The 144179-nt window shown below is 39.8% G+C and overlaps 3 protein-coding genes and 2 pseudogenes across 8 annotated transcripts; 3 read left to right on the top strand and 2 right to left on the bottom strand.

Annotated features, from left to right (window-relative positions):
- Positions 1-8357: 8357 nt before the first annotated feature.
- On the top strand, positions 8358-9315 carry LOC104609877 (putative invertase inhibitor pseudogene; annotated as a pseudogene).
- A 6833-nt stretch (positions 9316-16148) lies between these two features.
- Positions 16149-38988, bottom strand: LOC104609878 (vesicle transport protein GOT1-like). Of its 3 annotated transcripts, XM_088895922.1 has the most exons (9): positions 38619-38988; positions 38295-38357; positions 22059-22154; positions 21762-21832; positions 18146-18237; positions 17952-18032; positions 17738-17835; positions 17577-17658; positions 16149-16449 (listed from the first exon to the last, which is right to left on the bottom strand). In XM_088895922.1, exons 4-9 carry the CDS (start codon positions 21790-21792, stop codon positions 16411-16413), a joined length of 423 nt encoding a protein of 140 aa, XP_088752048.1. In that variant the 5' UTR covers positions 21793-21832; positions 22059-22154; positions 38295-38357; positions 38619-38988; the 3' UTR covers positions 16149-16410. The 3 variants fall into 3 exon arrangements, with proteins under 3 accessions (XP_088752048.1, XP_010274601.1, XP_010274600.1); XM_010276299.3 differs by lacking the exons at positions 38295-38357; positions 38619-38988 and adding an exon at positions 22340-22534 and having other exon boundaries at positions 22059-22115; XM_010276298.3 differs by lacking the exons at positions 38295-38357; positions 38619-38988 and adding an exon at positions 22340-22534.
- Positions 38989-46745: 7757 nt separating this feature from the next.
- On the top strand, positions 46746-110654 carry LOC104609879 (SH2 domain-containing protein A-like). 4 transcript variants are annotated; one of them, XR_016080975.1, is made up of 14 exons: positions 46746-47199; positions 47976-48161; positions 49392-49601; positions 49703-49792; positions 51896-51973; positions 52102-52266; positions 98154-98549; positions 101324-101607; positions 102172-102334; positions 103195-103535; positions 104574-104639; positions 104865-104943; positions 105090-105211; positions 110329-110654. XR_016080975.1 is itself a non-coding variant. In XM_010276301.3 (13 exons), exons 1-12 carry the CDS (start codon positions 47047-47049, stop codon positions 104893-104895), a joined length of 2163 nt encoding a protein of 720 aa, XP_010274603.1. In that variant the 5' UTR covers positions 46746-47046; the 3' UTR covers positions 104896-104943; positions 110329-110654. The 4 variants fall into 4 exon arrangements, 3 of the variants coding, with proteins under 3 accessions (XP_010274603.1, XP_010274604.1, XP_010274602.1); XM_010276301.3 differs by lacking the exon at positions 105090-105211; XM_010276302.3 differs by lacking the exon at positions 105090-105211 and having other exon boundaries at positions 110372-110654.
- Positions 110655-124298: 13644 nt separating this feature from the next.
- Positions 124299-124841, bottom strand: LOC104609906 (egg cell-secreted protein 1.4 pseudogene; annotated as a pseudogene).
- A 7043-nt stretch (positions 124842-131884) lies between these two features.
- Positions 131885-133308, top strand: LOC104609907 (putative purine permease 11). The gene has a single exon (XM_010276331.3). It carries the CDS (start codon positions 132070-132072, stop codon positions 132988-132990), a length of 921 nt encoding a protein of 306 aa, XP_010274633.1. The 5' UTR covers positions 131885-132069; the 3' UTR covers positions 132991-133308.
- Positions 133309-144179: the final 10871 nt, after the last annotated feature.

Consider the following 144179-nt stretch of genomic DNA (forward strand, 5'->3'; position numbering starts at 1 on the left):
TGGGATCCTGGGCTTGGAAGGCCTCTCCCCAGCGAGGTCGTTCGCTCTGGCGAGAGGATTTGGTCTGCTTCGTGGCCGGGTGCCGAGGGGGAAGCGGCGGCAGAGCCTGAGGCAAAGAGGGAAACTACTAATGGTACTGGTACTGGGAAACCTAGTGCAGCACTTGTTGTTGGTAGAGCTGGAACTGCTGGAACTATTGCATTTGAGCTTGCATGGCTCGCATGCATTGCATTAAGTCTTCCAACTGGTTTGGGTTGGCCACTGGGGGCACAACCGAAGGTTCAGCAAAAGTTGCTCCCACCGTGGAAGGGAGTGGAGCGACCGCGGGTGCCACCACGAGAGGCACGTTCAGGCTGGGAATCCCATCCACAGAGAGGGGAATGATGAACTGTCCAATACAGACAGTAGGAAGTTGGGGTTGCTCCCCATAAGCATTTTGGCTGGCACCACGTCCGGCATTGCTGGAGGAAGCCATGAATGCTGAGTTTTCAAAAAGGAAACTGTAGAAGCTGCTTACTGGCTCCTAGCTAGCAACGGACGACACCTGAGAAGAAGACGGTGAAGAATTCTCGGGGGATTGCCCGGTGGGAATACTCCGATACTTAAGTTAGAACGCTGGGGAAAATAGTAAAGAGTGTAAAGAGGCTAAGAGTGTAGGTCGCGCTAGATCACTGAGTGTTCAAGATTAGCTCGAGACATTCTTGTCAAATTGGGTGTAACCGCCACTGGGCTTCTGTCGCAGCCGTTATCTGCCAGGGCTGCACAGGTAACCGTTGCAGGGTACTACCCAATCGGGTGAGTGACACATCCCGGGAAGACAGGCACACCACCATCTGTCAAGAGACGTGGGTGCAATCTGTTGAATGGGGCAGGAACTGCACCGTCAGTCTGGAGACGTGGCGTAGTCTGACGAGTATGGTCTTGTCAGATAGAAGCTTCCTAAGAGCGTCGTGTTGCTTAGCCGCGAGCTACCCTGTCGCGTAGCGAGCTATCTTGTCGCGTAGTGAACTATCCTGTCGCGAGCTACTTTGTAGCAAGCTCCTAGGGGTACTTCGAGGTGACCCTTCTCAAGATTGTCTTCGGGGCAGTCTTTTTGCCTAAGTCTTGGAGCGAGCTGGGATAGTCTTGGAGTATTCCCTTTCAATAGCTTGGGGAACCTTGAGCTCACGTTGTAGCGAGCTATCCTGTGGGCTCGTTACTTAGCCGCGGTCAGGCTGTGGTGCTGAGTTGTTGTTCGTGTTGAGTCATGTCCACGTGTTATCATCTCAAGGGGTTGGGTCAAATCACCCTCCATCATTAGGGATGCAAACGGATTGAATCGGATTCAAATCAGGATATATTCGAATCAGATCTAATCCAAAAAAATCCGATCGAATTTGATAGGCCTTGATCTGAATTCAAATCCTATTGGTAAGTGAGATCTTTGAATATGATCTAAAGATCTTATAGGCCTTGATCTAAATTTGAATACTGTTGATAAGTCAGATCTTTGGATCCGATACGATCCAACTTGTTTTCTTTCAAAATTAATAAATTATTAAAAGAAATTAAAATAAAGAAAAAATACAAGTATCTATATATATTAAAACTGGTCCTACATATCAGTATAGTCTCCTTGGAGAAACCCCCTTCCTAATTTTGTGTTTTTTGAATTTTCTACTTTTTTATTCCACGTAATTATAATTAAACCCAATAAAAGGCGAGAGACATTTGAATTTCCAAGACGTATTCCACCCTCCTTATTAATTCGTTTAACAAGTTGGAATGCCAGACGTTTGGACATGCCAATCTTCTTCCAATTTCAATTCTTTATTTTGATTTTTTTTATTATTTTCACGATGGATGAATAGATCGTAATGAGGACCCCGAGGATAGCCTACTGCCTACCCAATTGGAGATGAATAGATTGTTGTCGGTGTTGGTAGTTCCATTAGAACCATAGAGATGAGTTTCTAGATATATATATATATATATATATATATATATATATATATATGCACCTGTTACTGCTAGGATTTTGCTTAGACAAAGTAGGAGACTAGGAGTTTCTACTTTTACTTTCCTTTTTAACGTCCCTTTTCTCACTTCTCAATTTTCTACCGTCCTTTACAAGCCAAAACTTGCCTAGATTTCCGATTAATTGGGCTTGGGCAATTGGAAGTAATTGATTGCGCGTATAGACCGTTTATACATTCGGGTAAGGACGACAAAGTAAACATGTATTCTTCATCCGTTGTCAATCCATGTAAATGGGTTTCCAACTTTCTATTGGATATTGGATAGACCGGTCCGTACTTCGATCCAAACCCTTTTTCAAATCCATGCTCCTTGTTTGAGTCAATTAAACAAAATTTTAAGGTTCTTAGATAAAAAAAATATTATGGTTTTAAAATTCATTATTATATACAAAATTAATTTCCATTAGAATCAATGCAATTTATTTAATAAAAATTAGTACATCAAAAAATCTAACTTCATAATTAATATACTTACAAGAACTAATAAAATTAATAACATTTAATAAAAATTAATCAAGCAATAATTAATAAAAACAAATATTAATATATTATTAAATAAAGTTCAATAACATTTATTAAACAAAATTAGTATTTAATAGAAAATAATAAAATGTCAATTTATTATTATTCCAAAATAACGTTAATATAAAATTAAAATTATGTCTCTCCTTTGAAAGAAGCTATTTATCTATTTTCTCCATTTTTTTGTATTTTTTTCTTAATTTCTTTTGTTTTAAAAATATAAAACAGTAATATAGATTAATAAAGCTATACACTATTAGAGAGAGACCTTTGGGTTTTCCAAGGCCTCTTATTTTAATACATGTTAGAGAGAGAGAGAGAGAGTAGTAATAATAATAATAATATAAATCAAGGTTTTTAAAACCGAATTAGACAACAAACCGGTTAGAGGTCCGGTTCCCGAGTTGAAAGGTCCGATCGTTCAAACTGAGCGAATGGCCCATTCTGACAAAAAAATAAAAAACAAACAAAATCGTTGGACGGTTCAAATGGTTTGACTGCATGGGTCAGTAATTTACTACCAAATCAACGGTTTTTGGTGAAATAACAGTTCTGGGGTAAAATGGAACCGATCACCTAACCGGTTCCCAATTTTTCCGATCCAGTCCGGTTTTGAAAACCATGATATAAGTCAAATCATATAAATAGGTTGTGGTTAAAAATGTTAACAAAACTTAGTAAATATTAAAAATGTGTTTCAATTCCACTAAAAAATCCAACTTAATAAACGCTAATAAAAATAAGAAATTTAAATATAAAAATATTAATTGATAGTTATAATAATATTATTAGATAACTTATGAGTTGAGACCTTAATAAACACTAATAAAAAAATATTAATTGATAGTTTTAAAATACCAACAATTAATTAAAAATCAGAAAATTTCTAAAAAACCAAAACATAATTAAAATACTAAAAATAATTAAAAAAATATTGAAAATTAACATTATTTTACATTAATAAGGGTATTTACTTAAAATAATAAAAATACTAAAATACAATTAATAGTATTTTATTATAAAAAATACCAAAAATTATTAAAAAAATACTCAAGCCAAAAATTATTGAAAAATATTGAAAAGTAGTTGTATTTTGTAATAACTATGGTATTTATTTAGTTATTTAATTATTTTTACTGAAAGCAAATGCAAATTAATTTTGTAGTGAATAATATGCAAAAATAAATGATGAAAATATTGGAAATTATTGAAAAATACTCATATGCAAAAAATACTAAATAATAATGAAAAACCACCAAAATTTAATTAAAAATCCAAAAAATTCTGAAAAACCTAAAACTTAATTAAAATACTAAAAATAATTAAAAAATAAATTATTGTATTTTATTGCAAAAAATACTGAACAATAATTAAAAATAATGTATTTTCATTCTTAATGGTAATATAATTAACAACAATTATTTTTAAATTGTAATTAACAGTAATTATAATTTAAGCTATAAATAGTAGAAAATTACATTTAATTAGTTTTAGCCAATAAATTAGCAATATTTCTGAAAATATGATAATTTTCAAAAATTATTGTATTTTAAATAGATACAGTAATTTAATAATTATAAAATTTTAACAGCTAACAATATTTTAATAATTAATAATAATAAGTAACAAATCATTTATAACTTAACCTAACTCGATTAGGGCTATAAATTTGTAGGCTCAAGCAACTATTTTCTTTTGAGTTAGGTTTAACTGAGATATGCACCATGCCCACACATTATCAGGGATAATTAGATCCAAAGTCTAATTGGGTATCAAACTTTTGGAGTCCAATGATAGCTTTAGCAGATAGGGCCCAAGCAAAATAACCCTTAATAATCTCAACTTGGAAGTTATATGCATATATGGTTTATATTAACATATATAGAAATGCTATATATTTTTTATACTAGACTAGAATTAAATAAAAAATTTAATTTGTAAAAAATCATAGTTTTATAATTAACACATGCCCTCTTTATCAACAGAAAATGTGCAAGCCCAAGACCGAGCCCGGCTTGACCATCAGCCCTAGATCTTGAGCTCGAGCCCAGCCCTTATATAAAGCCCAAAGCCCGATCTATACACAAAATGTCTTATTTTTAGTATATTTTTATAAACTAATATTATATTAATTTAGTAATAATTTAATAAATTAATAAACTAATTTATATTTCCTAATAGTAAATTGATATTTATTAAGAAACATATATATATATATATATATATATTATATTTATTATATATAATATAAGTACCTTTTTACATATGTAATAGTATCAAGCTGGGCTTATTTGAGAAAGCTCGAGCTCGAGCCCACGAGCCTAAAATTGTCCAAGCCTAAAAAATAGCGAGTCAGGCCGGGTTGGGCCATCGGGCTACCTAGCCCATGAATATGTCTAATTGTATATATAAACAATTGTATACATCAAAAATCATATAAAATAAAAATTTAAACATTTTTTTAAATGGACCTCTCATAGCTTGGCTCAATTTGCGGCCTGGCCTGGCTCAAGGCTCAGCCCAGCATGACCCAATTTACACCTCTACTTGAGCTTGCCCAATACTAGGGACAGGGCGGCAAAATTCGAGAATTCCCCATCCTTGATGAGGAGTGGGGTGCCTTGCCCCTGAACTTGCCTGACATTGAGGAGTGGTTGCATTGCCTTGAACTTGCTTGACATTGGGGACGGGGTGGGAATGGGGTAGAGTGTCTTGACGATGGGGCAGGGACAGGGATGTTGGTGCCCTGCCCCGAATCCACCCGTTGTCATTCCTATATAATTGTTAATTATTAGTGAAATTAATAAAAATGTTAGTTTTTGTAGTTATTTTTATTTATTTAAAGTTCATCAAAATTTCATTTAAAAATAATAACAGTTATTAAAATTACTATAAATTATTAATAAAACTAAATTTATTAAAAAATATTTTTTCATATTAAATTAACAATAGTTACTTTCTATAAATCAACATTAAATAAAAATACAATTATTAAAATTTTAGATATTAACAATAACTTTGAATACTTTTAGTTAATTAACAATTTTTTTATTATTAATTTAATATTAATTAAAATTAAATAAAATTATTAAACCTTTCAGATTTTCCCATGCATTGCACTGGTTCCCGCTAGTTTTTTAATTATTTTCATCATATATATGCATGTTTTTTATAAAAAAATAAATAATATAACAAAATTATAAAAATGCAATATAAATAATATATTTATAAATAAATAAATAACATATATATGAATTTTATCTGAACAGGGGTGACCCGAATTCAACCAAATAGGATCGGATCTCCTGATCCAATCAATTTGCACCCCTACATCTAATCCAATTATTAAACGGATGCAAATTTTAACATCCAAATATGAATGGGTGTTAAAGTAGGTATTGGATTTTTGGAGTCCATTGACGGACCTACATATATGAAATGAGTCCAGGCCGGATATGCTGGCCACATTAACATGGCCATACATTGCAATGCAAATATCAGCGCTATAAAATATAAGAGATGTTCTCAATGTGCAGTTGAGTAAACGTGGCCAGCAGATAAAAAAAAAGGAGTCCGGATCTGTTCCTCACACCAACCTTACAAGCACATCTCACCATGTATTGAGAACATCTCCCGTATTTATGTGTTATTATTCATGGGAGATATTCCCAATACACAGTCAGATGTGCCTATGTGGTCAGTGTGAGGCACGCTTTGTGAGGAGCAGATCTCAATTCCTGAAATAGCTAATTAGCCAATTTGATGAATAGAAACTAGAAAGTCTGACATTTGGACTTGGGTTGGACTAGTTTTGTTCTCAGCCCAACCCAACCGAAGGATTGGGTCAGGCCATTTTCAAATTGGCCCTACCAACCTTCTAAAGGGAAGTTTGGACACAATTATGGAAGTCCGAATTTGCTCCTCACAAAGCTTTCTTCACACGGACCTTACATCATATTCCAGCTGCACATCGGGAACATCTCCCATACTATTGGTGGGAACATCTCCTGTACTTGTAAGTTGGAAGGGAAAAGGGGAAGGGAGTGCACTAGTGGTTCCTTGGAGTCGTCTCATGGCATCGCCTTCCATAGGATTCCATTGCTTCGTGCCAACCTGTCATAATTGAACAAATCTCATGGTTTATATAACATTGGCAAAATTCACTAGAAAAGCAACAAGCATTACATCTCTCTCTCCATCATCAATTTGCTTTTCTCTTAGAAAGGGCCGCTCCACAGTACATCCCCGCCTTGTATTGAGAACATTTCCCGATGATGACATCATCGGGACTGGTACTATCATCGGGAGATATTTCCAAGACACGGCGGGGATGTACTGTGGACATTTTTGACTTTTGGGTGTTGATCAATACATATTGGTGAGAAATATGTATTATCCCATCACATATGAGAATCACTTCAACTAGAAAAATGCATGTATAGAACTGCTCATTGAAGTTTCAGGTAGAATCAACAATTTGTATTAATCAACGGAGAATGTATCAGATGAAAATAGCAATGGTACCAAACACAACCCAATGTCTCCAATTCCGATTAATTTCAAGACGACTAACAGAGTAGTCTGTGTTAGTTCATGCCCAAGTAGGCAAATTAGACCTGTTTTCTAAACTATTTCTGCTATATACAAGTTGGAGTTTTCATAGTGAACTCATAACTCGTTTCACGATCTGGGCTGGGCATGACCTGTTATGACCAAGCACAATGCACATACATGTGGTTGTGTTTGGTATTATTGTTGTTTATAGCTGAAACTAATAGCAATTTGTATTGATGGTAGAAATTTCAGATAGAAGAAAAAAAAAATCTCCTTCACAAAGCTGTATTGACAACTCAAAATGTTTTGAGGTAGAAACAGCAATGGTACCAAACAGGAAAAAATAAAAAACAAATAAATAAATTCTTGCTCTATGGGCCTCGGCAAGAGTGCAATTCACATGAAACATTTAGTTTGCGTGTAGATTTGGAGAGAGGATTTGGATTGGTAGTGGAACCTTCTAAGTTAAGTCAAAGAGGAAGGTGAGTTTGATAGGCAATGTGGGACCAGAAGTCTTTATCAGTTTATCTAAGCCACAAGACTTGGACAAGAGAGACCAAACAGGGGTAACAAGATTAATTCATCTAAAGAGTAATGTGGTAGCATCCTCAAAAAGGTAAACAACATAAAACGATTTAAAGGATTTGCTGCAAAAGGGTAATCATCAAGATATATATAAATAAATAAATGGAAAACTATAATGAGAAATAGCTATTTTGCCAAATGGCAACAGAAATTTGAGAAGAATAATGGGACCATTTTGGGGTTGTCCTTTTTGCTGAGTTGAGCTTAGGTTGGCTACTTGGCCCCAGCCCCCAATCCAACCAGCCTGATGAAGATGCAGAATTGGTCCTACAATTACAATTAAAGCCTTGAATTAATGTTTACTACCATCAATTATAACCCATCTTAATTACACCCAGAAAAAATAAAGAATTGAATGTCAATCTCCTAAACATGTTAGAAAAACCTTGGCTGTCCTCAGGTAGACTTGTCATAGTCTTCATATTTTTATATTTTGAACCAAGTGAAAATGTTTGGAGAGCTTGGCAAAACTCTCTGGTAATAGGAATTTGAGCAAGCCAAACTCATACAAAACAATGACATGGTTTAGATGAAGGGCCCAAGTAGGTCAATCAAATGGTGTCTCAGTTAGAACCATCAAGGGAGCAATAAACTTGCCAAGTTACAGTAAATTCTAGTAGCAAACTTCACCAAAACAGATTATCCATATTAAGCTTGTGTCCAGGGACAGTAGAAATTGTCCTGATGTAAGTTCTCTTATTCTCAATTGCTTGCACCTGATGTGCCTTCCCCAATTCTCTCTATAAGAGAAACAGCATGTACTTGATAGAAATCAGAAGAGACCATGAACCCTCTATTCTCTGTCTTCTCCCTCTCCTTCTGGCTCCTTCCTCTCCTCTCCAGCCATAACAATGTCTTTGTCTCTAACATCATCGACCGCGCCTGCAGAACATGTGCAGAACGGTCTCCACACTTGAGCTACAACTTCTGTGTAACCTCTCTCCAGTCTGTCCCTGAGAGCAGCAGTGCAGATCTTCAAGGACTTGGAGTCATTGCAGTACAATTGGCCCAAGAAAATGCCACCAGCACAATTGCAAAGATTAAGACTCTGTTAGAGAATGAAGATGATCAACGCACCATGGCAAGCTTAAATGATTGTTTGGAACTATACTCGGATGCAAATTCTACACTGAAAAACTCGATCAGGTACTTTGAATCTGAGGATTACATTAGTTCTAATGCATACATAAGTGCAGCAATGGAATCAGCTTCGACATGTAACTCTGGGTTTGAGGAAGAAGGTGTAGTGACTCCATTAACAAAGGAGAGTGACAATTTCATTCAGTTGTGTGAGATTGCTCTGGTCATCAGCAAATTGCCTCCTTCTGTGTTTCTATATGCCTCACGAGTGATCTCAATCCTTAGTCATCTGTTTATACAGAAGTGATCTACATTAGTCTGTGTTGGTGTCAAAGTCATAGTTTAGATCTATATTTGTATAACCCATCTATGTCTGTTGTGTGATGGGGGTGCTACATAGAATTCATGGAGGTTGTTCACCTGTTGGACTTGGCTCTGTATAACCAAAATTTCCAATGTCCAGATTGACAATTGTTATTGTAATTGTAACCTTCTTTTAAGGGAGTTAGAAAAAGATTTTATGCTATAAACTTACAGAAAGAAAATAGTCCACCATATCTGAACATGGGAACTAAATTGCAGCACAACATCTGAGGGCAAACCAACTTTAAGATCAATACCAAGGCTTAAAACTGATGGCTCTTCTAGTCCTCGCAATACCCAAGACTAACAGAAGGTAGCTTGTGATTGCACATTCAGGCTTGGGATCTAGGTGATGCTTTAGAACCGCTTAATTTCCTGTCTGATTCTTGATTCATATCCTCTTTGGCTGGTGGAGGGGCTTACCCAATTTGCAGATTTCTCTATCAACTGAATTTTTGAATTTGGAAGAGTATCTCTATCTCTGTGATTGCCATTCCTCTAGCAGAGAATTACAAGTTTCAAGTATTAGGTGTCATCACTGGAGGCTGGAGCCCATGCTCTCACCCATTAAAAACCATGTAAGATTGAACTACCACCCTATCTGTTTTTGGAAAGTTATGGGCCCTCCCCTTTTTCAGAAAATGTCCATGGTTCTTGATATCAAGCAGTATTCTGAAGAATCTTAATCATATCGTAAATTATGGAGAAGGTTGAATCAAATGGAATCATGAATTATATCATAAATCACGAGATTAGATTATTTGGTTTTAAATAAATTATTAAAAATTTAAACATGAATATTAAAAACATAAATATATAAATAGAAAATTAAGAAATAATGGGAATGGCATCACACAAAACGGAATGGCAAAACAGGTTTTATATAGCCGACCCCATATATTTGGGATAAGGCTTAGACCATGGTTTTCCAAACCGGACCGGACCGACAATCGAATCAGAAAAACCGGGAACCGGTCAGGTTAGGTGACCGATTCCGTTTTACCTAAGAACTATTATTTTGCCAAAAACTGTTGATTTGGTCAGTAAACCACTGACTCGAGTGGTCAAACCGTCCAATGATTTTGCCCGTTTTTTTATTTCTTTTTTTTTTGTCAGAATGGGCCATCTGTTCAGTTTGGACGGTTGGACCATTTGACCTAGGAACCAAACCCCTGATGGATTCGTTGTCCAGTTCGGTTTTAAAAACCTTGACTTAGACAATGATGATGATGATATAGAACATCAGATAATATGATGATATGTCAATTAGCTCACATAAAACTCTTCTCTAACCATGATGGAAAATAAACCCAATAAGGCTTCTAAATAGGTCTTAAATAACCTAAATAATTCCTGGTGAGGACAAATGCCCTGGAAAATAATTTAAAAAAAATAAACATAATGGCATGACAAAGCAAAGAACTAGATCTGTCCCTTTTTTTTTTTTGAAATGCGCAAATAAATCGCATAAATTGTAAGCTTGAGTTACCAAAAAAAATTGTAAGATCCATGCAGTAATCATAATTTTCTTTTCAAGGAAAAGAAATTCAGACATGATATTTGAATGGAATCCTTAGGGCTGTCAACGGGTCAGGTCTGGGTAGGGTACAGGTGGAATTGGAACCGATCCGATAAAAATTATTAGGGAGAATGACCGATAACCCCAGGGTCAGAATACATTTGGGGTAGGTGCCAGCTCTGAATTGATGCCAATTCATGGGTGGGTATGGTGGTTTTTGGACCTTCTGAATGTTTATAGCTTTGCAATGGGAATCAGAAATCTGTATTAGGCTGTCCATACTTTTCCGAAATTATTAAGGACTTGGAATCAAATCAGACCCGATAGGGTCTGTAATTGCAGACCTAGCTAGAACCGAACAGATTTTTTCAGGACAATTGGGTCCCGACCCAATGGCCTCGATTATAATAACATTGAAAATATTATATATAATATTAATTCATTTAATGTATGTATAATTAAATTATATATAATATAAAAGGTTCAAAGTATTGATACAGGGTGATACACCGCTTGGGCATATCAACCTGTATCGGTCCTTTTTTTAATTTTTATTTATTTTTTTCAATACCGGTTCAGAGGGGTCAGTTTATAGTTTTCAAGGTGCCAAGGCGAGGCTAGGCGATAGGGGGGCGCCTAGTCGCCTAGGCGATGGATTTTTTTAAGTGAAAAATACATATTACACTGCTAGGGCATATCGACCTGTATCGGTCCTTTTATTAAGTTTTATTTATTTTTTCAATATCGGTTCAACGGGGTCAGTTTAAGTGCCAGCCATAGTTTTCAAGGCACCAAGGTGAGGCTAGGCGGTAGGAGGGCGCCTAGTTGCCTAGGCGATGGATTTTTTTAAGTGAAAAATACATATCCTAGGTAGTTCCCTAGGTTCCATAACCCTCTTTCCTTAATAATTATCCATAATTTTCATAAGAAAATTATAAACTTCATGTTTTTGTCTACAAAATCAACATATTTATGAGAAGAAAAAGAAGAAAAAAAAATTCAATAAATATGGGAACTGAACCCCTATTTTTGTTATAGGAAAAGAAGAAAAGAAAAGGTGGAAGAAGAAGAAGAAGATTTGATGAAGAAATGTGTTGATTAGACAAAACTTAAATTTTTCCCTTACTTATTGGTTCAAATTCTGAAGTCTTTGAGGGTTCAACACAGCAGTTAGCAATGTTTGTGTTGATCAAACCCTAACAAATAAGAAAATAATAAAAAGAAATTAGTTTATAAACACAAAAAATGAATATTTTTGTTTAATAATGTCTATTTTCTAATTATAATCTCAAAAAAGTAACAATATAAAAGTATATTATAAGACAATATACAAAACTACTAAGCGACTGGGCGAGGCGAGCCTCCAAGGGCACCTTGTCGCCTAGGCGTTGCCTTGACAACTATGGTGTCGGCTACCCTTTGAACCAGGCCCTGACCCGATACAACCCCTGTAGGAGCATATCGGGAAGGGGCCGATACGTAACGATTTTTTTAACCTTGATAATATATATTAAATTATATATAATTTAATATTATATATATTAAATATATATTATACATTTAATATATATATATATATATAGCTCGCTTCGGAACTGGGTGGAACTGGTTCCAACCCATAAAGAATTAGGACAATATATCAGAAACTGGAACCAATCCATCGATTCCAATTCCTGGAACAAGAACCAACCCAATCTGTTTGGGTCTGACAGGCCCAACCCGACCCATTGAGAACCCTACCTTTAGACCCAATTGGTTTGGGTCCGTTAGGCCCAACCCAAACCATTGAGAACCCTACCTTAAGGATTCACAATTTGAATCATATCATAAATTATAAGAGTTTGGCAGCCATGCTTGATAGAGAAAATGGCAGGACAGTTTCAAACATTTTTTTTATTTTTTTGGTTGAATAATGAAAAATTTGGAATTCAGGCAAGACTGAATACCACCTGATTGGTCATCTCTTTGAAACTAACTTAACCGATGCTCAAGGATAATTTATGGTTTCTCATTTGTTCTCCAAGAGTGGATGGCAAAATCGATCTAATATTATTGTATTTTATTGTATTTTTTTTTTAGGAGATACATTTATATTGGGAAAATTCCCAATTAGTACCCTGTACTTTGGGCCTAGTGCCAATTTGATCCCCAAACTTTAAAATGCGATAATTCAATACCCAAACTTCCAAAACGTGCCAACCCAGTACCTATTGCTAACTAACAACTATTAAGTGGCATTTGAAAAGACACAAATGCCCTTTGAGCATCATTTAATTCTCTTTATCAACCATCCAAGCATTGATAAAAATAAAGTCTCAAATCTTTGCCTCTTCAATTCAAGAAAGTTGGAATCACCAAAATGACCACTGAAACGTAACTCGAATAGAAGAGGCAAGGATTTGGGACTGTTCATTTGTTGACAATGTTTAGATGTTTGCTAAAGAGAATTAGATGACACTTGAAGGGCATTTGTGTCTTTTAAAATGACACTTAATAGTTGGTTAGCAGACTGGTTAGCAACAGGTGCTGGATTGACATGTTTTGAAAGTTTGGGTACTGAATTGTCACATTTTAAAGTTTGGGGCTCAAATTGACACTACGCCCAAAGTACAGGGTACTAATCGGGAATTTTTATATTTCAGCAGAAAAAAATATATATGCATTTACATTAACTCATTTATCTGGCCAACTGGACATAAGATGCATGATGCCATTTTTGCCTTTCTTGAACATGAGATAATGGTTGTGCTTAGTACCATCTGTTTCTACCTATTTTTCAGGGTTTTGGGCTTATCAAATTTTGTGTGAGAGAGTATTTCATCTGAAACATTTTGGGTTTATCAATACAAATTGTTCTTTCTACCTGAACACTAAGTTTTGGCACTTCACTTGTATAAAAAGTTAATGATCAGTCCAAACATGCATTTTTCAACTTAATGTGTGTGAGAGAGCATTCTATCTTAAACATTTTGGGCTGATCAAAATACAAATTGTTGTTTCTTCCTGAAATGCTAAACTTGGCACTTCACCTATATAAAGGCTACTAATCAGTCCAAACCAAGGTTCAAAATATCGACACAGCTGATATGTCGGTTGGGGCATATTGGCCTTATCTTTTCCTGCTTTTATTTTTTTTTTTCAAACTGGTTCAAAGGGATCGGTTTAAGGCTTGTCTATCCCTTTAACCAGGTCACACCCCGAAACACCCCCTATAGAAGTATATTGGGAGGCCACCAATACAATATGTATCAACCAATACAGCCCAATACATATTGAAATTTTGAACATTGGCCTGAACATGCATTTTTCAACTTAAAGCAGCACTCATATGGGATGTGACAACACATATTTCAATTAGAAACAGCAATGGTACCAAACACAACCAATGGTGTCAAAACGATGGGGAGTAAAAACCAATATTCTAAAAAACAACCCAGAACTAGAACCACTTTCGCTACTAGTTTCTGGGTCAGCGATTCAACCGTCTAGTTGAAATGGATCAACCTGTTGCAATTTAAAAATAAAAAATGACCAAAACCATTGTCTGAGTTGAACAGGTCTACAATTCAACCGCCTGGATTCAGATAGGGGTGCAAGTCGGGCGGGTTGGGCTAGGTTTATGGTCAACCCAAGCCCGTCCCTAAAATTTGGGCTTAAGGCAGTCAAGCCCAATTGTCCCAACCCGAGCCCAACCTAATTGGCCCTATAATTTGAACCCGCTCTAAATAAATAAATAAATATAAATATATATATATATATGTGTGTGTGTGCAAAATTTACATATATATTCATATGTATGTATGAATCTATGTAGTTGGGTCGGGCTCAGGCTGGGTTCAGGCTACCCAAAGGCTAGGCCCGAGCATGGCCCAAAAAATAAAAAAGCCCGAATTCTTGGACCCAATACCAACTTGAGGACCAAAAAACCAAACCCAACCCATGTAAAATTTCAAGCTGGATCGGTTCGGGCTAGGGCTAGGCCTGCCCAAATTGCACCCCTAGGATCAGCAGGTCATGACCAAATCAATGGATTTTAACAAAATAATGGTTTAGGGGGAATAGAACCAATTGTTTGGCCAATTTCCAGACCAAATGGTCTGACCATCCAAATCAACAATGGTTCAAATAGGGTTGTTCATAAGAAGGCCCAAACCGACCAACCCGGGCCGACCCAACCCGAGTCGGTCGGGTTTTCATCAGCACAGATCAGTTTCGGGTTGTGCAAATTCCTAAACTGATGATTCGGGGCGATTTCGGTTTTCACACAAGAAAACTGACACCGACCCGAACCGAACCGACTTAGTTCCTAGTTCAAACATGAAGTTCCAAAGCCCATTAGGTCACCTAGTTTTTGAATGGTTGCAAGAAACTTTGGATTAGTGAATAGTGATTAATGAACAACTTTTGTGATTAACTTTTCATTTAAATTTTATCATAGGAGATAGCTGAAATGATGTTCAATTTATGATTGTTTTTAAAATTAACAAGATTTTATCACAGGGATGAACTTAGAATCGAAACCGACCCAACCCAACTCAAACCGACCAGGTCGGTTTTGCTTAACACTGGATTGATTTCGGTTTCTATGTCAGGTAACCCGACCAGGTCAGGTCGGTTGGAAAAACCACAGTAAATCAACTCAACCCGACCCATGAACAGACCTAAGTTCAAAGACCATGGTAAATACAGAAAACATTCATACCATACTCAAGCTTTCTACCATAAAATATAACGTCCTTTTACAAAGGTATTTTTGGCATTGAACCATCCATGAATCCGGTTCACCGCATCTACGATAATTTGATTGTGATCCGATGCATATGTCCAAAACGGCAGGCCCATACCTCCAAAGTCTCACATCTGTCTGTCTGAGATCAACTTCTACCCTCATTCTGATTTTTCAAATTTTATTTTTGGTTTTAGAAGGTGGTAAGTAGTAATCGAATTTTAAGTATTCACACTTTACAGTAAACGAATTTTTCCGAGCTGACAGGCTTATTAAAATGATCGATACCCCAGAATTTGTAAGTTCAGTGTACCGTTGGGATAGGTGCCAGCTCGGAATTGATGCCAATTCATGGGCGGACAAAAGTGCATAGAGTGTGGGTATCGATTCATTTGAATGTTTATAGCCCTACTGTATAAATCAGAAATCTGCATATTACTAGACGCCGCCAAGTCCAATCGTATTTCTTAGGCTGCGTTTGAAATCAAGGATCATCGGTGTAATGTTTTACACTGAATGACTGAACCTGAACTGTGAAAGTGCCTGTTGCTTTTTAAAAAAAATGTGATCGGTATAGTGTAAAGTTTTACATCGATATTGATTACATCAATAATCAATATCCAAATGTGCGTAAACATTCTCTTTCCAAATACGGATAAAATCAAACCAGTGCGTTCTTGATTTACACCGATTCTAAACGCAGCCTTACCAGCTTCAGGGATATTCTAATGGACCTCGCAATAGAAAATTCCAAATCCAAATTAGGGCATAGGAGGAAATATAAGCACAAAACGCGCACAAGAACATCTCACTTTCCAAGAAACTAAGTTCTTAGGATCAATGGATTGATTTGCGAAAAAGAACACTAAAGAAACCATGTATTATACAGATAAAGGTCATATGATCAATCAAGAATCATTTTCAACCAAGTGACTACTGGAATCAAATCAAAAAGATACCGAGTCTAGGTCAGATACATCAATCTATCATACAATGTGACCTTTGCCCCGATCCGTCCTTTGCTTTTCCATTGATTCAAATCATCACACAGGCACTCGTCTGCTCCTATACCTATCAAAGAACTGCGAAAAGAAACAATCTTCAGCTTGAAAACTATATCCATGATAATCCATCAAAAATAACTAAATGGATGATACAATATACTAGCATACAAATAAACCTTCCACAGCTGTATCTCACAAGGCAAACAATGAAATATGATTACACAAAACATGGTCAATGATATGTTGTCCCAATAAATACAAGGCATCTTTGGCAAATCAGAGACACCGGATCTTCAAAGTCACATGCAATGGTACTAAAAATGCCTTCTGCTAGCAGTGCATGAGTTTAAGCAACCATTGGGTTTTGCATAAACAAAAAACTCATGTAAGAAAACTCGGCACACATCTTCCTATGGCACTGACAAAGGCAATGCTTTACACAGATACACAAGGTTAAACCCTCCACCACTTGGTGGACCATATGACCAATTTTCTCAAAAATTGTCCACTAATAAAGGTGCTAACTATACTAAAATCTAACAAGTTAGGACATAGGAGATGGAAAACATTACCACAATATAACTTTATTTGATATTTCGTCTGACGGAAAAAGTGTATTACAAAACCATGGAGGACCAATAACAATGTTAAATAGTATGGTAGGAACTTAGCAAAAAACTGTAGTATGGTAGCAGCACTTATTGGTATTTACTTGAGAGGCCATAACTTAAACTTACAAAGTTTAGGATAATAATCGACTCAATGCTCTTAAAGGCACTGATTAAACTATTTTTAAGAAACCAGAAGACAACTAATCATTCCACTTTTTTGCAAAGGAATTCAGATAAGTTATGAACAATGAATTGATTTCATGGGCATGTGATACAATTTCATTTGTGATAGTGCTGATATAGTCCCACTGCCCCTGCTTGTTAACATCTGAACTTTGTGGCTGCACAGGTATTGGATAGGCATACCAATATCTTAATCCATCCAAAGATCAATGGCTGAAAGGTCAATGCTCATTATTCAACTAACCTAGTTAGTTATAGGGCATAGAAAGTTAAACCAGATGTAAAGCTACGGGATACAAAACTAACAAATTTGCTTCTATTAAGTCTTCTGAGCTTAAAGTGTTTTAACTGAACACCAAACATATTTTCTGCTGTTAAGAAATCAGTATTCTGAGTTCCAATTATCCTTACCGATGTCACAAATGGTTGCTGAAACACCCAACCAATAATTGGAATCCTCTGCAGAAATACGGCCAATGTAGGCCAGAAGCCACTGCACAGAAATCTCAGTCATAAATCAAGAATATCTAGAAGTAGATTATTGAGAAAAAAGATGGAGGAAAAAATCCTACCTGAAAAGTACAATAAACCCATAGGCCTCCAAGATCATTCCCAATATAGGCCACCCAATGAGGACAAGAAAGAATCCAGAACCAAATGAGATTGTACCCTGTCCAACCACCAAAAGTGTACCCCCATGAGTGAGTGAGTGAATGTGTGTGTGTGTGTGTGTGAGAGAGAGAGAGAGGCATATAAAAATAAATAAATAACAACATAACATTAAACCTTGTAGTTCTGACGTTTCATGAAGAATTGCATGGTGGATTTCAAACCAATTGTTAGCATCACCCCTGACAAGAATAGGATCTGATTAAGTGCCAACACAAGTAAAACAATGGTTAAAAAGGCATCATATAACAATCAGATCAAAGAAGAAAGAGGGAAAAAGCAATAAGATAAAACTAAAATGTCTTACTTACATTCCCCATGGCAAGAAGTCCCTTGTCGAAGAAGAAAATAATTCCCAGAAAAGAGAAAAATATGCCAAATCCTGTCAATCCTAGCCCAATCTCTGTTTCATTTGAAATTTGAAATTTTTAGATGATGGGAATTTGTATTGAAATAAACATGGAGAACAATAAAATTTAAAAAAAAAACAAGTTAACAGCTAATATGTAATATCTACAACTACAAAAATAATACATGTGATCACAGTGGTTTCACACGTTGAGGAAAGGTAGGTGCAAGGCAATCCAGTTGTTGAAGGCTTGAAGCCCAAGGTATAAGCCCCAAGGTGTAGGGTGTAAGCTTCATGAGCATCCATTTTTAATTAATAAATATATATTTTATGATTTTTTAATTAATAAATATATAAACAAAAATAAATTATAGAAATTATAAGTAGATATAATTCCTAGAATTTTCTTGTGCTGCTTGTCCATATTCCTAAGGAAGTCTTCCCTATTAGCCCTTACAGATAATAAATTAATCAAATGTATGGGGAGAAAACAGATCAGCATGGTCACTAATTCACCATGCTCTTTTCCTTTTTTTTATGAGTAACTGAAACAACTTTTATTAAATGTGGAAAGGAATTAGTATATAAAAGAATATGTTCCTTATACCCCATGAGAACGAAGACTCAACTGCTCACCCTTTAGTTCAAACTTTATTTCCTTTTAACAGTCTATCCCCCATGGCTATTTCCCAGAAAAAAAGGAGAGAAAAGAAAAGATTCCTCCGTGCTCCTTGTTTGGCTAGTGTATCAGCTGCTAGCCTACTGGCTGATCTATGAACCCAATTGAAGGTTGTGTTTAGGCTATTAGTCAGTTGCTTGACTATCTCAATTAGGTGATGATATTGTCACTAATTTACCATTTCAATTTAAAATTTTTAATATCTTAATATATTAAACATTCATTATCAACAATTTAATGAGCAAGGTGGAAGAGAGGACTGCTATCCGAAGGAGGTACAGTAATTCCTATCCAGAGTGCTCTCTCAAATTTACCAATATATTACTTCTCTCTCATTCATCAGAAAACATAATACTTCTCTCCTTGGAGCACCTTCAGAGATTATCAACCAGCTTGAGAAACTCAAGCGTGAATTCCTTTGGGAAGGGGCTGAGGATGAAAACTAACTCCATCTAGTGTGTTGGAATCAAATTTGTCTTCGCAAACAAAGGGAGGAATTGGGTTAGAAGCCATGAATATCACACTTTTGGGCAAGTGGATATGGCAGTTTGGTACTGAAAGAGAAGTTCTGTGGAGGATAAAGCAGCCGATTTAGTAGCATTGGCTGCAATAAGGACTCGGTGTCATCATGTTAATAAAAAAAAGGTTTGGTGGTATATCAATGAAATGGCCCACTACAGAAACGAGACTTCTAAAGTTCAGGGACTTGAGAGTGGAACAAAAGGCGGGGAGACTCAACCATCTCCCAAAAAGAGATGCAGCAATGTTGAAGAGAATTATTTAACTTGCAAACATATATGGGTGGGATCAAATATATGTAATCATTGCTGATCAGCAAGAAAAATATCACTCTTTTGGGCTAGTGGATATAGCAATTTGGTACTGAAAGAGAAGTTTTGTGGAGGAGGATAATCCAAAGTATGGGGAAGATGGTTTGAGCTGGACCACAAACCTGATTTCTCAGTCATATGGATCAAGTTGTGGGAAGGGTATTATGAAGTATGGAAAACTTCTCTCAATGGACTTCATTCAAGGTAGGAAATGGTGAAAGAATACAATTCTGGAAGGATATATGGTGTGGCTCCTCTCCATTGGCAGATTTTTTCCCACATGCTTGAATTAGAAAGAGAGAAGATGCTTTAGTGCAGCATGCTTTGAAGTTATCGGTGGTCAAGTGGTTTGGAAACCATGGTTGAGAAGGAGATATTCAAGATTGGGAAATAGAGGAACTGAGCTCTCTGTTGGCAAGAATTATTTCCATTTCTCCCACTCCTGGTGGATCTGATAGGATGGTGTGGAGAGGGAGTAAGGAGTAATGATGGGATTTCCTTTGTAAAGTTTTATTCTCTTCTTTTATCAGATCACTGTTAAGATGAAGTGCCTTGGAAGTTGATCTGGAAGTCAGGCATACCATCCAAAGTGATGTTCTTTGCATGGACTGCTATCTTGAATAAGATCCAAACTGTTAACAATCTAATGGTTAGAGATAAGCTGATGGTGAACCAGTGTTCTTTATGTGAGAATGATTGGGGATCAGTCAAACATCTGCTTTTTAACTGTCCATACTCATTCTGTGTGTGGGCTCACTTTGTCATGCTTTTTGGTAAGGTTTGGGTAGATTTTTGCCCTGTTTTCTGTGTGGCCTGAGGGTTGTTTCAACAAGAAAGACAAGCTTTTGTCGTTGTTCTCTCCCCTTGTAATTTGCTGAGTCTTGTGGAGACATAGAAACAAAAGAAGATTCAGGGATAAAGCATCTCAAGTGGAGGCTCTGATAGGCAAAGCAGAAAGGCTATTGACCAAATTATTGGCCATGACCTTGTCTGACTTTTTTGGTTGATCATTTTTTGTACATGCTCTGTATAGCTCATACCTGAAGTAATGAGACCATATAGTGTTTGTGAAAGCACAATGAATGAATAAATTACTTGTAAGTTTCCTCCTTCAACCCACAGAGGGCAGAGAGGGAGTTACTACTGCCCATGCCTCTCCTATTCAAGTTATCCACCATGAGACACATGCCCATAAAACCAAAAACTACCTTTCCCTGAAAAATCATTGCAACAAGCAAAATCCCCAAACTTGTTTGTGCTTGTGAGTTTATTGATAACCACTTATTACAACATTATGTACCCGTCATTTGTTCCATACCTAAGTTTTCCAGTTAAACTTGCACTGTCAACCTTTTAAGCTAATCATGATGGAAACTTCAGCATTGTAATTTTATAAGAATTGGAGAAATACCAGATTAGGACCATGCCTACAAAAGTGTTGATGAGTTGATCAATATGATGGCAGCATCATCTCTGAGTTCAAGATCAAGAGGAAAGACAGGAACCATAATATAACACAGAACACATTTTACAACTTATATCTATTGTTCTTTGTGTGTGTATGTGTATGTGTGTCTTTGTGCATCTATGCATGTGTAGAAAGCCAAACTGATAGTGAGAGAGATGCTGTTTCATAGAGCCATCATATTGAGTCTTTGTGCATCTTTTCATGTGTGTGTGTGTGTGTGTGTGTCTTTGTGCATCTTTTCATGCATGTGTGTGTGTGTGTGTGCGTCTTTGTGCATCTTTTCATGCGTGTGTGTGTGTGTGTGTGTGTGTGGGTCTTTGTGCATCATTTCATGTATCAAGAACCTCCAACACAAGAAATTAAATTTCAAAGTTTCATTCATACAACCAATTTGAGTATCTATGACCCCAGTATATGTAGAAAATAAGAGAAAATGATATTGATGAGACCTTAAAATAAAATCATGAGTTCCACAAAGAACAGATAATGAAATTAGACAACTAGCAATCATTCAATAAGCTAAGAGCATAAGTAATGGACTAAATTGTATATGTTTGCAAGGAATGATACAAATATGTCGTTTTATAGAAAGAAGGCGTACTTTTTCTGTCGTTCATCTCAAACGAAACCATCTTGATAACACTAGAACCTCCAAACGTGAATTCTCCCAAACTGCAGAAGAATCGAAATCGGACTCAAACCACAAAATATTGACTTAGAAAGACTGTAATTGCGACTATTTACCATGTAATATTATCTTCCAGTTTCAAGATCCATAAATTAATTATATGCCGATAAAGATCCTCGGTTAGTCCAATTCATCTAGTCTTTTTAGGGTTTCAACGTCAAATAATAAAAAAAAAAGAACAAACAATGGCAAGAAAATATACAACAATACCTTTAAATGTAAAGAAACAACACTTGATCCGGCAACAATAGATCAATCTACGACCACCTACAACACCAAGATCGATCTAGATCACCAATTCCCCACCTACAAATGTTTCAAAATCCTGAACTTAATAAAAGAAGAAAAAAGAAGATCTAAAGCACAGAGAAGAAGAAAATTAAGCTTCACTAGAAGAAGAAGCCCCAAATGATCGGAAACTCTATGAAAAATCATAGTCTCGCAGCATTTTCATCGCAATCCAGCCAGAGAGAGAGAGAGAGAGAGAGTACCGGTCAGGCAGCCACCGTGGCTGCGACGTGAAGAGCTTCAGAACAGAAGAGAGAAATCGGGAGCAGTAGAGCTATTAGTTTGAAACCCTCGCGACGACTCCAATTTTATTTGGGGATGAGATGAAGATGTACGAACCACGAGGGGGAACCGAGATGGCAAGAACAAGAGGGGTTAATTTTCAAGTTGGGATCTACTATTCTACTGTAAACAAATGCTATAAGCTAACGCCATATATACAACCTATCAGCGCCTGACAGCTGTATAATTGGGAGTTGAATAAATATTATAGGACAGCTGTCCAAATATTATAGGCTATATAGCGTAAGCGTACAGCATTTTTAAATAGATCTTGATCATTGTTAACGAAAGTGATGCGGTGGATTTACACCTCGGCGCATGCTTACAACCGAAAGACAGAGAGAGGGGGCAGATCTGTTTTTTCCGAGCAACTGCGGCAAACGTCGTATTGCTTGTTTATTGGACCCGGACAAAATTGAAAAAAGTTGCTTTTTTTATGCGTGGCCCAGGGCTGTAAATGGGTCGGTCTGGTCCGAGTTAGGTAAACCGGTTGCTGTTCAGACCTCGTATCTCATTATCGAGCTTGGAACTGGCAATTTTAATCCCAACCCATTTGACCCACCCATTCTAGTGGCAGGTCATTATGGGTCAAGTGACCCATTAACGTAAGGGAAAAAGGGTCAAAGGTTGAGATGGGTCGTATGAGGGTCGAGGGTTGAGAGGATCGTATGAGGGTGGCTAGTTAGCCACTTTTGGTTCAGAGGTTAAAGATTTTAGGGTTTGAATGTTCCTCTTCTCATGTTCTCAATTTTTCTGCAATTTTTTTCACATATGCTATTCTCATAAATTGGTGAACAAAACCAGAGGCAATTATTCTTCTTCTTTGCATCATCTATTCATCTTAATTCCTCTCCTTTTTAGCAAATTAGGTGAACATGATTGAATTTCCTCATTTGCACTAGGAAAGGAAAACTGCAACTGAATGAGGATTAGGAAATTTGTCGGTCCAAAAGAAACACATGTTACAATCAAACTGTAACTTGGAGATTTCTGAGATACACCTAGAAGCCAGTACTCTTTAGGTATGACCCATAACCATAGAGAGAATTCTCTGAATTCTTGAAACTATTATATTCTTTCAATTCAATACCTCAATTGGGTTTTATACACAATTAGAGAGGGGAAAAGCTGCTACAACTATTGTAACCAACTCTAACTGACTTTGCTACATTGTTGTTATAACAATCCCCCCTCCCCACCAATTTACCATTGTCCTCAAGGGTTGAAATCTAAGAACCTATTGTGAATGGAACTCTAGTTTTCACACGTAACATCCTCTAGAGTTGTGTGTGACCACTGAATCAATACATGTGTGACTGGAGCATTATGTTGTTCGATCATTCGGTGTTGTAGTATTGCTACTAGCGGAACTCTTAATTGATTGTTCGAGTCCGTCATTGATAGTGTGGGTTGGGGACTGATATTTAGCCCAACCTCCCATTTGAGCTAGGAAACATGAAAGATAGGATGCACCATAAAAGTAGGCGGCAGGTCCAACTTATAAGCAATTGTACCAATCTTTTGGAGAATCTGAAAAGTCCTCTTAGTGCAGCCCTTGTCTACTAATTGTTTCATTCTATTTTGTGCCAGGGATAGATTATCTTTGATGAGTTGTATCATTTGTTGTTTCTGTAGCAAAAAAATCCTCAGTTGTTGCTACTGTAGACTTCAATTATAGGCCAATAGACAATTGGGGTGGAACATAACCATAGAGGGCCTGAAAATGGCATCATTTTTAAGGCAATATGGTAGCTATTGTACCACCATTCAGCCAAGGACAACCATTTGCACCACAGTTTAGATCTTTGACCCATCATGCATCTGAGATATGTTTCCAAGCACCTATTGAGTCTCTTAGTTTGCCCATCTGTTTGAGGATGATAGGTTGAGCTGAAATGGATCTGAATCCCTAATAGTTTAAAGAGCTCCCTCCAAAATCCATTAACAAAGATTGTCTTTATCTGTGACGATGCTTTGGTGTAACCCATGGAGTTTGTGGATGTGATCTAAGAATAAGAGAGCAATGGACTCGGTAGAAAAGGGATGTGCCAAGAGAATGAAGTGGGCATACTTGGTAAATCTATCAATGACGACCATAATGGTGTCTTTACTTGCTGACTTAGGAAGTCCTTCGACAAAGTCCATGCAAATATGGCTCCATGACTAGTTGGGTATGGGTAGTGGTTGAAGCAACCCTAGATAAGGGACAATCTCTTCTTTGTTTCGCTGGCATACATCACACTCGGTCACAAACTTTTGAACATTTGTTTTTAGGCCAGGCTAATAAAAAAGAGACTTAATCCTATTGTAGTATGCCTGAATGCCTAAATGCCCCCTACAGCTAAAGTATATAGGCTACTAAGAATTTGTGTCTTTAGTGTGTTGTCAAAGCCCACGTAAATTCTGCCTTGGCACCGCAAAATGCCTTGGTGATACTAATAGTGGGGTTCAACATCTTTACTAATGCAAAGGGATGCAATGAGTTGCTTTGCTTTATCTTGTTCATAGCTTTTATTGATTTTTTCCATCCATAATGGTTGAATACAAGACACAACATGGTAGCAACCTTGAGCAATTAGCCTACAAGAGCATCAACAACTCTATTCTCCACTCCCTTCTTGTATTCAATTTTTTAGTTGGATCCCAACAACTTAGCAAGCCACTTTTGTTGTAGAGTAGTAGACAATTTATGTTCTAACAAGTATTTTATGCTTTGATGGTCAGTTCGTATAGTAAACTATTGTCCCAAAAGGTAAGACCTCCATCTTGTGATTGCAAAAGCTATTACCATGAGTTCTTTCTCATAGATAGAAAGGCCCAAATTCTTGGGGCTTAATGCCTTGCTCAGATATGCTGATGGCTTTCCATTTTGCATAAGGACAGTACCAATGCCCAAGTAGCATGCATTAGTCTCTACCACAAACCCCCTTTTGATATCAGGTAAGGCAAGAACAGGAGCTAGACCATAATTTTCTTCAAAGACTCAAAGGCTTTTATTAGCAGTCTCCATCCACTGAAAATTATCCTTATTGAGCAATTATGTTAAGGGCTTCCTAATGACTCCATAGTTTTGGATGAACTTTCTATAATAACCAGTTAAGCCTAAGAATCCTCTAAAAGCCTTCATATTAGTTGGTTTGGGCCAAGATACCATTCTTTCCTCCTTAGGTTTATGGCCACCCCCTCTCCTGATATAATATGGCCAAATATTCAATTTGTACTTGTGCAAAAGAGCATTTGGACCTTTTTGCATAAAACTAATTCTGTTGCAACACTGTAAGCACCACCTTTAGGTGTTCAATATGTGCGGGGAAGTCCAGGCTATAGTTCAAAATATCATTAAAAACCAGCATAAAATGTCTAAGGTAAGGCTTGAGTATCTATTCATAATAGACTGAAATGTTGATGAAGCACTGGTGAGGCCAAAGGGCATTACTTTGAAGTCATAATGCCCTTGAGGTGTTTTGAATGCAATCTTGTGCACATCCTCCTTCATTCTAATTTGGTGGTAGTTTGCCCTTAGATCTAATTTGGAGAATACTTCAGTGCCTTCCAACTCATCGAACAAGTCATCAATCAAGGGAATAGGATACTTATCTTTAACAGTTATGTCATTTAAGCCTCGATAATCAACAAAAAGTCTCCAATTGCCTTCTTTTTTTCTTTTTTTACTAAGATGACAGGTGAGGCAAAAGCACTAGTGCTTGGTTTGATAATGCTAGTTTTCAGCATTTCCTTCACCAATTTTTCTACATCTACCTTTTGTACATATGGATACCTATAAGGCTTATAGATAACAGGGGATGTATTTGGCTTAAGGTGTATTTGATGGTCTTGAGGCCTATGTGGTGGTAGTGTAGTTGGTTCTTTAAACACTACAAAAAATTCAAATAACAATCCCTCAAATTGGTAAGAGTGTGTTATCTATGGGTGCTGCCCTGTTGTGGTGTTCATCAAGAATAATTGTTTGAAAAGCCCATAAGCCTTCCTCTTAATCATCTTATGTAGTGAATGAACATTGATAGATAGCAACTCTGCCTCTTTCGTCAAGCCTTTCAATGTCACCTTCTTACTCTTCCGACTAATGGTCAGCTAGTTTTTATTGAAATAAAAAATGACTGGACCATGAGTTTTCATCCAACCAACTCTAAGGACCATATCGCATCATCCCAATCTAATGGTTATAACATCTGTTGAGAGTTCCATCCCTTTCGCCTTCCAAATAAATCCAGGGCATATAGGTCTACTAACCATCCTATTTGTTGTGCCACCTCTGAATCCAAGAAACATTGGGTGCTCCCACTATTTATGAGAATGGTAATTGACTTCCACTTGGCCATTCCTTGAATCTTGAGTCTATGTTGAGCTGTATTGCCTACTAATGCATGCATAAACAATTCCATGTCCCCTTCTGCAACAATTTCTTCCTCCATACTCGCTGACTCTCCAAGACATTCATCATCTTCTTCCTTAGGTGTTGCGACTATAATCATATGGAACTGCTTTTTCTTTCATCTATGGCCAAGCCGCCACCTTTCATCACAATAGAAACATAGACCTTTTCACTTCTAGCCTTCATTTCTAAGTGGTAGTGCAGTCTTTTGGTAGGAAGAGTTTCATTTGAAGACTTTAGTGGGTTGGCTTGGGATTGAGCAGTAGAGCTGTAGGTGGAATTAGGATTAAATGTAGAGGAGGGAAAATTTTTCTAGATTGTTGATTGGCATTAGTAAGGGATGTCCTAGAAGTTGCAAGTGTAGGTAAGCTCAAATGGGGCCAACAATTTGGTTGCCTGAGTGGTGAACTTGGGTTCTAAGACAGAGTCTTGTTCCTTTTATTAAGGGCATCTATGGTGGTTTCCTATAATCTTGCCAGATTGAAGGCTTGTGAGAGGGTCATGGGGTTAAACATCAAGACCATGCTCCTTATTTCCTCATTCAAACCACTCAAGAAACTATCAATGAAATATTGCTCAAAAAGCCCCTTGCTTTTGAGAATCATATAGGATTTTAGTTATTCAAATCGCTTATGATATTCAACCATTGTAGATAGTTGTTGGAGCTTATTTAAATTCCCACACAATATTATCATACCCCATTTCGAACCTCTCAGAAAGAGCTGAAATTAAATTTGGCCATGTGATATGAGTCTTACCTTCCTAATAGTCCGAATACCATAGTTCTACTCGTCCTTCTAGATATAATGAAGCATATGTTGACATTTCTTCTTCTGTCATTGGGTTCATTTGGACGAACCTTCACCATTTGTGAATCCAACCCCGTAGGTTCTCTCCATTAAACGTAGGGAACTCCATCTTGAGTTTCTTGGAACACCATCTTTCCGAATGGGACTTGGCTCGATTACTAACTTGATCTTCAATCGCTACTAGGGCACCTTCTGGGGTGGAGGCGGACTCTTCTCTTCCTTCTTTTTCTTTGTCCGTCGTTAAGCACCTCACCAATTCTACAATCTGCAACGTAAGACCATCCACCTTACAACCCAGCTCTGCAATCTATGACTCGTGTTGTACAAGTTTGTGATTTACCTTCCTCAAGGCTTCTTCACTAGTTCTTGATCATGTTGCATCCGCCATGGCCGAGGTTCTGGCTCTGATACCAATTTGTTATAGTCAAACTATAATTAGTTAGGAGATTTCTGAGATGCACCTAGAGCCAGTATGAGCTCTCTAGGTATGACCCAGAAACACGAAAGAGTTCTCTGAATTCTTGAAACTGTTATTGTCTTTCAATTCAATACCTCAATTGGGTTTTATACACAATTTGAGAGGGGAAAAGCTGTTACAACTCAACTACAAGCCTACAACTAACCTTTAATTATTGTAACTAACTCTCACTGATTTTGTTACATTATTGTTATGACAACACCATTTCGAGCTATGGACATCGAAACAGATTCAAAGGGGATCTACTTTTTTTTCTCTTCCAGATCCATGGTTTGTTGGAAGATTTCCACCTTTGCTCTAGGAAAGGGAAACTGCAATTGCATGAAGAATAGATTCATTGCATGAAAAACAAACAATTTCCGCCCTTGCAAGAGAAATAGATTCACCGTGCGAAACAAATGATTCCTGCCATGCCCCATTTCAACAAGTTGTACCCACTTCACCATGAGTCTACAATTTCTGTTTTTTGCATTTTTATATATTTTTGTATTTGTTATCTTTTCCCTTACGTTTTATTTGCATTTTTAGTGCTTATATATAATTTCTAATGTTTATAGTTTATTATGTTTTTCCAATTTCTACATATTCTTATATTTTTGTATTTCTTTATAATTTTTGTTTTCTACAATTTTTATAATTTTATTGCAATATAATTTCTATTGTTTTCTTATATAATTTTTGTTTTCTTCAAATTTCTATGAGTTTTTTTTTCATTTTCTATAAAATTATGCAAATTTTCTCATTTTTTCTAATTCTCTATAGAAAGAAACTGTATTTTTCTGCATTTTTTACCAAAAAAAAAAGAACACGGATTTCTACATTTTGTCAATTTCTTCAAATTCTGTATTTTTTCAATTTATTAATATTTGGATATATGTGTTAACCCAATCCGGATATGTCACGTGGCTTCCAAAATAAGGAACATTGGAACGGAAGTTTGTGTCTTTTAAACTCCAATATTTGGGTGTGCGGGTTGACCTAATTTGTATTCGCATTTATAGGTGAAGGTAAGTGTGTCAGCATGGGTGATGATGGATAAGGGTCAAAATGGATGGGTTAAGTGGGTCAATATGGGTGGGTTAGGGTCATGATGGGTTGGTGGGTTAACATGGGTGGAATTATAAAGTCCAAATATAGAGTCCACCCACCTACAAGTACAACCAATGGGCAAAGTCTGAATTCAGGTCTGGTATAGTGATGATTGGCCACATCATTCTAACCAGCGGTCATGCCATTAATGTCCTCGTGCATCTGGAACTTCAATCTCAATCATCGCTTATTGTTCAAACTAAGGGTTCGTGTTGATAAGGGCAACTTTTGGCCCTTAATATCAATAAAAATAATATTTCTAATATAATCTCTAAAATAGGACTACAAAAAGTAGGCTTTTAGCAGACGATCTGCACTGTCTGCCAAAGTGAACAAAACAACTACAATAAGGATATCACAATGGATGGACGGCGATCATGTCAACGTCGTGTAATCTAGTGTCATGGTAGCTTTGGCCGGTAGTTGTGTAGACTACCGGCCAAAACATCGTTAGGTTGGCGGTCAAAACCGCCACTTAAAGTAACAATTTCTGCCAACAAATGATTGAAATAAATGACACTTTTAATACTTTTAGTGATAGATTTGTTCACCAGAAAATTTTCAAATGAAAATTAAAACCATTGATACAATTTAAAAATCCACCGGGAAATGAAGATCCACTTTTGTGAGCAGGCCACTTCAATTCCAAGGAAATACCGTAGGGGACCTAGATCCTTCACCTCAAATTGAGTGGCTAAGAGATCCTTTAGCCTCTGAATTTCAACTTTCCAATCACTTGTGATCATTATGTCATCAACATACACTATCAAAGCTGCAATCTTTCCTTCCCCCTTTCACAAATAGTGCATGGTCAGCTTGACATTGTTTGTAGCCAATCTGCTACATAGCCAGATGAAACTTGTTGAACCATGGTCTTGGTGATTATTTTAAATCATTGTCAACACCTAATTTTTGCTCAATCCCTTCACCCTACCTCTTTGTACCCTCCTTTGATACAATCCATACAACAAATAGCAACCATGAGATCAATGTCAATGTCCGATCAAACACCATCCCTAGACTTGGAAAATTATAACTTAGTTACACATTAATTTCCATAACTAAACTCCAGAGATCTACCGTCCATCATGTCAGCCCCTTCCTAACGGCCCAGATCTATGACATTCAAAATCCAACTCATCGAAATCAAATCCAACACACCCATCACCTCAAGATCACTAGGAAGCAATCAACTAGTGAACCCCACCACAAATCTATGATGATTAACTACAAAAACATCAAAATCTCATTCTAATGGCCTTGAATGATTACCAACATCGAACATATCTTTCTCAAGATCAGAACCATCCACATGACTCCTCACCCTAATTCATACCTACCTACCAAATTGTAGCTCAAAATTCCCCTGTTTGACCCCCCATCAAGCTTAGATCCTATTTTAACAAATCTCATTAATTAGAGCTTACTATCCCTAATCCCAATTTCTTATGACCAATTAAACCTTAACATTGTATTTGGAGACCCAAAAAACCCCAAAACATCAAATTTCATGACCAAACCATTTGACCATCGAAAAGGTATCGTTGGTTGAAAAACCATAAGCTATGACCACAATCTGAACTAAATCAGTCAATCTACCCCTTTGATCAAAGACCCATCACCTCCATTAGTTTCAAGATGTTCGAAAGTGCTAACCTACCAAATTTCATCCCAAAATTCCCCTATTTGACCCTTTATTAAACAAAGATTATATTTTAGCAAATCTTGTTGATCTGAACTTGTCAAACATAGATAGATCTCCATCTTCCCAACCCTATTTGTCCGATCAGACCTCACCACTGTGTTCAAAGACCCAAAAAACCCCAGCACACCAAATTTCATGACCAAATTCATCTTTGATCGGTAAACTAGAAAGATATCATTTCGACGCACCAGATTAAATTACCATGTCATTTGTCCCAACCTGAAGCCTCAAAAGGGTGATAGCTGATGCCAGACCCATTCTGGACCCATTAGAACACTTGGACCAATAAAATAGAGCCTAATAGTCCAAAAAACCCCAAAAACCCAAGATATTCATACTCAAGGCCAAGAAAAGACAAAATAGCATTTTAAAGTTCATCAAATTTATATTTTCTGCCACTGACAGTCCCAAATACGAGATTGCCATGACAGGCACGCCCTAATCTCTCGTTGGACACACAAAACCCATGAAAACCACCCCTAAATCAAAGAAAATGTTTCACCAAATAGGAAAGCTTGATTGGACATCTATTTCTTTGAAGAATCCTTGCTTATTTGTATAAAAAACCTATGTTGAATCCTAGGCACTGTAGCTGAACGATTTCAGACTTGACCCCCCTCCCTTCCTCTATAAATACTAACCTAATTTAATCTCAATAAAAAAAAGGAGAAGAAGGAGAAGAGAAAAGGAAACCTAAGGGAGGCCCCTAAAGAGAGAGGGGTACAAAGAGAGAGGAGAGCTTTCTCCTAGCCCATATATTGCCTCCTGTTCACCTGAAATTCGGAGGTACTCTGAAGCTCAAATTCCAAACTTGCCTCAATTTCCAAGTGGAATTTGTTGCAATCAAAAGCACTCCGTAGCTCAAGAACCCATTTAAACTTCATTTTATCTCATCTTTAGCTACTGGAAAACCTTTGACAATGTACATACGAAATGTAAGTCTTTTTTAGTTTTTCTGGGTTACTCAAGGTTCTGAAATGTTGGAGAACCATCATTTTCAATTTTTTCTTGATTGAGAATATAGGTAGATAGGCGAGGGTCTTAGGGAAACCAATACCTAAGACCCGATAACATCATCTTGAAATCGGTCTTAGGAGAAGTTGAAAGCATGTTCCTCCAAATTTAAGAAATTCCTACAACCATTTCAAGTGGAATTTGTTGCAATCAAAAGCACTCATTAGCTCAAGAACCCATTTAAACTTCATTTTATCCCATCTTTAGCTACTAGAAAACCTTTGACAAGGTACATACGAAAGGTAAGTCTTTTTTAGTTTTTCTGGGTTACTCAAGGTTCTGAAATGTTGGAGAACCATCATTTTCAATTTTTTTCTTTTCTAGGTGTTGTTCAGACTTAGTTTCATTCTATTTGTTTTGTGTTGCTAAGTTTAAAAGTTGCTTGATCGCGATTCAAAATCACACCTCAAGAAGGTTGGGTATGATAGACATTCCCAGCGTAATCGCCCAAAGCCATTTCCATTCCAAAATCACATCTGAAGCTTTATCCAGAACCATACCTTTGTCAAAATTGCAACTCAAGTCCCATCGCAACCCAAAACTTCAAAATCACAACCTCTTACAACTTCATCACAACTTAGAAAACCAAAATCGCAGCCTCTTGCAACTCCATCGCAACCTAGATGCCTAAAATCGCACCTTCCTTCATGCTCGTTGCAATGCAGAAGCCTACATTCACACCATCCTTTATGCTCATCACAACCCAGAAGCCTAAAATTACACCTCCTTCATTCTCATCGCAACCCAAAACCCATTCATTGTACCTTCCTTCTTGTTCATCACAACCCAGAAGCCTAAAATTGCACATTCCTTCATGCTCATCGCAACCCAGAACCCGTTCATCACACATTCCTTCCTACTCATCGCACTCTAGAACCTTCTCATTGCACCTTAGAACCTACTCATCACACACTAAAACCTGCTCATCGCACCTTAATACCTTCTCATTACACTCTAGAACTTGCCCACCGCACCTTAGAACTTGCTCATCGCACTCTAGAACCTACTCATCGCACCTTAGAACCTGCTCATCGCACACCAGAATGTCAATAGCTCACCTCATAATACCTTCATCGCAACTGAAATCACCTTCTCTACTTTTCCCGCACTCTGTTATCGTACACCATATCCTCCCTTGCAGCGCACTGGATGTCTACTGCGACTAGGCTTTAGCATCACTGAAAAAATTTATAGTTCCCGTCTGGTAGGCCCTAAATTTTTTTCCTTTTTTGTTGTTTTGGGTTTTTTTCTCACCCCCCCCCCCCCCCCCCCCCCCCCCCCCCCCCCTCTTTTCCTTTGGTGATCTCAAAATTTGTAGTTTTTGCTTTCTTTATAATTGAGTGTAATTAGCCTTATTTTTGGGTAGGAGTAAATTGTATTTGTTTCTTGTTTTGCTCTTTCCTCTCCTTTGTTTTAGTTAAAAAGCATCAAGAGAACTTAGCTTCTATTAGATCCCCAAATATGACCACCTGGAGACTTGTAGGATTGCTTGTAAATTTGAATATGTGGTTGTATTCTCCCTTTGTTCTTTGTTGCTTTCCTATTCATTTTTCTTGCATGCTTGAACACTTTCACACACTCTCATGTAAATAAAATTGGAATCCCATTTTACCTATTAGGGTAAGGATAGTAGGTGTGTGCCTATAGACTTTAGTCCTCAAAGGCTCCACCAAAACTTTCAAACTAGCCACCAACTAGAGATGCCCATTTGTCCTTGGGTGGAGGTTTAAAGGCTAGCAACCTTGTTGGAACTTCAAAGTCTAGAACCCACCTAACAACTCTATGCATCGCACCTAAAATACCCATACATAGAACCCTCATATGAAAATAGGATAGAGGAACTGTAGTGTAATTAGGACTAAGACACCATGAGTGTTGCACTATGTGGTTGCCATCTTTAAAAGTAGGATAAAGAATGAAGCCCAGACTCTTTCAACCTATTAAAAAAGTAATAAAAAAGAAAATTTTATTTCCCATTAAAAGACACTAAAACATCGTAAAAGTCACTGAAGGCAACACTTATGTCTAAATTTCCAAACGATACCCAAGTCTAATCTAGATCCAAATGATACCTGGGTAAAACCTTTTGCCACCAGCCTGACCTTGTACATTTCTACTGTGCCATCAACCTTGTGCTTCAATTGTAAACACCCACTTGCACTCTACTGGTTCCTTACCCTTAGGAAGATCCACTAACTCCCATATACCATTTTTGTGTAAGGCATTTATCTTTTCTTTCATTACATCTGTTTATTGAGGTACTAAGAGAGCTTATACCACATTTTTAGGAATAGAAACACTATCAATGGAAGAAAGGAAAGCACGAAAAGAGGGTGAGATGTTCTCATAGGAAATAAAATGTGAAATAGGATGCTTGGTAGTACAAGACCTAACTCCCTTCCTTTTTGCAATAAGGATGTCTAGGTCATTACCAGATGAAGCATCAATAGCAAGAGGATTAGAAACATTAATAGGAATAGGAGTACCTAGTTGGATAAGATTTGTCCCCAGGGAATCTGATCATGTTGGTGGTACAGTTTCAAGTTGCTCCACAATTCTTGAACTTAGTTGGCCCTTGCGATGACAAGAAAAAACATGAAACAAAGGAGGGTCAAGCAAAGGGGGAAGAACCTCAACTCGTTTCTCCTCCACCTTATTCTCCTCCTAAGGATAAATAGAGAAAAAATGGTCACTCTAAAAAAAAGACACATCTAAAGATACATAGTATTTCCTAGAAACGGGGTCAAAACATCGATAACCCTTTTGAGAAAAAGTGTAACCCAAAAATACACAGGGAATGATACGAGGATTTAGTTTACCATGAGTAGGAGATAAGGCAGCACACAACACAAAACCTAACCAAAAACGTTTAGGAACATTCATGTGTATGAGTAACCCTCAAGCAACTTCAAGGAGGTGGCAGTTTTTTTTTTAGGCAACACCATTCTGTTGGGGGTTCTAGCACAAGAGCTACGGTGTATGGATCCACATTAAGTAAAAAACTCCGTGAGATCACTATGAAAGTATTCTTTGCTATTGTTTGATTGGAAAATTTGGATCTTCGTTTGAAACTGAATGAATATCAAGCGTTGAAGTAACAGAGCCCTAAACATCAGAATAAATAATATAGAAAGGAAAATCAAATCTATTATTCTTTGAAGTAAAATGATTTCTACAATGTTTGCTCAACTGACAAGTTTAACATGTGAAATTCGATACTGACACTGGAAATGGAGTCATCACCCATCAAATATGGAAATTGAGGTGACGAGACTTCCAATATTAACATCGGAAAGTGTGTTTTGTTTTGTTAGTGACTCCAAAGCCTAGACACCGGTCCAACCAGTCTAGATAAGACCTCGCTGGGAGAGGGAAGGGGTTAGGCACCCCTCTCCCAAGTCCAAAGGTGGGGCCCAAATGGGGTTTTAAAGAAAAAACAATTTTTTTTCTTTTTCATCATTATTATTTATTTATTTTATATTTTTTTACTACCTTATTTTTTATTATACCCCTTTTTTTATAATTACAAATCTTTGAAGGGATGAGAGATCCATCATATGGATGGCTGAACCCTACAGGAAGGTTGGGCGAAAAGTTCAAAAATTTCTCTCTCTCCCATGTGGGAATCGCATTCCCTATTTTAGAAAACTGCATTTTCAATGATCAACCTTGAAATCAAACCGGACCACATCTGAAACCAAAAGGGATGAGAGGGATATACCTGATACGGAGTAACAGTAACCCCCAACGAAGGTGTTCACGCCCAAGGAGAAGACCAAAGACTGTTTCCACCAAAGATGACACGGTGTGAGGTGAAGCAGAAATCAATAGGACAGCTTTTCAGCAAGAACCGAATTCTTCAGCAAGAATATGATAGAGGGCTAGTGAGCACGATTTCAGATTGCCTCTTCTAGCAAAAGGCAATATCAAGAACCGTTCTTGATCACTCCCACTAGTGAAGATCGAATTGGGTAAGGGCGGCAAGAGCAGGAAAGAAAAGTGCAGAAGACAAGAACAGTCGAACTGTAATGTCATCTTTCTGTGATCTGCGAACTCTGAACTCTTGTTCTGTTGTTGTGTCTGGAGGTTCGCCCTGCTCTTCTATTTATAGTCTTAAAGAGAGGATCTCCTAATCCCATTAGGAGTTTCCTAATCCAAATCTTTTATTTGGATCTGGACTCTCTTTAAGAGATAAGGATAATCCCTTATCTTATCTGCAGATAAAGATCATCCTTCCTAATCAAATTAGGAGATTCCTAATCCAAATCTTTATTTGGATATTGACTCTTTAAGTGGATAGGGATAATCCCTTATCCTATCTGCTAATCCAAATCCCAGAATTGCCCCTATTTAATTAAACTTTTTAAGCTAGTTCGAATTGGGCTTTAAGCCCAATAAGTCTACGTTCTCACTTATCCTCTTAATCTGTTGCCCAGTTGGCTCTTCCTATATGGCATGGGACCCAAACATTTATCTACACATCAGCCACATGGGTTCAGCCCAGCCTCTATTACGAGGCCTGGCTAAATACATTGTAGGAGATAGTAAACCCCTGAGTCCATCACCATGGGCTCTTAATGGGCCCAACATTTACACTAAATAGTCCTTGGGTCAAGCCACCTTATAAAAACCCAAGGACTGTGGGCAGATGCAAGATTAGCCCATCAAGTATTACCCTCAATGGTCTTACACTTAACCTCTCAGCCTGTAATGATCAAACATTGCCCGACAAGAGAGGACCTCTCCCACGGCTGCATGGTGCAATGCTGCATTCTCTACTCACATGGATCCCGGGAATTAAAACCTTTTGCAAACATTTTGAATTAGGTTTTCATCAGAGAGAGTGCATCCCCAATTATTCACTTTGTCCGACAAAGGGGCTGATCCTATCACTATAATCACCCACTCAGATGAATTCTCGAATTGTCCCAACATACCCAGGTTTTGACCCCCTCTAAGGATCTCACTGATTGGCATATCAAAGATAGCCCAATCCGACATCTAGTACAGTATCATAATCGAATCTAGGGGTCACGCGTAACATTCTAGTTTTGCCCATCTATCTCCAAGGTCCAGGGCAATACTGGAATTTTGGTCCGGTTCAGGATTTCAAGAAAACCCACACTACATGTACCTCAGGTCTCACCCTGGCAGCTGAGACAAGCCACCCCAACCAACTTGGCAGTACATTAGTGTCAGCCTTGGCAGGATAAATCTCCCCAAATCTATTCAACGACTGTGAAGATTCTAAACTAACACGAGTCTCATAAGTGTCCAGTTTAAGGGTACAGAAACACACCACAATGACATGAATCAATTATGTACTTTATTCATTTACAATAAATGTAAAAAAGGTACATCAATCTGATTGGGGCTAAAGGGCATAATTGTCTAACAATCTCTTTTTTCTTATTTGCTACCATTTAAATTTTTATATACATACATTATCTCCTTTTTTTTATTTGTCTTTTTTTTTGAAATCTTAGTGATGCTTAAGCTACTTCTCTCCTCTATTGTCATTCCCAAACAGCAAAGTCATGCCAGTCTAGCCTACAAATTAAACTCCTCACCGCAAAGATTCCCTTTTTTATGTTTTTCCTTTTCCTTTTTTTTGACAAATTACTGTCTATTGCTATTATCTACTCATCAATCCATTGTTCCAAACCCGCACTCTCTCTTTCTCTTTTTTTTTTATTTAGTCTACTACCCGAAAGAATTTGTTTCAACTCTTTTGATAGTTACCCTCCTTTTCTCTTTTCTTGTATTTTTTCAAATTTTGTTTTCATGGCCACTTAATTAGTTAATGCATTTCTATCCATATGGAGGTGGAACATGGTGAAAGCTCTAAGAGCTAAAACCCCAGGCTATCTTTATTTCAGATATGACTGAACTCAGGTGAAAAATCATACGATCTAAGCCTTATCACAAGTTCAAAGAATATGAACTATTGCTATGCCAATTTACTCTCGACAGACAAAATAGGTGAAGCAAGGAAAAGAAAAACAACAGAGAAGCGCACGCAAATGACAAGGATGGGATTCAATTACTTCTACTAATGATTATTCTGAAATAACATACAGGAATGAGTATAGCTTGATGCCCAAACACGAAAATGAAAGCAAAGTGCATATTAAAAGAAGGCAACAAAGATGATTCCAAGAGTAAAAACTAAATTCGCACCACTAATTTACAGAAGTTGGTTCAGTGACCACCTCATCACCAACTTTGTTTATCCCTTATTGTAAAAAACGACATCATTACCAACACTGGTTGATAATCCTAGGTAGCTCTCAATGAATATTAGTCGATACAATGAACAAACAAAGTTAAAAAGAAAACAAAAATTACTGAAGTTCTGGAAATAACAGAGTGATTTGTTAATCCTTACCGGCATTGGTTATTAATCATCAGCTCGAGAAGTACGCCGTTTGTCAATCATTAGTACCGACCACTATATTAGGAAAGCATAAAACAAAATAAGATAAAAAAGAACAAGAACGAAAATATGGGCAAATCTTCAGAGATTGGTTCGGTGATTATCTCATCATCGTCCTTGACCAATCCCCCAGGTTAGAGTATATAAATAAAAAATACATCAATCAACTGGAGATTACATAAATAATAAAGAATAACAGAGCAAAAACAATTTCAAACATCTCATGCAGAGGAGTATTCGGTTATATGACATGAAGAAGACAAAACAGAGTAATACCCCTTGTCACGCATTCACCATCAACCTGAGACCTTCAGAGACGGCTCAACCGAGTCTCACTATTGCCTTTAAGGGTTGATCTGTTATTGCATCTAAGAAGGGAAGTATATCAACCAAATACAGAAGCTAATGAAGAACAAGAAGAGTAAAATTACTTGTTGAAGCTGAACTGCAATTAGTTTAGTATTTTGGCCGATGATGCGAACGACGAGTGATAATGAATATCTGTGTGAAGTTCTCAGGAGGTAGTACCCAAAGATGATGGTGAATTTGACGGAATCTGGCTAATAACCTAGTAGCTTTCGCTGCTACATATCAATTCATTCACAGCCACAGAATAAGTAAAATAGGGGTTAATTAGCTTTTCTCCCCTGTTTGGAACTTCCCTCTTCCTCTCTTTCTTGCTCTTTCTTGGCTATTCTTGCCACACCCAAAATGAAGCATTTAGGTATCCTTTTAAAGAAGATCCAAGGGCAGCTTCGTAAATTCTTATAAAACTAGGGGGAGGCTGATAGCTTTGCTCATGTGGGTCAAAAGGGATCTAAAGGGTTAATCCAAGTTCGGTTCAATGATGGGTGATTTGGTTTAAAGAGGATTGCGACTGGTTTGAGCCTAAAGAGGGTTTTTGTGCTAATAGGCTAATAAAATTGGCAAAAACATAATCTTTCCTGATTGATGGGTAAATGGGGGGTGTTTTTGGTAAAAATTGCCAAGGTGAGGTTTTTAGAGGTCCTGAGTTGATTGGTAGGGTCAGATTGGTCTAACTAGGCTCGGATTGGGCAGATCTAGAAAGGGTTCACTTCGGTTAATCTAGGGTCTCAAAATGGAATCTTTGTGCGATGGAGGGGTAAGCAGAGGTGTTTTTGGATGAAATTTTATAGACGAGTGTTTGGGGGTATCTGGGATTTGATGGTGTGGTCTGATCAGTCTTAGAGGGTCAAGATCAGAGGAATTTGGGTCAATGAGATGTTTTAGAGTGGAATCTTGGTTTGATAGAGGGATAAATGAGGGAATCTTGGGTTAAAACTTCGTGGGTAGGTGTTTTGGTGTGTCTGGAGTCTAAAGGTGTGGTTTGATCGGTTTGGGTGTGTCTAGATCAAGGTAATCTTGGTTCTGAGTGTTTAGGCTACTGAGGGTGGTTGAAGTGGAATCTTCTTTTGATGAGAGGGTAAAAAAGGGAATCTTGAGTTGAAATTTTATGGGTAGGTGTTTTGGGAGATCCTGGGTTTGATGGTTATCTTAGATCTAGTGGTTGAGGTGTAAGTTGGGGTCGATTAGGGCCATCAAATTGGTATCAAACAAGTTTAACAGTGGATTTGAGGGCTATCGGGGTGAAACTTAGGTTTTCTAGGTTTTTAGGTGTTTCGGAGAGGTCGGAAGGGTCTGATTGGGTGTTTGGGGTGAATTGGAGGCTTAGGCAGTGGACCGAGCAAAAATCGGGTGTTGACAATTCTTCAGCATGTAAAGACCATCCACCATATGACCTCTACCAATCATCTTCCCCGAGGCCAAATCCTATATCATACAAGAGGAAGGAAAAAGGTTACTGAGCAGTTTAACGAATTTGTTATACTACTAATAGAGAACAATTAGCAAATCTCACCTTGTCCCGACCAGATAATAGGTGATAAGATTGAAAACAATTGAACTTACCCATCATATGATTTGAGGCTCCAAAACCTATTATCCAAGGAGAGTTTGAGGGATGTGATGACACATGGAAAGTTGTGGCAGAATTACCGTTACTTGAAGTAAGCGCAAAGGAAGTCGAGGGGGGAGAAGCATAATCCATCTAGCAAATTGCCCTCCCATACAACTCCAAATGGTCACTGAAAGAATTAATGATATCTTCCCTGGGATCCGTCACAAAAGAACTCATGGTAGTGTAGATGATTAAGGCTCCTGGGAGGCTAAGTTTGTTGCATTAAACTTCTTTTGGCCTTGTTGTCTTGACTTCTTATTTTTGTCTAATTTTTTACTCAACTCCTGAACCCACTTTGACTTCCCATGAAGTTCCCAACATGTATCCCGAGTATGTCTAGATTTCTGACAATGTGTGCATCATAGTTTATCCTTGTCATCAACTTTCTTTTGGAGGTCACTCTTCTTAAAGGAATTACCACCTCCCGTAATAACACTCCCTTTAGCTACTAATGTAATATGCTCCCCCTCAAAATTATTCATTACATTCCATCTACTGTCTTTTGACTATAGTAGAGCATACACTTCTTGCACTGATGGAAGATTTTTGCTCCCCAATATCTGAACCCTGATAGATTCATATGTGAAATTCAACCCTAAGAGGAAGGCAAACACCCGTTGTTAAGAAACTAGAGAATTGTATGCTCTAGCATCTGCATCATAATTCTACTCTATATTCCGATAATGATCTAGTTCTTTCCAAACACAGGTCAAGTCTGAATAGTAGACGGAGAGACTCCTCTCCCCCTGCTTACAAGTAGAGGAGGAAGCCTGCAACTGATATATTTTGGCATAATGGCATTGTCCCGAATATGTAGATTTAGCCTACTACCATATCTCATGAGCTATTTCTGCCCGCATGTAATTCTTTTTCACTTTTGGCATCATGGACAAAAACAACCATGACATCGCCATGTTGTTTTCCTAGTCCCACCTATCATGTTCCACACATCCAGACTGTGGTTCTTAACTCTGATATACCCCACTTTTCCCCTTGCAGCTATGTAGAGCTTGATTCCCCTTGACCATTCTAGGTAATTGAGACCATCAAAGGGAATCACAGCCATGGGAAAACTCACGTCAAATCCTCCACTCGTTCTATTCTAACTAGAGGTCACACCAGACACACCATAACCCTTAGAAGACATGGTACTTGATTTTAGTTTAGTCACAATTCATTCAAAGAACTAGTTCTCAGTTTAGTTCAGTTAAAAAATTTAAAACCTTAGTCCAGCCAAAATTCTAGGCACAAAAAAATATTGTTCTCACACAGCATAATCAAATATGATCACACAACATCACTTGTTCTCATATTACAACCCAACTAAACCAGCTCAGATGTATAAAACATATAAAAAATAAGGTTTGACCAGTCCCTCCAAACAATAATTCATCAATTTTTTACACAACCATTAAAGGAAAAGCTATTGTCACAATAGTTACAAAACAAGAGGGGAGAGGAAGAATCACACAGCAAGCCTCCTCACGTCAACTAGAAGTCCCTTTTCTTTGATTCGATCACCAATGGACAAAGAAAGCATCTAGAGAAAGAAAAGGACTAATTGCCTTGCTCCTAAAACTTGATCTATGGCTTTGATACCATGTTTTCTTGGTAAACACGTAGTAGGATCTCAAAATAGTAAGAGAAGAGGAGGGAGAAGAGAGAAAAGAGAAAAAAGGTTTTGGAGAGAAAAAACATCAGCTGGCGGTGCCAGCCTTTTTGATATTTATATTAGGGCAACCACTCAAATAATAAAACAATGTAAAATTACATATGTGCCCTTACAACACTAAACTAAAGTAAGACTAGCTTATTCAACATATGCTATGTGGGTTCACAAATGCTAGGAGAATTAGAGAAGCGAAAAGATGTTTTGACACAGTGCCAGAAAAGAATGTTATCTCATGGAATTCAATGATTGATGATTTGATTAGAAATGGTGATGTGGATGAAGGAAGGTTATCAAAGAGTTTAGTAAAAATGGGTTCAATTGATATATCAAGCTAGTAAGCGCATGTGTACCCATTACTCAACCACAATCTCAAGCAACTTAGTTTTTTTTTATAATAAATAATTTACCTATACAAAATACAACTACTACTCCAAATTTCTGAATCATACAATGCTGCAAATGCAACAATATATGGGGTTCAACTATAATACCAGAAAGGCATGATACCGTTGAAATTTGTAATAAATCAATTGGTATAAGTGGTAACTAATCAAGTGGAATTCATCAAAATTTACGGGGAGTTTTGATTGGTAAAAGCCTTCTTTCTGGCATCATATATCCACCTGCACTAACCAGAAACAGATGGCTCATCAATGTGGCCTACATGGTGCCTTTAATTTCAATAAGAGGATAAAAGCATCCCTAACACAGATGTTTGCACAAACCCCTGTTTCTTACCCCCCTAAAAACTGTTTACATTCTGTCCTACGATTTAAAGGTTTGTGATTGCTTATGGTATGAAATACTAGTATTTCTCTAAAGAAAGAATGCATACAGGATACAGCCACCAGAACCCTGGTTTACAACCACCATATTGCACTCTGCACTTCTAGCTGATTCCCATTTTTATTTGAACCAAATAATAGATCATTCAAATTCTGATTCTAGCAGATTTCGACACCAATTGCAATTTTGACATATTTTCATTCCAATTCTAATTGCCAATTAAGGGTGGATTGGACCCCGTCCAGTCCAAAATCAATGTGGATGGACCAACAAGACATATTGGATTGGACCAATCCGGTCTAAAATATTTATTAGATTGGACTGGACCTGGTTTGTACGTAATAAATTTATATTGGATTGGGTTGGACTAAGCTAAAATATAGTCCATTGACATAAGATAAGAATATAGGTGTCGATGGATATGGTTTGGGTTTAAACCAATATGAATTAAAACAAATTTGAATAGATTGGACGGTCCATACATTGAATTGGACTGGTGCAAAGTCGTTCAAAATATTAATTGGATTGGATTGGACCTAGTCCATTTGTAATGGACTCACACTGGACTGGATCGGATTGGACCAAACCCAGTCCAATTGACACTCCTATTACCAAGCAAATGGACCCTGAATACATTGTCACTTCTAAGGCTGCATTTGGAAATATAAACGCTTATATAACTTTTCACTTAAAATAAGCAATCATAGCTACTATACAACTCAAGTTAGGTAACTTTGGATAGGTTTTAAGCAAGAAATATAGGGACAACTTGATCACAACTTAAACTTACATTCTCATGATTGTGAGCCCGAGATTTTACCATTGCACCAATATTAAACACAATTGTATGGTTTTATAGTTACATAGATTTAAAGGCATGAGGATTAAGATTCTACTAGCTAGAGATAGAAATGCAAGTTCTGCCGGTCAATGGATCTAATTATTTTACTAGTAATGGTGGGGTGCAATGTAAAAGGAGAAACTCTTTAACTGAGTACCAAGTTTCAAAGTATCTATATCTATATATATTGATGTGCATTGTATGACCTATATTGGTTTTTGAATCCACTAATACGCTAAAGGAGTGTTCCACAACATGGTTGGTTTTGTTTTTGAAAACAAAAACAAGTGCCATATCAACAAAATCAAGGTTCAAAATTTCGCAACATATCGATTGATATGTATTGTATCTTTAAGGGGTCGGCACGACAAATGATACAAAATCCTTTGTATTGTATCTTTTCGTTGTGCCGACCCCATCTCGGGGCGTATTGAGGGTGTATCGGTGTATCAGCAAATGCACTATGACTTCTGTAGCCGAAAAACAAATTTAAAACTTTTGAGAAAAAAAGGCTTCTAACTCTTTCTAAAAGTCTTATTTCTCTCCCAAACTCACCAAATCATCCCTACACATTCTTTGGTTGTAAGTTCTTAAAAAAAAACTCAAAAAGAACCTCCAAAACTCAAGATTTTTGAAGTTTTTTCAACTTTTTTCAAAAACTACAAAAATGGGTATTTTTTTTTCAACTTATTTGATAATATGTTGCAATATTCTTTATTTATTTTTTTGTTTTGATGCTTGGAAATGATTTAATATAGATTGATATATTCTCCTTGTGTTGATAATCCTATATTTTTTGGTGCTTTAAATAGATCTATGTAATTTTTTAAAGAAAATTCAGAAAATATAAAATACTAAAAAAAAGAAAATTTTATATTTTTTATGTAATCTACCCATAAAAACTAATTGTGTCATAGATATATGGGTGATATTCAATTTTTTTTATAATTTTTAGAATAAAAAATATTTATTATTTATTTTGTTATAAAACAAAGAATATTTATTTTTGTAACTTTTTTTTTAATTTTAGAATAAAAATATTTATTGTTTCTAATTTTTTAATTCATAGATCTATTGAAATTTATTGTAAAATATTTATTTTTTATTTTTTAATAATTAGAATACAAAATATTTATTTTTTCTAATTTTTTATGTGATATAACCATAATATTTACCATGCTGTAAATCTATGGATGATTTATCACATCCATGGAGTTATATTTTGTTATTTTTTTAATTTTTGTTATAAAAATAAAGTAATTATTTGAATAAGAAAAAATAATTATTTAAAAAATTACAGAAAATGTTTCCTTAAATCATTACTAAGCTTATATTTTGTACTTATTATAACCTTATTAGAGAATACCCATATGTTCCCGTATGTTGATTATGATGTGTTTTTTCATAAAAATCACTAAATGATATGATTTTTATGTTTATTTAATGCATTTAGGCATTATATTTAATGTTATTGATGTATTTTTATATTGGAGTATCTATAGTATTTCCATGCATATCTTAATTTTTCGTCTGCATCCATGCATATCCAAGGCATATCTCCATACGTCTCTTACATTTGTTTTTCTAATACACTTAGCGTTTTCAATAATTTAAATCTTGAGAAAAATTATATTGTTTTGATGACATGGTACTTGTTTTTTATTTTCAATAACAAAACCATGTTCTCGAACATCCCTAAATATTACACATTAATTAGGACATTTGGCAGTTTTAAAGGTTAACCTTCCTAGAGATGTCCTGGCTCAATTCTTGAAACATAAAAAAACCGAAGAATATCACCCATTTTGAATTGCATGACACACAATTCTTTGAGTGTTGCAAAAAAAAAAAAAAAAAAAACTTTGGGTGCTACCCATATAAATACTTTGAACCTTGCTGAATACTTTGGGGGAAGAGTAAGAATTGGAGGGCAAATTTGTAATCTTGTGGACAATAAGCTAGAGAATGGAGATACTTACGACTAGACCTGTTCATGGGCTGGGCTGGGCCAGGCTTTCACTCTGTATTAATAGATTTTTCTAAGGCTTGAGCCTGAGCCTGACCCGACCATCGAGCCTACAACTTGGGGCCGAGCCTGAAATTTATAGCCCATGCTGTTACTACTGCTGAAGCAGCTGAATAGAGAGAGAGAAAAATTATAAAGAAAAAAATAAAAAAATGTATATATTAAATTTTAAATATATATTTCAATAATTTTATATAATATATAAAATGCGTATTATGTATTTTATAAAATATATAATGCTGAGTCGGGCCGGGCTGGGCCGGGCTTTTTTGACAAATCCCGAGCCTGGCCCGAAACACAATCAGGCTTACTGTGTTAGGCCCAAGGTCAGGCCTGTGGGCCTAATTACATGACCAAGCTTGATCGGGGTGCGGGCCGCGCCATCGGGCTACCCGACCCATGAACAGGTCTACTTATGGCTATACTAAAGGGACAAGTGAAAGATTTAATAATCAGAATTGGATTGGTCTATTCCCATAATTTGTTTGGTTCAGATAGGAATCAACAAATGTGAATTAGAATGAATGGGATTTATTCCCATGGAAAGAGGAAATGACCATTCCCTCAAATGGGGAAATGCCAATACACTAGGAATGGGAGTGGGGTTCTGATTATAACATTCCGCTCAGAGAGTAAGGTTGAGCTGAATGCTTTAGCTGTTCAGCGGTATATACTGGCATGGAACCTTATCATTGGTCCCACAGCCTACTGAACAGCTAAAGCGTTCAGCTAATCTGAATTCCCTTAATTAAGCAATCCCAGAGTAACTCACTTGTTATGAAACAAAACTGGAACAACATCGGACATGGTCTCACGGCAAGCTCAAGCCCAAGCCTAAGCGGCCCAAGCAGTTGATTGTTGGATGAGGGCCCACCATTTGGCTAATCTATTTCTCTTTTTAGAGTTCACATAGAACATCTCCCGCTAACAAGTACGAGAGATGATGAGACACTCTTGTTATGAAACAAAGCTGGAACAACATCGGACATGGTCTCACGGAAAGCCCAAGCCCAGGCGGCCCAAGCAGTTGGTCGTTGGATGAGGGCCCACCATTTGGGTAATCTATTATTTTTAACTCAAAATTCCGCCCCTAAATTTGGTGCGCTCAATGTCAATGAGCAACCCCAACCCGTATAAAATGCGCGGAAAGACAGCGCCGAGTCACCGACCGTTAAGAAAAACGGCCGTCAAGGAAAGAAGAGGAAAGAGGGGAAGAGAAGTGGACTGAAGTCCGAGACAGGAAAGAAAAAAAGTAGAACTCAACTCGTATGATTCTCTCTCTGTTTCTCTCTGGAGCAGTTCTTCTATCAGTACACCATCTGGTTCTATCAAGGTAGGTAGGTTAAAGTTATCCCGAAGAGGCGCTGGTTGAGGTCTCTCCCGTGTTCAATTACCACGACCATGGCTACCAAATCGTCAGCTGTATGTGATGATGACTACTCGTTACTTAAGGATCTTAAGATGGAAATCGACACAGATGAAGGCACATTCTCTCTCTGTTTTTGGATTTACCTATTAAATGCCACCAACCCTCCGTCTACAATCATCCGACAGGTCTGAATTTGGCCTCTCGTTTCCCTTTTTTGTCAAATTTTTCCATCACTACAAGCGTTAATGCTGAAGTCTTGTCATTTTGGAAGACTACCCATTTCAGTATATTCACCTATGAAGTTGATTATTAATGCTTTTATGGTATTATGTACATTGATGATGGTGGAGATATGGCAGAGTTTAATTCCTTCTCCGGGTGCTCAAATGCATTCCTATTAAGATTCTTTTCGTTTCTTCAATTGCTTTTTTTTGGTTGTTTTTCTTTGTTTTCTTTTTGGGTACTTATAGCTTTGTGCATATATTGGAGAATCAAATATTCTGGATTCAGATTTCAAAATGAATGCCGAGGTGCAAGGGCAAGTACCTGTTCGTATTCTTATGTCCCTGCCATTTTTCACTGGAGGAAGTAATTTTTTCCAGTTAAATAAAGCTGTTGTTTTACTTCTTATGGTTTGTTATATCCATTTTGATGCATTCCGTCATCCATTGCATCATCTGGGTATTGTTTTGTTTTCAACAAGCTCTAAGGTTGTTTTGGATTAGGGCGAAAAATGGAAAACATGGATGGAAAGGTATTCAGGGTTCCTCTTCTTTCTGTATTTTTTTATGCTGCTTGGTTCCTGAAATAGCACCAAGTGATATGCAGGAAGGATTTCTTTCTTTCTTTCTCTGTTTTTTTCTTTTTTTTTTGTTGCTGATATATTCTATGCTCATAACGGTAACAAACAGGTACTCCATTTATACTGAATTAATGTTTGTTTCTGAATGTGCAAATGCAGTCTGATATTGAAGGTGATGCTCCCTTTCTTGTTTTGAATGAGGAGAAGAAAATGACACTATTTCCGTTGTTGTCCCTACATGAAGAAGCTCCTCATCCTAGAAACTCCACTTCATTGTTCAAAATTCCCTGCATATCTTCGGAGGTTGAGTGCCCATTGGAAAAATGGGTTCATGTTGGATGTGAGGTTTGTTGTCATCCAAACAGAAGAATTAGTCTGCTTGAAGAGTTTGTTCCTCGCCTTAGCAATTTCTTTTTCTTCCTAGTGCTATGAGATGAATCAGTTGATCTGCTAACAGCAAGTCTTTCATTAAATGAATATGGGATACCACTTAATGTTGGTTTATTTAAGTTTATTGTTTTTTGTCATCTATATTAACTTACCCAATTTAGCCATATAATTGTGGCTTTATAGATTTTAGCAGCTTTTGACCAAATGACATTTAGTTTTAATGTTTGCATTTTCTATTCATTTATAGGTTACATAGAATAACATCTTTACTATATAATGCTGAAACTTTGTATAAGCAGCCTCATGACAATGCCGCCTTTTCTTTATGTTATATAGGTAGCTTAAATATAAAAGGGTAAAAATTTTAAGAATTTTTTTCATAATATATATATAAGGGTAAAAAGTAAGCTAGGTTTCTCCCTCCCTCCTTCCATCTTCCATCCCTTCCTCCCTCTCTCTCTAACGTGCATTTAGTGTTCTCTCTCTTCCCTCTCCCACAAATTAGTGATAGGTTACACTAGAAACAACAATAGATAGAAAAGAACAATTAAATTGCAAACATTAAACATGTGATCCCAGACTAACCCCTTGTACTTTCATTTTCTTATCTATTAATCCACCTCTCTTTTTTCATTGTCAATTATACATTTAAAATAACAAAATTTATTCAACCAAATTATTTAAACTAGTTGAATGAATCCAACAAAAATACAAAATAGAATATAAAAATATTTGATTATCTTTCATTTTGATCAAAAAGGTTTCTGCAAAGCATAAAATCAATTGTTCTATCTAAGCATATTGAAGGACAATGGTTAAAAAAGAAGGAAAACCAGCATTCAAGTCAAGAATCCCTCTATTAACATATTATATATGAGATTCTTTCTAATCATATTGAAGGACAATGGTTTCAAGAGAGGGTAAAAATGCTACTAAGTCTAAAGGGGAAAAGAGGGTCTTCAACCCTTTACTAAAGCATGTGCATTTGTGCTAGCATTATATATGTATTTACTGTTATTATGGTAGTTGTTTCTCCTTCCATATTTAAGTTATACTGTTTTTCATGTACATGGATCTTTACTGTTGTTTTTTTGGGACTCACGTGGTGTTTAATTTTAGTGTAACATTTATATACTTTTATGTAGTAACAAATGAAATATTCATTGGTTGTTGCATTGACATCAGGCATCTAAAGATCGTATGTGTCTTCATATAAATGGGGTGGTTGTGGGAGATAAACCACTGGCGTCTTCCTTGAAGAATGATTCTAGCCCAGATGATTTGAAGAAGGTAACTTTGGCTGGTAATGATGGAGGTGATGGGAGATTTCAGGCTTATGTCCATCATGCACGAGTCTTGCCTGTGACAGCCTCTGTTAAGGATCACTCTATGGAGGTGCATGACTGGAAATCTTGTTTTCTTTTCATAATTTCTTCCTCTCCTTGAAAGAGATGCATGATTCTATCTTAAGAAACATTTTCTTAATCTGATAACAGAACCCACCAGTGGAATTATCCATTGACAGTTCATGTGCCTCAGAGATTGAAGAAGGCAGTGATGGTGTTTGGAGTGTTGTTGGTGGCAAGGTTAGAGATCTCTACATATAAGAAGAAAACTACTCTTCTGTAATAGTATTTCTCATGTTTGAAGTGGGAGTATTGCTTACCTTTAGTTACTATTATTTTGAGTATGTCTGTAACTCCACATGTATGTGTCTTTTTAGGTGTATTATTATGATTTGCCTTGCGTTAACTATCTCAGCCTTCTGCAAGAACAATTTCATAATTGAAGTGTTTAGTTGTTAATGGAACATGCCCACAATCTGCAACTAAGTCATGGTTTAATGAACTTTATCTTCAACTTTTTGAAAACCTTATCTTACCACTGACTTTATTAACCTAGAAAGCTACAAGGGTAACTGTATCTTGATAAGATAATCCTGAATTGAATAGTTTCCCATGCTTTGTATACCATCAACTTGAAGAGAGGTGGAGTCTGTTTATTATCAGGGCATGTTTGTCATGACATATATTCTTACTTTTAGTTTAAAAGAGTGTAGAGAGATGGTCAAGAGCTACTCTATGGATGATAATGGTGCTATAGTGAAGTTGCCATTAGGGGTGAAGGACCGGATTACTTTGTCAGGAATAGAGGAAGAGAAATAAGCATCTGCAACTGAGGAGAGCAGAGAGGGGACCTCAGAAAATTAAAGCCATAAGACAAGCCTAGTTTCTCACAGATTGGGACTGACAATACTAAGGTCTGCTTGTCCAAGGCAAGTCTAAATAGGTTGGGGAAAGACATATATAGGGGAAGATGGCCCTACCAAAGGTCAGTCCAAATCTGATGAGGTTACCATCCCCAGTGTGAATCGAATAAAGCTAGAGAGAAGAAAGACTATGATTGAGTGATACCTTTCCATGGATTAGTGATAGTGGACCTACTTAGTGACCGAGAGCTGACCCTACCAATACCATTCCTACCATATTTGCTGCTAATAGTGGAGGTCCAGAGAAATTCGTTCAACATCTGCCAGTGCCATTTGCCAAGCAATGCAATATTCCTTTCAGCTATACTACCCAGACACAAACCTCCTTCCTTCTTGGATTTGCAAATAGTCTCCCAGTTCAAAAAATGATCTCTTTTTCCACCACCTCCTACCCCATCCGGAAGGAAATTACGTTGTAGCTTTTCAATGTGATTTCTCACCCTGGCAGGCACTTGAAGCACTGATAAAAAGGTAGCAGTCTTTGGATTTCAATGTGATTCAATAGTCTTCCAGGAGTCCATTCTTCTTCACACTTTTCAATTACTGGATCCCAAAAGGTAGCAGTCTTTGGATTTCCACCTAGTGGCAACCCAAGGTCTTTTATAGGCCAATTCTCAATGTTGCCTCTTGTAGCATCCCGTGGTTCATCAACTGCTGAGGGATATTAATTCCAATGATATTGCTGTTCTCAAGGTCTGCTTTCAGTCCAGTAACCGCTTTAAAGAACTTTGCGATTCTTTTCAAATTGAGAAAATACTCTGCATTTCCTTGAAGAAAGAAAAAATAAGATTATATTGTATCATCAACATAATGTAAGTAAGAGATGTGAATTTTGTCCCTTCCCACTTAAACCTTGGATAAAGTTCAAAGAAGCTGCCTTCCAAAGAAAACATCAAGGATGTCACCAACCAAAGAGAAATGGGGGGGGGGGGGGGGGGGGGGGGGGGGGGGGGGGGGGGGGAGGGGACCCTCCAGAGGCTTTAAAGAACTCCCCAGAAGGGTACCATTGATAATGATAGAAAACCAAGATGATTGGATACCGCTCTTGATTCAACAGATCCAACTCTCCTCAAAGCCTTTTATCTCCACTATGTGCCACAAACAACCCCAATCCCTTTGTCATATGCCTTTTCATAAAAAAAAGTACTCACCTAGTCTACTTGTTTGACAGTATGCATGTCCATATGAATGCCAAATGATTTTTTAACCTTAGAATGACAATGATAAAATCCTGTTTGGATTTATTTATTTTTGTATCATCATTAACTTTCTCATATTCCTTTATTGTTTCTGAAATTCTCCACATACTTTTGACAATAGGTTCATCAAGATACATTTATGCTTGACTCAATACAGTGTTAATTTGATTTTTTTTGGCTTCAACATACTAATAATACTTTAATAATTCATCAAATAACAGGCATCCTGTCGGAGGAACTTCTCACTGGATGTTGTTCTATCAGATGCCTTTGGCCATCCTGTAAACAAGGAAATGGAGGTCTCTTCTTTTTATTATCCTCCCACCCTCAAATGCTAACATGTTCAACATAATGTTATGAAACCTGCTTACCAGCCACATTTAAATTGCTCTGTTATTTACAATGGTCAATTGCTTGTCTTCTTTAGGTTGTTGCTTCACTTTTATATGCTGACAATGGGATGCCTGTTGAGAAACCAAGAGATGCAGAAGCTCCCCTTTTGACAAGCTATGACGGAATTGAATATGCTTCTTTCAATAGACCAAGTAAACTATTGCATGGTCGTGCATCCTTTAAGCTCAAGATATCACAGGTGCATATATATGTGTATAAGGGGATTTTTTTTTTAAGATTCAATCTGGTTTATATGTACATACTATGTAAATAAGGACATGAAGAGTCGTGAAGAGAAAAACTCTAAAATGATTCAGGTATCTTACATTGTCAAATGTGACAATGTTGTATAGGGCCCAAAACAAACTTACATTTTTCTCTTCATCTTCCATCTATAGAAGTTTCAACTAAAAAATTTGATGGAAAAAAATATTGTAAATTGAAGGAAGAAAAAAAGATCTTTCACACTGTACAGAAAGATTAAAAGATCACCTATCCTTTTCCCTGTTTTTTCATTTATTTACAAATAAAAACCTCTTTTCTTTAGAAAAAAATAAAACACAAGCAATGTTCTTTCTTCTATGATTATAGTTTTCTATTACTTTTCATGAAACTGCTTTATTTATGTTGAGAGTGCCTGTAATAAAATCTAATACATATGTTAGAATGTTAGAGTGATGTTCGGCTGATAAGAGTTCTTATTAGCCCATTCTTATGTTTAACTTATCTTGTAACTGGGCTTGTGTTAATGGGTCTAATCCTGTTTAATGATTTAAGTCATCTGGGTGTCCCATCACTAATCAGGGGCATCCCAGTAATTTCTTGTACCTTGTACTATATTCATCTATAAATAAAGAACTGGTCGACTGGCTAGTACAGTTCGACATTTTCAGCATCTCTTCTTCTTCTCCTCTTCTCTGCTACTTCGACTACAGTGGTTCAGCTTTCATGGTATCAGAGCATTGAGCACTTTCCTGGTTACTGCCGACGCCATCTCATCTTTCTTGCTGTAGTTCACCTTTTTTTTATCTGGGTTGCTGCTGTGAAACCCTAGGGTTGCAGGAGAACAACACAAGGTTCGACCTAGGGTTTCCCTTGGTTGTAGGGCGCAAGGGAGGTAAGACCCTGAAGCTGGAGTCCTACTAGTTTCTAGTAGTTAGCAGCTATTCGGCTGCTAAGAAGAGGTCTGTATAGGACAGACCTAGTTGAGGACTGATTTCAGCAGTCCTAGTGTTGTCTGTAAGGAGGGGAACTCCCTTTACAGTAGCAGTACTCGAAGTGCAAAGTGGAGTCTACATAGCACAGGTCGGTTACCAGCCCAGAACACTTTTTGCTGCTGTAACAGAGCTGCTTCAGAACTGTGACAGTCTCGACAAGTCTGAAACTGTGTTGCGAGCTGTCAGGACCTGCTGAGGTTACTTCAGCTAATCAGAACCTGCATCAGAACTGGTTCAGAAAAACCTTTACAAGACTGTGGCGACTTCAGTTACTGATCATTTCCAGGTCGGTTACCAGCCCTACTCCAGCTCTGTGAACTGGTTCAGTTACAGAATTTTTTTTCTTGCTGCTGTACCCGAACTGGTTTAGTCCAAGTGAAGCCTATCCGGTGTGCTACCAGCACTGTGAACTCTGAGGTGAAGCCTATCTGTGTGCTATCAGCACTGTGAACTCTGTGACTACTTCGGCCAGCCCTAACCAGAACCACCAACAGTACTGTAAACAACTCCTTGACCGAAGTTAGGATGTCATCACTATCCAGTGAAGTTTCTTCTAAAGATAACAGACCTCTTATAAGGTCTTCAAACCTGGAGAACCCTAATCTGCATAGCTTGCAGATTACAAGTGTGCTATTGGATGAGTATAACTTTAGAGAGTGGTCTGTCTCAGCAAGACTGTTTATTACCTCTCGTGACCTCACTGGCTATTTGGATGGAGACAAGAAACAACCAGAAATTGGCAGTCCTGAATACACCGTGTGGCGTAAGGAAAATGCCACAATCATGTCTTGGTTGCTGGCCTCTATGACTCCTAGGGTGGCCAGAACTGTTCATCACTTCCCCACAACTGCTAAAATTTGGGAGAAAGTATCTAAGACATATGGCCAGAAAAAGAACAATGCTAGAATCTACAGGCTGAACCAAGACATTGCAGCCCTAAGGCAAGGAGACATGTCCGTGGCAACCTACTTTGCAACACTGGAAGGCCTTTGGGAAGAGCTTGACCACCATTTGATTTTGGATTGGGAAAATGCTAATGATAAGGGGAGGCATGATAAGCAGATTGAGGAGGGCAGAGCCTTCAAGTTTCTGGCGGGTCTTGACCCTGTATATGAAGGTATAAGGTCACAGATTCTAGGGAGAGATGAATTACCTGAGCTTCACCATGTCTACTACCTGGTGAGGAATGAAGAAGTAAGGAGAAAGGAGATGCAAGTTGACTCCCAGACACAGTCAACAGAACAACCTGGAGAGCATTCAGCCTTAGTCTCCACTAAGGGGAATAGATTTTCAGACAAGAAGTCCCTCAAGTGTACACATTGTGGTGGTGAGAAACACACAAAGGAGAAATGTTGGGTCCTGTACCCTCATCTGAAGCCAGCTGCTCTGAGAAAGGACAAAAGGCAACAGAAGGGCCACACAGCAAGTGGGAATCTTGCCACCAACAACAGTAGTGACAACTCACAGAGTATTCAGATAGTGTCATCTTCCACCGCAAGGCAGGCTGCCGACTCCTCTGGACCAAGTACTTTGGGCTTCACAGCTAGTGAGGTAGAGATTCTCAGTCGGGCATTAGCCCGTCTGAAGAACAATTCTTTAGCTTCCACCTCTCTTGCCAAATCAGGTACAGCCTCTGCATTTAGTTTATCTAGTTCCATTAGTTCTACCTCTTGGGTGATTGATTCCGGAGCCACTGACCATATGACACATATGTCCTCCTTATTTTCCACATATCATTTGTTGTCTGGCCAGGATAAGATGAGAGTAGCTGATGGGTCCCTCTCCACCATCTCTGGAAAGGGGGTGGTTGACCTAAGCAAGGATCTCTCTCTTAAATCAGTCCTACATGTTCCTAGTCTTACCTCAAATCTATTGTCTGTTTCAAAGCTTACAAAAAACTTGAACTGCAGTATAACTTTCTTTCCTTCTCATTGTGTCTTCTAGGACAGATTGACGAGGAGAACGATTGGGAGTGGTCATGAGTATGGGGGCCTCTACTACTTTGATGAAGATGTCAGCTCAGCCATGCAAGCTTCTTCTACTAGTCCGGAGAGTGTGGAGTCAATAGCTAGGCTGCACTTGTGGCATGCTAGGCTAGGTCATTTGTCCTTTTCTTCCTTAGCAATGTTGTTTCCCGAATTATGTAAGGGCATTTCGAGTCAAAGTTTAATTTGTGATGTGTGTCAAATGTCAAAACAATGTAGATCAATGTATCTAATTTCTAGTAATGAAATTCAAGCCCCTTTTGACTTGGTTCATTCTGATGTTTGGGGTCCTTCACCCATTGTTTCCATTGATGGCTTTCGTTACTTCATCAGTTTTATTGACCATTATTCTCGGTGCACTTGGATTTATCTATTGAAAGGACGTGAAGAAGTTCCCTGGATAACTATGATGTTTTGCAAGATGGTTGAAACACAATTTGATAAAAAGATCAAGCAATTCCGTTCAGACAATGCAGCTGAATACTTTGAAAGATCCCTGAACTCATTCATGGAAGATGCAGGCATGTTACATCAATCATCGTGTGCTTACACCCCTTAGCAAAATGGGGTCGCTGAGCGCAAGAACAGACATCTATTGGAGACAGCTCGAGCCCTTCTTTTCCAGCACAATGTGCCCAAGCAATATTGGTCTCAAGCTGTTCTCACTGCATCATACCTGATAAATCGGATGCCATCTAAGGTACTGGGTATGAAGACCCCTTTCTCTGTTTTGTGTCCCACTCTTCCAGAATTTTCTCTTCCCCCGCGGGTTTTTGGTTGTACATGCTTCATACATGTGAAAGATCCAAAGAAGACCAAGCTGGATCCTAAGGCTACAAAGGGAATATTTTTGGGGTACTCTCCTACGCAGAAGGGTATAAGTGTTATGATCCTGTCTCCAAGAAAAAATATGTCACCAGGGATGTAGTCTTTTTTGAGTTTCAACCCTATTTCGAGTCTTCTCAGAATCCTCTTCAGGGGGAGAGTAGTGGGTTGGAAGAGGATTCTCATTCTCCCTTCCTTTTTGTTCCCATTTCAGCACCTTCCACTACTACTAGCTATAACATTCCGGGTCAACCTAGTGAGACTTCCACTGTGCCAGTTGCTTCTCCAGATTCGGCTGATACTTCTGAAGGTTCCAATAAACAAGAGAAAGAGATACTTACATACAGTAGAAGGAAGAAGGCCCCTCAACCTCATGATTGCAACCAGTTGAACTCAGATCAATCTGTCTCTGCAATCCAAGGTAATTCTGATTCACTCAATTCAGATTTGGATCTTCCTATTGCTCTCCGTAAGCCTGTTCGTTCTTGTACCACTCGGCATCCCATAGCCGATTATGTTTTTTACTCACACTTATCCCCTGCCTATCATTCCTTTGTGTCTGCTCTTTCCTCTGTATGTGTCCCTTCCAGGTATTCAGAGGCGGCATCTGATCCAAGGTGGAAAGAAGCCATGAATGAGGAGATGAAAGCCCTAATGAAAGCAAGGACATGGGAATTGGTGGACCTGCCAGAAGGGAAAGGCACTGTTGGGTGCAAGTGGGTATTCACAGTAAAGCACAGGGAAGATGGGTCAGTTGAGAGGTACAAGGCCAGACTCGTGGCAAAGGGGTTTACACAAAAGGAAGGAATTGACTACAAGGAAACCTTTGCCCCAGTAGCAAAGCTCAACACAATCAGGGTTCTACTGTCACTAGCAGCAAAATTCTCTTGGGAACTTCATCAGCTGGATGTGAAGAATGCCTTCCTAAATGGTGATCTTCATGAAGAGGTATTCATGGAACCCCCACCTGGATATGATGTTGGAAAGAAGGTATGTAAACTAAGGAAAGCATTATATGGTTTGAAGCAATCTCCCCGGGCATGGTTTGAGAGACTTTGTTTGGCCATGAAGAAAGTAGGGTACACTCAGAGCAGTGCAGATCATACATTGTTTACAAGGAGACAGGATGACAAACTTACAGCACTCATTGTGTATGTGGATGATATGGTGATTACTGGAAATGATGTGAGAGAGATGAAGAGGCTGAAGTAGTTCTTAGCTTCAGAGTTTGAGATCAAAGACCTGGGAAATCTGAGATACTTTCTTGGAATTGAAGTTGCTAGATCAAGAGAAGGAATCTACATATGTCAAAGAAAGTATGTGCTAGATCTCCTAGAGGAAACAGGCATGATGGGGTGTAGGCCAGCAGACACTCCAATAGAACCAAGCCATGGATTACAAGAATCAATGGGTGAGGAATACTGTGATAAGGAAAGGTACCAAAAGTTGGTAGGAAAACTGATATACTTATCCCTTACTCGGCCAGACATTGCCTGTGCAGTGCATGTTGTCAGTCAATTCATGCACTCACCAAAGACCCCTCATATGAGAGCAGTGGAAAGAATCCTTAGATACTTGAAGACTTGCCCAGGGAAAGGAATTTTATTCAGAAAAAACAGCAGACTTGAAATTGAAGCCTACACTGATGCTGATTGGGCTGGGTCTGTTGGAGACAGAAAATCAACCTCAGGTTACTGTACATTCTTGGGAGGAAACCTAGTCACATGGCGTAGTAAGAAGCAGAATGTTGTGGCTAGATCAAGTGCAGAAGCAGAATACCGGGCTATGGCACACGGGGTTGCTGAACTCTTATGGCTCAGGACTCTCCTTAATGAGCTTGGTATCAAGACAGAGGGTCCTCTCAAGCTGTATTGTGATAATAAAGCTGCTATCAACATTGCCAACAATCCTGTGCAGCATGACAGGACAAAACATATTGAAATTGATCGACACTTTGTCAGAGAGAGAATTATTTCAGGAGAACTCTGTGTGCCTTATACTCCATCAGAGATGCAAATTGCAGATGTATTAACTAAAGGGCTGGCATCAACGAAGTTCAGGGACATACTTGGCAAGCTAAACATGATTGATATCTATGCTTAGCTTGAGGGGGAGTGTTAGAATGTTAGAGTGATGTTCGGCTGATAAGAGTTCTTATTAGCCCATTCTTATGTTTAACTTATCTTGTAACTGGGCTTGTGTTAATGGGCCTAATCCTGTTTAATGATTTAAGTCATCTGGGTGTCCCATCACTAATCAGGCGCATCCCAGTAATTTCTTGTACCTTGTACTATATTCATCTATAAATAAAGAACTGGTCGACTGGCTAGTACAGTTTGACATTTTCAGCATCTCTTCTTCTTCTCCTCTTCTCTGCTACTTCGACTACAGTGGTTCAGCTTTCAACATATATGTACAGATGACCTGAGAGTTATTAAATTAAAAAACTCCATATTTGACGTGCAAAGTGGAAGACAAAATAAATGCTGGCAATTACCCTTCGGGGTGGGGGGGGGGTCATGCTATTGGAGCAGTGTGTGGAAACTCAGTGATCTGGTTGGGAATCACCTGGTCTGGATCAAGTGGCAGGAGGTGCAGCAGGATTGGATGTTTACCAGGTGTTGATTCTGTAAGGTCTTCCTTGAATTGCAAGATCATTAAAGTACTTCAATCAGGTGACTGCAGACAGATCAAGCAATCTGGATTGGCCATATTTTATAATTGAGCAACAAAATATAAAAATTGTGAGAAGAAGCTGAAGCAGTGTTGATTGAAGATAATGTGTCCATGGAGCAAAGTGAAGTGGATTCAGAGAGTGGGTTGAATGTGGGGGTAAAGTAAAGGTTTGAATTAACAAAGTACATTAGGTGCACAATCAAGGGGCGATTGCTTGCTGTAATGGTAAAATATCAGGCTGACAAATGTTAGCACATTGGTTCGAATCTGAGAGTGGCTACTTTGTGTGAAAAAGTGCCGAAGGTTAGGTCCATATCCAGTGCACCTTTCCCATGACCCTAGATAACTGGGACCAACATTGGCCTAATGGTTTTTTTATCAGGTGCAAAATCATTTCCCCTTGGATGAATTGGTGGTTAAACAATGCCCAAATGGTAAAATATCTTGGTTTATTTTTCTTTGGGGGAGGGGGAGAGGTCTGACAGGAATTTACCGTGACCACCTTTAATAAAAAGGAAATGAAGTTTTGTTGAGTAGGAGTAAAGGCTTGAGCTATAGAGAAAGATTATGATAATAGTGCTGTCTAAAGGAGATGACATGGCAGCTCAAGATCTTGATGTGGTTGCAGTCAGATGGAAGTAGGGGGTGTTTAGAAGAAGGGGCAGAAACAAAAAAGAGTTGTCTAAGGCTGTAATTGTTTCCTAAGCCCTTGTGAGGGGATCCACCAGAAGTACCAGAGGTAAAGAATGGGGTGGGGGTGGGAAGAAATTTTTTTCTGTATTATCTTTTGGGTGGTGATTGAGGATATTTGTTTTGCTTTCTTTAGAGGGGTTGGTTTGGCTTTATGATTCTATAAAGTAAATGTTGTTATTTATGTTAATTATACAAAAATGTTTTTACTTGTGTTACGGAGCTCTTGATTTTTGTTATATCTTTTTTTTTTGTTTTTAATTTCTATTTAGGCCATCAAATGGGGTCAAGTTGGGAGGGGTTTTAGAGAATGAAGGCGAGCTAGTGATTAACGATGGTGAAGAAGGAAGCCAGGTATAGAATTTGGTGACTTGCAAATTGGCTGGTTTTAATTTAGGGATAAAAGAATTTCCAGATTGCTTAAGTTTATCTGGAGCTGCAGGGGAGATTGACAGAGAGGGCAGAGAGATGGCTGTAATTCAAATCTTTAAGAAGAATATGGTTCTAGAGTTAGAGAGGATCAGTGCTAGATCTAAGGAGTTGAAGGAACTTGGGAAAATTCCTAATGCTGTAAGGCACTTTAGCAGGTAGAAGAAACATCAAACGGAGGTTCAAAATTTTGTCACGTGCATATTGTATTGGTGGATCACCAATATGCAAAATAATGGACCTATGGGGTTTTGACTTATTTCAGAAGGTAGACAGGCCTAAAACCTACCCCTGACCTATTTTTGAAAAAAAAAAAAATAAAAAAAGGGGTTGCACAAGGTTCAAAGTACTGATACACCCCTTCCACCGTATCGGGGTGTATTGATATTTGAACCTTACATCCAAATATTCAGGTTTCAAAAGTTTTTGTTAGGTTGGGGTTGGTCCTAACAAAAAGATGAATAAATCAAGGAACGGTATTAAGAGTAAAGAGGTTCCTGTTCAAGCAGCTGGAGACGTAGAATAGGCGAGTCTTGATTGGTGTGGTGTTAAGTAGGAGCATGGTGGTCTATGGTTGTAAGCTTTTGATAGTTTACTTGGGTTTGGTGTTTTTGCCATTTGGTTGGTTTGATGGTTCGTTGTAAACTTTTGTTAGTTCACTTTTTTCTTTGGTTTGGTGTCTTTCTATTGGAGATTTTTTGAATGTGATTTTGAGGGCTAGGAGTTGGGTTTCGGTTGGATGAAGGGATGTTATTTTTTCTCTTTTCCTTTCGGGTGATTTCTTGCCACCTTCCTTGTAATCTTCTTTTTATTTAATAAATTTTATTTTACTTCCAAAAATAGTATTTCTTTTAATACATTTTTATTCTATTATAAGAAAGCATGGATTTGGCACTCCACACTCCTCATTTAGCTGTTTTTTTTTTCCTTTCTTTTTTGATCAGTAACTGTTGGTAAGGTCTATGGCCGGTTGTAATGGAGGCTTGGGATCAAATCCCACTGTCATCAGGGTTGGGGGTTAAGGGTAAGGGGATGGGATACCCCCCATTGCGCATCCCCATATCTCTTGTTTGTTGAGAAATTTTCCCCAACTTTCTGTTTCTCTCTTATTTTCTATCAAACCAAACATAGCCTTAGATTTCTTCAGTACAATTGCTCTCTGTCAACCCTCTGCTTGGCCATAGAGTCAGCCAGTCCATTGGCTGATTTGTGGACCCAAATGAATCTTGTTTCCAGCTGTCTTGCAAGTGCATAATTTAAATAGGGTAGCATTTTGGCAAATAGACTTTTTTTATCAATACCATTGAATTTTATTAAGGATTGAGAAATTACATAGAAAAGGAGCTAAAAAATCTTAACTCCCTAATACACCAATGTACACCCAAACCGTAAAACAATTACAAAAGAGCCCAAAAAATAGAGTGTCTATTCACCCCTTTCCTAGCTAAACCATCTACCAATGAATTTGCACCTCTTTACCCATGTACAACGAACTTCAATGTCCTTAGTCAGCCACTTAAAATTCCTCTTTTCATTGCTGTAATTCCAGAGCTTAGAGTTGTCCTCTTTTAGCCAATTCACCACAATTTCAGAATCACCTTCTATGAGCAATTTTTTAATATGCATGTCCTTGGCCCTTTGTACCCCTTCAAGAGCTCCTAGTATCTCAGCCCTCAAGGAATCTCCCACCCCAATTGGACCAGAATACATAGCTAACAGATTCCCTTTTTCATCTCTTATCACTTCCCTATTCCGGAGGGCCCTGGATTGCCCATACTGCTGCCATCAAAATTCAGTTTGGTAAAGCCGTCAGGTGGAGGTGTCCAACAAGAACTTGAAGCTTTCTTAACTGAAGCTGAATCTGCAATCTCCTTCCAATTTCTTAGCATCTCATCAACTGAGAAATCTGTAAACAATTCCAAAGTTTTCAACCAACGTATCACCCTAATGTGAATAATCTCCAAAATTACTTCCAAGCTTTTCTCCTTATTTGAAAAAATCCATGAATTTCTCTCCTCCCAAACAGTCCAACAAACTGCAGCCCTAACACATCTCCACATGGTCTTGGCCCTTTTTGTTGGCCAATTAGGCATGGAAGTGAATAAGCTTTGCACATTCAAAGGGGGGGGGGGTCCACCTGCACCCAAACAAAGAAGTAAACCATTCCTAAATAACTTTAGCAAACTGATAGGAAATTAGTAAATGGTATCCAGACTCACCATCAAATTTATGGAGGACACACTAGTGAGGAGACAAACAACTATTGGGTCTTTTCCTTTGAAGTAGATCTCCTATATTAACTCTTTCTAGAAAGGCTTCTCAACAGAAACTCCCAACCTTTGGAGGTAGGTTGACACCACACCTCTTTAACAGGGAAGGACAGTCCAACATAAGAAGGATGTAATAGGGCCTTAAAGAAAGAGGCATAGGTGTAGAAACCCGAGGGAGTGAGTGTCTAAATTCTATTATCTGCCTTTGTTGGCTCTAGGAAGACCCCTTCAAGAATGGATAATAAGGCTGAAATACAACCTAACTCTGTGCCCCTAATATCTCTTCTCAAACCTAGGTTCTAGCCGAATCCATAAGGTGAGTTAGAAGGTATAAGGAAAGAGGAAACTAGTTCATTTTAAGGGTAGAGATAGCAAAAAGAGCTAGAAATTGGTTTTTCAAAGAGGAATCCCCAACCCAAACATGTTCCCAGAATTTAATGAGGTTGCCTAAGTGCAAGTCATACCTGATCTAGGGTGAGAACAAGGGCAAAATAGCTTGAATAGCTTTCCAGGGAGATGCTCTTGTAGTAGTCCTTGCTAGAATCCCAAAGTCCCATCCATTGTCTGCCACCCCATGAATACTTTCCACTATCTTAATCCAAAGTTTTTCTTTCTCCAATGAAAATCTCCACAACCATTTCTCTAGTAATGCTAAGTTCATATTCCTTATGTTCCCAATTCCCAGACCTCCCTCCTTCTTACTCCTACACACCACCTCCCACCTAACCCTATGGTCCTTCTCCTCCCCTGGCTCCCAGAGAAAATCTGTCATTAGTTTTTCCAACCTGCTAGCCACCTTAACCAGAATCTTAAAGACTGACAAAAAATAGATAGGAAGGTTAGCTAGTGTAGACCTAATTAGAGTGATTGTCTCTCCAAGAGACAAATAGTTTTTCTTCCAATTGGCAAGTCTCTTTTCAAACCTCTCCACAACCGGAGCCCAAAAATCACCTTTCTGAGGATTATCTCCCAATGGCAAACCAAGGTAGTTTAAGGGCCAATTAGATACTACACACCCCAAAATGTTTGCACACTCACATACTTCCCCTTCCCCTATATTGATTCCAACTATAAAACTTTTCTCAAAATTCACTTTACGGTTTGGCATTTGCTCATAAAGTTGTATAGTGAGCTTCAGGTTTCTGATCCTATTGAGATCCCCTCCTTCACAAAACAGAATTTTGTCATCTGCAAATGGCAAGTGTGTGAGTGGTATGTTCTCTCTTCCGACTCTCCATCCTCTTATTAAATCCCTAGAATCTGCTTTGGAGATTAGTCTCCCCAACACTTCTGCAACCAATGTAAACAAAAAAGGGGAGAGGGGATTTCCTTGTCTAATCTCTCTCAAAGCTAGAAATAGTCCACCATTGTCCCATTCATCAAGATGGAGTAATGGCAATTCCTAATGCAGCCCATCATCCACTTGCACCAATTGTGTCCAAACCCAAAATTGATAAGCACCTCCAATAGGAAAGACCAATCAACCAAGTCATAAGCCTTTTCCAAATTCAATTTGCAAACCACCCCTCTTTTCCTGGATCTCTTGAAGTCCTCCAGACTCTCATTTGCTACAAGTATCTGATCTGTTATCTGTCTCCCCTTCACAAAAGCTCCTTGGTTATTTGCTATGATTGCTGGGAGCACCTTCCTAATTCTAATGGACAGCACCTTAGTGATGATCTTATAAAGGCTATTAACTAAGTTGATCGGCTTGTAATCCCTCGGATGGCTTGCATTCACTTTTCTTGGGTACCAATGTAATGAATGTGGAATTTAGCCCAGGGTTAATCACTCCTCTAGTATGGAATTCATCAAATACCAGCCTTAGGTCCTCTTTTAGTATCTCCAACAATCCTGATAAAAAGCCATCGTAAAACCATCTGGGCCTAGTGCCTTTGATCTATCCATAGAAAATACCACCTCTTTTATTTCTTCCAAATCAAATTTCTTTTCCAGCCACTCCCTATCTTCTAGCATCAGTGTTGGCCATTCCAACCCCTCAAGCCACGCCCTATTATTTAGGGGCCTTCTAAATATAGACCTAAAGTGATCCGCAAATGCCCTTGCAATCTCTCTTTGATTGGAAATTGTTGCCCCTTCAATCTCCAAACTTGAAATAATGTTTCTTCTCCTTCTTCCACTTGTCATAGCATGAAAAAACTTGGTATTTCTATCCCCCTCTTTTAGCCATTTGCATCTTGACTTTTGCCTCCAACTTATTTCCTCCTGAAGAAGATAGTCCTCTAACTGTTTGCACAATTTCCATCTTTGTTCCTTATCCTCTTCTGTTAGGTAGCCCCTCCCATCTTTGCTATCCAGGTCTTCAATTTGTGCAATCATACTCTGTTTCCTTTCCTCCAGTCTCCCAAACTCTAAAAGGTTCCATTCCTTGATTCTAACTTTCAAATATTGGAGCTTTTTGTGAAACCACATCCCACTCCACTTCACTGTTGGGTTGCTCTCTAACCACCACTCTTTAACTTTCTTAATGAATCTTGGGTGTCCTAACCACATATTTTCAAATCTAAATGAACCAAGACCTGCATTTCTCACCTCCTCCTTCCAAATTACAATAGGCCAATGGTTGGAGGTCACCCTTGGAAGTGCTCTAGAGTTCAGATTCCCCCAATGTTCTTCCCAATCATTTGAAAATAAAAATCTGTCTAGCTTAGAGCAAATTGGATTGACTTGGAGATTGGACCAAGTAAAACACCTATGTGACAATGGGATCTCTTTAAGTTCATAAGCATCAACAAATTGATTAAATCTCCTCATAATTGTTGTTGACCTCTGCCTAGGACAGTTTGTTTCTTCCAAGAATCTGATTACATTGAAATCACCTCCTAAGCACAATAACCCATCCCACAATCCCCTTATGTCGGCCAGTTCTCCTCATAATTTCCTCCTCTCTCTGTAGTCATTCGGCCCATACACATTGGTTAACACCCATTCAAATCCATCCTCCATTTGCCTAAACTTTAAGGAAATTGAAAATTGTCCTATCAATTCCTCCATACCTACAAGTACCTCATTCTTCCACATTGTCACAACACCCCCCTGTAGACCCCCAGGAAGGTAAAGCCATCCAACTAATCCCCCTACCTCTCCACACACTCCTTGCCCACTTGATGTCAAATTCTGCTCTTTTATTTCCTGCAACAGTACCACATCTTGATCTTTTTTCTTGATGGCCTCTTTTATTACTGCTCTCTTCCTTGCACTACCCAGTCCCCTAACATTCCAGCTTATGATCCTCATTAATCTCTATTCTCCACCCCTTAAACCTATTACCGCCACATATTTCCTTTCCTCCTTTCCCCTCTAACACCAAAGCTTTTATCTCCTTCAACATCCTTCAACAGTCTTTCAGCCTCACTCATTTTTCTCCTTTTAGCCTTAACTTCTTCTCTCTTTTTTTGTAAGAACACTTTCAGATCATTTGGATATTTCAATTTACACCCCAACTTCTGCACAAACACTGCTACAGAGTCCTCACTAGTCAGCTTTCTTTTGTTTGTCTTTCTATTTCTCTCCTCCTGACCTATGTCCACCTCTACCTTCTTCCTCCTGAGTTCCTTCTACACTAGACTCCTCTGCCCCTTCCTTCTGTGAATTATCATGCTCTCAAGGAATTCCAGAATTCTGTTATTTCTTTTAGCTTCCTCTTCTCTTCCTACCTCTCTCCTGACCCTCCCTACCTCTGCTGCTTTCTCTTACCCCTTCCTCTCCTATACAGGCTGCAGCCTCTGGACTGGGAATGGTATCTGGCACACAGGACACAGAGAAAACATTAGTATCATAACTTGAAAGGACACGGTTACCTGGGTTTTGCTGGGAAAGGATAGGAATACTGGAACTGGAGGCAAAAACTATCAGGTCGTGAAATGGTGTGTGAGAGTCATCTAACTCCTTGGTTCGGTTCTGATGAGTTTGCCTTCCTGTCTCCTTTGTTATACAGTGATCTCTTCCCTCACCTTCCTGTTTGTCCCTGACTACTATATCTCTGTTTTGTTTCTGGGAAGTCACGGATATTTCCTTACACATCTCCTGTCTGGCATAAAGATTTGGTGATGGAGCTTCTGAGAGTGAGTCAGGGTTTTCGCCCCTGACATTAGGAATATGTTCCGTTCTGTTGATTTTCACATGGTGTAGAGGCTGTTCTTTGCAAATTACTTCTGCTTCTTCTGTAAACAGAGTGCCAAGATTTAGAGTTGCTGCCATTTCTTCCTCTGACATCTTGTCGAGCTCAACACTTCCTATGCTGGACTGGTCATCAGAGTCTTCTTCTACTTCTGCTTCTTCCAAATGACAGTTCTACCCAGCTCTCATCAACGCCCTCCTCCTCAATGCATTCTCTTGCGTACCTGGGATTTGGCCGTTCCTGTGCTGATTGCCCTCCCCAGGTATTTCAGAAACTAGGCGAGGAATCCACTATAAGGAACCTATGGCTTTCTCAGTTCACCTGGTCGAAACTGAAGCACTGCCGAAAGTCTTCTTTGAAGAAGAAGATAGATGATTTCTATCGTCTATAGTCCCCAACATCTTCTCCTGGTCCACGTGCTCACTTAAACAATCACATGGAATGGGTTTCGACCCCTTGGTTGGACCGTTCTGTCCTCCTATTGGTTCAGATAGACCGGCCTGCACCAAACCTTTGACTGGTCCACCCCTCTTTTTAACTGTCCGGGCCCCTAAATTTTCAGTTAATTCAAAATTATTCAATTTTTTTTTTTCTTTTAATGGCTTGCGTGTCTTTTGGTTTTCCACTACCAACTTTCCAGCTTCCCCTTTAGGTCTGTGCTGTTCTTCACCCCATCTTGCCAACACCTGTGTGCCACATGTAACCCAGCCCACCACGTCATCATCATCTTCTACCTTGGTTCTTTGCCCCCAAAGCTCCATCTCTACCTCTGAAACCCGCCAAACTCTATACGAAACTCCATCAGCAAGCACTTTGATTGTTCTTGGGAGCAATTCTGGTTCCACCCTTGTAATCCTAACCTCATTAGTGGAAAAGAGGCATATGTTAGATATCTCCTGGATTGGGTGGATAATTTTTTGATAAAAAGGTAAGGTATAATTGTATTAATTAACCAGTCCTCTGTACAATGAGAAGCTGTAAAAAACAAAAGGACCTCAAAAAAAGGAGGCTATCTGATCAAAAGTCCTACTGTTTCTTTCAGTCCACACTGCCCACAGAATTGCCAAAGGAATAGAGGACCAGCAAAAATTTCTGTTCTTTGTCATGCCAGATATGTGCCAAGCCTCCAAACCAGTGTTTTAAAAGAGCAAGGTGCAGAGGTCAATTTGTGCCTGAGGTGCAAGGCGCAAGGCGAGGCACACGCCTTTTTGAAGCAAGGTGCAAAAATACAAAAAAATGATAAAAATAAAAAAATGTCAGAAAATTCAAAAAAATAAAAAAATATTAAACATAATATTAATAAAAAATATAAACTTAAATTTTAAAATAAATGTTTTAAAAAACCTATTATCTAAAATTAAAATACATAAACATAAGATGTAAAGCATATTCAAATGAGAATTTAAAAATAAAATCAAACATATAAAACATTTTCAAGCATGTAAAACCTCTAATCTCTTTTTTCACTCAATTTCATTACTTTAAGTAGCTAATGTAATGTAAAACATATTACATTTCTGATTCTACGAGCTGCCTTTGTGCCACGCCCCTCGAGGCAAGCCCAAACAAGTCCATGTTAGGTGATGGGGGTCCGGGGGCGGAGCCCTCGGCCCAGCCGCTATGTTCAAAAAAAGCAAAAAAAGCGTCAAATTTTCGAAAGGCGGACGCCTGGGCTGAGGCGCAAGGCGCATTGGGTGCATGCTTAGGTGCACCAGGCGTGCCTTTTGAAAGGGCTGTGCCTAGGACCTAGGCGAGGCGCATACCCCTAAAATGCACCTCACTTGTGCGCCTATGCATGCCTTTTAAATCACTGCTCCAAACATGCTTTAACTGAGGTAGGCATGCTCCAGCTTACCTTTACGCTCTTTAGAAAATAGTTCCAAATCACTGTTACATACTTGCAGTGTAAAAAGCAGATGGTTAATTGCTTCCATCTCCACACTGCACTGACAGTATCTCATTGCACATAAAACCTTTCTTCAGCAGCATCTCTTTTGTGAGGCATTTCTCTAAAACTGCCACCCAAACAAAAAATTTGACTTTAGAGGGTGCCACTGTCCCCAAAATGGTCCGGCTAGGAAAAGGTACTTCATTTCCTCCTACTAAAAATCTGTAGGACTTAACTGAGAACACTCCTGATCTATTCCACTTCCACACCAGTGAATCCTGACTTTGCAAATTCAGAGTCTGATCTTGGAGCAAAGCTAGGAGATTTCCTGCCTGATGAATCTCCCAATCATTAAAGTCCCTTCTGAAAGAGGGGATCCAGCAAATGTTATCTCCCCTCTGCACAAAAGAGTCAGCTACCAGCACCTCTTTGTCAACTGCCAGATTAAACAGAATGGGGAACAGCTCTTTGAGAGAACTCCCCAGTCCAAGGATCTAGCCACAATCTGATCCTTCTGCCATCTCCAATTTTAAACCTGATGCAACGTCTAAATTGAGCGGTGGCTCTACATATTCCTTTCCACAGGCTACAACCATAAGTCAAAAGTGGACGACCACTGTCCCAACCATTATTGTCCAGCCCAAATTTCTCAGATATTACCTTCCTCCAAAGGTTGCATGGTTCAGTATCAAACCTCCAATGCCAACTGTCTAATAAGGCTAGGTTGAAGGACTTTAGATCTCTTATCCCCAAGCCCCCTTGTGAATGGGTTTTGCATATCTGACCCCAATTCACTAGATGATGCTAGTCTTTCCATCCTGCCCACAGAAGACCTACTTTGCAGCCCATCTTTTTTTTTTCTAAAAGCCCCACTACCTCCGAAGGGATTGGGAAAAAAGAAAAAATAGGTAGACAGGCTGGCTAGAACACTTATGATAAGAATTACCTTCCCACCTTTGGAAAGATACCTTGCTTTCCAAGTGGCCAGTTTTTGATCCATCCTCTCTAAGATTGGGTTCCAAATGGCTTTTGATGTGCACGTGACACCAAGTGGCAGCCCCAAATAACTGGTTGGTAGAAGACCTACTTTGCAGCCCAAAAGATCAGCCAAACTCTATATGTTAGAAACTTCACCCACAGCTATCATTTCACTTTTTGCTAAGTTCACCTTTAACCCAGAAACAATTTCAAACCAGAAAAGGAGATGCTTTAGATGAATCACTTGTTCCTCCAAAGCTTTGCAAAAAAAGTGTACTGACATTGTTAGAGACCTAGATGGAGATAGCAGGCCAGGGCAGGTTGAGGTCTATTAGAGCAATGCCCATCTTCCAAAGGGTATACTATAGAAGGCCATGTAAGAAGAAGTCGGCAACTGCAGTTATAGCTGCCTAATGGTTTAACAAACACTGTAACCATGAAAGCTGTTAGAAGTTAGTTAGACTGAATAACTGCCAATCTGAGTTGTTACATGATGTAAACCTATGTAAGTGAAGGTGACAATAATAAGAGGTACTTATGTTTGCCAGTTCTCTCTCTCTCTCTCTCTCTCTCTGGAGATTGCATCCTCTCAAAGTGGTGCCTCAGTTGGGCATTGTTTTTTGTCAGTAACTACATCATTTGGAAACCCTACTCATCATATTAATGACATTCTTATTCTTGAAATGGATAAAACTGTCCAATTTTAGTAGGTCAATTATATAATTTGAATAGTGAGAATTCTCTTGAGACTGAAAACTGTGAAATTTTGGGTGTAGTCAATAAAAAAAATGTTTACTTATTTATTCACTCGCTATCTTCTGATATACTTGTTTCATGCCATAACCACTACTTGATCAATGAGGCTAATGAGTTTAATCCCATGAGTTATTGGGCCGGTGTTGAGTTATTAGGCCCAGCTTTGTTTTATTTTTATTTACTTTATTCAGTTAGGAAGTTATTGGGCCTTAGGCCCATTAGTTTATGTTAAGTTAAGCTGTGTCTTTTCAGCTACTTACAAGTAGCCGACCTACTAAGGGTATTCTTGTATTTGTACATTCTTTTTTCTGAAGTACATAAATCAAAGGAAGGGGGCGGCCAGAATTAATTCTTTTTGGCTTCCTCTCATTCTCTTCTACTTCTTCTTCTCTTCCTTTCTAACTGAAACCTTTCAGCTCTTTCTTCTTTTCTTCACAATGTTTATATTCAAAAACAGCTATCAGCTTTTCTACCGAGTCAAAGAAGGAGACTTTACAGGTGGACATGAGGAAAGTGGGGAAGTTGGAGGAAAGGATGAGGGTGTTGAGAGTGAGCTTGGTTGGAAGATTTGTGGGTTTGGATTTGGAAGTTTACGAGGTTGAAGCTTGGGTGAACCCCAAATGGGGAAAGGACATGATATTGGGGGTCAGAAAATTGAACGGAGGTATGCTCCTTGTTTCGAATGCAGCTACAGTAACCCGAACCAGGAGAGAAGGAAGAAGAAGATGAAGAAGAAAAGAGAAAGAGAGAACAGGAGGGTTTAGTCAAAACTGATTCGTTCACTGTTCATTCGACCCCCTAATGGTTATTAAGTTCTAATAACCTTTACAAAGACTAAGCTGCCCTTACTTAAGTGTGGGCAGAGTATCTCTAATAAAACTGCCACATAAGCAAGGTACTTAACAAACATGAGATGACTAAACTACCCCTATTCGGCTCACTTTAACACTCCCCCTCAAGCTGGAGAATATATGTCATATAATCCCAGCTTGTTACATAGATAGTTTACTTTCCCTGAGCTTAGAGCTTTTGTAAACAAATCTGCCCATTGATCATTCGAGCCCACATGTTCTGTGTTTATCTCTCCAGCAAGGACCTTCTCCCTCACAAAGTGACAATCAACCTCTATGTGCTTTGTTCTCTCATGAAATACAAGATTGGATGAGATATGGAGTGCAGCTTGGTTGTTACAATACAGTCTCATAGGTTTATCCATGTGAAACCCAATTTCTTGTAGAAGATTCCTCAATCACACTAACTCACAGGTAGTATGTACCATGGCCCTATACTCAGCTTCAACACTACTTCTGGCCACAACTGTCTGCTTTTTACTCTTCCACGTCACAAGATTTCCTCCAAGGAATGTGCAATAGCCTGTAGTAGATCTTCTATCATTCACTGAGCCTGCCCAGTCTGCATCTGTATACCCCACTACTTCAAGTTTTCCTTCTGGTTTATACAATAGTCCACGACCTGGAGCTCCTTTCAGATACCTTACAATTCTAAGAACTGCATCCCAGTGAAGTATACGAGGGTTCTGCATGAATTGGCTCACCACACTAACTACAAAGGATATGTCAGGTCTCGTGATAGTCAGATAGTTCAGCTTCCCCACTAGTCGTCTATACCTTCTAGGATCTTCAAATACTTCTCCTGTATCACTGCTCAACTTAACATTTGGTTCCACAGGGGTCTCAACCGGTTTTGCACCTAACAGTCCTGTTTCTTCCAATAGATCAAGAACATATTTTCTTTGGCACAGATTTACACCTTGTTTTGACCTAGCAACTTCTATTCACCCAGAAATACTTTAATGTTCCAAGATCTTTTGTTTGGGAATGATTTTGCAGAAATACCTTTAGTTTGCCAATCCTCAATTTATCACTGCCAATAATGACAAGATCATCCACATAGACCACTAATAGGATCTTCCCAGCTTCTGAGTCATAGCTGAACACTGAGTGATCAACCTGGCATTGCTTCATTCCAAAACTCTTCACCACTTCACTGAACTTCCCGAACCAAGCACGCGGCGATTGTTTCAACCCATAAATTGCCTTTTTCAATCTGCATACCTTACCATCCTCCCCCTGAGCAACAAACCCAGGTGGTTGCTCCATATATACCTCCTCCACAAGATCACCATGGAGGAAGACATTCTTTATATCAAGCTGAAATAGAGGCCAATCCCACATAACTGCTAGGGAAATTAGTACACGAACAAAACCAATCTTAGCCACCGGAGAGAATGTCTCCATGTAGTCCACTCCATACAACAGTGAGTAACCTTTAGCAACAAGTCTGGCCTTCAGACGCTCCACACTACCATCTGGCAAGTATTTCACAGTATACACCCATTATTTACAGCCCACAACATGCTTACCAGGTGGGAGAGTAGTAAGTTCTCACGTTTGAGTATGTTGAAGAGCAGAAAGTTCCTCCTCCATTGCCCGCCGCCACCCAGGTGAACTAAGAGCTTCTTGAACATTGTTAGGTATGGAAATAGAGGACAAAAGTGAAACAAACTGGCGATGTGAGGTAGAATGACGAGATAATGAAACAAAATTGGAAATGGGATGGAGGGTAGAACTGCGTTTACCTTTCCGTAAGGCAATGGGTAGGTCAAGGTCTGAAGGTTCAACAATAGGAGCCATGAGAGGATCCGCAGATGAGGTAGAAGCTGGAGGAGGGGCCGGTGTCGTTCGACGTGTATACACTTGCCGGATTGGTGGTCGTTCGGTGGTGATCTGCACTGGATGAGGTGATGAGTCTACTCCAACAACAACATCTGGAACTGGATCACTGACAGGAAGAGGAAGAGGAAGTACGGGTGGAGACGAAGGTGCTTCAAGACTTGAGAAGAAGGGGACAGACTCGAAAAAGGTGACATCAGGGCAGACATAGCACTTCCGGGTAATGGGATTATAACACTTGTACCCTTTTTGAGTCCGTGAGTAGCCAAGGAAGACACATTTAATTGAGCGTGCATCTAGCTTGTCTATTCCAGGACTCAGATTGTGGACAAAGCACACACAACCAAAGACACGAGGAGTTAATGGGAATGGAGATAAAGTGGGAAACAAGATAGAGAAGGGGGACCGACCATGAAGGATGAAAGAGGGCATCCGATTAATGAGAAAACATGCAGTGAGTACAACATCACTCCAAAAACGTTTAGGAACATTCATGTGATGAAGAATAGACCGAGCAGTTTCAAGAAGCTGACGGTTCTTCCGTTCAGCTACCCAATTCTGTTGAGGGGTGAATGCACATGAGGTCTGATGAATAATGCCATGCTGTTCTAAATACTGTTGAAATGAAGTAAGAAAGTATTCACGACCATTATCTGAACGGAGAATTTTGATTGGAACAGCAAATTGTGTGCGTATTTCAGCATGGAATTTTTGAAAAATGGAAAACAATTCACTTCTTTCTTTCATTAAGTAAATCCATGTCATTCTTGAACAATCATCAATAAAGGAGACAAAATACTTGTACCCATTATAAAACTCTATTTTGACTGGACCCCAAACATCTGAATGAACCAAAGAAAAAGGACTCAACATACGACTTTCAACTCTTGGACTGAAGGACACACGACGATGTTTCCCAAACTGACATGACTCACATTGCAAAACTGACCAATGACTCAATGACGGGACCAAAATCTTGAGAGCCTTGAGAGATGGATGTCCCAGTCGGCAATGCCATTGTAGAGGAGTAAGTGAAGTCTGAAGAGCAATTGAAGATCCACCACCGTCAAGATAATACAATCCACCAGCTTCATGCCCCCCACCAATCTTCTTCCCTGTCTTGAGATCCTGAAAAACACAAGTGGAAGGAAAGAAGGTAACAAAACAGTTAAGAGCTTTGGTTGTTTTACTAACAGACATAAGATTGAATGGTAACTTAGGTACATATAAAACAGATGATAAGGGCACAAAAGCCATGTCAACATTACCAACACCACAGATGGGAGATGAGGACCCATTGGCAAGTGTAACAGTTTGTGATGTGGAGGTTTCAGAAAGAGAAGAGAACACACCTAGAGTCCCGGTCATATGATCTGAGGCTCCAGAGTCAATAATCCAGGGAGGGGTTTTAGATGACATGCAAGCAATACCTGATTGGGCAAGTGTGGCAGTGGTATGCTGTGAAGTAGTTTGAAGGAACCGTTCATACTCATCATGCGGTACACTCACCATCTCCCTCCCAGAAGTAGATGTAGATGTGGGAGGAGTTCGGTCTGCCTGTTTACTCACTGATATCAACCTCACCTGCTACAACATGATTAGCCCATTTAGAGGGAGGGCCATGTAGGTCATAACAGAAATTCACTGTGTGTCCTTCCCTACCACAATGAGTACACTTCATTGTAGAGTTATTCTTCCCTCTGCCACGGCCTCCCCCTGAGTCACGACCACCCCGACCAATCATGGAACTGCCACGGCCTCCTCGGGGAGCATGACCTCCCCCTCTTGTACTATGTCCACCTCCTCTAGCTGTCACAAGTGCTGATCTATCAGACAGTGTGGAGTTCTTTGTCTGTCCCAAAGAAATTCTACGAAGCCTTGAGAATACTTCCTCAAGTGTAGGAAGAGAAGAGCCCCCTAATATTTGGGCTCTAACTGGTTCATACTCCGACTTCAACCCCACTAAAAATCTTGTAACATCTAGTTGTTCCCTTTGCTATTGCTGAACTTTAATATCTGGAGTGAGGGGATGATAGACACTGAGTTCATTCCTTATATTCTTCATGTAGGCATAGTACTCTTCTAGTGTTTTGGTTCCTTGTTGTAAATCAAAGTACTCCTGATAAAGCTGATATACTCTTGTTGTGTTATCTTGTCCAGAATATAGCTTCTTAGCATGCTCCCATATATCCTTAGCCGTATCAAGGAACATGAAGTTGGCACTAATTTTGGGCTCCATACTATTCCACAACCAAGTCATGATTTGAGCATCTTCTTGTTCCCAATCATCAAACCCTGGAGAGTCAGCTGGTGGCTTCTCATCTTTTACATGCTTCACTTTCCTCTTTGCCTTGAGAAAAACTTTCACAGATTTAGCCCATGGAACGTAGTTTTCCCCATTCAGTTTAATTGAGGTCATCTGTACCCCTAGGTAGTCGGGGGAAACCACCACACTAGGTTTCTGATCATTGTACCCATCTCCTATTGCTGGCATTGTACTCTTTCGCAGTTGCCTCTAACCTGACTTCTCAGCTACAAGCTGACTAATGTTATTCACAGTTTGATATTTCAGCACCTATTGCAGCCCCTAAACACAACAGTGAGAGCCCACACCTTGTTCTTATTCACACTACTGCTGTCTTCACAAACCCACGAACCACATAAGCATCAATTTAGCACTCACTAATCACATGTAGGCCTTCTTACAACCACTCAATAGAAGTTGTGCACCACAAGCTCCATAACACAGTCAAATCTGCTACACCCAGTTCAGATTTGTTTAACACATTTAAGAGGGCATTACACAACCACAAAGAACTCGGTTAGGTCACCGCATTACACCTTACACCACTCGGCCACCTGCAGCAGCCCTAACCCACTCAACCACTTACAGCAGCCCCTACACCATTCGGCTACTGTACACAGCCTGTTCTAGGGCAACAATGAACCTAGTTCTCTAGGTTCTAATCAGTACTAACTGATTCTTGGAGGGTTTCTACCCAGAAATACCAGCAACACAAAAGGACTAGATAACCAACCTTCCTTTGAGAGTATCAACCAACCATTCACTGCTGAAATCACTTTCGTTGATGAAGAAGACTGTGCACAGCAGAGAGAAACGAGCTGTGATGTCTCAGACCTAGGGTGAACCAGTTCTCTCCATTAACTAACCAGAAACGAAGAAGAAGGTGTCACGAACACAGCTGAGATGCTTTACAAACTGAAGCGAATGCAGCTACAGTAATCCGAACCAGGAGAGAAGGAAGAAGAAGATGAAGAAGAAGAAAAGAGAAAGAGAGAACAGGAGGGTTTAGTCAAAACTGATTCGTTCACTGTTCATTCGACCCCTTAATGGTTATTAAGTTCTAATAACCTTTACAAAGACTAAACTGCCCTTACTTAAGTGTGGGCAGAGTATCTCTAATAAAACTGCCACATAAGCAAGGTACTTAACAAATATGAGATGACTAAACTACCCCTATTCGGATCACTTTAACACTCCTCTTCTTGTTTCAGAGTAGAGAAGGGGTGGAAAGGATGCTGGAAGAGGAGTTGAAGAAGGTGAGGTAACTTTTCTCAGACTTGGGTGGTGGTTCCACACAAGAGGTGCGCTGAGTGAAGGAGGGAGTTGCAAGGCAGTTTGGACTTTGGGTTGCAATCGTGGGAATCCCTTTGCATGCCCGGAGCATTGTCACCTTTGAGGAATTAGGGAAACATTGTGGGAGGTTGGTGAAATTCGACAACAAAAATAGAACTTGGGATAGATTGGACAGGGCTCGATTACTAGTAGAAGTGCAGGATGTTTTAGCTGTTCCAAATAAGATGATGTTAAAGTTTCCAAGGGAACTCTATGAGTTGAGGCTCATGGTAGAAGGCGAAGATGGCATGACGTTGGGTTTTGTACAAGGAAATAGGAGGAAGGGGGTAAGGGAGAGAAGGAAGGAGAGTGCGAATTTGAGCTCAGAGGGATTAGAATAGAGGGTGGGAAGTTGAATAGTCGGATAGAGGTAGAAGAAGACGATGAAAGGGATAGTAAAAAGAGTAAAAATGGTATTTCAAAAGGAAGGGGGATGTAGGAACAAATAGGGGGGTAGACATGTGGAGGGGGAGGAGATTAAAGAAAAGGAAGCCTAAGAGTCGTGTCTCAAAACTAAAAAATACTTCGAGGAAAAGGTGGTGGGGGAAGGTAAAGGGGGTTTGAATTTTGGTTGGACCCACACAAAGTAGTGGTGGTTCGAACAAAGCTAAACCCGGGTTTTGTTTGAATGGGCTACAATTTAAGAGGGATAAGGGCATGATAGGCAAAAGATAAGGGGCAAGGGGTATTTCTAAGAGTTGGGAGGGAGGAATTAAGAAACCTTAGGAAGAAGATTGGGTCTGGGTGATTGCTAGGTTTGAAGGAGGCAAGAAGTCCCTAGAGATTTAGCGAAGCAGATGCAATAGTGAAGAGGTATATGAGATGGGAGCTCTAAGAGAAAAAGACATTCAAGGAAGGACAAACAAGTGGATGGTTCAAAGCTTATGAAACAGGCCGATAACGATGGTGGCCAGTCGGGGGGGGGGGGGTGGTAAGCTTTGAGTTGTCGCAAATTCACCCCCTTTAGACAACAGAAAGGGGAGTGATTTGCTTAGAAGAGCTGTGGGTGGAAGGAGCTGTTGATCAGGCTTTTGAAAGTGGGGAGCTCGAGTGTGAGATTGCTTCAAATGTTGATCAGCCCATTGGTGAGGTATGTATGTTTAACACTGCTATTGAGCAAGCACTGAGAGAGTCGTGTAAGGTTCAGTTGGAAGGAGATAAAAGGACCAGGAAAGAAGAGAGGGAAGATGGAAGGAAGAGGAAGGCTTTGGATGATAGTGATAGGGATGGCAAGCCAAAAAAGGTTTATAAAAGGAAGAGGAGAGTGTTTGGAACCAAGTTAGTTCTTGAGGAAGAAAAGGAAGCTGAAGCAATAAGCCAGGATGAGAATATAAAGGAAAGAAGGGGGTGGGGGGGCAAAAAAGGAGGAGAATAGGAGTGAGGAACAAGGAGGGCTGATAACAACTGAGGATGGAGCAGTAGAAATTAGCAAGATAGTAGAGAGGGAGGTGGCAATGGGAAAATCCTTGGGCCTGTACTTTTGGGGAGGGGAAGACTTTGCAAGAAAGGCATCTGAACAGTTTGAGAAAGATAAGAGGGAGGAAAAAAATAAAAGAGGGGAAAGGAGAGAAGAGGAGAGAGAGTGGGGCGAAGAAGGGGGTGAAGAGGAGGCATTGGGTGAGGATATATGAAGAGTCAATCCCTTTGGGTGGAAGGAATTGGGTAGAGGGGGGAAGGATGTGGGTGCTGAGCTGGAATGTGAGAGGTTTGAGGGAGAGAATCAGGAGAATTTTGGAGAGAAAGCTGAGCTGGAATGTGAGAGGTTTGAGGGAGAGAATCCAGTGGTTGTTTTGTTTACAGGAAACAAAGCTGGGGTCTTTTGACGTTGGTTTGAAGGACTTTTGGGGGAAAGCAGTGGGGATTGGTTGGAGCTGAATGTGGAGGGGCTATCAGGGGGTTTAGTAAATCTGCAAACTTCACTTGGAATTTCACTGGTTTACTGTTTGGAGTCAGAACATTTCAGGCAGAACTCTTCTCAGCTTGGCCAAGCATCTGTGGCAGCAGGAAAGCAATGACCTTTGGAGCTGTATCCCTTCTGTGGTCAACTGGGCCCTGTGGAATGACGGGACCCAAAGAGTATTTGAAGATAAATCTACAAACATTGAAATACTTGTACCTTTGGTGGGAACTAGTGGCGATTGGGCTTGGTGCTTCCAGAGTTTGCTCAAATTAGTAATTCAGATATGGGGGAGAATTTTTGGAATGTCCTGGGTTATCCTTATTAATGCTTTTCAGTTTTCAGTATGTAGTTTTATCTTTTTGTATGGTGAGGTAACCTCTTTCCACCTCCTTGTCTGTACTTCTTTTGTTTAATGAACTTTTTTTCTTTTTACTCTTCAAAAAAAATCTTTATATGCTATAAAATATTCAGATTACTGACACTGCATTCAGTGATCTAGAAGTTGAAAAAGAAATTTCTCAGATTGGAGTTCAAAACCATTCTCAGAACTTTCTTTCTTTCTTTTTTTTTTTTTTTATTTTCTTTTCAGAGATCAGAGTTTGGATCTACTGAACGCCACCTAGAAGAGTGATATGTGCCCTCCCCACTTAAAAATAGAGGTAGGACCACACATGGGACTGTTTTAGAGAGTGTAAATGGGCCTTAAATTGGCCTATTTAGACCTTTTAATTGAGTTCACTTAAGTGGTCCTATTTCTGGTTAAAAAAGACTTTTTTTTTGGATTGGAAACAGTAACTTCATTAACTCTTTCAAACTGTGTCAAAGTACAAACTGTCAACTCCTATTATGAAGTTGACCCCATTTACATACTCATTACAACACTGCCCAAAACATGTTCTCCCTTACAGTCCCTTGTTTTGCTAAGGTATTGCTAGCCCATTGGCTGACCTTCTTGTCCACTTAAAGCATACACTAATCTCCCTCGTTATATTGATTATTTCCCTTATCATCTGTCTATATTTCAATGCTCCCAAGCAACTTGACTGCATCCACCCCATTAACAGCTTAGAGTCCCCTTCAATCTCCTTTTGATGCAGCCCCAATTGTTTTGCATACCTTACGCCTTGAAGTAAAGCCATCACCTCTTCTCTTAACGAATCTCCTTCCCCTATTGGCCTCGAAAACAAGACAACAATTCTTCCCTCCCCATCTCTAAATACACCCCCTATACCCGATGGGCCTGGATTACTTATAGAGCCGCCATCAAAGTTCAACTTTGTCTTTGGAAAGCTGGCGGGGACCACGTTTCCTGTACCACGGGCTTTAGGGATATAGTACCCGCCACCTCACCCCATTTTCTGTAAATGTCATCAGCTGAGAAGTCCTTAAACAGCTCACTTGTTTTCAACCAGTGAATAACCTTAATAGTTATTCCTTCTACAATTTTCTCCTTGGATCTTTTAATATTCTTAAATATCCTATTATTTCTTTCTTCCCATACTGACCAAAGAACAACTGCTCTTGTAACTCTCCACATGATTCTACCACGTCTCTTTGGTTGCCTTTAAAAGTTTGGGTCAGAAAGGCTTACCACATCCGGGGGAGGGTCCACCTGCAACCAAAGAGAGAAGAGAAGCAAGACCAAATAAAAGACACAAAAGGACAAGATATTAATAGGTGTGTGATTGTCTCACCAGAACCCAAGCAGAGGTTAAAAAAGATTTTTGGGCCTATAGATAGGCCCAATCAAGTTTTCTTTGGTTTAAAAGAATTCAGGTAAGCCCGTCCATTTGGTTTTAGATACTAATCTGGATGCTTTGCCTGTAATAGATATCCTGGAATCTCAACCAGAACAACCAAGTGGCAGTAGGGGAGTGATGAATGAGAGTGCTGGAAGTCGAATTGAGAAGGAGGATTATTTAGTAGATAGGAAACAGGAGGAACTAGAACGGATTTGGGAGCAGATTTGTACACTGTTGGCGGAATATAAACAAAAAGAGGAAATGATAGAGGGGACCCCAAAAAAAACCTGAAACATATGCAAGCCCCAACAGATTGGGGCAGGGAACAGGAATTAAAGGGCCGTCAGGGAAGTTTGTGGGTAATAAGGGTAGGAAAAAGAAGAAGAAATGTGAAATATAGAGACTAATTTTGGACATTGAAAGGGATATTGAATTCAGTGGAAGAGGGGAGAGGAAAAAGGCCTCTAAATGAGGGGAAGATAGTGTCTTAGAAGGCTTAAATCAAGAAGGTTAATGAAGACAATTAGTTGGAATGTGAGGGGTTTGGGCAATGCTAGAAAAAGGAGACTGATTAAGGAGTTACTTAGGAGAGAAAGACCTGATGTCATGATGCTATAGGAGACCAAACTAGCTGAACTGGATGGGAGGTGGGTCAGAGAGATTTGGAAAGTAAGAGGTGTGAGGTGGTGCTCAGCTCCCTCGTGGGGAGATTCGAGGGGAATAACAACTCTGTGGAGGGAGGACTTCGTAGAACCAGTAGAGGAGTTTATAGGAAACTTCATTGTATCCCTAAAATTCAGGACGGTGGAAGATGGCTTTACATGGGTGCTAACAAATGTGTATGAGCCAAATAATTATAGAGAGAGGAATGAGTAATGGGAGGAGCTTCATGGCATCCAAGGTTTATGGGAAGGCCCTTGGTGCTTAGGGGAGGGGGGGGGGGACTTTAATGCAATAAGGTTCACAACTGAGTCAAATAGTCCCAGACAGTCCATCACAATTAGTATGAGGAAATTTAATGACTTAATTAACTCTTGTGAGTTACAAGAGCTTCCTTTACTACAAGCTATCTTCACTTGCTCCAACTTCCAAGAAAACCTAACTTGTTTGAAGCTTGATAGATTTCTTTTCAATGAGGGTTGGGAGAGCTACTAGAGAGGCTTGGTGTCTAAGGCCTTACCCAGGGTCACCTTTGACCATTGCCCCATAGAAGCAGGACAAGAACTATTTGGAAATGGACCTAGACCTTTTAGGTTTCAGAATATGTGGTTAACACATCTAGATTTCTTGTCTAAGGTTGTGGAATGGTGGAGCGAAGAGATGAGGGGAGTGAAATGGAATGGGGTTAGATTCCACAAAAAATTAAAAAGGTTGAGAGGCAAAATAAAAGAATGGAATAGGGATCAATTTGGAAGAGTGGAGGAAGCAAAAGCTAGCCTGTTGACTCAGATTGAGGATTTTAGATGCAAAAGAATCCCAAAGGATAATGAATGTGCAAGATAGAGAACTGAGATGGAAATTGAAAAAGGAGTTAGAGGAGGTTCTGTTAAGGGAGCAGATCTCGTGGAGACAAAAGTCTAGGCACAAATGGATCAAGGAAGGGGATGGGAATACTAAATTCTTTCATGCTATGGCTAATGGGAGAAGGAAAATTTTAATACTTAAGATAGAGGTTGATGGAATTGAAATAACCTCTCAAGAGGAGATCGCAAGTAGGTTTGTGGCTCACTTCAAATCAATCTTCTAGAGACCTTTGGAGAATCGGCTAAGAGTAGGGAGGACTGACCAACTTTGAATGAGATAGATAGGGGATGGTTAGAAAGATTGATTGAGGAAGAGGAGATTAAACAAGCTGTCTTTTCAATGGATAGAGCTAAGGCACCGGGTTCAGATGGGTTTACAATGGCATTTTATTAGGACTGCTGGGACATAATCAAAGAAGGTTTAATTGGAGTCATTAAAGAATTTGAGGATAAACATATTGAGAGTCCTGGAATCAACAACACTTTTCTAGCTCTAGTTCCTAAAAATACTGCTGCCAAATACTCCAATGATTTTAAGCCAATCAACTTGGTGACTAGCATTTATAAGATTTTGGAAAAAGTGTTCTCTCGTAGGATCAAAACAGTTCTCCCTTCTCTCATTAGCCAAGCACAAGGAGCCTTTGTACATAATAGACAAATTATAGATCAGATTCTCATTGCAAATGAGAGTGTGGAAGAGATGAGGAGATCTGGCAGAAAAGGCTTTGTCTACAAATTGGACTTGGAAAAGGCTTATGACCTAGTGGATTGGGGTTTCTTGTTGGAGGTGTTAAGAAGGCCTGGATTTGAGAACAAATGGTGTAATTGGATAAATGGATGTTTAAATTCATGTCATTATTCAATCTTGGTTAACGGAGTGGTTAAGGATTTCTTTCTAGCCAAGAGATGATTAAGACAAGGTGACCCACTTTCCCCTTTCCTCTTTACACTTGTTGCTGATGTTCTCAGTAGATTGATCTCCAAAGCAGACGAGGAGGGCCTAATGAAGGTTTAGAGAATAGGGAGGAGAGGCATTTCAGTAACTTACCTTTAGTTTGCTGATGGTATTGTTATTTTTTGTGAAGGATGATTTAGGCAAGGTGGACAACCTTAAGAATTTAATAAGAGACTTTGATCTTGCTTCCAACTTGAGGATAAACTTTGATAAAAGTTGCGTGGCTGGAGTAAACATGGAGGATTGGGAGGTAGAATCCATTGCAGAGTGTTAGGTTACACCACCTCTTCTTGGCCTTTGACCTACTTAGGTCGTCCCTTAGGAGCCAACCCTAAAGAAAGTAGTTTTTGGGCCCCTATTGCGGAGAAGTTTGATAAATGCTTGAGTGTTATATATGTTGTTTTATGTTTTGTTGCCCTATAAGGGCATAGTTGTCTTTGTACTGCTCTATTATTTTTAGTATAAATAATAAGTGAAGGGGGCAGCCAGATTTATTGCTCTCTTTTCTTTTCAACTTCTCTTCTTCTCCTTCTCCCTTCCTTCTCTCTTCAAGAAACTATTTTTCTTTCATATTTTTTAATTTAGCAGGTTTCTACTTAGTATCAGAGCATCAACTAGGGTTTCTTGAAGCATTCTCATGCAGCCCTAGATCAGCCGACTGCATGAAGTAATAAAGGGCTGATCGATCTGCTATAGATTGCCCAGTTCTTGGATTTTTTGGTGGGATCTAGTCACTAGGAAGGTGATCTACTGTTTGGCATCAAAATCAGGAAGAACTAGAGTACGGGGAAGAGTTCCATAAAAGTTGGATTCTTTGTTTTTGACATGATCTTGGGCGCCCAGGTATTGTTAGTTTTCTTTTGATTTTCTGAAGAGGGCGGTTTGATTTCTGGAATTTTCTGAGCCTTCTAGAGTGGTCGATTCACTCTTCTCTCTATTGGGAGGCATGTGGAAGAGAGAGATTTCTCTCCAGATAGGGTTTTCTTCTTCCAGAAGGGTTGGTTTCTATGTATGTGATATTAAATTATTTTTGGAAGGTCTCCAATTTATTTTTTCTTACTGTTGAATTGTTTGAAGTAAGATGGAGAGTTGGAATACCGAGATGGAATCTACCGTTACTGTGGGACTGGGTGTTGGAGGTAGTAGTGATATTTTTGGGTCTGGGATCATTACTACAGTAAATCTTGATGGTACAAATTATTTGGAGTGAGCACAATTAGCTAAGATGGCTATTGGTGCTCATGGAAAATTAGGATATCTCATTGGGGAGGAGAAGAAACCTGATACAGACTCTTCCCGATGGGTGTAGGAGAATTACATGGTAATGTCCTGGATGTGTAATTCTATGTTACCTCATATTGCAAAAATTTCCTATGGGCTAATACTGCTAAAGAGATTTGGGATGGAGTGACTGAAACCTATTCTCAGAAGCAAAATGAAGCCAGAGCCTATCAGTTAAGAAATCAGGTGATAAGTATGAACAGGGAGAAAAACCTCTTGCTGTGTATTTCTCTATGTTGAAAACCCTATGGCAGGAAATAGATCACTTAGAAACTGTGGTATGGGAAACTGTAAATGATGCAACAACCTATCCCAGACTAGTAGAGAGGAATAGGGTTTTTGAGTTCTTGGCAGGGATGAACTCTGAATTTGACATTTCTAGGTAACATATTTTTTCTAGGGAGGGTGTGACACTCTCTCAAGCCTATGCCTTTGTCTCTGGTGAGGAGAGTAGGAGGAATGTAATGCTGAGATAGCCTGGGATTGACTAGTCGGCTATGGTTGGTACAACAAAACCTAAGCCGAATGGAGACAGGGGGAGTAGTGAGACTAAAAGGGAAGATAAGGACTTGGTGTGTGATTATTGCAAGAAGCCTAAGCATACCAGGGACACTTGTTGGAAGCTTCATCCAAATCTTATGCCTGCTCGGATAAGGAACAAGAAGGGAAATGCAAATGTAGCCACTACAGGAGACTCTTCGGCCCTTCTTTCCCAAACTAATTGGGAATCCATTGCAGTAGCAGCAGTGAGAATAGAATTGGAGAGGTTTGGACAACTTATGAGTAAGAAAGATTCACCTAGCTCTAGCCTTCTAGATGGACAGCAGAATGTAGGAGCCAACTACACCACTTCCTTTGCACATATAGGTAGTTCATATGCAACTGCAAATCTTGCATCCACTTCAGGTAAGGAGGGACCTCCCTGGATTATATACTCAGGAGCATCTGAGCACATGACTAATGCCCCTACCCTTTTCAGTTCCTATTAGTTGTGCTCTGGTAGAGACAAAGTCTCTACAGCAGATGGTTCACATATTCCCATTGCTGGGAAGGGGACAGTTAGAGTGACCAATGATATAACTCTATCTTCTGTTTTACATGTCCCTGGACTTCATATCAACCTACTGTTTGTTAGTTCTTTGACAAAAAATTTGAATTGTTCCATGGCCTTTCTTCCTGGTAATTGTGTTTTGCAGGATCTGGAGTCAAAGAAGATGATTGAGAGTGGTAGTGAGGTGAATGGAGTGAAAGAAGGGTAGGATCCATCTAATGGATGCCATAAACGTTGCGGAATGGGTGGGCGAATTTCAAAAATTTTCCTACCTTCTCCCAACTGGGAATCACATTCCCTAAATTTAGAATACAATATTCAAGGATCCTACTTGAACCATAATCGAACCAGATCTGAACCAAAAGCAAAAGGGAGGAATATACCTGATCCGAATAAGCAGTATCTCCCAAAGTTGGTGTTAACGCCCAAAGAAGAAACCAAGATCCGCTCCTGCTGAAGATGACACAGCTGTGGGTGGAACGGAACCAGCAGAGTGCGTCCTACACACTGGATCCTTCGCAAGAATCCTCTGGAAACTCTGAACACCGAATCTTCTTCAGTCTTTTCTGCAAGATTGATGTCAAGAACTGGTTTCTTGACTTCTTTCCTCTACAAAGATCGAATCTTGTGAGAAGCAATGGCGGCGGCGGCTGGAGGAGAACTCCAAGGACGAAGACAGAAGAATTGCTTCTCTTCTCTCTGGAGTATGAATGAGATCTGATCTCTATTCGCATGATGATTTCTTGCACCTCTAAACCCTTGGTTCGAAATCTGATATGTTTCTCTTAGGGTTTCTCCTCTTTTCTTCTTGATTAAGAAACCTCCTAATTAGGAGTTATCCCAATCCAAATCAGTATTTGGATAGGGGATTATCTTAATCCTATCTGTAGATTAAGTTAGCTTACTCCTGATCTTATCAGGAGGTTACCAGATTCAAATCTGATTTGAATTTGGTCTCCCAGAGTGGATAAGGTTAAAGGCCCAATCCTTTTACTAACATTAATCTCAGATTCGCCCCATAGATGGGTGATCATATCAGCCCAGCTCGAAATGGGCTTTTGGCCCATTTAGTGTTCAGTGTTTAACTGGTTTCCAATCTGCTGCCCAGTTGGGCTTCTTTGTATGGCGTGGGACCCAAGCATTGATCTACACACCAGCCACATGGGTTCGGCCCAGCCTTTATTACAAGGCCCAACCGAATTTACTGAAAAACTCAGTAAACCCCTGAGCCCATCACATGGACCCTATGGGCCCAACACTTGCATTAAGTGGTCCCTAGGCCAAGCCATCTTATAAAAACCCAGGGACTGTGGGCAGGTGCAAGATTAGCCCATCAGGTACTATCCTAAATGGTCTTACACTTAACCTCTCAGCCCTTAATGATCAAGCACTGTCCGAAAAGAGAGGACCTCTCCTTCGGCTGCAAGGAACAGTGCTGCACTCTCCACTCACATGGATCCCGGGAATTAAAACCATTTGCAAACATTTCGAAACCGTACATATACATATATATATATATATATATTAATTTTGCAAAACAAAATTCCAACGATTGAAATCAACTGCCGGTAGTTTGGTTTCCATCAGAGAGAGTGCCTTTCCCGATCATTACCCTTGTCCGACAAAGGGGCTGATCCTATCACTATGATCACCCACTCAGATGAATTCTCGGACTGTCCCAACATACTCAGGTTTTGATCCCCGCTAAGGATCTCACTGAATGGCATATCAAAGACAACCTGATCCGACACCTAGTGAAGTGTCATAATCGAGTCTAGGGGTTAGGTGTAACTTTCCAGTTTTGCCCATCTGTCTCCAAGGTCCAGGGCAATACTAGAAATCTGGTCCGGTTCAAGGATTCGAGTAATCCCATACTGCATGTGCCTTGGGTCTTACCCTGGTGGCCGAGACAGGCCATCCCAACACTTGGTGGCACACCAATATCAGCCTTGGCAGGATAAATCTCCCCAGACTTATCCAATGGCTGTGAACATTTAAAACTAACACGAGTCTCTATATGTGTCCAGTTTTAGGGTCTTACACAGAATTATACCAAACAACATGAATCAAACATGCACTTTAATTTATTTCCACTAAATAACAAAAGTACATCAAATCGGATTGAAGCTAAGGGCATACAAAATTGTCTAACATGGAGTCTACCTTTTGGATGAGATTCCGAGACATAGGGGTCATCATGTTAGCAGCAACAGTAGTAGTGGGTCAGAGTCAGTGAACTAGATTATGCTTTGGCACAATCGCTTAGGACATCTTTTTTTTAGTTCTTTAAAATGTCTTTTCCCAAAGTTGTTTGAGTTTGTTCAATTATCTACTTTGGAGTGTGAGAGTTGTTAGTTAGGAAAGCATTGTAGACAATCTTTTAAACCAAGTAATAAAAGAAGTACTTTTGCTTTTAATATTGTTCACACTGATGTATGGGGGCCATATCATATCCCGTCCATGGGAGGATTCCGTTATTTTCTCTTATTTGTGGATGATTATACACGATATTCTTAGATATATTTGCTTAGATCATGTGATGAGGTTCCTAACTTGGTACTATAGTTCCACCAGATGGTTCTCACACAATTTGAAGCGAGAACTAAGGCTTTTAGATCAGATAATGCCAGAGAGTACTTTGAGAAGGACCTGACCACGTATCTCTCCCTTCACAAAAATGATCCAATTGAAAAGTTTCTTCCAAACCCGTTTAATTCCTTGTCAAAGTAGGACTTCGGATTTCGTAGGGGATTAAGGGATGGTGAGTTGACTTGTGTCACTGAATTGCTTCATTTACTTGAGTTAGTTTGTTTAGACCCCACATCTTCTGATCAAAGAGTTTGGATTCCTCTTCCAAAAGGTACCTTTACTTATGCTTCTTTTCTAAAATACCTCAGCTCGTACCCCGGTTCCCGAGTGTTCCTATTAAAGAAGTTTGGGTGCGACCTATTCCTCCAAAAATTGTTGTATTCTGCTGGGAAGTTTATTATAGGAAAATCAATACTTTGGAAAACTTGCAGAAAAAGAGACCTTCTTTGTCTTTCCCTGAACTGGTGTTCCTTGTGTAAGGCACAAAATGAGGACTGTTTCCATTTGCTGATCTCCTGCTCCTTTGCTACAACCTCATGGAGTTGGAGCCTTAGTTTATTTGGAGGTAGGTGGTATTTTCCATCTGATGTGAGTTTGTTATTTAACCCATCTATTGTTGTTTGGCATACAAGAAGAGGTAAGATCATGTGGAAATGTATCATGGCAGCCACTTTATGGACTCTTTGGGAGGAAAGGAATGCAAGAGTCTTTTTAGAGAAGGAGAGAAGCTTGGATGAAGTGGAGGATTATATCCTAACAAGAGCAATACATTGGCTGAAAACCTTGGATACTTTTGCTGATTTCTCTTTGGATGACATGTGGAGGAATGGGTCAGTAATAGCTAATACTTCTACCAAGAAGAATAGAAGTTTGGTAGAATGGAATCCTCCTCCAGAAGGTGTCATCAAGTTAAATTTTGATGGGAGCAGCCAAGGTAACCTTGGGCCTTCAGGTATGTGGGTGTTCTGAGGAATAAGGACAACAACATCATCTTCTTATTCTCTGGACCGGTGGGAGTGGGGGACTCTACAAGGGCAGAAATATTAGCGGCTGTACAAGGGATCCAGATTGCCAACCAGCTTGGGGTGGAACATCTCCTAGTTGAAGGGGACTCACAGGTGGTAACAGGGTGGCTTCTAAACCCGGATGCTACCATTTGGGGCTACAAAGACCTCATCAAAAAAGTAAAGTGGTTAACCAGTAATATGAGAGTTGAGGTCAAATGGGTAAGCAGGTCGGCTAATACTATGGCTGATTTTTGGCCAAACAGGGGGTTTCCAGGGAGGTCTTTTTTGTGCTACATTGTAACTTGTTCTAGTATATTGGACAGCTGTACTTAACTAGCTTGGAGAGGTTGCATCTTGTGCCTCTCCTTGGGGACCTTGTACTAATTATCATTGCTGATTAATAAATTTCATTCAATTATCAAAAAAAAGAATAGGGTTATGTGAGCTTATAATCTGGATCATTTACTTCAAATAAAGTAAGATACAATCATATATATCTTAATATCATGGACCTCTGATCATTAGACCACATATAGTCTATTTCTATTTGAACACCAATGGAAAAAGAGTACAACTACAATGCCTTGACATTTTTTTTATTGGAAATGGCAACTCCATTAATACAAAATTAAGTACAACTTTCTAGAATTAAGTACAACTGTCAACCTCTAAACAGGTGTTGAGTCCCCAGTAATTTTTGTTACAAAACTGCCCAGAACATTCTCTCCCTCATAGTCCCTTTGTCAACGTATTGGCTAAACCATTAGCTGATCTCCTTGTCCATTTGAAACAAGCACCAACCTTCCTTGTTGTATTGAGGATTTCCCTTATGGTTTGTCTATAAATTCAGGCTCCCAACTTCCCTGATTGCAGCCAATCAATAAACAATTTAGAGTTTCCCTCTATCTCAATTTGGTGTAACTCCAATTGTTTGGCATATCTTACACCTTGAAGCAAGGCCATCACCTCCACTCTCAATGAGTCCCCCACTCCTATTGGCCCCAAAAACATAGCCATAATTCTGCCATTTTCATCTCTAAATACTCCCCTATAGCTGAAGGCCCCGGGTTACCTCTAGAACCCCCATCAAAGTTCAGTTTCACTCTTTGTTGTGTTGGTGGGGACTACAATTCCTGCACAGTAGGTTATATGGACGTTATAGATGCCACCACTCCCCAATTCCTGTAAATATCTTCAGCTGAGAAGTCTTTTAACAACTCCACAGTTTTTAACCATTGAATGGTCATAATGGTTATTCTATCTACAGTTTCCTCCTTGGATTTCTCCACTCCTTTAAAGATCCTATTGTTTCTTTCTTCCCAAACGGACCATAGGATAGCTGCTCTTGTGGCTCTCCACATATATCTTCTACGTCTCTTCGGTTGCCTGAAAAAGCTTGGGTCAAAAAGGCTTGCCATGTCCGGGGGAGGTATCCACCTACAACCAAAGATAGAAGAGAACTAGGCCCAAAAAAAGAACACAAATGGATAAGAAATTAATAGGTGTGTGGTCGTCTCACCAGAACCCAAGCAGAGGCTACAAACATGGGGTGATCGTTCACCTGCATTAATGAATATCTGTGACACGTTAAATCAAGATATCAACCAGTCACGTTAAAGATGTCATTGGCCTACTTACTTTTCATTGGTTCACATTTCACAAGGTGTACTTACCATTTCAACAATGCTAAAAGTAGTCGATCAAGACTACAGTCAGTCTTGAATTCCAACAGATTTCGGATTGAGAAAAGTAGAAGAAAGAGGGAGAAGAAAGGAGAAGAAGCAGAAGTACACAAGGGTTTTGAAAGGAGGGACAGATTGAATGAATCTGCCGCCGCCACTCTCTCAATATTTATAGTTTATGTTCACTAAATGTAGGAAAGGACAGAATTGCCCTTAATGCTTACATGGCAAATAAAACAAATAAATAACTGAGATAATAAGCTGTCTAAGATAACTACCAACTAACACTGACAAACTAATCAAAGGTTACATGTGCTGTCATACGAACACAGTGGGGACCACAGCCATGGGGCCCACATCAGTGTTCTCTACACTCCCCCTCAAGTTGGGAATAGATATTTGTCATTCCCAACTTGAATAGGTCTGCCTCTAACTTCTTCCTTGGAACGGCCTTGGTGAGAAGATCTGCGAGCTGCATGTTGGAGGTAATATACGGGAGACACTTCTTGTGATGAAACCCTTTCCTTGACAAAGTGTCGATCAACTTCGATATGTTTAGTTCTGTCATGCTGCACCAGATTGTGAGCTATATTAATAGCCGCCTGATTATCACAATACAACATCAAGGGCTTCTCATAATCAACCCAACTCTTCAAGTAGTGACTTCAGCCATAGGATTTCAGCCACTCCATTAGCCATTGACCTGTATTCAGCTTCGACACTAGAGTGGGAAACAACACTTTGTTTCTTACTCCTCCAAGAGACAAGGTTACCTCCTATAAGGGCACAATATCCAGAGGTAGACCTCCTGTCATCAGCACTCCCAGCCTAATCAACATCTGTATAGACCTCCACCTTCATGTGATTATTGTTCTTGAACAGTATACCTCTACTTGGGCATCTCTTCAAGTATGCTAATATTCTCTTAGCTGCAAGAAGATGTGTAGTTCTAGGGGAATGCATGTACTAGCTGACAACACTGACTACATAACTGATGTCTGGCCGTGTGAGGCAGAGATATAGGAGCTTTCCAACCAACCGTTGGAACATAACTCTGTCTTCGAGAAGCTCTCGCCCTCTACACTGATCTTGTGATTCTGTTCAATGGGTGTATCGGCAAGCTTGACACCTAACTTTCCAGTTTCCTCCAACAGATCTAGAACATACTTCCTTTGAGAAATAAAGATCCCCTGTTTAGATCTAGCAACCTCAATACCCAAAAAATATCGCAGTGCACCAAGATCTTTCACCTCAAACTCTTGATGAAGGAGCTGTTTGAGGGACTCAATCTCACTATTATTATTCCCTGTCACTACAATATCATCCACATATACAGCAAGCGAGGTCAAAGAAGAGTTCACTCTTTTAACGAACAGTGTATGATTTGACCGGGCCTGTACATAGCCGAATTTTCCAAGGGCTAGTCTGAATCTATCAAACCAAGCTCTAGGGGATTGCTTTAATCCATACAATGCCTTATTCAGTCGGCAAACCTTCTTACCTGTATCTGTATCATAGAATCCAGGGGGCAACTGCATGTAGACCTCTTCCTGTAAGTCTCCATTCAAGAAGGCATTTTTAACGTCCATCTGGAACAAGGGCCAAGAGTAACTTGCTGCAAGGGCTAATAACTCGAATAGTGGTCATCTTTGCTACTGGAGTAAAAGTCTCCAAGTAGTCTATACCATAAGTCTGAGTAAACCCTTTTGCAACCAACCGGGCTTTGTACCTTTCAATGGAGCCATCAACATTATGTTTCACAGTAAATACCCATCTACATCTAACCGGTTTCTTTCCTCTGGGTAGGTCAACTAGCTTCCAAGTATTATTTTTCAAAAGGGCATCCATCTCAACTTTCATTACATCTTTCCACTCTGGAACTGATAAGGCTTCTTGTACTGTTCTAGGGATAGGGATATTGGCAATGGAAGTGAGATAGGACCTGTAAGGGGAAGACAGGCGATCATAGGATAGAAACTGGGAAATGCAGTGAGCTGTGGATGTGGTGCAATGCCGTTTCCCTTTACAGACCGCAATAGGGAGGTCAAGGTCATCTGAAGAAGGAGGGGAAGTAGCAACAGTGGAAGGTATCTCAGTGGGCCCTGGGACTGTAGTACCTGGATCTGGATCCGCAGAAGGAACTGGAGCTGGCCTGGACTGCCGATGACCGAGATCAACCTGCCTACATCACCTGTGATAGACTTTCAACTCCTGATCCCTCTGACAACCCTCACCATTACAACCTTCATCACTCAATGGAATGGGTAAAGGAACAACCTCAGATGAGTTAACCCCACTCTCACTGCGCTCCCTTTGAGGAAAAAGACCCATAATCTTACTACTCTCTCCCTGAGGAGAAACCCTAGGATAATAGGGTGCCTCCTCAAAGAAGGTGACATCCATCGAGACAAATCTCCTCCCTGAAACAGGATCATAGCAGCAATAACCCTTTTGAGTTTGTGCATAACCGAGAAAAATGCATTTGGAGGCCTTAGGGTCAAATTTGGAATGATGAGGTCCAAGAAGCTTAACAAAACAGGTACAACCAAAGGTTTTAAGAGGAATACTAAACAATTCCTCATCTGGGTATAGAAGAGTAAACAGAGGCTTCATATCAAGAACCCGGGAAGGAACCCGATTAATGAGATACACTACTGTGAGGATAGCATCACCCCAGAAACGGATAGGCACATTGGAGGTAAACATGATGCTTCTAGCCACCTCCAAAATGTGACTATTCTTCCTCTCGGCAACCCCATTCTGCTGTGGTGTATGAGGACAAGTGCTCTGGTGAATAACCCCATGATCAAGTAAATAAGAGGCCAGTGGCTTAGCAAAGTATTCTTTTGCATTATCAGATCTGAGGACTTTGATTTTGACCCCAAACTGGGTTAAAATCATCTGATGAAAGTTTTGGGTCAGAGCGGGAACCTCATCTTGAGAACGCATAAGGTAGACCCAAGAAAAACGGGTATGGTCATCAATAAACAATAGAAAATATCTGTACCCACTCATAGAAGGGATGTGATATGGCCTCCAAACATCGTTATGCACAATATCAAAAGAATCATTACTTCTTTTATTACTCAAGGAATAAGATGTTCTATAATGTTTGGCAAGCTCACAACTCTCACATCTCAACAGACTCAAATGAAGTAGGAAACAGACTCTTCAAAGACCAAAAAGATAAATGACCTAATCGATTATGCCAAAGCATAACTGGACTCACAAATTGAGAAACAAAAGACTTCTTATCCACTGGCTCTTGCCAATGAGAACTTTCTCCAAGCAGATAGATCCCATTCATCTCACGGCCAGTCCCAATCACCTTCCTCGTCTCCAAGTCCTGAAAAACACATCGGTCAGGGAAAAAGGTTACTGAACAGTTCTGATGTTTGGTAATACTATTGACTAAAAGCAAATTAGTATCAAGTTTAGGAACATGCAAGACTGAGGATAAAGAGATAGTATTAGATAAATTGATGTCACCCTTGCCAGAAATGGGAACAAGAGAGCCATCAACAATAGATACTTTATCTCTACCAGAAGATAAGTGATAAGTAGTGAACAATGATGGCAAGCTAGTCATATGGTTAGATGCACCTGAGTCTATTACCCAACAGTGTTCAGTGTTACCTGGAGCTGAAGCATGATAGGCTGAGGTCCGAGTACCTGAATGAGCATATGCAGATGTGGCAGGGGCTGATGGTGACTGAGATGACTGAGCTGAACTCCCAACCTCTTTTTCCAACTGTATTAGGGCAGCCCGAACAACAGCTAAGGTATCTAGGGGCGTGCCTGACGAGGATGCAAAATCAGTATTCACAGCCATATGAGCATTACCTCTTTTATTCTTCAGTTTTGCTGGGACTAAATGAGGGTGGAGCTTTCAACATGTATCTTTCGTATGCTTGGGTTTCTTGCAATGTTCACATACCAGATCCCGTTTATCTTCCTTCTTCATGTCCTTTTCTGTATCACCCCCAGACTTAGGTTTAACTGCTGCTAGGGCTGGGGGAAAGGGCTGATGTTGCATCATAACCTTCCTCCTGGTCTCTTCACCATGCACCGGGGAGTATGCTTGAGAGAGGATCACACTGTCTCTTGTCAGTATCTGCTGTCTCACAATGTCATAATCTGAATTCAGGCCAGCCAGAAATTCAAACACCCTATTGGTCTCGACTTGCTTTCTATGGGTCTGTGCATCTTTTGGACTTTCCCACTCAAGAGTCTCTAGATGGTCAATTTCATGCCACAGGGATTTCAAGGTAGAGAAATAAACAGAGACTGGTTTCTCTCCTTGTTTAAGATTATTCACCTCACACTTCAGTTCATAGGCTCTAGCAACATTAAGGGGTTGGGAGTAGGTCTCTTTCATGACATCCCATATCTCCTTGGCCGTCTTTGCCCACAAGTAATTTCGGCTGATATGTGGCTGCATAGAGTTGCACAACCATGTCATAACCAAGTAGTTCTCCTGAACCCACTTGGTATACATTAGGTCCTCCTTGGAAGGTTCTTTCCGTTAGACAGTTTTTTGTATGCCCTTAGCTTCAATCAGAGTGATGTACATTATGAGTTTATTGTAAATGAATAAAGTACATATTTGATTCATGATCCTTTGGTATGTTTCTGTGTAATACCCTTAAACTGGACACTTAATGAGACTTGTGTTAGTTTAGAATGTTCACAGCTAGTGGGTCGGTCTGGGGAGACCTATCCTGATAAAGTTGACACTGATGTGCCACCAAGTCGGTTGGGGTGGCTTGTCTCAGCCGCTAGGGTGAGACCCAAGGCACATGCAGTGTAGGATTAATTGAATCTTTGAACTGGACCAGATTTCCAGTATTGCCTGGACCTTGAGATTAATGGGCAAAACTGGAAAGTTACACCCGACCCCTAGACTCGATTATGATACTACACTATGTGTCGGATTGGGCAGTCTTTGATGTACCAATCAGTGAGATCCGGGGGTCAAAACCTGGGTATGTTGGGGTAGTCTGAGAATTCATCTGAGTGGGTGATCATAATGACAGGATCAACCCCTTTGTCGGACAAAGGTAATGATCGAGGATGCACTCTCATTGATGGAAACCAAGACTGCCGGCAGCCGATTTCAATCGTTGAGATTTGTTTTGCAAAATATATTTTATATGAGATATAAAAGTATATATATATATTACGGTTTCCAAAATGTTTGCAAGAAGGTTTTAATTCCCAGGATCCATATAAGCAGAGAGTGCGACACTGTTCCTTGCAGCCAAGGGAGAGGTCCTCTCTTGTCGGGCAGTGTTTGATCATTATGGGCTGAGAGGTTAAGTGTAAGACCATTGAGGGTAATACCTGATGGGCTAATCTTGCATCTGCCCACAGTCCCTGGGTGTTACAAGGTGGCTTGGCCCAGGGACTACTTAGGGTAAGTGTTGGGCCCATAGAGCCCATGTGATGGGTTTCAGGGGGTGCACTGTCCATAACAGTGTATTTGGCCAAGCCTTGTAACAAAGGTTGGGCTGAACCCATGTGGCTGATGTGTAGATCAATGCTTGGGTCCCATGCCATACAAGGAAGCCCAATTGGGCAGCAGTTAGGAAGGCTAAGTGAGCACATAACCTTAATGGGCCTAAAGCCCAATTCGAATTGGGCTAATTTAATTAGTTAAATATGGGGCGAATTTTGGGATGGATTAGCAGATAGGATAGGGTTTTAACCCTATCCACTCAGAGAGTCCAGATCTGAATGTGATTCAGATCTCGAAACCTTCTAATGAGATTAGGAGAAGGCTGATCTAATCTGCAGATAAGATAAGGGTTTATCCTTATCACCTAAAGGGATGTCTGATCCAAATAAGATTTGGATCAGCAACTCCTAATGGGAGTAGGAGCTGATCCTTTAAGGTTACAAAAGAAGGAAGGGGCGGCAGCCTTTAGATGATCACAAGATCATCAGATCACTGCAAGTCTTTAGAGCTGAAATCACAGAAGAGAGAATTCAGCATACCTGCGAAAATTTTCTCTTGCCGCCTCCTTCCTGCCGCCGCCTCACCTGCCAGTTCGACCTCCTTTTCAGTGGGAGAAATCAAGATTCGATCTTGATATCGGTTCCGTGTGAAGGAATTGATAGGAAGTTGTGCTCACGTGCCATCCTGCTATTTCTTGCGAAGGACTAGGTTCTTGGAGAAGAACACTGCTGACTCTGCTCCATCCTACACTGCGCCATCTTCAGTGGGAGCAGTCTTTGGATCTTTCCTTGGGCGTGAGCACCTTCGTTGGGAGATATTATTTCTCCGTATCAGGTATAATCCTCTCCTACTGCTTTTGTTCAGATCTGGTTCAGTTTATGGTTCAAGATTGATCATTGAAAATATGATTTTCTAAATAGGGAATGTGATTCCCAGTTGAAGGGAGAGAAAAAATTTTTGAAATTCGCCCACCTAATTCCGCAAGATTTGGGCGTCCATACGGTGGATCTCTCATCCCTTCACTTTCACATCTCCCAATAGGTAGCTAAGTTTTCCCCTTCCCCCAATAGACATCATGGCTGATTGGGCCCATTCCATGTAATTGGATCCATCAAATCTCACAGTTGTAATCTGAAACGCAGTCTCAGACATACTACCAGAACTGTTGTTCCCAAAAACACCTTCTCCCTGATTTTTGAACTCCATTCTTGGTCAAGAATCAGTAGTTAAGAACTATCAGGGTTACTACAATAGAAAACAACACTTAAACAATCGATCACAATCAGAAATCTGTATGAAATCAGTTCAGATCTGATCTGAAACCAATCGGCAACCAGAATATATGCAGTCCGATAACAGTTCTCATCCCCAAAACAGGCTCGGAAGCCAAAATCAGGTCTGAAACCCACTTAGAAAGCAATCTGTAGTGCTGAAGCAGAATTAGGGTTTTAATCGTAGGGTTAGGAAGATCTTTGTGAGAACATAAGCAGTGCTCAGCCGCACTTTTCAAAAGAATTCACAGTCAAGTCTAGCCATAGGGTTAATGACAAAACCTAAAAAAAAACTGATCACCTCTGAGAGAAAATAGGAGAGTTCGGCCGCTCCTCCTAGATAGGTCCAACCTATCTTGACTGACAGCAATCTCAAGGGAAAAATAAAGACTTACCCAAAGAACTCTGATCACTACCTTCAATCGTGGCCTGAACCCTAACCTTCTCTGATTCTTCCTGATTACCAAAACACTCTGCAAGTAGTCGATCAAGACTAGTCTTCGAACAGCTGCTAAACTTTTCTGGTAACCTCCAAGAATCAGCCAACGAACAGTCCTTTGTAAGCTTCCAGCCCTAGACAGTTCTCATGTGGTCGGCTGGACTAGACTCACATGGAAACCCTAGATAGGCTCTGATACCAAGTAGTCGATCAAGACTACAGTTAGTCTTGAATTCCAACAGATTTCGGATTGAGAAAAGTAGAAGAAAGGAGAAGAAGCAGAAGTACACAAGGGTTTTGAAAGGAGGGACAGATCGAATGAATCTGCCGCCGCCACTCTCTCAATATTTATAGTTTATATTCACTAAATGTAGGAAAGGACAGAATTGCCCTTAATGCTTACATGGCAAATAAAACAAATAAATAACTGAGATAACAAGCTGTCTAAGATAACTACCAACTAACACTGACAAACTAATCAAAGGTTATATGTGCTGTCATACGAACACAGTGGGGCCCATAGCCGTGGGGCCCACATCAGTGTTATCTACACTAAAGATGTAAACTGTTGTTTTGTCACTGGTTTATGTTTTTTCGTTTCACAGTGCAGTTTTCGTGCACCATATATTTTGCGTAGAAAAATAGCAAGGTTATTGTGTTGTAATGAATAAGAGCAGTTATTATCGTTATTCATTTGTTTTTGATGAATAATAGGCGCCATCTTTATTTATCTATTTAACTTAATGAGATTCTACAAATAGAGGCAAGGCATAATCTCTGTCTGTGCATCACAATAGTAGTTCTCTTGTGTTTGGATTGGTTGCTTATAAAGGTGCCATTGCATAGCTACTTCTTGCACATGGGCTACTATGCTTCAATTTTTTTTTTTTTTTTATGTAAACAACTACTACTGTTTGTTTTTACTTCTTTTGATTCTTCTATTATTTTCTTTTTGCTTCTATCAGAACCTGTTAAATGACTTCTTTGCCTTTTTCTGTTTCAGCTTTCATCCAAATGTGATAGTAGGTTATTCCGAATTCGTTTCGATTCACCTAAGACTGGGGACTTCCCATTTCTTCAAGCATACTCCTGTCCAATACGCTGCATATCAAGGAATCGTAATACTCGAACATCTTCAATGCCATTGAAGAAGTCAATTTCTGTAGGCCATCCGCTTGATGGGCCTCAGTCATCTGGAGTGGATGATGGATCCATAGAAACGCAACAAAATAATGGAGAAGGGCTCTTCTCAGTATTTTCTATGCGTGAACCAAAGTCCAGTCCACCCCCAAAACGCATTAAAGTTGGATCTGAAAAGTCATCTGCAAGAATCCAGGCTTGCCCCATTTCAGATTGTCCTGATATTGGCTACAAAGCTCATTCATTTTCTACTAACCAGGTATTTGATGAGCCATTCTCTTTATAGAATAGTGTTTCTTTTCTTTTTCCTTCTACTTCCTGCAACAATCAAAGACATACCCCATTTGATTCTGGGATGTTCAATTTCAAAACACTCTATTAGGTGAACATAACCTTTTGCTCAAAATGCCATAGTGATAGGCTGATAGCTACTTATTTTCACACCATTAGGAAGTTGACAGTTGACACTATGCATAATGGTTCCTCTGGATTATCTTCCAACTTCCAGCTGTGCCAGCAGCTGCTTCCAGGAATGTTGGCCTCATTTCGGGAAGCTGTCTATATGTTTGTTTTGTTTTTTCCAGCTCTAGTGGATCAAAGGAAAGTTCAGTTATTAACATTTTAGCAAACTGGCCAAGAGAAAGGTTGAACCAGTTTTCAAAAGTATCAGCTCAAAATTCTTTGATTCCTTATCTTATTGGCCTTTCTGAGATGTCTTTCCTGGAGGGACAATTGAAATCCATTTCATCAATAATTCCCTCAATGGCCCAACACCAAAGAGATGAAATTTAATTTTCCCACTCCATGTAAAGGAGGGGACTGTATCTTCACATGATTGTCTTCTAGTGGAGGATCTATAGACCACAAATTATGCTTTTATAACATAACCCATAGGAAATTCTTCAAACTCTTCCCTTGTAAACAGTCCAAAAAAGAAATCTTGTGCACCTCCACATGTTTTTTTCCTCTTTATGTTGAAGGAGAAAAGAATGCCATAGGAAAAAGCATTGAGATAGCAATTGGGTTAGCTAAACAAGGGGTTTATAGGGACTCTTTGTTTTGGGCTATATTGTAACTGTCTTTTTGTTTTGTTATTCTGTATGGTGAGATAAGAGTGTTTATCTCCCTTATACTCTTGTACCTGTGTTTTTTTGTCTCTTTTTTAATAAAATCTGCGAGTTATTTATAAAAAAAAATCAAATAGAGACAATAAGTATTGCATAAAAGGCACATATGGGGTGATAGGCAACAAGATAGACTTCTACTTTAGTACTCATCATTGGTCATAAACTCACAATCTTTATATGAAAAACCTCCAAAGTAATAAAAAAAAAAATACAAAATACCACCCAGGAGAAAGCATCCCATGAGGATCAACAAGCTAATACCCTTTTATCCTATCTAATCAATTATGAAATGAACCAGACAGACAATCCAAAAGATTAGTAGCATCTTGTACTTCATGATGTTGTAGACCGTTAGAAAACTCAAACTTGCAAGAAAACACCGAATAGGACCAAGAATTGCAAAAATCAATAAGAAAAGCAGGAAACAAGACACTTGAGTGGAGCCTCCCCAGAAAAGGTTCTTCCAGAATGCTTTTAAGGAAAGGAAGTTAGAGCCTGCCCTCTTCCTAAGGAAATCTCTACAACCATTTCCCTAATAATTCAGTGTTTTGTAATTCAAATGCCTAGTTCTTAACTCACCTGTCTTCATGTTAAGACAAACCGTTCTCTAATTAATCAAGCGATCCTTTTCTGTTCACCCAACTCCAAAAGAAAGTCTTAATGATCTTTTCAACTTTCTTTACCTTCTTCATTGGGGCCCAAAACCAAGAAAAAATTATACATCTAAAATTAAAAATAAAAAAGTATACATCTAAAATCGGAAAAAGTATGCTCAATCAAATAATCAAATTTACTCTCCCAACCAAAGAGATACTATTCCTTTAATAGAGTAAAAGCTTATTGTATCCAAAATTACATTGTACTTGGTTTACCATTTAATGGGAAACCAAAGCTCATTGGTAGAGAAGAAATTTCATGGCTCAAAATTTTAGCAAAATCTCCTGTTCCCAATCTTCCGTATTAATTCCTACCATATAACATTTATCGAATTAACTTTAAGGCTATGAACCTAAAAAAAAAAAGAATAGTTACCTTCATCTTTGAATACCAATTGCTTCATCCTCTTTGCAAGAAATGATACTATTATCTGCAAATTGGAGATCAAAAACAATTACCATCACCTCCACCCACCTTAAAACCTATTAAGTACTAACAAGTCACCTGATAATATCTACTTACTAATCTGTTTACATCATCGGTCAATAAAAGTGAATAAAAAAGAGAAAAGGGATCACCCTGCCTAAGATCTCTTTTAATCAGGAAAATCATGAACTGAGCCATTAATCAAGATTGGGGAATGAGCATATAATTTAAACACTCTTAAATCCATCTCCATGCCCAAGTTGGATCATAACCTAGTCCAAGAAAAAGAAATCAGCATATCAGATTATTTTTCAAAATCTAATTTATAGATCAATCCTTTCTTCCCATCCTCTTTGAGCTTTCCAGTTTTTCATTTGCAATGAGGGTTTGAAATCAGTTTGTCTTTCCCTTAACAAAACTCCTTTGATAAGAGGAAATGAATGAATCTAGCAGTGCCCTTATCCTTAAAGAAAGCATTTTTGGTAGCACTTCTTAAACACTGCCCACAAGACTAATAAGATGATAATCTCTTGATATTGAGCTATAGAGATGGTATTTGCGTGCTTATTGAATTTTCTCTCGCATGGATTTCCTTCTACACCTCCATCAAGCCTCTTTATTGAATTTTCCTCTCATAGGCTCAAGCTCTTCTTCATTCTCTTATCATTGAAAGTGGTTTTACAGAACACAGATAAACATGATAGTAATAATATCTGAGCATGCCATATTTTGGCCTGCTCTTCCTATTTGATTTGTGTTCTCTGATCTCTATTTTTATGTTTATGCATTTTCTATTGTATCTCACTAGTTGACCCTTAGACAGGGTGACAATGCCTTTGGGATGACGCTTGAGGAGAAACATGAAAATCTTGAAGGAACAGATGACACCCCCTCTGATTCTGAAAGTGTTCAAGCAAGAAATTCAGCTTTCAGGAGGGTTGTGAATACCAGAAATCAAATTTCAGACATGACCATTTTCAAATATTGCTTAGGAGGAATGAGTGAGCGAGCTCTACTTCTCAAGGAGGTTGCATCCACTGCTACAGACCAAGAACTAGCAGACTTTGCACAGCAGGTTTCCCTATACACAGGATGTTCCCACCACCAGTAAGCTGAAAGAATATATAGTAACCTTGGTAGTTTTAATATGTTAGCTACTTATATCCACTTAAATAATTCTTGCATATATTAGCTGAATGTAGGAATGGCAGAGTACATTACCCACAAGCAGAGGGAGTTTACATGTATCAGTAGAGTTGCAATTCAAATTGCTTGGGTTGGACTGCAGGCCCAACCCAGGTCCAACCTAGGGCACTGATGGTTGGATCTGCCACATCATCCCTCCGTGTGGCATAAATAAGCTAGATTATGTAGTGAAGCTCCTTACTTGACTCGATCAGGAAACCCTCCCTCCTTTCTTCTCTCTCTCTCTCTCTCTGAGAAATGGATTGTGTGGATTGCATCTTACAATCATCTAACTTGGGTTTCATAAATGGTCTCTGGAACGAGTTAGTATTTCTTCATTCATTCCCATCCAACGATTTAGTACATAGCCTCTTGTTCCTGTACCATGCGTGCTCATATCCTAGCAGTTTATAATTAATGCATTCTGCCCAAGTTTTCAACTTAGATATCTTGTCTTTTTTAATATGTTCTCTTATGTTTCTTTAGGTACCAAATATCAATATCAAAGCGATTGGTACAGGAGGGAACCAATGCATGGAATTTGATCTCACAAAACAAACATCAAGTTCTTTGGGAGAATGCAGTCTTTGAAATTGAGGAGCAATTCATGAAAATCTCTGGCTGCAGTTCTAGGGGTCTAATGGAAGAGGTAACTCAATTTCTTGATTTTTGTCAGTTGAAGTGATTACTTTTTCCTTGATAAGGCTTAAGAACACCTGGAATTAGCTGCCTGTTTATGGTAAGACATCACTAGTTGAAATGACTTGGTGACCTCAAGTCTTTGACAAGTCTTGAATGTTTCTGTATTAGTTAATATATGAAAATGGCTGTTCATATGGAAACTTGGTAAGATGAGTTCACTAAATCAGTTGAAGGTAGACTAAGATAGCTTGGACATGTTCATGGAATAATACCTACTGCACCAGAGCCATAGGGATCTAAAAGATCTACCTACAACAAGGCAAAAAACGAAATTGATTGAGACAGAAAGACAAATTTAGAAATGTTTAAATAGAATTCATGTAGAACACTCAAGTCAGGATAAGTTGAACTGGAAGCCATGGAAGTTCATAGCTTTCAGGGTTCAACCACCACATTAACCTCTCAGAATTCCCAGTCTGGATATCCTGGTGGTTCCTGGGTTTAGGATCAATTATCTGGTCCTCAAAATATTGGCTGGGTAAACTTTTATTGAGTTAAGCAGTAATGCAAAGGGAGCTCCATTTGGCTCAGTAAGATTGTTACATGAACACCCTGATTTAGGACGGATCCTACATTTAACTTGGTGTCCATACGTGTTGGATGAATTTACACTTATGCTCACCATGTTGAAGCACCTTTCCGGACATGCATCTGATTCTGATTCCCATGTTAAAGTGCACTCAATACTGTTTAGTAAGCATGAAAAATTATTTGACTTGGTCAAGACAAAGTTGATTTTGTTTTGTTATCCAACAACTTATATAATGCATAGAAAGCTTTCTCAGTTTAATCTATCTTATTTCACAGGACTTTGAAGTTCTGCGAAGAATTTCTGGATGCAGGGACTACATGACCCAAGAGAACTTCGATAAGATGTGGAACTGGTTATACCCAGTAGCCTTCTTATTATCAAGAGATTGGATGAACGAAATGTGGGCTAGTACGTCACCCAGGTGGATAGAAGGATTGATCACAAAGGAAGAAGCAGAGTCTTCACTCAGAAGTCCAAGACTCCAAGAGCCAGGGACCTTCATACTAAGGTTTCCTACTTCACGGAGTTGGCCCCACCCAGATGCTGGTAGCTTGGTTGTTACTTATGTTGGTGCTGATTACTCCATTCATCATAGGCTGTTGTCCATTGATTATAGGTGTGTCTTTAATTAAACCATTGCAGTTTAGTTTTGTTTGATAACAAAGTATTCATCCATTAGAAAAAGCAGATGGGATGAAATATTGTTATCTCCTGTTTCACTCTCACTGATAAGTAGGGCGTCATCTGAATCCGCCATTTGATAGTTGTCAACCAGAAAAGCTCTTAGACTACAGAGTTTCCTCATCTGGATGATCTTTAACATATATTAGTCAATCAGGAAATATGGAAATAGGTCTATATGAGTTCACATCAAATGGTTAAAATTATTTGTTTTTGGTTTTAAAGACCTTTGTGGGTTCTATTTATCAAATGTTGGAATGTTGGGTTTCAATCTGTTTGTCTGTCTGTACAAGATTGTGGAGGTGATGGTTCTTTTTCTTTTGGTAGGAAAGTAGGTCAGTGTTCAGTTGTTAACAGGGTCAAGACAGAACTCTTAAGGCTGATTACAGGTCTGGAGCAAGAATCCTTTAAAACCTGCCAACTAACTAGATGGTAGCTTCAATTTTTTTTCCACTTATTTGGTGGTCTGTCTTGAAGAAACATGGAGAATATGTTTCCAATGCAAAATGTCTATATCAGAGTTGCGGCAATTTTCAGTTGCCCTTTGTCTCAAATTTCAATTGGTTGTATTGATTAATGGACCTAGATTAGTGAGAGAGTTCACATGCAGTGCTGGTATAATTGGTAATTAGGCAAATAGTCAACATTTCAGTTATCTCTGAAACATTCTCTATATTGATGAATCCATGAATTGGCTGCCTACTGTTTGGATTATCTGGATTTAGACCATGATTTATATGAAGGAAGCCTACTGCTATTCTATTTCTTTGACCAAATGAGGGCTTCTCATAATGAACCTGAACGAGTGTTGTATTTTTTGAACTATTTTCAGTCCAATAGGTGGCCTAGCATTTGGTGCCCATGCCTTCCATTTGTAGGGGAATTGAATACTTATTTAGAAATGTCTATATACATATTTTTGCATGCACAGTCTCTACCTGATATTCTCTTTATCCTAAATCATTTGTCACAGGGAGATGAGCAAAGGAACACTGCAGGACTTGATACTGGACGAACCCCGACTCTCACGATTGGGAAGGCAAGAGATATCTCAACTTCTTTTCTTTTTTTTTTTTTACTTTGTGGATTGAAACACTTGGACCCAGAATGGCAATTTGACTCATCTCCAAGTGAGGGAACCGGAACAGGAACAATGTAACTATATATATATATAGACGTAGCTATTATTTGGCTCATCTATGATGCATAAATTGTCTTGTACCAATATGTCTTTTCTGATGATTTGAAACTAATGATAATGCAGGGTAACAAGGGAAGTTAGCAAGTTTGCTTGAGACGAAGTCTGAATATCATTCCTCACTTGGCAAAGATGATTGAACATTGTACTTAGCCTTAGCCTTCCTTTTCCCGTTTGTGTATAATGTTTTTTTAATTGTATTTACCATCTTTCCTTGAACACATATTTGTCATGCACAAACAGAAAATAGCAGTTAAATAGAAATGAAACATTCTTTTCCTCTTTATTCAGATTCAGACCACGTAGGGAGCATGGGGCCCGCCCAAGTGACCGTATTATCAAAAACTCATAACCAGTGTTTGCAAAAGTATCTGACAGAACAATTGATTCAACAAGGATGCACACATCTAAAGGTGTTCAATTGTCTATACTTCTCAGTGGGTTGGAATCCGATTACCAGCACATTTCCCCTTTCTTGGCATATAGGAATAAAGTGATTATAAGTCAAAATAAAAATTTCTTCTAGCCTAAGATAATCTCTCTGCAACTGCAGCTATGAAATAATTTGAACTTGTCGGATGAGGGGTATAGCAAAAGAAATTGAAAATTTCTTGTGTTACCATAAGCATAGAATCAGTATTAGCCAAAGAAATTGAAATTTTGAAATATTAACTGATTCCAAAGGGTAGCCCACAACTAGTCTGTTATGGACTCGTGCGTAGGATTTCGTCACGGGTCGGTCCATAGGGAGAAAGCTTTGCTTTTCCTTGCGCCTTCCTTTGCGTAGACCCTATTGCAGAAACTGAATGGGTGATTTGTCCAAGAGACCACCCGAATTCTCCTAATGGGTGATTTGTCCAAGAGACCACCCGAACTCTCCTTACTCTTTTCTTGATTGAAAAACTGAATGCCTTTATTTCAATTCGTGGTTCTTTGAATAGGAGATTACAGAAGGAAATTCCTAATTAAACTCAAACTCCAACTTGAACTCAAACTCTTAATTACCTACTCCTAATGGTAACACAACTCTTACTTAAGATAAGATAAAGATAAGGATAAGGGATGAGGAATGGTGTAGCTGGCGGCGAGTTGGCGGGTAGAGCTGATGTGGTAAGATAAGTGTGGGCCCACCCTGATGAGTTGTCATGTGGGCCCCACCCTACTGCTGTTGTTGGCGGTGCGCGCATTTCGCAGTGTTGTTGTCGTGAGGTGCGTGCTGCTGCCTAGTGTTGTTGTCGTGTGGTGCGTGTTGCGCGCTGCCGGGCGGTGCATGCTGCGCGCTACCAGGCGGTGTGTGCGGTGCGCTGCCGGGCTGCTGTGCCACGCTGCCGGGAGGTGTGTCCATAACATCACACCCCTCCTGGTCTACAAGCTTGTCCTCAAGCTCGAATTGGGTGTCGAAAACACCCTCAAGGGAATCCTGGATGGCTTTGCCCTCCTGGATCGGGTTCCCATGGAGGGGGTTCATCCTCATCTTCCTCTTGTTTCACAATGAGGCATAAAAGTCTCTTGCACTTGTGCCCTGCTAAGTAGAGTTCGTCGCAATTAAAACACTGCCCCCTCGCCCTGCATTCTGCCATCTCAGCCTTGGACAAGTGCTTAATGGGGGTGTAACGACGTTGCTCCCTGCACTGGATGTCGATCTGGGATTGGTGCTTGTCTGTGGCTTCCGTTCTTGGCTGGCTGCTGAGTATGGAGCCACTCCGACTGGTTTCGGGGATGCCCATGCTGATGGAGGCCGCCCCATACTGACGGTCTCGTGGCTGAGTTGTAGTTTGCGTTCAAAGGCGCGTGCTAGGTTCATGGCTGTCACCAGGTTGGGAGGGTGTTGCATCTCCACGTCCACCCTTAGGGGTTCTGCTAGCCCTGCGGTGAACATGTCGACTTGTTGATCTGCGCGAACCAAGGTTGCTCTGGCGAGAAGGGTTTGGAACTGGCGTTGGTATTCTGCCACGGTTCCAGTTTGCTTGAGGTTGATTAACTCGCCCAACGGGTTGCTTGTCAACGGTGGTCCGAACCTGAGGAGACAATATGATTTAAACTGCCCCCAACTGAGACCGAGTTCTTCTTGCTCTAGTCTGTAGAACCAGAGCTGTGCCTCTTCTGATAGGTGGAAGGCGGCTAGACTGACTTTATCCTTGTCATCAGTACGCTGGTTATGGAAGAACTGTTCGCAGCGATACAGCCATCCTAACGGGTCTCCGGTGCCGCTGTAAGATGGAAATTCCAGCCGGCTATACTTGGGAATAACAGCGGCTGTTGGGGCAGCGGTCTATTGTTCGCTGGACGTCTCCGCCCCGTCTGGATGGCGATTGTTGGTGGTGGCGGTTCCCTCAAAGCTTCTTTCTTTGTTGTAGAGGAACGCTTCCAGCAGGCGTCGCAGCTCCCGGACATCATCCTTGACCTCACGAACCTCCAGGCTGGTTTCAGCGAGCCTATGCTCTAGCTCGTGGACCTTGGAAGACAGCGGCTTCTGTTCCCCCATGACGGTAGGCTCTGATACCAGAATGTTATGGGCCCCTGCGCGTAGGATCTCATCACGGGTCGGTCCACGGGGAGAAAGCCCTGCTTTCCCTTGTGCCTTCCTTTGCGTGCAAACCCTATTGCGGAAACTGAATGGGTGATTTGTCCAAGAGACCACCCGAACTCTCCTAATGGGTGATTTGTCCAAGAGACCACCCAAACTCTCCTCACTCTTTTCTTGACTGAAAACTGAATGCCTTTATTTCAATTCGTGGCTCCTTAAATAGGAGATTACATAAGGAAATTCCTAATTAAACTCAAACTCCAACTTAAACTCAAACTCCTAATTACCTACTCCTAATGGTAACATAACTCTTACTTAAGATAAGATAAGATAAAGATAAGGATAAGGGATGAGGAATGGTGTAGCTGGCGGCGAGTTGGCGGGCAGAGCTGATGTGGTAAGATAAGTGTGGGCCCACCCTGATGAGCTGTCATGTGGGCCCCACCCTACTGCTGCTGCCGGCAGTGCGCGCGTCTCACAGTGCTGTTGTCGTGAGGTGCGTGCTGCTGTCGTGCGGTACGTGCTGCTACCTAGTGCTGCTGCCGTGCTGCGCGCTGCCGGGCGGTGCGTGCTGCGCGCTGCTGGGCGGTGCGTGCTACATGCTGCCGGGCGGTGCGTGCTGCACGCTGCCAGGCTGTCGGGAGGTGCGCGCTGTTGGGCGGCCCGCTGTGCGTGCTGCTGCTTATGACTGTGCCGCAGTGCGCTGCCGGGCGGTGTGTCCATAACATAGTCAGCTATGGTTTCTATTCTTTTCACCATTGGCATGAATTGGCATGGAAAATGAATTCCCTTTGATCATTTGATGCCAGTCCAATAGTCCAGAGGCTAAAATAAAAAAAATAAAAAAAATAAAAAGAAAAAAATATTCCTACTTGATCCCTGGGATTACTACAGGTGTGAAGTTTCTTAAGGGTATGTTTGTTTTGAAGTAAAAGGGAAGGGAAAGGTAGGGAAACCCATACAAGGTTTGTAAAGGTTTTCTTACTTTTTTCTTTAAACCAAACACAGCCTAAATGTATAGAGAGAGTCCGCGTTCTGTGAACCCGTGGGTGCACGGGAAGCATGAACCGTCCAATAGGAGGTGTGCACGTCACCAATTTCATACTCATGTTAACGTTAACGGGATTCAAACGTTAGCTACTTGAATCCGGTTGAACCAGACACAAAAGGACAAATAGAAATGAAAACCCATTATTTGGGATTTGGGATTTCATTTGAACTCTTTCCCATTTTCCTTCTCCTCCGAGCCCTAACCCAAAAGAAGCATCCCGCTCTCCCACCGGCATTCATAAACGTGGAATCAACCGACAGCAAGCCTTCTCGTCTTCTGCTTCCTATTCTTCTTCGAATCTTCTTCTTCTTCCTCTATTTCGAATCCTCACTTGTTCTTCTCTTGTAAACAGATCGAAGGTCCATTGTTCCAAAGCCGACGGTCATCAATCCTCGGAACGAAGGTCCCCCATTGGGGCAGCATGATATGGGATGATAATTTTGCTCTGAAATTTCTTGTTTTTCCTGTTCAGAGGCCTAATGCCCTTACCGTATCTCTAGCGTGGAGGTGGTCTCTCCCTCTATTGCTTTTCTTTCTCTCTTTAATGAAGTTGTTCTCACAAAACAACTAACTAAATAAATAAACAAACAAAAGCATTCCCATTCAATTTTCATCATCTATATCATATTTATCTGAAAACATATGTGGGTCTCTCATTGGTGTTTTGTTGTTAATGGAATTTGTATAGGGTTTTTGGGATGATGCCATGATGGTTGATTAAATTTTCCTACCTATTTCTATTTCATCCGGATAATGGAATTTGGTTCTAAAAAAAATAAAAGAGAGTTGGCTGTTAACCCATTGGGTTGCATGACCGATACACATTAAGAACACCATGAGGCAAATAAAAATGTGGACATGAAGATATACATATAAATTGGAAAAGAATAAAATGGAAAACTTTATTCCTCTCATTTCTAAATCTCTTTAACCATTTTCCTTGGTTTGTATCATTTAGGCCATCATCTATGGTAAACAAAGTCATTCTTTCTCATCATTAGGCCCATCCTGATGCAGGATTAGTGCTTGGTAGGGCCTACAATGCTGGGTCTAATATAAAATTTGAGTGAAGTTTGAAGATAAAATGATTCAATTTTGGTTTAGGTCTAGCATTTAGATTAAGAGTGAAAATAGATTTGGGTTTGGATTAATGATTATTTATGTCTATAATCTCTACTATTCTCACTCTTATATCCATGTTTTCTTCTCAGTACCTTCATAGATGTTCTGACAAAAGAAAGGGATTTGGTGGTTCACATCCATCGCCCTCAATTTGAAAGTATTTCATTTAAAGTTATTCATTGTGTCTGTTTTGCCATTTTGGCAAAATGAAACAAGAGGGACGCTTCATTGGGATTGCATGACACTCTGAAACACAGAGGCCCTGTTTGTTTTTCGGTAAGTTACTTACCTGGGTAAATGTATTTACCCGGATAAGTGTTTTCCAGGAAAGATATACCCGAGTAAGTGCATTTACCCATGTTTTTTTATTTCCCATGTAAATAAGGTATTGACCATTTTATCCATAAAAATCTATTATTAAAAGGGTTATTTTTGTCCAATTCAAGTTTTGGCAATTTCTCTCAGGTGGGAAAGTTATTTATCCACATAGGAGATGGGTAAGTAATACCCAGAAAAACAAACTTTTCCTGGTCCCCACATAAATCTGAAAAAAGAACATGGGATTCTTGGTCAGTGAGAATCAAAATCCCATTGACCAACTTTCCCCCCTCTCAAAATCCAGAAAAAGAACGCCCCTAGAATTGCAAATTCAGTAGGTTGTGATACTTGAAAATGCAATGATTGTGATCAGGCAGATGTAGGATCAAAACAAACCAATGACTTGCTAGTTACAAACTGACTATTGAATTATCTTGTAGTGTATCATGATTTTTCTCATTGAATAATCTGGGTCTTATCTAATTGCTAATTTGCTCTCTAATTTTGTTTAGATTTTATGAATTTGCTCTTAATATGGATCTGGAAACTGTCCAGACTCCAGAGGACCCGGGGAAAGAGGAAGATGGCTTTGCATTTCATTATATTTTTGGCTTCGTTCAGCCATACTACGTAGAAGATGATAGGCTTCGTGCAGTGTGTTTATTGTAATCATATAGTCTTCTCTTTTGATGAGAGTTTGTAATTTTAATTTTCTTTACAAGGCAATCTTGCCCAACCTGGTTTTTTGTTGTATCTCAATAATAATACATTTAGCTATGCATTATTATGGTGTATAAGACTTCATTGGGATCATTGGGCATGAATATCACATTTGTTAGAGATTGGTGGATCAGAATATAAAGGAATCAGATCAAAAAATGTAATCAGGACCTGGAAACCAGTCATGGCTTAGGGGGGAAGTTCTTTTATCTACAAATCCACTTACACTCCCCATAATGTGCAAAAGGTGTGGATTCCGAAGAAATGCATGACCTACGCCCTTCTAATGTTGAAGTATCTCTTTTGGGGGCTGAAAGTTTTTAAAGAACATGTGAAGTGAAACAATGATTCCAATACTTTTAGACGATTATCCATGTCAGCCATCAATTTGGCAAGCTCATCAATTCGGGTTTCTAGATCTTTTTGGTTGTGCATGGATGAAGTGTCATCATTCTTGATGCGGCACGATCCGGGCACTCCTACCTAGCTACTGACTGGTTCCTTGTTGACAACGGACGACACTTGAGAAGATGGAAAAGAAGGATTCCTGGGGATTTACCCGGTGGGAATACTTCGAAGCTTAAATCAGAACGTTGGGGAAGGAGAAAGAAGAGTGCGAAAGCTAAGAGTGTAGGTCGCGCTTTATCACTATGCTCGAGAGATTAGCTCGCGAGCAAGTAAAGACTCAGGTTGAGAATATGAGAGTGCAGAAGTATTCAAAAGTCTGAGAGTAATCCCTTCTCCTTTGCCTTAGGGGCTTTTATAGGGGAGTTACTATCAAATCGGGTGTAATCGCCACTGGGCCTCTGCCGTAGCCATTACCTGCCAGGGCTGCGCAGGTGATCGTTGCAATGTACCTCTTGGTCGGATGAGTGACACGTCTTAAAGGGGTAGGCACGCTTTCGCCTGCTGAGAGACGTGGGTGCAGACTGTCGAAAGGACAGGGAGTGCGTCGTCAGTCAAGAGACGTAGCGCAGACTGATCGGTACGGTTTGTCAGGTAGAAGCTTCCTGAGAAACGTCCGCACCGCTCATTCGCGAGCTACTTTGTAGCGAACTTAGGAATACTTCGGGGTTACCCTTACTAAGGTTGTTCTTTGGGGTGACTTATCCGCTTGGGGGCTGGAGCGAGCTGGTTTCCCTAGCACGCGAGCTGAAGTAGTCTTGGAGTATCCCCTTCTAGGTAGCTCGGGGGACCCGAAGCTCGTGTTGTAGTGAGCTCCTCCTACAGTGAACTATGATATAGTGAGCTGCTTTATGGGCTCGTTACTTAGCCATGATCAGGCTATGACGCTGAGCTGTTGCCCGTGCTGAGACATGTCCACGTGTCATCACTTCATAGGTCAGGTCAAATCATCCTTCATCAATTGCCCCCCACTCCTCGAGCTAAAAGTGTTGCCTTAGCACGAGGAGTTCATGAAGTATTATGGACTGATTTGACCGAAATTCAAACTTGATTGACTGCTCACATTAAATGCGTTTGCGGGAATCGGGAGATTTTCTGACCTTTCGTATTCTGAAAACGTGCAGAGGTGGCTCTTAACTCCGGATGTCGTGCAGCCATCGTTACCTCAATCATGGGAGACGTGCAGCCAATCGCTTTTCGATTTCAGAAGGCGTGCGGTCAACACACCTGCGAACTGTTAGATCTGCCTTAATCCAGGCCATTGATTCGGATGCGCGGAGACTATAAATAGGATGGCCCTCTGGATCTCACTTTCTCTCACGCCATCTTGCTATTTTCAGATTCTGAGATCGTGCATCTGTCAAGTCTACTCGAGTTCCTCAGTTTACTTCGTCCCGTCTTTTCCGGTGAGTCTCGATTACTGTTAATCATGTCTGGATACCCGTACCATACTCACCACTAGGGCGGTGGCTAGGATGATGATGCTCCCTCGAGTCCAGGGGAGCTTGGGAACATGTCCCGGGGGCTCGGCAGACCTCCGGTGACGGAGCCTCCACTTCCCCGGGAAGGGAACCTAATACTTTCAGCCCTTCCTCTATGACAGCGGGGAGACTTAGGTCTCTAATCAACTATTTTCACCTCCCTGCGGACCTTGTCTACTACCTTCCCATCGATAACTTCCCGTGGGAGCACGACCCCAACGAGATAGTCATCTACTAGGAGCAGTTCGAGGCTGGCCTGCATCTCCCCCTGCACCCCTTGATAGTGGAGGTGCTAAACCATTTTATTTTAACATCACTATCGATCAGCTCCATCCCAACGCCATTCGAAACATGGTTGGGACTATATCCTTGTGTTGTGAATACTGTCTTCCTTTAGACCTTGACATCTTTTCTGTCATTCTCTGTATAAAGAATGCCACCCCTGGGGCTCCACCGGAGAGGCGTCTTTACTACCTCTCCCCCCGCCGTGGCTACAAGCTCTTACACGAGCTACCGAATAAAATTCCCACCTGGAAGCGGGATTATTTTTTGGTCTACAACCCCAAGGGGTGGCCCTTCCCTACTTCTTGGAGGGGCGTCATCCAGGACTCTGGGGTCGAGCTAGACTCTGAAACTCAAAAAACGATGTTGTCCTGGGCATTAGTAGGCTTCCTCTGTTCGGACTACTTGACCGAGGAGAAGCTCGTGCAGGCCGGCCTAAGCCTGGGTAGGTTGACTCTTTAGGTCGCATAGTACCTTGTCACAATATTGTGTATATACATATACTTTGTTCTTACCGAACTAATACCTTATGGTTTCTTCTTGGCAGCCATCATGTCTGGTGTTGACTCGCGTCGTTTTCTTTCGAGCAACTAGAGGCGCAAAGTGAAGAGGTCGCGCCCCGACCAGACTCCCCCCTCTGGGGGTACCGAGTTCGGGTTTGCTGAGCCAGGCTTCACCTCTCCGCCGCCCGAAGTTCTGCCACCCCCATCCGAAGGAGGAGCCGGCGGGGCCAGCCTCGAGGAGGGCGAGCTCCCGCAGCAAGGGGTAGTCCCCACGGGTCCTTCTCGGTCGTTTCCCTATCCGTGGCTCCCAGTGGGGAACTGGGAGGGCATAAACGACTTCGTTGTGGCTCGACGGAGGAGCTAGAGAGTGATCTGCAACAAAGAGGTTGCTAAGTGGGGGGCAATGGAGCCTGGGGATCTTGCCGCGCTTGCCGCCTCTCACTTTATGGTGGTAAGTGGTTCTTCTCCTCTCCATTGTCTTTCCTCCCTTTTTGTTGTCCTTTGACTCTAGTCTCTTGTTGGCAGGTAAACACTGCCATATACGCTATGTCCCTCCAAATGCATGTCCACTCCTGCGACGCTCATAACCAGAAGGTCAACATTCAAAAGCTCCAGGGCGAGCTCGACCGGACTCGGGGCAAGCTCCTTCACACTCGCAAGGAGAGCGAGTCCCAGGAGCTGCTCGTCCGAGACTAGGAGGCGCAGATTGTCTGGCTTTCTGAAGAGAGTGCGCGCTACAGGGAGGAGTCGTCAAGGGTGGCAGCGGAGAGGGAGCTCCTTCGCCAATAGGTTCGAGACTTGGAGTCCACTCTTCTGGACCGAACTCGGAACTTCGACAACATGGTGGAGGCCGAGCAAGAGAAAGCAGTCTGGGACTTCAAAGACTCCCAGGAATATCATGTCCAGGTAGAGTATGGCTCAAGTTCGTACCGCTCCGGGTTCAAGCTTTGCCGATGGTTGGTCCAGAAGAAATTCTTTGGGCTCAACCTCGACGGCATCACTATGAAGGGCCTGTCTCCCGAGACGGTGGACCAAGCGGAGGAAGAGGAGCCTGACTCTCCAGAGGATGAGGACGAGGAGGCGGATCTCCGAGGCTTTGGCGGCATTTGATCATCTGCTTTGACTTTTGGTGGCTCCCGGGTGCCATAAACCCGGTCTTGAAAAGATCTTTTGTTGGGCGGTTGTGCCCTTTTATTTTCTATCGGACTTTTTTTTTAGACAGTAATGAAATTTCCCTTTTCTTCCAAGTAAGGTGTGCTCTTTTTATTTTTGCTAAAGCGATCTCATCACTTCGAGCTGTTAGGGCTATATGCCTAAAATAAAACCTTTCGGCAATTATGCTTAAGGCATCTCTATAGTATACCGCGGAGTGGTCACAATTTATGCCCGAACTACACGTTTGTTGCCTATACTTTGGTTTAACCAATGTGCCGAGACAAGCCATGCTCCATGGGGTTTAAACCCGAGCTGACTACGCCTCTGATATTCCATACTTTGCCTTCGTTACTGAAGCGGCTAAGTCTTTCCTGATGCCGAGGTCTTTGTTAGCTTGGTATTTTAGCCCTTAGGCTGAGGGGGTGACATAGTCTGCCCCTGAAGCTTGCCCATGCCGTGGAGGCGATTGGGTCTTGTTGCGCCGAGGTCATGTTAGCTCGGCATTTTGGCCCTTAGGCTCCGGGAGTGACTCATGGTCTACTCAGTAGTTCACCCATGCCATAGAGGCGATTGGGTCTCATCGCGCCGAGGCCGTGCTAGCTCAGCATTTTGGCCCTTAGGCTCTAGGAGTGACTCATGGTCTATAGGGTAGTTCGCCCATGCCATAGAGGCGACTGGGTCTCATCGCGCCGAGGTCGTGTTAGCTCGGCATTTTGGCCCTTAGGCTCTGGGAGTGACTCATGGTCTACTCAGTAGTTATAGGTATATCGCCTTAAGTTGACAATATTCCATGCCCGAGGTACTTGTTTCCCTTCGAGGGTCTCGAGCTCATATGTTCCTTCCCCGAGAACTCGTTTCACTCGATAAGGTCCTTCCCAATTCGGTCCGAGCTTGCCAACGCCGGGCTCAGGTACCATAACTTTTCGAAGGACTAGGTCGCCAACGCAGAGGTTCCGCTTCTTGATCCTAGCATTATAGTACCGGGCTACTCTTTGTTGGTAAGTTGCAGTCCTGATATATGCGAGGCCCCTTACTTCGTCGAGTAGGTCGAGGTTGGTACGTAGCTCGTCTTCATTTGCCTTAACGTCGTAGGCTTCTAGTCGTAACGAAGGAATCTCGATTTCAACTGGGATGACTGCTTCGATGCCATAGGTGAGGTTGAAGGGAGTTTCTCCTATGGCGGTCTTCTCTGTGGTTCGGTAGGCCCATAAAATGCTGGGTAGCTCATCTGCCCACAGTCCTTTAGCTCGATCTAGGCACGCTTTCAGTCCACGAAGAATAGCTCTGTTTGTAACCTCTGCTTGACCGTTCGCTTGAGGGTGTGCGACCGAAGTGAAGTTCTGTCGTATCCCCATGTCTTGGCACCAGTTCTGGAATTTTATGTCTTCGAACTGCTTGATGTTGTTAGAGATTAGCACCCGAGGTAAACCAAAGCGGCACACGATGTTCTTCCAAAAGAAGTTCTGGACATTTCGGGCTGTAATTGTTACAAGAGGTTCAGCTTCTACCCACTTGGTGAAATAATCCACTACTACCACTAGGAACTTCCTTTGGCCTGTCGCTGGTGGGAACGGCCCAAGTATGCCAATACCCCATTGTGCAAAAGGCCACGGGCTGGTGAGGTATTTGAGGTCGGCAATGGGCTGATGGTTGATGTTGGCGTGCTTCTGGCACTTGTCGCATTTCCTGACGAGTTCGGTGGCATTTGCTTTCAATGTTGGCCAGTAGTACCCTTGTCGTAGTGCTTTTTGGGCGAGGGCCCTACCCCCCAAGTGTCCGCCGCACAGGTCTTCATGAGTGTCGCGGAGTACAATCTCGGCTTTGGAAGGTCGCAGGCAGCGTAGGTAGGGGAGCATGTAGGATCTTCGGTACAGCAGTTTGTCTATTATGACGTATTTGGCTGCCTGACGCTCTACCCTTCTGGTGGCATTGCGGTTCGCAGGGAGGGTCCCGTGTACCAGGAAGCTCGCGAGCGGGTCGATCCAGCTCGGCTCTGCTTGAACGACGGGAGTGACCTCCTCTACCCCCCCAAGAATGCTAGGCCGAGGCAGGTCCTCTATGTACACAGTCCTCATGGTGTTATCACTGGTGCTGGCCAACTGGGACAGGGCGTCGGCCTCAACATTCTCCGACCTTGGGATTTGCCTGATGAAGTATGACTGGAAATTGAGCAGGGCCTCCTACACTTTGGCTAAGTAAGCAATCATGGTCAATTCGCGAGCTTCATATTCTTCTGTGACCTGATTGACCACGAGTTGGGAGTCGTTGTAGATGATAATGTGCTTGGCTTTCATTTCTTTGGCTAGAGCTAGCCCGGCTATCAACGCTTCATACTCTACTTCATTGTTGGATGCCGCGAACTCGAAGCGTAGTGCATACTCCAACTTTGTGCCACTTGGGCCATGCAGGACTATTCCGGTCGCTGCCCTGCTAGTTCGAGGAGCCATCTACGTGAAGGATCCAGGGCTCCTCATCCCAATTCGCGCTCGGCCTAACTAGGAGAGATGCCATACTGGCTACAACCTCACGATGCTCAGACTCGACCGGCCTGGGAGCTTCGGGCTCACCCAAGCTGGGGGCCTCGTGCTCAACCGGCCTGGGGACTTCGGAGCCGAAAGTTCATTCTGCAGCAAAATCTGCTAAGGCTTGGGCTTTGATAGTAGTTCACGGCTTATATTGGAGATCATACTCGCTGAGCTCAACAGACGACTTCGTCAGTCAACCGGAGATCTCGGGCTTGAGTAAGACTTGCCTTAGAGGTTTGTTAGTGAGGACGACAACAGTATGAGCTTGGAAGTATGGGCGGAGCTTTCGGGCTGCGGTAATTAGTGCGTAGGCCAATTTTTCTCTCTCTGGATATCTTGTCTCTGCTCCCTGCAACACTTTACTAACATAGTAGATAGGCCGTTGGACCCGATCTACTTCCTTTATTAGTACCAAGCTAACCACTTTGTCACTGGCCGAGAGGTACAGCTCTAAAACGTCGCCCTCTTTGGGCCAGGTGAAAACCAAAATGCTGGCGAGGTACCTTTTGAGACCGTCGAACGCGAGCTGACAATCTTGGGTCCATTCGAACCCTGCCTTAAAGAAAGGTAAGCAGCGGTCTGCCGATTTGAACATGAAGCAGCTATCCTGCCATTCAACCTCTAAACCTCCTTCACTTTCCGAGGTGGTCTCATATCTAAGATGGCCTTTATCTTGTCTGGGTTGGCCTCGATGATGTGCCGGTTCACAATATATCCTAAGAATTTACCTGAAGCGATTCCAAAGACACACTTGTTCGGGTTCAACTTCATACTGAATTTACGTAGAATTTCAAAAACTAAGTTCAAGTCTTGTATTAAATCACAAGAAAGTTGGGTTTTGACGACCATGTCGTCTACATAACATTCCACTTTTTGGGCAAGCTCGGTTCAGGTCGGTGTAGTCGACGCACATGCGCCATTTACCGTTAGCCTTTTTCATCAGAACGGGGTTGGCCACTCAGATCGGGTAATGGACTTCGCTGATAAAATCGGTTGCAAGGAGATTCCCGACCTCCTCGTCGACTGCCCTCCACCGCTCTAGGGCTAGGTTGCGTTTCTTTTGCTTAACAGGCCTTACTACAGGATCAGTATTAAGCTTATGAGTTATAATGTCGGGGTCTATACTGGGCATTTTTGTCGCGGACCAAGCAAAAACATCTAAATTCTTAAGTAAAAAGCATACCAGTTCGGACCGTAGGGGCTCCTCGACGGAAGCGCCAATATGAAGTGTTCGGGTAGGGTCCTCTGCCGAGGTTAGAATGGAGACACTCTCCTCCGTGGGCGCAGCTCGTTCCTCGCTCTACTCCGCAGGTCGCTCCAGCTCGAGGCCGTCGGCCACCTTAGCTTTTCCCTTGAGGGCGGCGACATAGCACTTGCGGGACTCAAGCTGGTCACCCCTCGCTACCCCGATACCAAAGTCCGTGGGGAACTTCATGGCCAAGTGGTAGGTGGACACCACAGCCCGTAAGGCATGGGTAATCGGCCGACCTACTATGACGTTGTATGGGGAGGGGGTCGCAACCACCAAGAAGTCGTGGTTGAGCCTTACAATGCTAGGCCAGGTGCCGACTTCCACAAGTACTGTTACTCTTCCTAGGGGATGAAATTCCTCTCTGCTGAAGCCAACCAAGGGAGTGCTTGTGGGCTTTAGGTCGCTCTCCTGTAGCTGGAGTTTGTCGAAGGCCGCTTTGCAGAGGATGTCCGCCGAACTGCCTGAGTCAACGAGGACTCGCTTGACTTCGAAGTCATTGACCCTCATCTTTATGACGAGCGCATCGTCATGAGGGTAGTGGACCCTACGCGCGTCGTCCTCTGTGAAGAAGATGGGGTCTTCTGTCCTTGGCCGTTTTGGAGGGTTCTGCTTTTCATTGTTGGATTCACGAGCTCACGCGCAAGCTGTTGCTAAAGTGCAACCCGCCACAATCAATCCTCCGACTATGACGTGGATGATCCCTCGAACTGGTCTCTCTTCGGGGGGCTGCTTCTGCGGTTGCTCTGCTTGTCGGCTGGATTCGGGGGCGTCTCTGCCTTGCTCCCCCTGTCGACCTGCTTTATTATTATTATTACTATTATTATTTTGTACAAAATTTCGTAAATATCTGCGACGGATGAGCTATTCTATTTCATCGCGGAGGTTTTTACAACTCTTGGTACTATGACCGTGGTCTTTATGAAAACTACAATACAAATTTTTTTTTCCGAGTGTTAGGGTTGGCCTTCAGCCGAGGTGGCCACTTCACATACGGAGCATCCTTGATCGCCATGAGGATCTCAGCTCATTTTGTATTGAGGGGCGTGCAGTCCTTGTCTGCTGCTGGGGCTCGAGAAGGCTGGACTGGCCTCGCCCTTGAGCTATGTCCTTCTTCTTCCTGTTGCCGCCCTGAGGCGGAGGTTCTGGTTCTCTCTTTCTTTTTTTCTGGGGCCTGTTCGCCCTTCTAGTTGATCTCCTCCTCAATCCCAATAAACCTACCCACGAGCTTAAGGAACTCGGTTACGGTTTTGGGTTGGTTTACAACTATGTGCCACTTAAACTCTTTATGGGTGATACCTTACTTGGCTGCTGTGAGACGTACTGCGGGATCCAGGTCGGGTATCTGCAAGCAAGCGTCATTGAAGGTCGGGGCGACCTTCCTTTTGAACTATGCCAAGGAGGCTTTCCTGAGTTCGCGGGCATCTCTTGCTGGTGACGAAGTGGGAGGTGAAGACCTGCACGAACTACGCCCAACTTCTTATTGATCCTGGTGCGAGGTTCCGGTACCAGGTGCGGGCCACTCCTTTGAAGGTAGTGGAAAAGACCACGCACATGCAGGACTCGCTAGCCCGTGCTAGGTGCATCTGGGACTGGAAGGCGTCCACATGGTCATTTGGATCGAAAGACCCATCATACTTGTCTAGAGGAGGGAGCTTGAAATCCTTTGGCATGGGGACAACAAGGAGTTCTGGAGATAACGGGGAAGAAACCGAGAGGAGGGGGTGGCTTTCACTTCAGCCAAGCACACCTCCTCCTTTCCTTTGAGCTCGGGAGAGGCCCTAGAAGCAGTTCGGCAAGCTCACCAGCGCCTTCGCTACTGCTTTGCTGGTTTAGCGTTGGTGCTCGAGGCCTCGGTGTTGCTGAGCTTGATGGGCTCGGACTGCTGGTGACGACTCTGGACCGAAGGGCCCTGTCTATAGCCTGCTGCTAGGACCTCGAACGGATTGTTTGCTAACGGGAGCTCGAATTGCGAAGGTTGGGTGAGAGGCCCCTGACCCGCCCACAGGCTGCGAGGCGGGTGCCGAGATGGCAACCGGCCTCTCTTTCTTGCCACGGGAAGAGGCGCGACTCTTGGCTGGATCTTGGACCTGGGAGGCTTCTTCCCGACGAGGCCGCTCACTCTGGCGGGTTGGTTTGACCTGCTTCGCGGGTGGGTGCCGAGGTGGAAGCGACATCTGGGCCTGAGGCAGAGAGGGAAACTGCTGTTGGTACTGGTACTGGGAAACCTGGTGCAACACCTGTTGTTGGTAGAGTTGAAACTATTGGAACTATTGCATTTGAGCCTGCATGGCCCGCATGCATTGCACTAAGTCCTCCAGTTGGTTCGGGTTGGCCACTGGGGGCACAACCGAGGGTTCAATAAAGGTTGCTCCTACAGTAGAAGGGAGCGGAGCAATGGCGGGTGCCACTGTAAGAGGCACATTAAGACTGGGGACTCCGTCCATAGTGAGGGGGACGGTAAACTGTCTGATGCAGACAGTAGGAAGCTGGGGCTGCTCCCCACTAGCGTTATGGTTGTTGCCACGTCCGGCATTGCTGGAAGAAGCCATGAAGAATGCTAAGTTTTTGGAAGAAAAGTGTTGTAAAGCTTGGAGGGAGGCTTTTAGAAGCGTTTCCCACAGACGGCGCCAAATGATGCGGCACGATCTGGGCACTCCTAGTTGGCTGCTGACTGGCTCCTTGTTGACAACAGACGACACCTAAGAAGATGGAAAAGAAGGATTCCCGGGGATTTACCCGATGGGAATACTCCAAAGCTTAAGTCAGAACGTTGGGGAAGGAGAAAGAAGAGTGCGAAAGCTAAGAGTGTAGGTCGCGTTTTATCACTATGCTCGAGAGATTAGCTCGCGAGCAAGTAAAGACTCAGGTTGAGAATATGAGAGTGCGGAAGTATTCAAAAGTCTGAGAGTAATCCCTTCTCCTTTGCCTCAGGGGATTTTATAGGGGAGTTACTATCAAATCGGGTGTAACCGCCACTGGGCCCCTACCGCAGTCGTTACCTGCCAGGGCTGCACAGGTGATCGTTGCAATGTACCTCTTGCTCGGATGAGTGACACGTCTTAAAGGGGCAGGCACGCTTCCGCCTGCTAAGAGACGTGGGTGGAGACTGTCGAAAGGACAGGGACTGCGTCGTCAGTCAAGAGACGTGGCACAGACTGATCGGTACGGTTTGTCAGGTAGAAGTTTCTTGAGAAACATCTGTGCCGCTCATTCGCGAGCTACTTTGTAGCGAACTTAGGAATACTTCGGGGTTACCCTTACTAAGGTTGTTCTCTGGGGTGACTTATCCGCTTGGGGGCTGGAGCGAGCTGATTTCCCTAGCACGCGAGCTCTTCCTACAGCGAACTATGATATAGCGAGCTACTTTATGGGCTCGTTACTTAGCCGTGATCAGGCTATGACGCTGAGCCGTTGCCTGTGCCGAATCAGGTCCACGTGTCATCACTTCATAAGTCTGATCAAATCATCCTCCATCAATCCTCAAGGCCTTCTGGATCTGTGCACGCAAAATAATCATACCACTTCCCATTTGGTTTGTTTGCTTACATGGATGAAATATATTAGTCAACAAATATCCATAGAAGATGCTCTAATAGCAAAAATTTATAATTATCTTCTTGCAGATTTGATTATTTCCCATGCTTTGAGATAAAATTCAGTGTTATTTGATAAAGATCTTTGCTATTTTTTCAATTTATATACATGTTTTGTACATTAAACTATAGAATTAACATATAACTTTATTTTTTTTTTCTTTGCAAGATTCCATCTCAAACTTATCACTTAGGGGCTCATTGTCAGTGTTATTTGATAAAGATCTTGCTATTTTTTCAATTTATATACATGTTTTGTACATTAAACTATAGAATTAACTAATAACTTGATTTTTTTTTCTTTGCAAGGTTCCATCTCAAACTCATCACTTAGGGGCCCATTGTCACCTAGAATTGCCTATTCTCCACAACCACGAACAACATTAATTATATATAGCACCTTGTGTTGACCTTTATAGAATCTGATCAATTGGCAAATACAGATGATAGCAGTATAGCAAACATATGAAAATTCATATACAAACACTTTAAACTAAGCCAATTAGGTTGTAGAGTGTATCTTATCTAATTCAAGTTGGTCAATTTGTGGATCCATTGGAATGAAATGTTCCCTCTATTTACCATGAATTTTGCATCCCTGGTAAAGTGTGCTGCAGAATTGAATGACTCATATCCATCCCTCATTCAAGAAATCACAAAAGCTTAGAATTTTATAGAATATGGTCATATTAAATATATTTATTTCAATAGTAAGTTCTACACTACAATATTGACTGCACTATTTTTCTTTTTTATTTTGGCGAGTCAAGAGAAGATTTATAATCTACCATAGACCATAATTTGATAAATAAAGAGAACTACGTTATATGGATAACGTAGAAAATTTGGAAAACTGATTGAATCATGCTTTGGTATTGTAGTTGTATATGACTATTTGTACAGCGGAACAGAACAAACAACCGCATAGTTGCCTTTGCAAATGGCTCCCTGGATAAGAGTGAGTCTTTGAGATGGAATTAAAAAAAAAAAAAAAAGATAAACTGCAAACTGCAAATGTCTCCCTGTTCTCTTGCTTAATGAATCTCTATTTGTTTGTCAAGTGTCACAGCAGAGGATAGAGTAGTCTTATTCAACTATTTAAAACCACACTCCACATGAGCAATAATAGAGTAAATTAAAAGAAACGCCAGACGAGGAGGAAGAGGAAGAGCTCACTGTTGGTCACCGGTTGATTCTTTGCCGCTAGACGTCGGTTGGTGTTGGTCGCCGGTGATCTAGTAACAAGGTAGGGCTTAGATGAAGATGATACATTGGGGAAAGTGCTTGTTCCAATGGTGGACCTTCATTCTGATGACTGATAACCGCCGGCTTCGGAACAATTAATGGACCTTTGACAAGAGAAGAACAAGTGAGGATTCGAAGAAGAATAGGAGGCAGAAGACAAGAAGGCTTTCTGCCGATCAAATGAAATCCCAAATCCCAAATAATTGGTTTTCATTTCTATTTGTCCTTTTGTGTAAAGTCAACCGGATTCAATTAAGTAGCTAACGCTTGAACCCCGTTAACGTTAGCATGAGTATGAAGTTGGTGACGTGACGTGCACACCTCCTATTTGAGGGTTCACGCTTTTCATGCACCCACGGGTGCACAAAACGCGGACTCAGCGAGAGAGAGGGAGTGGCGGAGTGCTTTGATGCAGGCAAACCCCCGCTCCTGGAACAGTCGCCAAACTCATGCATGGCTATTAAAAGTCAGCATGTTCTAGTGAGGTCTCAAGAATTTAAGAACTGAAGATCAGCGATGAACTTCTTTCTTTTCGTCACTTTGATTCTTTTCTTGGACGGATATTTGCTTCTGCTTAGAATCTTTGATTTTTCTTGATTTATCAATCTTCCTCTCTGCCCTCGTTTGTTTGGCCCTTCAAGTAGCCGGAAAGGATTCTCCGGCAAGTGTTTGAAGTAGCCGAACTCGGCAAGCCACTACATCTACATATTACCCGCCAAATTAAAGTTGAGTATTTTATTTGGAGCCACAATGAATGCAGACGTCTAGAACACTTCTTTGCCTGTTTTGCCGGTGCCTCTGACACCTCAGGTTACAGTTGAGTTTATAATTTTATTTAAGAGCTGTTAGAACGTCCTGCATCCAGGCCAACTCTAACAGCTCCATCTGTAAGCTTAACCGGCGGCGTGTTCCTGGAAGAAGAAATCGTGAAGGGATTTCCGGTGATAAGGAAGCGGGGGGGCAGGCTTTCTCTGTCAACCCCATGGCTGGTATGATGGAAGCATCTACGTCGACCATCGAGCCAATCCACTGAGGGTCGACAGTAGCGTTCGTATTCTCTCCAGTGGATGGAGGAGAATGACGAGTTTGTTCTCTGACGTGAGAATGACGGATTTCCATCGGTCCGAGGAGGAAAGTTGGAGGTCTAAGGTCTAGCTAGCTAGAACTGGGGTGTTGGGTTTCATGGCTAGCGTTCTCACTTGCCACCTCCTCGGCTCCTCTCGTCTTCATGGTTGATCGCATTCAAATATTGCTTATCGGATTAAGAACGAGAAAAGAAAAACAGTGATTTTGTAATTATAGAACTCGATCAGAACCAACATCACTCAAAACCAGAAACCAACACTGAGAAAACAGAACAAGACTAATGACAACAGCAAAAGAACTTAGAACCCGAACATTCCTCCCTAGAACGTAGCTCTACGTGTCTTCTGGCCTAACCCATAACCTCCACACCGGTCAGAACCAGGCCAGATGGAGACTGCACCGGCGACACCACTTGTGGAGTTGGAGGAGGAGCGATTGCGTCGCAGTAGTCTCGGAGTATGTCGCCCTCCTCGGCAGTAAAACCGAGTGAAGTAAGCATGGAAGGCCAGCACTGTCGAGTGATGATGCGGATGGATCGACAGCAATCAAGGCCGAGATAAGCTTCACCGTTCAAGAAGAAGAGGATTATTTCGTTGCTGCATGATCGCAGCTCAAGGAGTGCAGTCAAACAATCCACTATGCCGCCTTCTCCAACCTCGAGTCGTGCAGCGAGGTTGTACCCGGGCTGAAACGGCAGTTGTCTCGCTCCCGCCGTGGAAATTCCAATGACCATGAGCCATGAAACCGCTAAAACCACTGCCATCTTGTTGAGAGCCATGATTTCCGCTAAATCAAACCAGAGAGAAAGAAATCAGAGATGGGTTTCTGCTAAAGCTTGTTTCAACCCGTCGAAGGCCATGACTTTATATAGGCACTGGAAGGGAGGGAAAGAGGCGTAGTAATTTATTTTGCTAATGGTGGGAATTTATTTTCCAAACTTCCCGGCCGTTCACTGAGGACGTGGGTTTCGGGCCTTCCGGCATCCCTGGATAATTGATATTGATTAGGCGTTGGATTTCTAACGTCGCCGGTGAGAATCCAATCAATAGTCAGTAATAATATAACTAGTTAAACATTAAACGATTTCATTATTAGTTCTTTGTTTCTCCCTTCGCATTCGTACTCAGCAGAAGTCAGAAGTCGAAAGACCTTTTTGTTTCTCCCTTCACGTCGGCGATTCCTCAGGACGCCGATTAATTTTTTGTTTGGTAGCCGATCTTCTTGATTCTTGAAAAATCGTTGAAAAAACGACCCCTGAAATCAGGCCCAAAGGAGGGATCACAATTTTCGGTGATTCCTCGATTTCTGGCCGATTCTTTTCTTTTTTGGAAAATGCAGATTAGTACCTATTTTTGAGGGTTAGTTTCATTTTGGCCCCTAAATTTTAAAACGTGCTAATTAAGCATCTACATTTCCTTCACTAACTATCAGTTATACGTATCACATGTACGACTTAAAACTTTTGAAACAATCTGTAATACCTTATAGTGTTCAGAAAGCCTTGATCATTTTATTCAGGTTATGGATCAAAAGCTTCACACGCTCAATGAGAGCATCAAATGTTTTCGCATACAATAACATAAACACCTCCCGTTAAGAAATCAATGGCAAAGCTGGAAAATCCCTTCTCTTTGGGGGCTTGGACAAAGATAGGTGAAGTAGAGGGCGGAACTGTGGACAGACCACAGCTGATGCTGCATGGCAGCACAAATAGGTACTACAATCCTGCACTGCTATAATTTCCATATGTAAAACATCTAGGAAGGACCATAAAAGGCATTGCTTCGAGTAGACACACCTCGAGAGAGTTGGTTTATGTGGAAGTGGTAGATAAAGAAAATTAAATGACATTTTAAGGAAAATTCTATTTTTTTATATGCCACTTAATGTTAGTTGATGATTTTGGACTATACTAGCAGTTTTTGGAAGTTTGAGTACTACAGTTAGATACTAAACTCAGACTACCCCAAAAGTAAAGGGTACTAATTTGAAATTTTCCTTAAATTAAAATACCTAGAATACAAACAGGAGTGGGTAGGGGTGAGAAAAAAAAATTACCATTCAAAAAAACCAACCGAAACTGAACCTATCGGTCGGTGTTTTTGAAAAACCGAAGGTACCAGTTCGTTTTCGGTTAACCAATACAGAAAATCGGTGGTTAACTGAACCGACCGGTATACATATATTTCTATATATTTTATATATTTTGTATATATTATAAATTAATAAATATGCATTATATATAAATATATATATATATATATATATTTATAATATATGATAGATTATTTATTATTTAAAATATAATATTTTATATATATTTATAATTTTTTATTATATATTTTTATAATATATATTGTAAAAATTAAAAAATAGAAAAACGACAAACCAAACCTACGGTTAACCGAACCGGTCAACTGGTTAACTGATAGGTTTCGGTTTGGTTTCGGTTACCGGTTTTCCAAAAACCGGTACTACTGGTTCGGTTACAAAATATGCCCCATGGTTTGGTTAACCAAACCATGAGCACCCTAGGAGTGGGGGATTTCTCGAGTCGGGAAGTTGGTCACCTGAAACTGATCGACCATTAGTGAAAACTAACCAACTTGAGTTGTATCGGTTTGAGTCAATTTTCGGTTTGGTCGACAGTTTAAAAGATTTAAACTTTAAAAAGTTATACTGGTATTATTAAAAGTAAATTAAAAAATTAAATTTATAATATAAAATATTTTAGACTAAGAAATATGGGAACTTTTCCACTCTCCTATATTAAAAATATTATATTTAAAATATAAAATGTTAATATATATGGTTTGATCGGTTTGGTTTTGGTCAGTTTACAAATGTCCAAACCAAGACTGGCCCAACCTAAATTTAACCCTTCCAATCCCGATGAAACAAAGGAATATATATTTATAATTAATTATTATATATTGGCATTAGGATAATTTTGTTATAAAAATGTAATAAGGTCAGTTGGTCATTCAGGGATAGTTTGATCATGTAAAATATTAAATGATTATGTGGACAATTTCCATTAGTGATCATTAACAATTATTTAACAAAAAATTTAACGAAAGGTGAGTTTTGGGTATTAAAACTCACTGACAAGGGGCCCTCTAGATGTTTTGAAAAGTCATTGTGAGTTTAAGAGAAATGTGAAAAAAGCCATGGTGAGTTTTAGATAATATCCTATTTTTAAAGAACCTAGCTTGGGACCAAGTCTAGCCTAATATTATTATAAATAGTATAAATTATTATCAATAAATATTAAGTAATAACTTATATTTTGTGTGTGATTTTTTTTTGTTTACTTAGGTGTATAATTGTATTTTGGGAAGGAGTGATTTTATCTGTGGGATCTTTTCAAAAAATAAAAAAGATAAGAACAAGTAGAAAAATGGAATTAAAAGATAAAACTAAGATATTAATAGTATATACTAGGCTTTGGGCTTGGGCTTTGAACTTTATATTAGGGCTAGGCTCGAGGCTTAGACATTTTCTATTAATAATGTGATAAATTCCAACCATTAAACAAGTCTACTTATAACTTCATAAACTTTTAAAAAGTTTAGATATACTTTTATATTTATTCTTGGTTTGTGTCTATACTCTATAGAGGAAGTAATACTTAAAATTTATAAATCAAATTCCAATTTAAATTAATGATCCTTGACTTTTTAAAATCTATATTACTATACAAGTACAAATAGCCTCTAAAATTTCTAGAAATTTTCTTGACTAAAATACCTTCTTTTTTGAAATATGGTCCCTCTTTATTGTGAGGGTAGAAAATGCAATTTGAATTCTACTATTCGATGCATTCAATTCCCTCTCATTAAATCCCACATTTAAGGTATTAACTCCCATCATCCTCATTAGAATATATATTTAAGGCATTTTTGTTTTTCTCATACTAAATTCCACTAATTAAATCCATACATAATAAATTAATAATTCCAATAACATAAAAGCGTATCTCTTAAAGTCTATATGGAAAAACAATGTTTCCATCTAGGTGGTGGTAAGAAGTTAAATCATTTCGAGTCAAATGGGCCAACCCATTTTTCCACAATTAAATAATAAAAATTCAAAAATAGATAAAATGCAAAAAAAATATAGAAATTAAAGAAAATTTTGGGAACATTCTTAACATTATATATTTGGCATATTAAACAATAAATAAGAAATATGTTTATTGATGATGGAAATTGGAAATGGAATATAAAATTTAAAACTAATTGGAAATAAAACTATTTTCCTTTTCTCTTTCATTGAATCTCATATCTAAGGTATATTCTCTCATTAAATCCTATATTTAAGATATATTTTTTTCATCAGTAAATTCTACTAATTAAAACCAATATAAAAATTGATATTTTGAAAAGTAATTTCAAAATAAAACCATTTCCTTCCCTCCTCATGGTGGATAAACAATTTAACCATTTTGGGGTCAAATGGATTAATCAATAGTGCCATAATTAAATAATAAAAAATTAAAATAAATAAAGTATAAAATACAGAAAAATAAAAAGAATTGACTATATCTTTAATATTGTATACTCATTATACTAAACAAAAATGAGTATGAAATGTAAGAAGTGTTTTTATTAATGATGAAAATGGCATGTTAAATCCAAAATCAACTTAGAAATGAAACGATGTCATTGTCAAATAATAAAATTTTTAAATTAGAAATACAAAGAATCACAAAAAATAAAAAAAAAATAGAGAAATTTTTGGGCAGATATCTAATGTTATATATTTATAAAAAATAAAATATTGGATACATCTCTAATATTATACATTCATTATATTGAACAAAAATAAGTATTATACATAATAATTAATTTTACCAATGATGGAAATGTTATACAAAATTTGAAGCCAACCTAGAAATAAAGCTATTTTCAATGGTGGGTTAGTGGATTAATTGGGTCAAATGGATTAACTAATGATGTGATAATTAAGTAATAAATCTTTAGAAATAAAAATTTATAAATAATCAAAAGAATATAAAAATTATAAAAAGTTTGGACTCATCTCTAATATTATATATTAATTAATTATGTCAAACAAAAATTAAGTGTGATAAGTAAAAATTATTTATATGATGTAGATGAAATTTATAATTTAAAATTGAAGTGAAAGCAAAGCTATCTTCCTATCTAGATGGTGGGTCAATGATCTAATTTTCCAAATAAACTTATAATGTCATAATTGAATAATAAATATTTTAAAAAAGATAGAACACAAAAATGAAAAAGTACATAATTTTGTGGAAAACATTTCTAATATTAAAAATTATTTTTATTTATGAGGTAAATGGAATACAAAATTTCATAATAATAATAATAATAATAATAATTGTTATTATAATTTAAAATTTCCATATGCAATGTATGTGTACATTTACTAGTGTGTAATATAAAAAATGCAATAGATCGCATGGGATTGAACCTACCTATAAGATCATCTGATCAGCAGTTTCAGAAACCATACGTTATTTTAGGAAAGGCTCAAAATTTCGATACGATTTGGGCGTATCGTATCATATCTTTGGGGTCCTAATACACCTGTTTACAGGTGTTTTGGGACCTCTCTATTTTTTAATACCAATATGCCTCCACTGATACAGGGGCGTATCAATACTTTGAACTTGATTTTGGGTCGGATTTGACTCGATGGAAGAATTGGAGGATCGGGTTAGGGTGAAAATAAACATATCCAACGGCGTTTTGGTCACAAGAAGAAGAACATGTGTATTCCCTTCTTTTTTCAAGTTTCAACCTCGTTGTGATGCATGCCATCGATGGTGAGACTTCACACAATCCACACACCCAGAGGCACCGCTCCGTAATTGACTTTCGTCTATAATGGTTTATAAGTTTGTACTTCATACATAGCAAGCAAGCAAGACTCAAGAGATCGAGATTGTGATACATCAAGAACAAAAAGCAATTAAGATAATGAGAAGCGTCGGATTAAAATCCCAGTGTTGGAGGGCTAATGGGATGGCCATGGAACCATGGATGATATCATATTCATACGATACAAGCCAGTTTAACTAACTGTGGGGCCCAGTTGTACAGTTGGCAAGGTTCAGTGACAAGATTTCGCAACAAACTTCAATTCTAAGTCTAACGGCTTGGCTTGCTCATCTTTCCATATTTAAACACCCGACGCCAACTCCTCCCGCTATTGCAAGCTCCAGTTACTCAATCTCGTCCAGACGCCCAGTTCTTTTCTCCATGATGACGACCATGGCGGAGGTTCGATTAGCGCAACTCAATATATCAGGTCTCTCTCTCTCTCTCTGACCGAATATTACTTACTATCGATTTTTCAGAAAGTCTATAACCCTAATACAGTTTTCTAATCCTTCGATCATCAAAGAAGGGGTAGCAACAACCCTTCGGGGTTTCCTCTGAATTTCATATAAAGGTGTGAATATCTTTTTTTTTGGGTTTTTGTCCAGTACTCTTAAATTCCAGAAGAATGGACTGGATTGGACTGAATTGGTAGAGATAAAAGATGAAGTCACAGACCTGCCTATTTGTTCTGACAACCAAACCAGAAAAGATGAGCAAGCTTTTAATTTGTTTCCATCAGTACCAAACAGTGTGTCTCCTGTTTGTTCAAAAGCCACAGACCCACAAATTCCAAATATAGCAAAACTGGTTCCTTGATTGTTTCGACAAGGCTTGTTACTAGTTACTACTCACTTATTCATATATGCTAATAGGTTTGATAAATATTTGTTATTACTCACTCACTTTGAAATTTGAAAGTGAAAAAAAAAAGCAAAGGAACATTTTATATTTTTTAATCTATTCTGGAAGGAATGATTATAGACACAGTATGTTAAATTGCTTTTCCCAGACAATTCTTAGAACAAGTCCCGACCTTCCACCAATTGAAGAGCAAAAGGTTTCTTGGTTTTATCCATTCCCTATAAATAATGTAAGCAATTGGGTTACTGCTTTATTTCAATTTTATTAATTTGTATTTTTGAAAATTCTCCTATTATAACTTAGGGAGAGAATAGTACAAACCGAGCCTAAAAACCCGAAAATCTCAGAAAGCCCGAAAAAACAGACGGAAGTCACACAACTGACCACTTCCCAACCAAAACCAAAACACCCAGAAAGCCACAAAGCAAAAACAACCTCAAAAAACTCCTCGAAGCCCCGAAGACTAGGCTGCAGGTCAAGCTGGCGCCTTACCCCTACCCCCTCTTCCTCTACCTCTAACCGACTTCTTTTCTCTCTCATCTGCTTTGATAGAAGCATTCACAAAATAGTCCTCCAAACCTGAACATCTCGTCAGCTTCGGTCAATGAAGCGTCGTCTGCCAAGAAGGTTCAATGACACACAACCATGCTTCAGTATGTTGTGTTCTTTCTCCCCTCTGTGAACCATTTTGGAACTTGTGTAGTTTATATTGCTAAAATCTTCTTTTATAGGTTGCAGTTGTTTCAATGTCATATGGGTGAAAACTTGGTTTATACTGTAAAAGGTGTAGAACAAAGCTGAAATACTTCACATAAAAATTTTTTATCTATTTTATAATGAAACTAACAAAAATGGATACATGGGGAAGAAGGGATCCAATGGTCTAGGTCAAGTGCAGGTTCGCGAAAGCCAAATACCAAGTACCCAAGTAAGAAATGGTCAACCAGATCGTAATTTGAAACCATTAGAGTCATTCACTATTTGGTTAGACATAACATCTGTTATCCTTAAGAAATTTGCATTGATCTTATTAAAGGAACACCTCTTTATACATAAACTAATTTCTTCTTGTTCTGTACGGTTTCTACTACAGAGAACCAAGAACTGGGACTGCCTAAAGATGGAATTTCTATCAATCAACCACCCCTCAAACCAAAGAACTGGCGTTGGTGGCTCTTAGTGGCACTAAACACTGCCTTTCTTCTGATCGGCCAATCTGTTGCCGTTCTTCTGGGAAGGTTCTACTATGACCAAGGTGGAAATAGTACATGGATGGCCACACTTGTCCAAACTGCAGCATTTCCAATCCTCCTCCTCCCAGTGTTTCTCTTTTCATCCTCCCAAAATCCTTCCACAACTTCTACCAACTCTGCACAGCCTTCTATTGTTACTGTTGTTGTGGTCTATTTGTTCCTTGGCATACTTATAGTTGGTGACAACATGTTGTACTCAGTTGGGCTCTTGTACCTTTCTGCCTCAACTTATTCCCTCATCTGTGCAAGCCAATTAGCTTTCAATGCAGTCTTCTCCTTCTTCATCAATTCCCAAAAATTCACTGCTTTAATATTTAATTCTGTAGTTCTCCTCACCTTATCTGCCTCCCTCATTGCATTTGGCTCTGATTCTTCAGAACCTGAAGGAGTCTCTAAAGGAAAATATGTGCTCGGTTTTCTATGCACACTTGGTGCATCTGCCTCTTACTCCCTAATACTTTCCCTCATGCAGCTTTCCTTCAAGAAGGTTCTGAAAAAGGAAACTTTTTCTATAGTCTTGCAAATGCAAATATTTACATCCCTAGTTGCAACTTTTGCTTGCATTGTGGGCCTTTTTGCCAGTGGTGAATGGAAAGGCTTGAAGGAAGAAATGGACCAATTTGGCAAGGGGAAAGTATCTTATGTGATGACTTTGGTTTGGACAGCTGTCTCTTGGCAGATTTGCTCTGTTGGGGTTGTGGGTTTGATTTTTGTGGTGTCTTCTCTCTTTTCCAATGTAATTAGTACCTTGGCTTTGCCTCTTGTTCCCGTTGCTGCTGTGATAGTTTTCCATGACAAGATGGATGGGGTGAAGGTGGTGGCCATGTTGTTGGCAATCTGGGGATTTGCTTCTTATTTGTATCAGCATTATATTGATGATTCTAAGCTGAAGCCAAAACAAACTAACATCAATGAGATAACTGACGAGTCTATGTCTTGAGAGAGATCTGAAAGAGAGAGAAAGAGAGATGCTTCAGTGTTTTTTTTTCTTTTTTTTATTACAGTGAGAAATTAGAGGAAGATGCACAAAGTAGGGCCTCCCATGGAGGAACTGTTCAGTGATTCTATTTAAAAAGATCATGTTTATCTATTTAAACACATATAGCTAACACTCTTTGCAGTGACTTACTGAGGAGAAATGAAAAAATAAAGATTGTGTTAGGACATGGGTAGTTTTCCTGGCTGTGTTTGGTTGCAGTGCAGATAAATTTGTATTGATGAAATACTATGGTAGTGAAATTTCTGATTTATTTTTGTTTCAAAATGTACCTTATTTTCTTTGATTGTAGTACAAATAAAGTAAAATAAGATCTGAAGCATAATGAAGTAAAACCCAAAGTAAAATTAAACCAAAATTTGCATTACTTTCATTTGCACTCCCATACATTGTACCAGTGCAAATAAAATTGTATTGCAATCAAACACAGCCTTAGCTCAGTTTGCAAAGAGTGCAAATGCCTGTTCAGTGCATATTTGCACTCTGGTTCAGTTTTGCTAGTGTTTGGTAAGAATGCATTTATGTTTTCAAAATGACAGCAAATACAGATTTCAAGACATGTTTGCACCCAAAGTTGATCATTGTTAAAAAGGTATATTTCGTTCTCGGGATTTGTGTTTGTCATAGATAAAAATCATTTTGCAATAAAGAAATTTTTATCATTTCATAATTAAACCCATTTCTGACTTTGTTATTGGGTTACTAACCATTATAATGTATATTTGGACACCTGTGGGTTCAATAATTTTTCTTCGTTTTCAAAAACTGAAAGAAAAAAAATTTTGTCAACCCTAGATTACAAGATATAGGGGTCAAGTGACCATTCCACTCTTCGTATTCGGGTTATTAATCCTTATTGATGTATATTTTGACACTAATGGTCAACTGATTAACTTTAACCTAATTTGGCCACATATGGTTCAATAACGTTTTTTTGGTTTTCAAAAACTGAGATGTAGGGGTTAAGTTTAGGAGAGTGCATGTAGCTTTCACTCTGCCTAGAATACAATAATCCACCCAACTAATGTTTGAACTTAACGTAAAGTTTATGGCCTTGTATATTTTAGTCCTTCATAGGTTAAATTGTTTGAAGCTAGGCGAAGCATACTTAAGTTCAGGTTAAGCACACCCACAAAATGAACCTAACCTATGAGCCATATTTCCCAGTATCCTAAGGCTTTATCCAAACACTTCAACTACTCATTTACATGAATACTCAGATTAGCTAACGGCTTAGCTAATTCATTTCCTGTAAGTAAGGTAGGAACCAACAATTTAAATGGGTGGCATCATGCTCATTAACAAGCCTGTAAATTCGGCATATATTTATAGAAGTATAGAAACTAAAACTTAAAATGGGATCTAATTCTTCTATCATTAAATCACATGCTCCAATTCACAACTTTGTGTCATCTAGTAGAACTAATTTTTAGATTATTAGTGGAGACCTCTAGGAAGCCTTTATATTTTCCTCCCAAAAGTTAAAAGGGGAAAGGGGAAAAAGGCCTCAATTGGGACAAGAAAATTGGTTAAGTGAAGGGAGGAAATGGTAGCTGTTTTTATTTTGAAATAGTAGAAGGTAAGTAATGCAAAGAGAGGTAGCTTGACATGGGCTTCCTTCCAAACGAAGATGAATCACAACACAAATTCAAAACAAAAGTAAGTTCCAACAAGATAATGATAACTCTATGAACTTGTAATCCCATGTTGTTGGGGTAGATGAGAATTGATATGAGAGTCGTGCTTTACATGGGCTCTATCATATTAGTAACCCAAGCAATGTCTTTCTTCAAAGAGGCAATGAAATTGAGTCTTTGTTTGGTTGCAATTAAAATGAAGGAAAATGAACCATTTCTAAAAAAATCATAATTTTATAGTTTTTCATGTAAAATAGCAGCAGTATCAATCAACAAGCGCGGAATCAAAACGCATACACACAGAAAAAGCATGGTCCATCCCTAATTCTCAAGAAAAAGGTCGGTCATCTCTGTTCAAATTCATTTCCTAAGTGAAACACTAGGAAATCATTTTTTCCTTTATTTATTTGCAATCAAATATTGCATCTTGAGAGATATTTGGGATTTTTATAAAACCCATGACCATATTAATTTATCCCAACCCAACTTAAGACCAAATAGATTCAGATTTTCCACTCTAATAACCAGAATTTGGAGTCTTCTTCTATAGATCAATAAATAGAGATAAAATAACAAATTTATTTATTAGGATTGCTCTAAGCATGCATAATAGCAACAACTATATTCATGGTATAGGAGTCTAGGAGACCAGAAGCAACAACAGTAGATGGCTACTATAATTCTAAAAGAGAAATTAAAAAATAAATAAATAAGGTAAAATGAAACCTTTGCTCCAACTTGAAATGAAAGATGAAAAACAACCCCCTAAAACATATATAACACATATATGTTATTGCCAATATTAAATCATGAATAATTTAATACTAGAAAAGAGAAAAAAAGAAAAGAAAATTTGAAAAGAAATTCATTAACAACTTCTCTTACTTGAACTGTCTTTATAATGTTGGGCAGTCGATACATGGCAAACAGCCCCTAACACATATACATTCTTTTCCACAAACCAAATGAAGTTTCGATGAATTCCCCCTTGATTTATCCAGATAGTAGGAAAAGGGGGGAATTTCTACTTCTTTGGTATATGTAATTAAACTCAAAATTTTATTTGAAAAAAAAAGGATCAAAATTAAAAATCCATGAACATATGTCCAGGAAGAAATGACATGATGACGATGGCCTCCTTCCCTTGGAATCTCCTTCTCCATGTTTTCTTAGCTGCATGTTATTGGTGGCGGAAGGTAGCACTCGCTCCCTTTGTCCAACACAAAAGAGATAAAGAAAGTTAAATGGCTGCACTAACATGAAGGCTAAGGAGAAGGGAGATAAAAATCTAAGAGAATAGAAAATAAGTTCACAAAAACATATAAAAACAGATAAAAAGAGGAGAAATAGAATGATTTTTATGGAGAAAACTTTGTTCTCTAGCCTCGGTTCCATGAAAACTACAATAAACTTTGAAGTTCATGTTCAAAAGAGCAAAGTGAAAGAAAAAGTATTAGAAAGTTAGAAACATTGGTTGTATTTATAGGGACATTTTTTGAATAATAAATGTATATAGCTACAGTAGTCCATACTGTACATGGACAACTTGAAGTAGTGCCCCTTTTTGCTATTATTTTTTGTTTTTACTTTATTTAAATTATTATATTTTATTTTTTTTATAATAATTTATTAATTTTTAAAGAATACAAGTCAGATTAGATCAGATCCAAAGATCCAACTTACTAATAGGATCCAAATTCAAATTGAGTCCTACAGATCCGATTGGATCTTTGAATCAGATCGGATTTGAATATACCTTGATTCGAATCCGATCCTATCCATTTGCATCCCTAATATTAACCCCCAAAAGTTGCCCTTATAGGCAAGAAAAATGTAATTTAAGTGAATGATAAATTGATTAAAATTAACTTTGAAATTAAGCTTTTTTATTTTATTATTTTTTCTTAATTTATATTATTTTTAAATGAAACTTACATAGTTTTGTAATTTTATTATTTTTAGTAAATATAGATTTATTGATGTTACTAATTGATTTATTATTATTATTATTATTACATAAATTTATATAAATCTTTATTATACTTAAATTGATTTTATTTTTTATTAATTATCAATTTATAATTTTATTTCTATTGGACTGGATTCAGATATACCCCAATTTCAAATCGAATCTAATCCGTTTGCATCGAGGGATATGATGCATAAACTCATGTCCTCACTATGCTTCATTACAAAAAATAGAGAAAAAAAGGATCTAATTGGCCCACACATAGGGAATCAAATAAAAAAAATTATATAAAACCTACATTTCGATATAGCAATTAAAAACAAAACAACTCACCATTCAGTCCCTCATCTTCCCATCCCCATCTCTAACCAAGCAAAACAATGCTCATAAAAAAGGGAAAAATAAACATAAAAGCAACCTAAAAAACCTCTGCTAAACATACCAAATAGCACATATCGTTGTGCTGATCCATATATTTAGCAAAGTTTACCAAATGGCTTCAAATCTCCATCTTCACATGTCAAAACTTGACTGAATGGCTTTAAAACCAACCAGCAAAAGAGTTAGTGAAAAAGAAAGTCATCAAACCTTGGACTGATACATGTAGAAGCTAAGTAATTGAAGGTGTCAAGATATCCCATTCAATTTGTTTGGATAGCAAAGGATATGATCTCAAGAGATGAAATTCCAATCAAGTCTTTGCAATTGTTCCAAACCTAGTTCAAGCTTTGAAACTCAAAGATTGGGATATTCAATTCTTTGTTGTTTATTCAGTCTCAAACGGATGTAACTCTGAACAAAGAAGTGAGAAACTGGAATGACTGACAGACTGAGGCATTTGGGTAAGAACCTGAACATTTGGAAGAGAACCTATTGAAGCAAAAACAAAATGAAATGAAAGATGAATGTGGTGAGAAGATTTTGATTGCAAAACTTGCTTATCTCACTGTTAGACAGTTTTGTATGCCATTAGCTTCAATCAAGAATGATGTACTTTATGAATTTATTGTAAATGAATAAAAATACATATTTGATTCATGTTCCCTTGGTATGTTTCTGTGTAATACCCTTAAACTGGACACTTAATGAGACTCGTGTTAGTTTAGAATGTGCACAGCCAGTGGATCGGTCTAGGGAGACCTATCCTGACAAGGCTGACACTTTAGTGCCACCAAATCGGTTGGGGTGGCCTGTCTCAGCTACTAGGGTGAGACCCTAGGCACATACAGTGTAGGATTAATAGAATCTTTGAACTGGACCAGATTTCCAGTATTGCCCTAGACCTTGGAGATAGATGGGCAAAACTGGAAAGTTACACCTAACCCCTAGACTCGATTATGATACTACACTAGATGTCGGATTGGGCTGTCTTTGATGTACCAATCAGTGAGATCCTTAGCAAGGGTCAAAACCTAGGTATGTTGGGACAATCCGAGAATTCATCTGAGTGGGTGATCATAGTGAAAGGATCAGCCCCTTTGTCGGACAAAGGTAATGATCGGGGATGCACTCTCTCTGATGGAAACCAAGACTACCGACAGCCGATTTCAACCGTTGTGATTTATTTTTGCAAAGTATATTTTATATGAGATATAAAAGTATATATTATGGTTTCTAAAATGTTTGCAAAAGGTTTTAATTCCCGGGATCCATATAAGTAGAAAGTGCAATACTGTTCCTTGCAGCCGAGGGAGAGGTCTTCTCTTGTCGGGCAGTGTATGATCATTATGGGCTGAGAGGTTAAGTATAAGACCATTGAGGATAATACCTGATGGACTAATCTTGCATCTGCCCACAGTCCCTGGGTGTTACAAGGTGGTTTGGCCCAGGGACCACTTAGGGTAACTATTGGGCCCATAGAGCCCATAACATGGGTTTTCAAGGGGTGCACTGTCTTTAACAGTGTATTCGGCCAGGCCTTGTAACAAAGGCTGGGCCGAACCCATGTGGTTGATGTGTAGATCAATGTTTGGGTCCCACGCCTTACAAGGAAGCCCAACTGAGCAGCAATTTGGAAGGTTAAGTGAGTACATAAGCTTAATGGGCCTAAAGCCCATTTCGAACTGGGCTGTTTATTTAATTAATTATGGGGCGAATTCTGAGATAGATTAGCAGATAGGATAGGGTCTTAATCCTATCCACTCAGAGAGTCCAGATCTTAATGTGATTCAGATTTAGAAACCTCCTAATGAGATTAGGAGAAAGCTAATCTAATTTGCAGATAAGATAAGGGTTTATCCCTATCACCTAAAGAGAAATCTTATCCAAATATGATTTGGATAAGCAGCTCCTAATTGGATTAGGAGCTGATCATTTAGGTTAACAAAAGAAAGGGGCGGCAGTCTAAGAAAGACACACATCTGATTCTCTTCAGAGCTGAGAAAAATCACAGAAAGAGAGATTTCTGCACCTTGCGAATTCTCTCCTGCCGCCACCATTGCCTTTAGTTCGATCTCCAGTTCTTGGGAAAAATCAAGATCTGATCTTGATTCCAATCTTTTAGGAAAAGATTGGTTGGAGCTGTACTGACAAGCCATTCAGTTGATTATTGCGAAGGGTCAAGTTCTTTTGAAGAACATTGTTGATTCTGCTCCATCCTACACTGCGCCATATTCAGTGGGAGCAGATTTTGGATCCTTCCTTGGGCGTGAATACCTCCATTGGGAGATATTGTTTCTCCGTATCAGGTATATCCTCCCTCCTACCCCTTTTGGTTCAGATCTGATTTGGTTCATGGTTCAAGATTGATCCTTGAAAATATATTTTCTAAAATAGGGAATTCAATTCCCTGCAAAGATGGAAGAAAAATTTTTGAAATTCGCCCTATCTATTCCGCAAGATTTGGGCATCCATGTGATGGATATCCCATCCCTTCACTCACATGTAGAGATTGGTTGAAAGTTGAGAAGAATAGGTTGAGTTGAGCAAAGATGTTGATCTCAGAAGTAAAGAAACGTTTTTACTTTCCTCCTATTCTCATATTTCCAAGGCGGGAGACATTTAGGCTATGTTTAGTTTGAAGGAAAAAGTAGGGAAACGAAGGGAAATGCAAGGAAACTTAATACAAGCCTTTCCCTACTTTTTCCTCCAAACCAAACATAGCCATAGTATTCATCCTCGGAAGGCGAGCGTCTCCGATGAGCTTTTGATACTGACATGGAATTTTTATAGGAGAGATCTAAAATTCAAAAATAAAAAACCGAAAATTCGGAACCAAACATCACTCAAAACCTGAAACCAACACTCAGAAAACAGAGCAATACTAACGACTACAGCAAAAGGAGAACTTAAAACCCGGACATTCCTTCCTAGAACGTAGCTCTACGTGTCTTTTGGCCTTACCCATAACTTCCACTCCGGTGAGAACCAGATCAAGTGGAGATTGCACCGGCGACACCACTTGCGGAGTTGGGGGAGGAGAGGTTGCGTCGCAGTAGTCTCGGAGTACGTCGCCCTCCTCGGGCCTCGGCAGTGCAACCGAGTGAAGTAAGCATGGAAGGCCAGAACTGTCGAGTGATGATGTGGATGGCTCGGAAGCAATCAAAGCCGAGATAAGGTTTACCGTTCAAGAAGAAGAGGATTATTTCGTTGGTGCATGATCGCAGCTCAAGGAATGCAGTTAAACAATCGGCTATGCCGCCTTCTCCAACCTCGAGTAGTGCAGCGAGGTTGTACCAGGGCTGAAGAGGCTGTTGTCTCGCCCCCGCCGTGGAAATTCCAATGACCATGAGCCATGAAACCGCTAAAACGACGGCCAAATTGTTGAGAGCCAAGATTTCCACTAAATCAAACCAGAGAGAAAGAAATCAGAGATGGGTTTCTGCTAAAGCATGTTCCAGCCCGTCGAAGGCCATGACTTTATATAGGCACTGGAAGGGAGGGAAAGAGACGTAGTTATTTATTTTGCTGATGGTGGGAATTTATTTTCCAAACGCCCCGGCCGGCCGTCACTGAGGACGTGGGTTCCGGCATGCATCCCTGGATTATTGATATTGATTAGGCGTTGGATTTCTAACGTCGCCGGTGAGAATTCAATCAATAGTCAGTAATAATAACTAGTTAAATGATTTCATTATTCGTTCTTTGTTTCTCCCTTCACGTCGGCGATTCCTCAGAACGCCGATTAATTTTTTGTTTGGTAAACGAGTTTCTTGATTTTTGAGAAATCGTTGAAAAACGATCACTGAAATCAGGCCCAAAGGAGGGATCACTATTTTCGGTGATTCCCTGATTTCTGGCTGATTTCTTATGGCATACTGTGTAATGTAGAGGCAGTGATTCAGTGCTTCACAAATCACCGGATATGTTACTTCATGCTAATTTTCTTTCTTGTGATATTTTATGCATTTTTTTGGGGTGCAGTCTAAAAATCCCTTTTTTTTTGCGATCATTTCTGAGAAATTTTTGCAATGTCTACAGTACAGTTGTATGTGATATTTTAGATCGTTTGATATGAATTTATCATTCGGACCGTTAATGGTATCTAAAACATGTGAGCATAATACACTGAATAGTAACTCCAATGAGAAAAATACCTTTTAGATCACTGATTTCGTAAAAATAATAACTTTTAATGCACTACCAAACAAATAATACCTTGCAGGGGTTCGCTCATAAACTATCAACCTTGAGTTTGAGTTCGAGTTCGAGCTTGGCTTGAGTCAAAAACTCAAAAGTTTGAATTCGGTGAGGTGTCCAGCCGAGGTCTCCCTCAATTGCTGAGGTGCCAAACCGAGGTCTCAATCAACTGCTAAAGTGTCGAGCTGAGGTTTCCCTAGCAGATGAGGTGCCAAGCTAAGGTCTCCCTTAGTTGGCAAGGTGTTGAGCTGAGGTCTCCCTCAATTGTCGAGGTGCTGAGCCAAGATCTCCCTCAGTGACTGAGGTGTCGAGCCGAGGTCTCCCTCAATGGTCAAGGTGTTGTCTAGCTCGAGCTCGATTCGAATTAGAGACTTCAGCTTGAGCTTAGAAGTTTGAGCTCGGCTCGGCTCAAACTCAACTACCCTTGATTGTAGGTCCCCTAGCAACTGAGATGTCGAGCTGAGGTCTTCCTCAATTGGAGAGAGAGAGTGGCATTCTTGTAATTTATGAGAAAGAGAGAGATGGCAAGAGAGAGAGAGAGATGGCATTCTTGTAATTTGTAAGAGAGAGAGAGTTGGTAGGAGAGAGTGGTATTCTTGTAATTTGAAAGAAAAAAAAAAGCAAAAGAGAGAGTTGGTAGAGAGTGGCATTCTTGTAATTTCTATGAAAAAGGCAACAAATACTATTAGATTCCATTTCCCTCATGCCTTCTTACTACACATTTTAGCTAATATATTGATATAGATAGTTCACTACCAAACAAATTCATACTCACTTTTGAAAAAATCAGTTTACATGCCAAAAATGATATCAAACAACAAAAAATGGTGATTTTTGGAAATCGGTAATCACCGATGTATGTATGTATGTATGTATGTATGTTTATAAAAATGCTAAAATCGGAATTTGAGGTAAAATAATGGTTTTTTAGAAAAGTTGAGCTCGAGCTAGAGACTTGAGCTCAAGCTCGGCTTTGTTCAGAAGCTCGCAAGTTCGAGCTCAACTGCAAGCCAAGTTTTTTCTAAAAAATAAAAATTATACATATAAAAATAAGTTTTTATTTTACATTAAAAAAAAACGGAATTATAAAAATTATTTACTATTATACATAAAAATAAAAATATTATATAAAAATATTATTATATATAATAAAAATTTTATATATATATATATATGTATATATGTATATGTATGTGTGAATATATAATAAAAATTATTTATTTATTATAGTAGGCTCAATTAAGTTTGCAAGCCTCACGAGCCAAGCTTCACCAGGCTCAAGATTGGTTCAAAGCTCAGATAAACCGAGCCAAGCCAAGTCCGAGTAGCTCGTGAGAAGCTCGGCTCGTGGCCACCCCTACTTGGAATGCATAGAGCTCAAAAAATTATCCAAAATAAATATAAAGATCAACTCAATTGAACAACCAATTGAACACAAAAAGTTACAGACTCCAAAAATTTTCACATACATATAGTGTGTAACCCGTGATCCGGTGACCAGATCGAATGGACCATTGGTTCAACTACCAGGTTGAACAAGTTTTGACCAATCAACAATTTTTTGTCAAATCCTGAGTTTTAGGAAAAATGGACCCAAAATCAGGAATGGGTGACATTCAAATAGTTTGACCATTAGGGTCAACAATGGGTCAAAAACGCAATTAGGGATGGAAATTTTCCCCATTCCCGCCAAGTATTCGACTTCCCTGACCCAATGGGGTCGGGGATGGGGATTAATAGGAAACCCTGACCAGGGTCATATATATATATATATATATATATATATATATATATATATATATATATATATATATATATATATTATTTATATTTTAAAATTTTCTTTTATTTTAAGTAAATTTATTTTTCAAAAAAAATGTTAATTAAAAAATTATGGGGATTGGGGTTGAGAACAAGCATTTATAATCGGGGTTGGGGATAGGAAATGTGATCCCCACCCCTAACCTGCCTCGTTGCCATTCCTAGTTGCAAATTGTAATGACTCGAGAACCAAATAACAGACAAATAAGATGTACTAAGCCAATTTTATTTGCCTTGCTCTAACCTGGCTTGGGTTGGTGGTGCAGAGGTTTTTCAAAACAAAGATGGAAGTTACTTGTAATGACACTTATGAATTGTGGGCTATCAGATATGTCCTTCCTTAGGCTTGGAGCCTTGGATATATAGGAAACTTGCTCCTGAAACAGATTCTTTGTCAAACAGTTATGGCCACTTAAGCTCTCAAACCACCACCTAAATGAGCAACAGGTCCTGGAATTGCTTGGAACTTGGAAAGGATTCGAAAGTCACTATCCTGTATTGCTACAGAGAAGCAAATAGTGAAATAGATGTGCATATATGGCCTAAGAGAACCTGGTCCAGAACTAAGTAATACATATTAGAATTCATTCCAGAACCCCAGATCAGATTTTGTATTTTTTTGAGTGAGTATATTTGTGGATTGACTTAGAAACCCTTGTACTCTAATATGTTGTAATTTACTGGTTTTTTATTTTTCTTAGTTGAATGGAAAAGAATTAATGTAGAGATTCCAGCATAGACAGAGGCTTTCACCAGAAGAAGCTTAGGCCACGGATCAAGAGGAAGAGGAAGAGGGTAAGTATCGTAATAGGGAGTTTCACCCTCCGTTCCCCGCTGATTAGTCCAGTTAAAATTCTCTCCTGGGAGTAAAGACCATATCTATGCTTAATAATCATAGGGATTGGATCTAGGGATGGATTCGAGCCGAGCCGAGCCGAATAGTATGAGGCTCGAGATCGATTCATCAAGGTAGTACAAGGCTCAAGCTCGAGCTTGAGTTTGGTTCGAGCTAAAACCTTGAGCTCGAGCTCGAGCTCGGTTCAAGCTAGAACCTTAAGCATGAGCTCGGCTCGGCTCAAGCTCGATTTAAGAAAAAATGTTTTATAAAAATAAAAAATTATATATAA

Source organism: Nelumbo nucifera, chromosome 1, assembly GCF_055504915.1.
Source record: "Nelumbo nucifera cultivar China Antique chromosome 1, China Antique-T2T, whole genome shotgun sequence".
Taxonomy (NCBI): Eukaryota; Viridiplantae; Streptophyta; class Magnoliopsida; order Proteales; family Nelumbonaceae; genus Nelumbo; species Nelumbo nucifera.

Bases quoted from the DNA above. Each gene is read 5' to 3' on its own strand.
- LOC104609878 (XM_088895922.1), bottom strand. From the start codon at position 21,792: ATGGTTTCGTTTGAGATGAACGACAGAAAAA. The intron at 18,238-21,761 runs GTACGCCTTCTT...CAAATGAAACAG, and splicing joins TGAGATGAACGACAGAAAAA to AGATTGGGCTAGGATTGACA. The intron at 17,836-17,951 runs GTTTAATGTTAT...GTGGTTGGACAG, and splicing joins TGAAACGTCAGAACTACAAG to GGTACAATCTCATTTGGTTC.
- LOC104609907 (XM_010276331.3), top strand. From the start codon at position 132,070: ATGGCCACACTTGTCCAAACTGCAGCATTTCCAATCCTCCTCCTCCCA.
- LOC104609879 (XM_010276301.3), top strand. From the start codon at position 47,047: ATGGCTACCAAATCGTCAGCTGTATGTGATGATGACTACTCGTTACTT. The intron at 52,267-98,153 runs GTGCATATATAT...TTTCTGTTTCAG, and splicing joins TTAAGCTCAAGATATCACAG to CTTTCATCCAAATGTGATAG. The intron at 104,640-104,864 runs GCAAGAGATATC...ATGATAATGCAG, and splicing joins CGACTCTCACGATTGGGAAG to GGTAACAAGGGAAGTTAGCA.